This window comes from Salvia hispanica, chromosome 2 (assembly GCF_029641045.1).
Source record: "Salvia hispanica isolate PSC_SH4W2 chromosome 2, Shi_PSC_v1, whole genome shotgun sequence".
Taxonomy (NCBI): Eukaryota; Viridiplantae; Streptophyta; class Magnoliopsida; order Lamiales; family Lamiaceae; genus Salvia; species Salvia hispanica.
The window spans coordinates 8069729-8197822 of record NC_142693.1 but is presented as its reverse complement, the minus strand read 5'-3'; the positions used below and the strand labels follow the sequence as shown (position 1 = coordinate 8197822).

The window sequence follows — 128094 nt, the reverse complement described above, 5'->3', positions numbered from 1 at the left end:
CCGTGCTGCATCCCCCCTGCATCCCGCCCTGCCACATCATCCCCATCATCTGCTGCTGCATCTGGGGCATACCCCCCCACCCGGGCGCTGACTGCCCGCCGCTCCCCTGCCCGCCGCCCGGCATCCCCCACGGCATACCCCCCTGCGCCCCTCCCCGGCGCACCGGCCATCATCCCCATCATCTGATTCCAAGGGATGTTAAAGCCCGGGCCCATCTGCCCCCATCCAGATCCCACAGGTACCGTGGGAGTTTGAGATCCACTCGTCGCTGGACTGGACTCGTTGTTGTGATCCATCGCTCGATGATGCTTTTGTACAGAAAGTTAGAAAGAGAGAAAACTCGTTAAAACAAGTGGTGCAAATGAAAATGAAACGGAAATCGCGTTTATATAGGTTTTTTAAAAAAACAAAAAAAAACAAAAAACAAAAATCGACGCTAGCCGATCGCTGGCCGATCGGGCCGCCACAATGGCGGCTAGCCGATCGGCCAGCCCACGCCGAAGCGCTCGCCGACTCCAATGGTTCGGCTAGCCGATCGGCCAGCGCGACGAATCGGCTAGCCGGTCGCTAGCCGACCATTGGAGATGCTCTTACATTCCACTAATTCATTCAACTCACATTTCATTCGAAACTAATATGCCTTCTGTCCTAGCTAAGTTGAGTCAAAACTATCAGAAACAAGATATTAAGAAATTGGGTTGAAAAATAGGAGAAATGAACAAAGTAGAAAATACAAGTAAAACTTTTGTTTTTTGTCAAAAAAAGAAATGACTCAACTTAGTTGAGACATCCCAAAATGAAGTATATATAAGTGAGACTAATATTCCATTAATTTTTTCTCACACTCTTTCTAACAATTCTTAAAATACATGCCGAAAAGAAGTGGAATTCGTATTCGCGGACGGAGGGAGTACTCTAATAACTCGGTGATATTATAACGATTCCTAATTAAATTTGACTTGTGTATTTGAAGAGAATTATTCGCGATGCACATTTACCGCCTATATACACATTAAAGTGCACTTTTACTGTTTATATACTACATTTTACTTGTTTAATGTGTTTTTGCATATTTAATACTAACATTTTTTCAAATAAAAAGACCTCTAAATGCATGAAGGATATTTTTGCACCCTCATTTTCTATATTTTGGATTAATTTTTAACGCATCAATTTCTTTCAACACTGTAGCGACTTTGAACAATTTTTCGGACCAGCCCACGAAATTGAAGACGAAGTGCGGATAAGTGATTATACAAAAGCATAAATGTTAAAGAGTTTCCTTACCAATCATCATATGTTTTTAATAAAAGAAACTTAACACTGCCAATGGGTAATTATCGAGTACAAATTTCATTGTTCATCTATACCAAGTTAGCATAGTGAGTTGGTATATCTCACCAATAATTCTTTCACAAATGAAAATAAAAAAAGGCCCACATGACACCTCTAATAAACACCAATTCAATAAATCTAATTGCACAAAATAGATATGTAATAATCATGGAAAGTGGCATTATATTACTACTATTAAATTGAAAAATATCATCATAGTATATGCATGCAATATAATTACAATATATATGCATATATATTGACCTATTAATGCATGTGCTTAATATCATTTTACATTATTTTTCATGCCAAGAAAAAAAAATCACATTACAACTATTTGATAGTAGTACTATTTTAATATAACTAAACTTTTCGGTGATTATCAAGCTATTCTATTTAAAATAATAATATTTTCAGTTTGATTTTTGATTTTCTTATTTAATTTTTTTTTGAATTTTTGACATGATAATAAGAAAATATTGAAAATTATAGTCATAATTTTTATTTGTGTAAAGTTTTTGTATATATAAATGCAAAACAAGAAGAAAACGTCTTATTCATAAAATCTCGTACTTTCAAGGAGTTTAAATATAATTTTTTTTCATAGCATGAAAAGTAGTAATACAGTGTGATTAAATTTTTATGTGTGAAATAATAAGTATTACATTAAAAAGTCAATATGCATATATATTGCACGCCTATTCTAATACTTTGCGATGATAATTTCCATATTTAATGCTTCATCTGTTTTCTATTAATTGTCCACTTTTGCCATTTTCGCTCGTCCGTCCCTCATTAATTATCCACTTTTACTTTTTACCATAAATGATAAGTAAGCTCCACATTCCACTAACTCATTTCACTAACATTTTTTATAAAACTAATACTCTCTTCGTCCCAACTAAGTTGTGTCGTATTCATTTTTGACTAAAAACAAAACCTCCAATCACTCCTACTTTATTTCATCATCTCATGTACTCTCTCTTTATTTCTCCTACTTCTTTTTCTTTCCTATTTTATTTTACTTTCATTTAATCTATTTAACACAATTTCTTTATCTCCGTTACCAAAAGTTTTGTACCAATTTAGTTGGGACGGTGGGAGTATATAAAAGTGGGATCCATATTCCACTCACTTTTTCAACCCACTTTTCTTTACATTTTTTAAAGAGTGAACTATATAAATGGTACCTGATCTTTCACATTCGCATATAAATGGTACCTAATCTTTATTTTATATCATTTTTGGTACCTATAAATCACATTTTTTGTACCTAATGTGATTTTCACCCCAAAATACTCTCTAAACAAATACATTTTCTCATTTGTGTCATAGATGATATTTTAGGCATACACAAAACTAGGACCAAAAGTGATATTATAATATCTTTTCTCATTCTCCTCACTCTTCTACTATTATTATTAATCAATATTAATATTATTATTTGATGTTATAAATAATAATTAATTTATATTTTAATACTATCATTCAAATATATTAATTATAATTATAGTTATAATTATATTTAATTTTTATAATAATACTATCCCCAACCTCTGTCGGACTAACACTTTTTCAGCTTTTTGACAGCTGCAGTTGGAGAGTGAGTGTACAAAAATTCCTCTTATGCATTTGAGGGCATTTTTGTCTAAAAAAAGTGTTAAGCATGTATTAAACGACCAAAATGTATAGTATAAGAACCACAAAAGTGCATTTTAAAGTATAGGAACCTCAAATGTATATGGGAACCGTACATGACCTAAAAATGTAATTCAATCTATTTATTATTGAATAAAAAATAGATTAGAGCTTTACCTGCCAAACATGCATCTGGTCATAGTTTAAAAATATTACTAGCATAGTTCAAGAGAAATGTATAAAACAAAATTCAAAAAGATGTTTGGGATACATTGGAAGAAGAATAGAATTTTAAATACTAGTAAAGGTATTTACCAAAAGCATCTGCCCAATATTCTAAAACACTACTCCTATTACACAATTTGACACTATTTTTTCTTTCGAAAGGTGAAGTTTATCACTCACAATCCAATTACTATTATTTAAAAATTGATTAAAATAGTTTCTAAAACCCTAAACCCAACATTGGAAAATAGAAAGACGATCTTGATGGGATTGATGAAGTATATTTCGTAAAGTGCAGGCTCAATCTACCATTTTCCTCTCAATCCATCCCCCCCTTTCCAAAACACACAAGTCTTACCTCCATGTATCGTGTGTTTACATTCCCTTGTTGAAATTTTCTCGACAACCATTCGAAGCATATCTTTTGATATTTTTGCTTTCTTTTAGTTGCAGAGCAATGGCTGGAAATGAAAATGGAAATGGAAATGGAAATGGAAATGGAAATGGACGAGCAATCGGGATCGATTTGGGGACGACGTATTCGTGTGTGGCGGCGTGGCAGCACGACCGCATTGAGATTATTCCGAACGATCAGGGAAATCGCACCACGCCGTCTTATGTAGCTTTCACCGCCGCTGAGCGTCTCATCGGCGACGCCGCCAAGAATCAAGTCACCAATAATCCCATTAACACTGTATTCGGTAACTTTTTTTTTTCTTCTGTTTTCATCTACCAAATTAGGGCACAACTTGAATTAATGTGTTTGAACTATGTTACACAGATGCAAAGAGGTTGATTGGTCGCAAATTCAGCGATTTAACGGTTCAGAGAGACATTATATTTTGGCCGTTCAATGTCGTTCCTAGCGCTGCTGGCAAGCCTATGTTCTCCGTAACCTACAGAGGGGAGGAGAAGCAGTTTTCAGCTGAGGAGATCTCTTCCATGGTGCTCAACAAGATGAAGGAGATTGCTGAGGCGTATCTTGGCTCGACTGTGAAGAATGCTGTGGTGACCGTTCCTGCTTATTTCAACGACTCTCAGCGTCAGGCTACCAAGGATGCCGGAGCGATTGCTGGCCTTAACGTTTTGAGGGTCATCAACGAGCCTACTGCTGCAGCCATCGCATACGGTCTTGATAAAGGGGCTACTAGCTCTGTGGCTAAGAATGTGCTCATTTTCGACCTTGGTGGTGGCACGTTTGATGTGACTGTAGCCACGATCAAAGAGGATGTCATTGAAGTGAAGGCTACTGCCGGCGATACTCATCTTGGAGGCCAAGACATAGACAATAGGATGGTGAATCACTTTGTGAAAGAATTTAATATCAAGAAGGGTAAGGATATTAGTGGGAGTCCAAAAGCTATTAGAAGATTGAGGAGTGCTTGTGAAAGGGCAAAGAGGATCCTTTCCTCCAGTTTGGAAACACCAATTGACATTGAATCGTTGTTTGAGGGGATTGACTTGTTTTCAACTATTACTCGTGCTAAGTTTGATGAACTCAATTTGGATTTATTCAGCAAGTGTATGGAGCTGGTCGAGAAATGCGTGGGTGATGCAAAGATAGATAAGAGTAGTGTGGATGAGGTGGTGCTGGTGGGTGGGTCGAGTAGGATTCACAAGGTGCAGCAGATGTTGCAGGAGTTTTTCGATGGAAAAGAGGCATGCAAGACCATTAATCCAGATGAAGCTGTGGCGTATGGTGCTGCAGCTCTAGCTGCCAAGTTGAATGGTGAAGGCAATGACAAGGTGCAAAATGTGATTTTTTTGGATGTTACTCCTTTGTCACTTGGTATCAAATGCATGGGAGATGAGATGAATGTGATTATTCCAAGGCATACAACTATCCCAACAAGCAAGGAGAAAGTTTATCTGACAACCCGGGACAATCAGACAAGTGTGCGGTTTCGTGTGTATGAGGGCGAAAGAAGCAAGGCAACTGGCAATAATATGCTAGGTGAATTCAGACTCCAAGGCATTCCAGCAGCGCCAAGACGTGCTGCTAAAATCAAATTGTGCTTCAACATTGACGAGAATGGTATCATGAATGTGTCAGCGGAGCACATAGGTACAGGGTTGAAGAAGGAGATCACCATTGTCAACGACAAGGGCAGGCTGTGTAAGGATGAAGTTGAGAAGATGGTGATAGATGGAGAGAAGTACAAGAGGGAGGACGAAGAGTATAGGAAGAAGGCTGATGCAAGGAATGCTTTGGAGAACTACGCCTACGACATGAGGAACACCACCATATGTGCAACCGGGATTGAAGCAGCCGACAAGATGGAGATCGAGAAGGCCTTCGAGTCTACTATGAAATGGTTGGAGACAAACAAACTTGCAAATGTTGATGCTTTCAAAGAGAAGATAGAGGAGCTTGAAATGATTTATAATCCCATTGTTGCTAAGATGCATTCTGCTGGTCCCACTATTATAGAACTGGATTAAGAGCAGATCTGTAAATGGCATGATCTTGTGCAGGGTCTCTTTTTTGGCTGATTTCCTTTTTGTGAATTACTACTAAATAGTAGTTCAAGGTTTGTATTTGGCATATTTAATTTTCTTATCTTTGTTATTAAAATGGAGTAATAATAATAAGGATATAATGGATCTAGGTTTAAGAAAAAATGGGAAACAGGACAAGGGAGATAGACATCAAAATATTTAACACGAGTAACTATATTATTATTAAAAATAATACTAAAAGATATAGTGAAGTTGGGTTTTTATCAATAAACTATAAAAAGAATATATATAGTTAAATTGGAGAAATATTAGAAGTGTTGAAGAAGAAAAAATCCATTAATGGTTGATCATCTAGTCAAGGACAAACATGGTATTAGAGCATCTCTAATTGGCGGACTTCCCCCGACGCTCTTCCCGTCGCCCTTCCCAAAAACACCTCCTGCCACGTCATAAAGACTTCCCACTGCATAATTCGCCCTTCCCATCGCCCTTCCCGTGCGGACTTCCCCCAATAAAAAAAATTCACAAATATTCAATTAAAATTCACAAATATTAAAATTAATATTCAACAAGCAGTATATATAGAGTTTTTTTAAAAAAAAATTAAAATGGGGGACGTCCGCGTGTCGCCATAATGGCAGACGTCCGCCCGCCCTTCCCGCGACGGCCGCGGCCTTCCCGTGTTCTCACGGGGCGTCCACGTCCTGCTCTCTGTGCCTCAATGGCGCCCTTCCCCGACGGACTTCCTGAAAGCCTCTCTGAAGAGCGATGGGAAATCCGCCATTGGAGATGCTCTTATTAGCCAGTCCATAACAAGTATACTATCTCTCGTCATACCTCTAGCCTCTTTATTAGTAATATATCATAATTCCTTCCAATTTCTCTGCGAGACTACAACACTTAACAATTCATTCATAAATCTCACCATACTCTGAAATTATTATATTTTTAATTATTAATTAATTTATGAAACCAAATAACATTATAAACAACAAATTTATAACATTAAAAATCATAAAAATTCTAAAGTAACATGTATTGATATAGAGCTTGAAAATTAAATAAAAAAATTGCATAATCAAAATTTCTAAAATTACTTTAATTTTTTTTTCAAAACAACACATGAGAGATGGTTAATCATACCCCCAGCTATCCATAAATATATACTTCCTCCGTTCGCAGTCTAAGTGGAGCATTTCTAATTTGATGCGAAATTTTATATAATGTTATATGCGAGTAAAGTGGAGAGAAAAAAGTAAAAGAAAGAGAAAAAATAGAAAGTGATGTTTCTATATTGATAAATGTATCATTTAGAGTGAATATCTGATTTTCTAAATACAAAAATAAAGTGTAATGTGAATCCCTTTGATATAATTTGATAGTAGAATATGAGCTTAATGAGTTAGTTGGGTGTATGGTTCTCTTACTAAAAATGAAAAAAAGGTAAATGTAACCTAAGAGCATCTGCAATCCGACTCTTAGTTGTTTCCATCTCCTCTTGCTGAGACGAGATAGATAATAGACCAGGCTGCAAGCCTCCCACCTCCATGATATCTCGCCGGAGGGAGAAATTTTGGAGATAGCTCGCCACGTGCCCCACACCCCTACGTGGCAAGCTTGGATTTGGTTGTGATGCCCACTCGCTGGTCCGCAAGTAGGCGTTGTTTATTATCATTTTTTTTTTAATTAGAAAATTCAAAAAAATATCAAAATTAATAAAACTTTCCCAATTTCCCAAAAGTTAATGTTTTTATAGCCGTGTTTTGGTCAGATTTTTTTTATTTATCAAATTCATCCTAAAACTCTTCTATAAATACCCCGTGCCTCAATTGAAGATGGCTAACTCAAGGGATGTAATTTTTCTTTTTTTTCAATAAAAATTTAAATTTGAATTGAAATAGTGATGAGATAGTTTTGAAATAAAGGGTTGCAAGTGTTATCTCTTGATAAAGAGATGGAATAAAAAGTGATATGAGGCCCATGAATAATACGGAAATGAGATGAATTGGAGATATGAGGTTGTGGATGCTCTTAAATGATAGAAACCCTGAAATGGCGAAATAAGATTATTTTTTTTAACACTTAAAAATAACAAAATAAGACTTTTTTCGAAGAAATATAATATTATTTCTATTTTGATAAATATGTCAGTGAAACGATTCCAAATAAATAAATAAATATATTTTTAATGTCAATTGTTTTTCATTTAAAATTGCTCAAAAGATAAAGTGAGATTTATACCCATTCGTCTTATTGAAATAAGTTGAATTTTCTTTTCATACCACATGCATATTTATCAATTTATGGAAAAATTTTCTCCTTTTTTACTATGGACCTTATCATTCACCATATTATTTGAAAAGAGTACATTTTTCCTTTACTCTTGCTTTCCCAATTATTTTATAATACTAATAAAAAAAGTCTCATTGGCAAATGACATATTTTCATGGAGCATTTTCACACTCCAATTATTAAAAATGTAAATAAATCTCTTAAAACGTTGTGAAGATGCAAAGCGAAGTGGAAGAGGCACCTTTCCAATTCTGTACCTTCTATAAATCCATATTTTCCCTTTCACATTGCAGAGCTGTCGTAAATGGCCGGAAATGGAAATCGAAATGGAAATGGACGGGCAATTGGGATCGATTTGGGGACAACGTATTCGTGTGTGGCGGCATGGCAGCACGACCGCATTGAGATTATACCAAACGACCAGGGAAATCGCACCACGCCGTCTCAAGTCGCTTTCACCGCCGCCGAGCGTCTCATCGGCGACGCCGCTAAGAATCAAGTGGCCAACAATCCCATCAACACTATTTACGGTCACTTTTCTCTTTTATTTATATAATTATCAACACTTTTTTCCGGTGTTTTTCTCAACTCTATATTTTGTTGGCTTCTCTTGTTGAATTGTGTTACACAGATGCAAAGAGGCTGATTGGTTGCAGATTCAGTGACCCAACGGTTCAGAGAGATATCATGTTTTGGCCATTCAAGGTCATTCCTGGTGATGGGCACAAGCCTGTGGTTGTGGTAACCTACAAGGGGGAGGAGAAACGGTTTTCGCCTGAGGAAATCTCCTCAATGGTGCTCACTAAGATGAAGGATATTGCCAAGGCATATCTTGGATCGACTGTCACCGATGCTGTTGTGACTGTGCCTGCTTATTTCAACGACTCTCAGCGTCAGGCCACCAAGGATGCCGGAACCATTGCTGGCCTTAACGTTATGAGGATCATCAATGAGCCTACTGCTGCAGCCATTGCGTATGGTTTTTACAAGGGGGCTGCTAGCTCTGTGGCAAAGAATGTGCTCATTTTCGACTTTGGCGGTGGCACGTTTGATGTGACTGTGGCCACGATTAAGGAAGATGTCATTGAAGTGAAGGCTACTGCCGGCGATACTCATCTTGGAGGCCAGGACATAGACAACAGGATGGTGAATCATTTTGTAAGCGAGTTCAAACTCAAGAAGGGTAAGGATATTAGTGGGGATCCAAAAGCTATTAGAAGATTGAGGACTTCTTGTGAAAGGGCAAAGAGGATCCTTTCCTCCAGTTTGGAAACACCGATTGATATTGAATCGTTGTTTGAGGGGATTGATTTGTTTTCAACTATTACTCGTGCTAAGTTCGAGCAACTTAACATGTATTTATTCAGCAGGTGTATGGAACTGGTGGAGAAATGCGTGAGTGATGCTAAGATGGATAAGAGTAGTGTGGATGAGGTGGTGCTGGTGGGCGGGTCGAGTAGGATTCACAAGGTGCAGCAGATGTTGCAGGAGTTTTTCGAAGGAAAGGAGGTGCGCAAGACCATTAATCTAGACGAAGCTGTGGCATATGGTGCTGCAGCGCTAGCTGCCAAGTTGAACGGTGAAGGCAATGACAAGGTGCAAAATGTAGTTTTTGTGGATGTTACTCCTTTGTCACTTGGTATTGAATCCAATTTGGGTGTGATGGATGTATTCATTCCGAGGAATACACCTATCCCCACAAGGACAGAGAAAATTCGCTGGACGGCCTATGACAATCAGACCAGTGTGCCATTTCGCGTGTATCAGGGTGAACGAAGCAAGGCAAGGGACAACAACCCGCTAGGCCAATTCGAACTCCAAGGCATTCCAGCAGTGCCCAGAGGTGCTGCTAAATTCAAAGTGTGGTTCGACATTGATGAGAATGGTATCACGAATGTGTCAGCCGAGCACATTGGAAGTGGGTTGAAGAACAAGATCACCATTACCGGTGCCAAGCGCAAGCTGCCTAAGTATCAGATAGAGAAGATGGTGAAAGATGCAAAGAAGTACAAGAGGGAGGATGAAGAGTATATGACCAAGGTTGGTGCAAGGAATGATTTGGAGAATTACGCCTACGACATAAGGAACACCACTAGATGTGCAGCCGGGATTGAAGCAGCCGACAAGATGGAGATAGAGAAGGCATTCGAGTCTACAATGAAATGGTTGGAGTCAAACAAACTTGCTAATGTTGATGCTTTCAAAGAGAAGATAGAGGAGCTTGAAATGATTTATAATCCCATTGTTGCTAAGATGCACTCTGCTGGTCCCAGTATTGTTGAACTGGATTAGGAGCATCTCTGTAATGGCATGATCTTGTGCAGGGTCGTTTTTTTTTTGGCTGATTTCCATTTTTGTGAATTACCACTAAATAGTTAGTTCAAGTTTTGTTTTTGGCACATTTAATTTTCTTATTTTTGTTAATAAAATAATAATTGTAGGGATATATTGGATCTAGGTTTAAGGAAAAATGGGAAAACGGGATTATAGAGATGGAAAGCAAATAGGAGTACAAAAAATAGTTCAGAAAATGAATAATTTTCTAAACTAAACCATGGACAAATGTATGTATCCCATATCCGTATAAGTAACAAAATATTATCATTATTTAATTAAGAGTAGTAATTTAATTATGTTGAGATAGTAGAAAAACAACGATTTGATAGACATTTTACATATGCTATGAATAAATTAAACTAATGTCACATACTTGTCTTACACTTATCTCATATCTTACACATTAATAAGATGATATATGATATATTGCTAACTTATTTCTTAATTGCTAATTATAATTAGTTTAAAATTATAGTAATATTTTAGAGATTTAATAGTCTACAAATTTGCCATGTATATTCATTTTTCTAATTTTCAATATTAAAAAGGTAAGAATAACTATCAAATTTAGAGTTTTGGATTGCACTGTCAGTATAGTGTTATAAATATATCAACACAAAGACATGACAATCTCAATTCTCAACACGATTTCATATTGACATTGTGCAAGCATTATATTGACATATTATGTAAGTTGTGTTGATTAAATATAACTGTTTTACGAAATATATGAACATTTACAAAAAATTTCTCAAATTTGGACATTAGAACATATGCATGTAGGATCTTGTTGGAATCCCTATAAAATTATCTTTAATTTAATACTCCCTCCGTCCGACTGAAGATGACTCACTTTTCTTTCTGGTTTGTCCCAATCAAAATGACTCATTACTAAAAATAGAAAGACCTTTCTTACTACTTTATTCACTTTCTCTTACTTTACTCTTTACACTTTTCACACAAAATAAAGTTGCATAAATTTCTGTGCCGTCCAAAGAATGGGTCATCTTCCTTGGAACAGAGAGAGTATATGTGCGAAAAAATAATTTAAACGAGATAGTTATATGCAATTAAGTTTTGAGATATTTTTTAAAAGTAAGTTATATTTCATCCGTCCCACAAGAATATGCACTCTTTCCTTTTTAATCCGTCCTATAAGAATATGCACTTTCTAATTTTAGAAATACTTTTTCTCTATAATGATGATGAATCCATTCTCCACTACAATACTTTAATTACTTTCTCTCTCTTATACATCTCTTTTACTCTATCATTTGCAAAAGTGCATATCCATTTGGGACAGAAGGAGTAACTAATTAATTGTTACTTGACATAAATACGTTAATTGATATTTTCTACACTGTATTAATACTCGAGGCTGAATAATCTTTACTTTTGATTTGATAAAATTAAACATCTATCATTTAATTATAATTAATAATTTAAGTGTGAGTTAACAGTATAACATACCAATAAGACAATCCAAATAAGACAGTCCAATGAAACTATGGTGTGTCATGGCTAATGTCGATATAAAATAATTTTCTACTCGCATGGCCTATACATAGATAGTACAATAAATCCTAGTCGATTGTTATCAAAATCTGTATCTGCCATAGTTAATTAATAAATACTACCTAAACTAGGACAAAGACACGCGGCCTCCCTCTATAGAGTCTAGAGCTTATCGATCACTAGGTTCGTACATAGTTTATATACGTTCCTGAATTCTGAGTTTCTTGTTCAAAATTACACGGTTGCAATCTAATTAAACTCGTTTGCATCAATGGCCGGAAAGGGAGAAGAGCGGGCGATCGGGATCGATTTGGGCACCACATATTCGTGCGTGGCAGCATGGCAGCACAACCGCATCGAGATTATAGCCAACGATCAGGGCAACCGCATCACGCCCTCTTGCGTCGCTTTCACCGAAAACGAGCGTCTCATCGGAGAAGCTGCCAAGAATCAAGTCGCCAGTGTTCCAAATAACACCGTTTTCGGTCAGTTTTCTTTTTTCTTCTATACACTAATTTACCCCGTTTATGGTCAATATTATTTCTTCTATACACTTAAATATTACTATTCCGTCCCTCGTTGCATGTCCTAATTTTTCATTTTACGAAGTCCTTTATTAATCGTCCCCATTGACTCGTATATCCCCCGTCCCCTAAAAATAAAAACTTTTGAAATAATACATCTTTTAATGCAAAAATGGTATAGAAAGAGATGGATACAAAGAAAAGCGAGTTAGTAGAAAATATGTCTCACTTTATTAGAGAGAAATATTTTTTCTAAAATACTCCCTCCGTCCTACAATAATTGTCACGTATCAAATTGGAGTATTATATTATAAATGGTATACTCCCTCATTAGATAGAACTTTTTAGGGGACGGACCGAAAATATAAGAGTTTCTATTTTTAGGGGACGGATGGAGTATTAGTATAAATAGTATACAAAGGTAGGTTCATATTCTACTATTTTTATTTATAATTTTTTTCCTATGCATTTCTTAAAACTCATCACATGTCAAATTGAAACATATAATGGGGGGCGGAGGGAGTATGTCTTTCATTCATGCTAGCTAGTATTTCTTGGTCAAAATAAAACTAATATATACTACAATTGGGTCTTATTCTAATGCTTATAGCACCCTAATCCAAAATCAAGACTAAATTTCCACCCTTGGATTTTAAAATGAGTGGATGAGATTAAAGCTCACAAATCTCAATAAATAGTAGACAAAATATCAACAAAAAGGTAATATCGTCATTATGTTATCATATGATAATTTTCGTGGGTGTTTTTTTATATCAACATTGTGTATTACAAATATCAACAATATGATATAAGAATATCAACATTAGTACAAGAAAATATCAACACATATTTATTGAGATTTTTACATGGTTTTATTGAGATTTTTTGATGTATTTGTTGATAAAAATCTGGGTATCAACATTTACGAAAACTAAAATAAAAAATATCAAATTTCATCATCCGAACGTCGTCGGAACATATGCAATTGAGATCTCGTTGGAATCCTTATTAAATTATCTTTAATTTGATATATTTTTTGCGAAAAAATAATTTAAATTGAGAGAGTTACGTAAATTTAAAGATTTGAGATGATTTTGAGGAGAGAGAAAGTAGTTAGTTATAATTACTACATATAGGATTTGACATTAATACCCTTTTAATTTAAATAATAATTATTTAAATTTAAAATATATTACACTTGACATTATATTAACCACAAGATCTTCTAATCTAATGGTTGAAAATTGGTCTCAATTTGGGATTGGTAATTAGTTAGCAATTGATTACATCCTTACTACAATTTAGTAAAATGAACGAAGGAAACATTTCAATCGAAATAACTAAATATAACTAACGAGTCGAGGAAACCCTATTTATATATGCAATATGACACATTCCACCTATTAGTTCCTATTAGTGCTTTCAAATTAGCGTACCATCTTAAGGCTAAACGACTTCCTCGTAATATGTAGAAACACCTCAAAGTATCAAAGACCTCTTCCAAGTGAAAGCCCAACGTTTTCGAAACTTTTTCCTTATCATGTTGTATTTCTATTATGTGAAAGAGAGATTGGACTTTTATTATTACTATGTTGTGATTGTGTTATATGAGAAAGATATTGAATGAAATTTTTTTTTATTTTCAAGTTGAATAGCAATTCTTTTTATATCGCATGCATAGTTTCTGGTGTTCTATAACTTGTTGCATTCAACTATATGATATCACTTCTATTTCTACTCCAATTCTTTTGTAGTATTATTTCTTACTCCTCTTTACAGATGCAAAGAGGCTGATTGGCCGTAAATTCAGTGATCCAACGGTTCAAAGTGACATAAAACTATGGCCATTCAAGGTCATTCCTCACCCCACTGACAACAAGCCTATGATAGAAGTGACCTACAAGGGAGAGGAGAAACATTTTTCAGCTGAGGAGATCTCTTCAATGGTGCTATCCAAGATGAAGGGTACCGCCGAGACCTATCTTGGATCATCTGTCAAGAATGTTGTCATAACCGTACCTGCTTATTTTAACGACTCTCAGCGTCGCGCCACCAAGGATGCTGGAACTATTGCTGGCCTCAATGTTGTAAGGATCATCAATGAGCCTACTGCAGCAGCCATTGCATACGGTCTAGATAAAGGGGGTAATGTGGCTAAGAATGTGCTGATTTTCGACCTTGGTGGTGGCACGTTCGATGTGTGTGTGGCCATGGTTGAGGCTGATATCATTGAAGTGAAGGCTATTGCTGGCGATACTCATCTTGGAGGGCAAGACTTTGACAGTAGGATGGTAAATCATTTTGTGAAAGAGTTTGAAAGGAAGAATGGTAAGGATATTAGTATGAATCCGAGAGCTATTAGGCGATTGAGGAGTGCTTGTGAAAGAGCCAAGAGGATGCTTTCTTCCACTTCCCAAACTAATGTTGAGATTGAATCTTTGTTTGAGGGGATTGATCTGTTTTCGGCTATCACTCGTGCTAGATTTAATGAGCTCAACATGGATTTGTTCAACAAGTGTATGGAACTGGTTGAGAAATGCCTGAGTGATGCAATGATGGATAAGACTAGTGTGGATGAGGTGGTGCTGGTGGGCGGGTCGAGCAGGATTCCAAAGGTGCAAGAGATGTTGAAGGAGATTTTCAATGGGAAGGAGGCGTGCAAGGCCATTAATCCAGACGAAGCCGTAGCATATGGTGCTGCAGTGTTGGCTGCCAAGTTGAGTGGTGAAGGCAATGAGAAGATGCAGAATGTGGTTCTTTCGGATGTTACTCCTTTGTCTCTTGGGATTGGATGCTCTGGAAATGTGATGAAAGTAATTATTCCGAGGAGTACACCTATCCCAACGAGGAAGGAGAAAATTAGTCATACCACAGAGGACTATGTGAGCAGTGTGTCGTTTCAGGTGTATGAGGGTGAAAGAAGCAAGACAGCATACAACAATCTGCTAGGTCAATTCAGCCTCCATGGAATTCCAGCGGCGCCCAGAGGTGTTGCTAACTTCAAACTGTGCTTCGACATTGATGAGAATGGTATCTTGAATGTGTCAGCGGAGCACATTGGGACTGGACTGAAGAACAACATCAGCATCACCAATTACAAGGACAAGGGCAGACTGTCTGAGGAACAAAAAGAGAAGATGGTGAAAGATGCGGAGAAGCACAAGAGAGAGGACGAGGAGTTTAGGGAGAAGGCGGAGGCGAGGAGAGATTTGGAGAACTACGCCTATGACATGAGGAACAACACCAGATGTGCAGCTGGGATGGGAGCAGCCGACAAGGAGAAGATAGAGAAGGCTTTCGAGTCCACCATGAAATGGTTGGGTTCGAACATACTTGCAAAAGTTGATGCTGTCGAAGAGAAGATGGAGGAGCTTAAGAGGATCTACAAACCCATTGAAGCCAAGATGCACCACAATCCTAGTATCAGGAAGGGAATTAGTATTAAGAAGTGGATTAGGAATGTAATGTCGTCATGATCATGTGCATGCTCTCTTTACTTATATTTTTTCTTGTTGGATTCCTTTTTTACATTAGTGATAAGTTGGAATTTATTAAAGTGATAGTGCTACTATACATGTTAATTTTAGTAAGATTTAAAGGAATAATAATGCTAGAAACCTGTGGCAGATTTCACACAATTTAGGGAAGTTATAACATAATTGGAATTAGCTCAACATTCGGTCATCAGCTTACATATTCAGTTTTAATATCATACTTTGTAGAACATTAATATGATTTATATGACTGAACTTGAATAATAGTACTACTACTATTTAACTTTTATTCTCTTTCTCTCTTAGTCTTATACTCCCTCAGTCCCTTCATAATTGAGACGAAACTTTTTGGCAAAGAAATGTTGAGTGTGTTAAATAAATAATAAAAAAGATAGAGAAAATAAAGTAAAAAGTGAATAAAGTAGAGAAAATAAAGTTACTATATATGAAAATGACTCAACTACGAGGGAACTATCCAAAATGGAAAAATGACCCAACTAGGAGGGAATGGAACTCTGGTACTTACTCCGGCGACCCTGATTGTACCAAGTTACAAGACTGCAGATTTTAATTGAGAAAACAAAGAGAAAATATTATATCTCTTCATCCACAAAAATAAGTTTTGACTATTTTTGTAGGTATAGGATCGTTATTTTAAGAAACTTTCTTCTGTTGATTCTTCGTCAGCTGAGCCTCCACTTCTACAACCTCAAGAATTATCAAATGATAATAAAAATAAGGTTGATTTAGAGAATCTCCCAAGTGATCCAGGAGAACGACCTGATATAATGAGTTATCCACCAAATTTAATAGAATAAGTTCGTAGAGCTAACTTACTTAAAGGTCCATGTCAACCACGTAATCATGATTATCGTCCTACAGTCGATGGAAATCGAAAACGTAAATTTGTCTCACATTGGTTTGATCAATTTAAAGATTGGTTGGAGTATAGTACTACGAAGGAAGCAACTTTTTGCTTATATTGCTATCTTTTTTCAAGATTCCACGGAAATGGACAAGATGCTTTTACAGTCTGGCCAAGAAAGAAAGATTAAGAGATCATGTTGAAAATCATAATAGTGCTCACAACAAGTGTAGATTAGCATGTGAGGATTTGATGAATCAAGCCCAACACATTGATGTCTCTTTAGCAAAACAGTCAACATAGTCTAAGCTTGATTACCCACCTACGATGAAATGCAACGATTGTTTCTCTTCATTATCTTATAATGCAAGGATTGCCATTTTGCGGTTGATAAGACTAATTTTATGCATTGGTTATGGGGTTAAATTCTGTAATTTCCCGGGTCTAACAAGGTTTTGTAAGCCAGGTGTGTAGAGAAAACGCCAGATCCAGGAAGAAAGGAGGCTGGCAGAGAAAGTGAGCCGAAAGAAGCAAATTCACTAGACGGAGGATCATCTTGGAAAAAGGGCAGAATGGGGATTACAAGGAAGCATCTAGAAGTTCTCCTCCTTATAAATAAGAGCACGCGACTTACATGAATCATGATCCATCATCTTTTAGTCTTAGCTCAGTTTTCTCACACTCTACACACACACTTGGAGGATCAGTTTGGGGGTTTTACGGTTCATAGTTTCATCGGAGTTGTGTAACACCGTCTCTACGTGAGGCGAAGATACAATCTAATTTCTGTTTTAAGTTTTCGTTCTGGATTTCCCGAGACTTCGATGTCCGAAGCTCGGCCTTATTTTGTTAAAATTTCTGTTGAATCTGCACTTGGTTAGCTATGGAAGTTGTTGCTATGGTTTCGTTTCATGTAATTACTGTTTTTCTGTTTACTTTGGATGCTTTTAGCGATTGGTCTGAGTTTTGTAGTTGAATCGTGTGGAGATCGTAGTTGATCGTTTGAATCTGTGTGATCGGAGTTGGAAAATTGCTGTGGTATGTTGTGGATGGCTTGGATCTGGAGCGGATGAAGCGTCCCGTGTTTGGATTTTTTCATTTCCGCATGGTTTTGATGTTTAGTTTCTGTTTTCTCATTTACCTCGTCTAGCAATAGTAGATCTGCTTAATCTAGATATTAATCGTAGTTTAATGGTTTAATTCAGTCTGCTCTGCTCCATGTTATAATTTCACTATGTTTTCTCTGCATTTTGTGATCAAGGATCGTTGGAGAAGATGAAGCTAGTTGTTAGTTGAGCCTTTAGTTAGTTATTTTGCAGCTTTTCATCCGTACTTTGCTAATTCGGAAAATGGTCCACACGATGTGTCTTTCCTCTGTCTAGGCATTTTTAGGAAAAGTTGTTCATCAGGTCTAGTAATATGTTATCGCTGAAGTGTTGTCTCGTTTACATCTTGTTTTCGTCATGCATGTCTTCGTTATATTTGCCTAGGTCTAACTGTTAGTATAGTTTGTTTACATTTCCGCAGTCTAGTAGTTAAGTCTCAACCCCAGAAAATGTGTGGCAGCAGCCAAAAACAGTGTCATGATCCTCTTGCATGTTTACTTACGCCTCTATCTCTATGGGATTCGATCCCTACTTCCATATACTAATCCTCTTTAGTACAGTGGGTTGAGGGTTTTGAAAAACAGGAAAAGATTGTGTGCCCAACGACCGAAGGTTTCAACGATCCTCTGAGTTCCTAGACCTTATGATCTAGTGGATTCTCTGGATCTGAGAAGTCTGATATTATTTACAAAACACACGAACACTTCTTCAGGCTCTTCAGCGGTCATGATGAGTTAGAAGAATCATTATGTCAAGGTAATTTTCTTGAGTTCTTGAAAGTTATTTATTATTTCAATGAAGAGATAGCTAGTGTTGTGCTAAAAAATACTCCCGATAATCTCAAACTTATATCATATCACCAGATATTCAGAAAGATATTATAAATGCATTTGCTGTTGAGACAACAAAAGCTATTGTACATGATATGGGAAATGAATTTTTCTCCATATTAGTCGATGAGTGTCGAGATGTATCTGTCAAAGAGCAAATGGGTATTGTGGTACAATATGTGGACAAGAATGGATGTGTTATATCTTTGACAAATGGGTATTGTGGTACAATATGTGGACAAGAATGGATGTGTTATAGAATGTTTCTTGGTCTTGTGCATGTTAGTGATACAGCTGAAACAGAGAGAGAATATTATTAAAGAGATTGCAAGTGATGAAATAATCACGAGAGAGTACGATCAAGAAATGTCATTGAAGCAACCTGGAGATACTCGTTGTTGTTCACATTACGGTGCTCTTGTCAACTTGATACATTATATTCGTCTATTGTTGATGTTCTTGAGTATGTTGGGGAGAATGGCCATGAGGATTCACAAAGGGAAGAAGTTGATGTGTTAGAAATTATAATAGTTTTGAATTTGTCTTTGTGTTACATCTTATGAAGCAAATATTGAGAATCACACATGAACTCTCTCAAGTGCTACAAAAGAAAGATCAAGACATTGTGAATGCAATGAATCTTGTCAAGGTAGCAAAATCACGTCCGCAAATAATGAGGGAAAAAGATTGGGATGTATTGCTTACTGATGTTTGTAGGTTTTGTAGCCAATATGAGCTGGTTATGCTTGATATGGAGGATGAGTTTGTAGCTCGAAAAAAAAGAAGACGTAGAGCTGAGAATATGAAGAATCTCCACTATTATCGAGTTGAATCAACGTTTTGATGAAGTCAACGCATAACTTAGTTTTATGCATGTCATGTTTTGATCCTAGGAATTCATTTTTTACATTTAATTTGGAGAAGCTGCTTCGTCTTGCATGGTATTATCCTTTTGAATTTTCTGAAGTTGCTTTGTCTGAGCTTGAAAGTCAACTTGAGAACTTTATTTTCGATGGTGCGCATAGGTAAATTTTTTTCACATGTATCAGGAATCGGAGGTCTTGCTCAAAAGATGGTTTCTACAAGGAAACATGAATATTTTCCAATTTTGTATTTATTAGTTAAGTTGTCATTGATCTTACCAGTTGCCACTGCATAAAGAGTATTTTCAGCAATGAAGATCATCAAGACTTCTCTATGTAATAGCATGGGAAACCAACTATTGAATGATTGCTTAGTTCCTTATACCGAAAAGGATGTGTTCGTTAAAGTTACCAACGAAACTCTCATGCAGCGATTTTAGAAGATGAAGAATATAAGACAAATGTTATGACGTGATTGTATTTCTTTTACATTTTGAACCTTATAATTTAATTTATGTAATTCTTTTTGTAGTTTAATTTTGGACCCCATGATTAAATTTCTAGCTCTGTGATAAGGCTAATTTCATGCATTGTTTATAAGGTTAAATTCTGCAATTTCCCAGGTCTGCAATTCTGCAATTCTAACAAACCTTTTTGAGCCAGGTGTGTAGAGAAAATGTCAGCCCCAGGAGGATTACAGAGATCGCCTGGTGAAGGAAGCTGGCAAGGAAAATTGAGCAGAAGGATGAAGAGCCACTAGACTGAGGAGCATCGATTGGAGGGCAAAATAGGAATCACAAGAACAGTCTAAAAGCTCTATCCGCTATAAAAAGGAGCACACAATCTACATGAAGGATACACTTGATCATCATTTTTTCTAGCTCCTAGCTTAGTTTTTCTACCTTTTCTACACACTCACTTGGGGGAAAGTTCAGGGGGGGTTCTCGTTTCATCGGAAGTTTGGGTGAAACACCGTCTCTACGGAGGCGAAGAAACGATTGTCTTTAATTTTCTGTCTACTTTTGGTACTCGCCGAGTCCTCGCTGTTCGAGGCTCGGCTTTGGTGTTGTTTCTATCGTTGGATATCTCGTATTTTGCAATGGATATGTCTGTTTATGTTTTGTTTATCTTATTGTGTTGTTTTGAGTTTGATTTGCTGATCTTTGTTGGTTGATCTGAGTTTAAAGCTGTTTTATAAGAAATCTGTTGTTGATCGGTTAAATCTACGTAGATCAGTGAGGATCAGAGATGGTAATGGTGTTTGGTTGTTGTGGATGGCTTGGATCCGGAGTGGATTAAGCGTCCCGTGGTTGGATCTGCTTGTTTGTGTTTCATTTAGTTGTTTAAATTCTGCATTCTCATTTTACCTCGTCTAGTAGCCGTAGATCTGCCTTAGTTTTAACTGTTCTTCGATTTTGTTGCTTTTAATTCCGTCTGCTTTGCTTTGATTTTCGTTCTTGCTCTGTTTTAACTGGTTGTTTCATGATAAATGTTGGAGAAGATGATGTCGCTGTTAGTTAGTCCTTTAGTTAGTTATTTTGCAGCTTTTCAATCGTACTCTACCTTTTTAGAAAATGGTCCCCACATTCAGTTGCTTTCCCAGGTCTAGGTTAATTTAGGAAACTGTTCGTTTAATCTAGCAATTGTCTCGCTCCATTTCCCTTAATATGCATGTTTTTAAGTTTCTTTCTAGATCTAGCTGTTAGAGTAGCATATTTCAATTACCAAGTCTAGGAATTAAAGCTCAACCCTAAAATTGCGTGGTAGCAGCCAACAAAAAAATATAGTCCCCAAGTCTTTGAACATGTTACTTGCGCATTCATCTCTGTGGATTCGATCCCTACTTCCACGTACTAGTTTTCCTAGGTAAAGTGGGTTGAGGGTTTTTGAAGAGGGAGTTAAGGTAGTGATTGTGTGCCCGACGACAGGTAGCTCATGGTTCTCTGAGTTCCTAGACCCAGTGTCTAGCGGATTTCCTGGACCAAGGGTTTTCTTCATTATTTTTAAGAACACGCTTTCGCTAGCCATCATTAGCTTCTAAAAAAAAAAGCAGTTCTTCAAATGGCGCCGTTGCCGGGGTTGGATAGCGTAAATTGTTTACGTGTTTGAGGATTTGGTGTATATTGTTTAATTTCTGTTATTTGTTTTTCTTGGCAGTTTATGAGCAAGGGCTCACGATTTGGGAACTAGAGTAACCCGTCTGGGTCAAAGGACGCTGAAGTCAAGTGGCAGGTTAAGGAATCGACGTCCACCATCACCACCAGATCAGGGTTTACGACAGTAGATCCATTCCCATTTGAATCAAAAAGTGAGAAGGAGTGGAACTCGTCAGGAGGAGAGGACCCAAAGTCGTTTACAGAAACAGAGCACTCCGAAACCGAGGAAGATGGAGACGTAGATATGGCACACTTGGAGGATCCCAATCCAGAGATAGGTTCACTCACCGCGCATCTGGACGGTGAGCCTGCCCATGCCATAGTCTCAAACCAGCGCCAGAGGGCCATTGATATCAAGAAAAATGTGCTGGGTGTTTTACCTATATTCTCTGGACGAAGGAATGAATGTCCTTACGAATTCCTAAACGAGTTTAGTAAGCTGTGCAGTATCCAAAAGCGACCCAACGGGGCTACTGAGGAGGACTACCGTTTGCGTGCAGTCCCGTTTGCCCTTAAGGGGGAGGCTACACTTGGCTGCTGAGGCTCCCACCAGACTCGATCAACACATGGAAAGATTTCAAGCTGGAATTCCTGGATTATTTCTTCCCGTCCAACAAAATAAATGCCCCGAAGAAGGAGATTCAGGAATGCAAGCAGGATTACGATGAGTCCCTGAGTTAATACTGGTCTCGATTTAAGGGGCTGCTCGACGCCTGTCCCAACCATAGGATAATGGAGGCTGAGACCTTTTACTTGTTCAATGAAGGAGCTAATCCTGAGTCGAAGGACTTAATGAATTCCTCGAGCGGGGGGAATTTTACAAAAAACAAGGCAAGTGAAGCACGAGAGATTTTGGGAAGGCTGATCGACGCAAAGAAGGCCTATGATCACCCGCGTATCATGAGGAGAGGTTCAGCAAACGCAATTAAGGAACAAGAAGGAGAAGGAGTTGGGGGCATGATAGATCGGTTGGAGAAGGCACTTCTTAGTGCGATTGATAAAAAGAATTCCCCGACCTCGTAGGAGAAAGAGAAGTCGCCCGGTCCAGAGGAAAATCAACTCCAGCTTTATTATGGTCCACCACCCGATGGAGAGTTCCAAGCCCAAGCAAATGTAGTTGGGAATTGGAATCAAAGTAATCAGAATACAAGCTGGAATCAGTGGAAGATTAAGGAGGCACCATGGAGAGACAACCCTTGTTTTAGATGGGGAGAAGGAAACCAACAGCTCCAGCTCCAGCTACAGTACCCAGGTCCAGCAGAGAACCAGCAGAACTGGTCTAACCGTGGTCAGGATGGACCCCAACATAATTCGAACTGGTCAGGGAAAAACCAGGAAGGATCGAATAATTGGAGTTATCGCAACCAAGGGGACCAGTCCAACTGGAACAACAAGAACCAGAGTAATCAAAGTAGCTCTTATGTGCCGCCACATCAGAGGAACGCCACCGGAAATAATCAAAATTTCCAGCATGCACACCAAGAAAATCAAGGGCCAGGGAACCAGTTCAGCAACAATCAAGGAGGTCAGGGTAATTATAGTCCAAGTCAGTGGAGCGGACCGAGCCACAATCAGGGGTCAAGTTCAAATCAGTCGAACTACAAACCTCCGAGGAACCTGGATGAGTTGGTACATGACCTAGTCAGCTCTCAACAACACATGCAGAACAATATGCAGACAAACAATGATGTAGTGCACAAAATCCAAGATGCTCAACAGGAGCATAAGTCTGCCATGGATATGTTGGCCTAACAGATGTCACAATTGGCCACTTCGTTGAATGAAATCAGGGGACACGAAGGAAGGATACCAGCTTGAGTAAAACCACCTAACCGAGCAAATATTAGTCAGATAACTTTGAGGTCATGACGGGGCTACGAAGGTCCGGTGATGAGAAAAGATGAGAATACACCTCTATTGACGAGCAAGGAAGGAGAAACCCCTGACCTAGAGGATACTGAGGTAAGCAATGTCAGAGTAGAAGAAGGTTTTCAGAAAGGGGATCTGGAGAAACCACTATCTCAGATGGCCGATCCATTTTTCTTAGACCCGGAGCCTGAAGTGGAAATTGAGGAAGGAAGGAAAGAAGTCAATGAGTCATCCGTCTCAGGTCTGGCAGGGACGTTGAAGCGTACAAAGCCATTTCCTCATCGAGGGGAAGCCAAAAAGAAGAAGGACGACACCGAAGACTTCATGGAGATTTTCGGCAAACTGGAGATCAACCTGCCCTTCCTACAAGCTTTGAAGCTGCCTACATTCAGTAAATTCATCAAGGAGTTCATAGCGAAAGACCAAGCCCGACGGGCAAAATAGTAATTGGTGAAAATGTGTCAGCTGTGATACAGAAGAGGAGGATGCTATCAAAATGCACAGACCCAGGTATGTTCACTTTGCCCATTTCTCTGGGTGATATTAAAATTGAGCATGCTATGTGTGATCTAGGAGCTTCAATAAATGTGTTACCACTTTCGATATATAAGAAGTTGATAGGAGTAAGTCTGGTGGATACCGAAGTGGTAATTCAGTTAGCCGATAGAACATGCATTTCACCCGAAGGTGTGTTGGAAAACGTGATAGTGAAAGTGCATGATTTCCTGTACCCAGCTGATTTTCATATGATAAAAATGAGTGATAATGAATCTGCTGAGTCTAGCGGGGTGCTATTAGGGAGACCATTCTTACGCACCGCTAAGACTATGATAGATGTGTTTGATGGAACAATATGCCTGGATTATCATGGGGAAAAATATACATTTAACATCGATGAAGCCATGATGAAACCTTTGGATGTTGAGAATTTGCATTCTGTCGATGTCATTAACCCCCTGGTCCAAAAATATCTTGAGACTGAATTAATGCAGGAACGGTTTAACAACTCGGAGCTGAGCCAGTCTGTTGATAAGGAGGTGGCAGGATGGTGTGAAACTTTTTTTACTCGGAACCTGACAGATGAACAGATCAATGAAGCGATCATGGCATTATGCCACCAACCACTGTCATTCGAGTCTACGTGGTCTGTTCAGGTGAAGGGTCTAGACGAGGGAACCAATTTAGATGAGATAGCAACAAAGAGTCTGGAGAAAAACCCCCTGCCCCAGGAAGCTGACAAACCGACTAGGTGGACAAAAGGAAGGGGAGGATTTGGAGTGTGTAGACCATTTGATTGACCTTAAGCTTGTGGGGACGACTGCTTAAAAATTTGAACTAGTTCATGCCTATGTGTTTTATTTTCCTTAAGTGTTAGTGTCTTTGTTTCTTTTTCTTTCGTGTTAGTATCTAGGTCAAGGAGTTTACTTTGGTCAGGGAATAACCATGCATCGAAATTTGCCTTATTTCTCTTTTTCTTGTCTTTATACTTGAGGACAAGTATGGTTTAAGTGTGAGTAGTTTGATAAGGCTAATTTCATGCATTGGTTATAAGGTTAAATTCTGCTGCAATTTCCCAGGTCTAACAAACCTTTTTGAGCCAGGTGGTAGAGAAAATGCCAGCCTCAGGAGGATTACAAAGATCGCCTGGTGAAGGAAGCTGGCAAGGAAAATTGAGCAGAAGGATGAAGAGCCACTAGACTGAGGAGCATCGATTGGAGGGCAAAATAGGAATCACAAGAACAGTCTAAAAGCTCTATCCGCTATAAAAAGGAGCACACAATCTACATGAAGGATACACTTGATCATCATTTTTTCTAGCTCCTAGCTTAGTTTTTCTACCTTTTCTACACACTCACTTGGGGGAAAGTTCAGGGGGGGTTCTCGTTTCATCGGAAGTTTGGGTGAAACACCGTCTCTACGGAGGCAAAGAAATGATTGTCTTTAATTTTCTGTCTACTTTTGGTACTCGCCGAGTCCTCGCTGTTCGAGGCTCGGCTTTGGTGTTGTTTCTATCGCTGGATATCCCGTATTTTGCAATGGATATGTCTGTTTATGTTTTGTTTATCTTATTGTGTTGTTTTGAGTTTGATTTGCTGATCTTTGTTGGTTGATCTGAGTTTGAAGCTGTTTTATAAGAGATCTGTTGTTGATCGGTTAAATCTACGTAGATCGGTGAGGATCGGAGATGGTAATGGTGTTTGGTTGTTGTGGATGGCTTGGATTCGGAGTGGATTAAGCGTCCCGTGGTTGGATCTGCTTGTTTGTGTTTCATTTAGTTGTTTAAATTCTGCATTCTCGTTTTAATTCCGTCTGCTTTTGTTGCTTTTAATTCCGTCTGCTTTGCTTTGATTTTCGTTCTTGCTCTGTTTTAACTGGTTTTTTCATGATAAATGTTGGAGAAGATGATGTCGCTGTTAGTTAGTCCTTTAGTTAATTATTTTGCAGCTTTTCAATCGTACTCTACCTTTTCAGAAAATGGTCCCCACATTCAGTTGCTTTCCCAGGTCTAGGTTAATTTAGGAAACTGTTCGTTCAATCTAGCAATTGTCTCGCTCCATTTCCCTTAATATGCATGTTTTTAAGTTTCTTTCTAGATCTAGCTGTTAGAGTAGCATATTTCAATTACCAAGTCTAGGAATTAAAGCTCAACCCTAAAATTGCGTGGCAGCAGCCAACAAAAAAATATAGTCCCCAAGTCTTTGAACATGTTACTTGCGCATTCATCTCTGTGGATTTGATCCCTACTTCCACGTACTAGTTTTCCTAGGTAAAGTGGTTTGAGGGTTTTTGAAGAGGGAGTTAAGGAAGTGATTGTGTGCCCGACGACAGGTAGCTCAAGGTTCTCTGAGTTCCTAGACCCAGTGTCTAGCGGATTTCCTGGACCGAGGGTTTTCTTCATTATTTTTAAGAACACGCTTTCGCTAGCCATCATTAGCTTCTAAAAAAAAGCAACTCTTCAAATGGCACCGTTGCCGGGGATGGATGACGTAAATTGTTACCAATCGTCATATGCCTTTAATAAAGAAACTAAAAGGTAATTATGTGCTTCTTTTAGAGAAACAACAAATCCTCTAAAACAATAAAATATAACGTACAAAATTTCAAACAAATTCAGGAAACATGCATTTGATTCACTTCATCATTTTCTCAAAGAGTTGATAATCAAGATCAATCAGCTTATCATAATCACAAACCATAAAACTATGAAAGCATGCAGTAAACTCAACAACTAATATAGAGGCAAAATGACACTTAAAAATCATTTTCAATAATGATTATGTTGAATCGTGGTCCGGTCAATGCAATTTGACGGATCGTTCAACTGACGAAATATTTAATTTTGATAAAATTAAAGAATTTATAATCGATCTACGCTCCGAGTAGATGATTGTGCTATATTCACTTTCTCTAAACCGATTCCCGGTGACTGAGAAATAATATATGAAAGAATGTCACGATATATGGAGATATATAATTAATTAATTAATTAATTAATTAATTAATTTTGGACACGTAAATAAAACAATGTGGCAATTGAGCATACAGAGAAAGATTCGTAGAATGCATGCACATTGATCGGGTTGTCCAGATATATTTCTAGAATGAACAACTACGTGAGAGGTGTCTAGATACATCCGTCTAGGTTCATGCTCCATATTTGACGTTTGTAATGTCTGTAACGTTTCGACCGTTACAAATTAGCTTTAATGGCATGTTTGACTCCACATCCTCCCATGGCCTATAAATAGTGGTGCATATTCTTGCATTCTACACACTAAGACATTTCAAGACATACTTGAAATCTCTACACTCAAAGCGTTCTCTGCATTCATAAGCTCTCTCTCACTTTTGTGCATTGTTCTTCTGTCGAAGCTCTGCCCTCTCCTCCATCCAGTTCGTCGGAGCTCTGCTGATAGCGGTGCTGCTTCATCAGAGACGTAGCCATTTTATCTTTGGGGAAGAAACGTCAATCCGAAGAGCACTATCGGGACGTATCTCGTCTTGCAGAAAGAGGACTCCTCGACTCGGCTAACAACTGTTCACGGTTTATTTATTTCGATTTCAGTATTGTAATTTGGTTTCAGTTTTCCATTTACATTCCTTCTTTGGATTGTATTACGCCCGGTTAGTGTTTATCTCTTGTAATCCAGAAACCAACAGATTAAAGAGAAACTAATTTGACAGACAAACATGCAAAACCCTAGAATCAAAATTAGGCAACCTGAGCTGCCCGACGGTGAGAGAACTAAAGAAATTCCCCAACAAGGTGGCATCGGGCACGGGCAACCCTTGAACCAAACCCACCACCAATCCACCGAGGAAGCTATCCCCACCCTCGTCGGACTTACACATTTTCAGATTTTTTACGGATGCAGTTGGAGAGTGAGTGTACAAAAATTCCCCTTATGCATTTGAGGGCAATTTTGTCCGAAAAAGTGTTTGGCATATATAAGTGGTTAGACGAGCAAAATGTATAGTATAGGAACCACAAAAGTGCATTTTAAAGTATATGAACCTCAAATTGTGTATCCGGTATAGTATATGACCTAAAAATGTAATTCAATCTATTTATTGTTGAATCAAAAATGGCGTAGAGCTTTACCTGCTAAACACTGAATTACATCCGATCATAATTTGAGCATAGTTCCATAGAATACACCCTCTGTCCCACAAGAATATGCACTCTTTCCTACTTAGTCCGTCCCACAAGAATATGCACTCTCTAATTTTGGAAAGTCTCTTCTCTCTAATGAGGTGAAACTCATTCTTCACTAACAATACTTTACGGCCATGTTTGGTTGCATGAATTCTTTTTGGGAAAGTAATCTGATTCCTTAAATTTTAAATTCTTGTGTTTGTTTCGGTATTTAATCAAACTGGGAATGTAATCAAAATCCCGGAACAAGAAAAGTTAGTACAACTTTCCAGGATTCTAAATCCTAGCTTTTCTCAGGTATTCTTTTTCCCAATTTTTGGATTCTTACATATTTAATTATTTAATAAGTTCAATCTTATACTACAACTATTATTATTAATATTATTATTATTATTATTATTAAATAAATAAATATTTTAAAAAAAAAATAATTTAAAATTATGAATCTTACTCTACTTAATTTAATTATAATAGATAACTATAAATTACGCTATAACTATAATAATAATAATTATTATTATATTATTATTATTATTATTATATTTATAATTATTAATAATTACTAATATAATTATTTAATTTATGTATCATAATACTATTATTAATAAAATGTTATTAACATTTTATAAACTAATTAATTAACAAAGCTTAATGAAATTTTGAAATTATAAATTTTATTCAATTATAATATCAATAAATATTTAAAATTATAAGAATATGTTTATATATAGTTATAATAATATAAACTAATAAATGAAGAAAATCCAAATTAAATTATTTAAAGTATCATTATAATAATAAATAAAATAATAATATATTATAATTTTTTAATTAATAATTTATTAAAGGAATCTTAATATAATATCAAAATTATTATTATTATTATTTAATCAAATATGAAATTTAAAATCTTGATTTTTCCAAACCCCAGAAACTTAAGATGTTAGGAATCATATTCCAAGGATTCATTTTCCTAGGAATCATTTTCCTTGCCAACTTTACTTTCACGACAACCAAACATGACCTACTTACTTTTTCTCTCTACATCTCTCTTACTTTACCAAATTTACATTTAAGATCGTGCCGTCTCCAAAGTGCATATTCTTTGGGGACGAAGGGAGTATAAAACAAAATACAAAAAGATGTTAGGGGATATATTGGAAGAAGAATAGAATTTTAAATGGTATAGTATCCATCTGTCCCAAGGAAGATGACCCCTTCTTTGGGCGACATGGGGATTTATGCAACTTTATTTTGTGTATGAAGTGAAGAGAGTAAAATTAGAGAGAATGAATAAAGTAGAAAGAAATGTGTTTTCATTTTTAGTAATGGGCCATCTTGGTTGGGACAAACCAAATGAGTTATCTTCAATGGGACAGATGGAGTATTATTTACCTAAAACATCTATACCCCATTTTTTCTAAAATACTATTTTCTCCCTAATAAATATGAAACATTTGTTTTTCGACACTAAATGTTATGCAATGTTAGTTAAAAAAGAAACAGGAAAGTAAAAGAGTTGAAAAAGTAGAAATTATATTATTTTTATTTCAGAAAATGTTTTATTTTTATGGGACAACCCAAAAAAAATATATTTTACTTTTAATAATACAGGGGAGTATTACACAATTTGACATTATTTTTCGTTCAAAACTCCTCAAACGGTTAAGTGGGACCTACTACTACTCCATTTTATCAGTCACAATTCAATAGGATTATTTAATACTCCATTTCTGAAAATTTATCACTTATTTCTAATTTTGTACGTTCTTAAAAATTTGTCATCTTTAATTTTTATCATTTTTGGTAGTAGACCTCACATTCCACAAACTCATTCTTATTCACATTTTATTATGAAATATAAAAATAGGATTCATATGCCACTAAATTTTTCAACCCACTTTCTATTACGCCCTCCATCTGAATTGAGTCATTTTTTCTATTTTGGCCAAAATAATTGAGTCATTTCTATTTTTGGCAAAAAAATAACCATCTCTCTATTACTTTATTCTCTCTTAATTTATTAACTATCCACTTAACTTAACATAATATTCTTAATCTCTGTGCCAAAAAAAAGCCGTCTCTATTAACAAGAAACGGTACATTTCTTAAAATCCGTGTCGAGTCAAATGATGACAAATTATTATGGAAAGAGGGAGTAATTGATTTAAATAGTTTCTAAAACCCTAAACCCGAGTGATGGAGTGTATTGGGAAACAGAAAGAGGATGTTATGGGATTGATGGAGTATATTTTGTAAAGTTGGGATTTGGTTATTCAAGCTCAATTTACCATTTTTTCTCTCAATCCATTTTCCCTCTTTCCAAACTACACAAGTCTTACCTAGCTCTATCGGTATCGAATGTTTAGAGCATCTCCAATGGAGGCTAGCGGATAGGCTAGCCTATCGCGAGTGCTAGCCGATCCGCTGGCCGATCCGCTAGCTTCCATTGCGGCAATTTAGGCTAGCAGATCGGCGAGCTCTAGCCGATTCGTGGGCGCTAGCCGATCCGCGGGCCGATGCGCTAGCCCGCATAGCAGACTCAATTTCGGCTAGCCGATTGCATTTTTTTTAATGTATTTTTTAATGCATTTTTAATGTATTTTTTTATGAATTTTTTTTAATTATGTAATTTTGTTAGGATGTACCTTTTTTTAATTTATATAAAATTATTGCATTTTCCCGTATCTGTGTCGTAAATTTAATTCCGTATTTTGCGTGGTTGTAACTTATTTATTTTTCATAATTTTGCTGGCCTATGGCTAGGCTATTGCTTGTCCAGTTTCTTGTCCTGATGTTGTGGCAAGAGGGGTTTCTTGTCCTGATGATGTGGCAGGAGAAGTTATTAGCTAGGTTATTGTTGGTTTAAAGCCATCGGAGATGCTCTTACATTCCCTTGTTGAAATTTTCTTGACAACCATTCGAAAGCATATTTTTTGATAGTTTTGCTTTCTTTTAGTTGCAGACCTGCTGTTTCATTAATGGCTGGAAATGGAAATGGACGAGCAATCGGGATCGATTGGGGATGACATATTCCTGTGTGGCGGCGTGGCAGCACGACCGCATTGAGATTATTCCAAACGATCAGGTAAATCGCACCATGTTGACTAATGTAGCTTTCACCGGCGCAAGCGCCTCTTCAGCGACGCTGTTAGGAGTCAAGTAACAAATTTAAGAGTGAGTTAGCAATATAACACTATCTCAATAAAATAATCTAATGTAACTATGGTGTGTCATTGCTGATGCCAATATAAAATAATTTTCTACTCGCACAGCCTATACATAGTCCAATAAATCCTAGTCGATTGTTATCAAAATCTATGTATGCCATATTAATAAATCCTACCTAGACTAGAACAAAGACACATTTCAATATACGTTAAATAACCGGTCTCCCTCTCGAGTCTAGAGCTTATCGATCACTAGGTTTGTACATAGTTTATATACGTTCCTGAATTCTGAGTTTCTTGTTCAAAATCACACGGTTGCAAAGAGCATCTAATTAAACTCGTTTGCATCAATGGCCGGAAAGGGAGAAGAGCGGGCGATCGGGATCGATTTGGGCACCACATATTCATGCGTGGCAGCATGGCAGCACAACCGCATCGAGATTATAGCCAATGATCAGGGCAACCGCACCACGCCCTCTTGCGTCGCTTTCACCGAAAACGGGCGGCTCATCGGAGAAGCTGCCAAGAATCAAGTCGCCAATGTTCCAAATAACACCGTTTTCGGTCAGTTTTCTTTTTTCTTCTATACACTTATGATTTAACCCCGTTTATGGTCAATATTTTGTCTTCTATGAACTTCAATATTACTCCACCGTCTCTCGTTACATGTCCCATTTTTTCATTTTACGAACTCCTTTATTAATCGTCCCCATTGACTCGTGTTCCCTCCGTCCCCTAAAAATAAGAACTTTTGAAATAACACAACTTTTAATACAAAAATGGTATCGTAAGAGAGAGATAGAAAGAAAAGTGTGTTAGTAGAAAATATGTCCGACTTCATTAGAGAGAAATAATTTTTCTAAAATAGTAAGTTTATATTTTTAGGGGATGGACCGAAAAGATAAGAGTTTCTATTTTAAGGGGACGGATGGAGTATTATATTGTAAATAGTATATAAAGGTAGGTTCATATTCTACTATTTTCTTTATAATTTTTTTTCCTCTACATTTCTTAAAACTCGTCACATATCAAATTGGAACATATAATGAGAGACAAAGGGAGTATCTCTCAATTCATGCTAGCTAGTATTTCATGGTGTTTTTATTATACAAATATAGAAAATAAAACTAATATTACAAGCTAGTAAAATGAACGAAGGAAACATTTCAATCGAAATAATTAAATTAAACTAACTAGTCGAGGAAACCCTATTTATGCAAAATGGCACATTCCACCTATTAGTGCTTTGAAATTAAACGTACCATCTTAAGGCTAAACGACTTCCTCGTAATATGTAGAAGCACCTCAAATACCAAAGACCTCTTCCAAGTGAAAGCCCAACGATTTCAAAAATTTTCCTTATCATGTTGTATTTCTGTTATGTGAAAGAGAGAATGGGCTTTTATTATTACTATGCTCTTATTGTGTTATGTGAGAAAGATTATATGAGAAATTTTTTAATTTTCAAGTTGAATAGAAATTCTTTTTATATCGCATGCATAGTTTCTGGTGTTCTAACTTGTTGCATTCTACTATATGATATCACTTCTATTTCTACTCCAATTCGTTTGTAGTATTATTTCTTACTCCTCTTTACAGATGCAAAGAGGCTGATTGGCCGTAAATTCAATGATCCAACGGTTCAGAGTGACATAAAACTATGGCCATTCAAGGTCATTCCTCACCTCACCGACATCAACAAGCCTATGATAGTAGTGACCTACAAGGGAGAGGAGAAACATTTTTCGGCTGAGGAGATCTCTTCAATGGTGCTATCCAAGATGAAGGGTACTGCCGAGGCCTATCTTGGATCATCTGTCAAGAATGTTGTCATAACCGTGCCTGCTTATTTTAACGACTCTCAGCGTCGTGCCACCAAGGATGCCGGAACTATTGCTGGCCTCAATGTTGTAAGGATCATCAATGAGCCTACTGCAGCAGCCATTGCATACGGTCTAGATAAAGGGGGTAATGTGGCTAAGAATGTGCTGATTTTCGACCTTGGTGGTGGCACGTTCGATGTGTGTGTGGCCATGGTTGAGGCTGATATCATTGAAGTGAAGGCTATTGCTGGCGATACTCATCTTGGAGGGCAAGACTTTGACAGTAGGATGGTAAATCATTTTGTGAAAGAGTTTGAAAGGAAGAACGGTAAGGATATTAGTATGAATCCGAGAGCTATTAGGAGATTGAGGAGTGCTTGTGAAAGAGCCAAGAGGATGCTTTCTTCTACTTCCCAAATTAATGTTGAGATTGAATCTTTGTTTGAGGGGATTGATCTGTTTTCGACTATCACTCGTGCTAGATTTAATGAGCTCAACATGGATTTGTTCAACAAGTGTATGGAACTGGTTGAGAAATGCCTGAGTGATGCAAAGATGGATAAGACTAGTGTGGATGAGGTGGTGCTGGTGGGCGGGTCGAGCAGGATCCCGAAGGTGCAGGAGATGTTGAAGGAGATTTTCAATGGGAAGGAGGCGTGCAAGGCCATTAATCCAGACGAAGCCGTAGCATATGGTGCTGCAGTGTTGGCTGCCAAGTTGAGTGGTGAAGGCAATGAGAAGATGCAGAATGTGGTTCTTTCGGATATTACTCCTTTGTCTCTTGGGATTGGATGCTCTGGAAATGTGATGAGTGTAATTATTCCGAGGAGCACACCTATCCCAACAAGGAAGGTGAAAATTTGTCACACCACAAAGGACTATCTGAGAGGTGTGCTGTTTCATGTGTACGAGGGCGAAAGAAGCAATGTAACAGACAACAACATGCTAGGTGAAATCACAGTCCTAGGCTTTCCAGCGGAACCCAGAGGTGTTGCTAAATTCAAAGTGTGCTTCGACATTGATGAGAATGGTATCTTGAATGTGTCAGTGGAGCACATTGGGAGTGGATTGAAGAAAAACATCAGCATCACCAACTACAAGGACAAGAGCAGACTGTCTGAGGAAGAAAAAAAGAAGATGGTGAAAGATGCGGAAAAGCACAAGATAGAGGACGAGAAATTTAGGAAGAAGGCTGAAGCGAGGAGTGCTTTGGAGAACTACGCCTACGACATGAGGAACAACACCAGATGTGCCGTTGGGATTGAAGCAGCCGACAAGAAGGAGATAAAGAAGGCTTTCGAGTCTACTATCAAATGGTTGGAGTCGAACAAACTTGCAAAGGTTGATGCTGTCAAAGAGAAGATGGAGGAGCTTAAGAGGATCTACAAACCCATTGAAGCCAAGATGCACCACAGTCCCAGTATTAAGAAGGGAAGTAGTATTAACAAGTGGATTAAGAGTGTAATGCCATGATCATTGTGTTGAAAAGTAAAATGCGGAAAATAAAAGTGAAGAACTCTTGATGACTACATTTTGATTGATTCGAATTATTTTTTGAGATACATTCTACATTTCTATTTATAGGACTAGAGAAGTAAAGTGCCTAAGGACTTATAAACTTGGGACTCTACCATAATAATGATATATTCCTTTGAGACCCTAAAGTTACTCTTTCCCACAATTTTGAGACTCTCATATTCTATTTCCAACACTCCCCCTCAAGTTGAGTATCGAGTTTTTTCGACACTTAACTTGCACGATCTTCACTTTGATAAATGTGCCTAGGGACTTATGAACTTGGGACTCTACCATAATAACTATATATTCTCTTGAGACCCTAAAGGTACTCTTTCCCACAAGTTGGGACTCCACACATTCTCTTCCCAACATACTTGGGACTCTTCAATTTATCTTTGATAGTTTAAACTCGTATCAAGGAGTTATCCTTTTTTTCTTTGAAATTTTAGGCTCGTTTCAAGGAGCTTCTTCATTGAAAGTTTAGGCTCTTATCAAGGAGCTCTTCATCATTGAAAGTTTAGACTCATTTCAAGGGGTCTCTTTAATTTTCTATTGACAATTTTAACTTTTGTCATAGAGCTCTTCAATTTTTTATTGACAGTTTTAACTCGTGTCAAGGAGCCTTCTTAGATAGTTTTAGCTCGTATCTAGGAGCCATCTTAGACAGTTTAAGCTCGTATCTAGGAGCCATGTTAAATTTTTTATTTTTTTTATCTGACTGACCGTTTTTACCCGTGTCGAGGAGCTCATTCTGACTGTTTTGACTCGTGTCGAGGAGTTCACTCGTCTTTGGACTGATTTTAATTTGCAGCCTAAAGCAACATTTTGGAAGGCCATTCTTGGCCCATTCAGCCTCAAATTCATCTGAGCCCAATAAGGCCAGCCCAAATTTTCTTGCAAACCCAAATTGAGAAGACCAATAATAGCGCCTCCTTTTCTTCTCGGTTTCTCTTCTCGTTCAGCGGTGGCAACTCCGACAAGTAATCATCGGACACTTCTGGTTGGCTCCACCCTTTGCACGAAAGACATCTCGACGAGCTTATGTTCTCGCTCTCTCGATGTTTCTTTCCTCATTCCTCCGCTGTCGGCTTCTTTTGCCGACCAACTCTTCTCCATCAGCCTCTAGAATGAGTTGTTCCCCATCAGCAATAACTCAACATGTCAGATGCTACTCTCCGACTTAGAGATGAGTCGTTTGGCAGTTCCTTCTATCTCCCCCTCGGCCGGATGCTATAATATATGTTCGCAGCCTCTCCCGGCAGTAGCTTCTACTCTCTCATCAGGGCTCCATCAATGACCACCAAAGACTCGTGGTTGGGCTTTTACTCTGCGGCCTTTTCGACAGCCTTCGGTTCTTCCATCGGTGGTTCTTTTCTCAGTTTGAAGAGGAATTGTTCAGTTATTTTGCTTTTGCTCCCCTCGGCTGAACGATTCATCCATTAGCCTCTCACGGCTGCACCCTCTTTGGCAGTTGCCTCTCCTCTCTTGGAGGGTTTCTGCTCGTTCCTCCTTTGCCGGCCTCTTGCGTTTGCTAGCTGCTCCATCTGCTCCTCTGTTGAAGCGGCTCTTGCCGGCCTTCTCCAAACATCACATGATGGCTTCATTGTCGTAGCTTTCTCGTGATTCCTACTCCGGTCATCTTTGCCTTCTTCTCCAACATAAATTCGGAGAGGGATTGTTCGGTCGGATACTTTCTCTCCCCCTCGACCGGACAAACCGAGGACTGCTCATCTGTTTTCTTCTCTTGACGGCGGTTGGGGTCGCAGCCTGTCTCCTCTATTTTCTCGGCCTTCGGGCCTCTCTTCTTCTCTCTATTAGCTCATTTCTTGGCGATGAGATTTCTTCAGAAACACCACACTTCATGGCTTCATGGTTCTGTCCAGCTGTCGTTGCCATCGCCTTGGCCTACAACCGGCGTCGTGCTGGCTTCGCCCAACCTCCTCACTGTCATCGCCAATCCCACACACACTATCATTGTTGTCGTGATGCTGTTTCCGTCGGGTCTTGCTATGCCATCACTTCGCCCAACCTCCTCACAGCCCCTTGTTAACTGCAAAGCCTCATCTTCCTTGATGTTTTTCCGAAAGGGTTTTTGGTGTTTTTTTTTTTTTTTGATATAGAGACAGATCGATCCATGTGATCGAACCTGTTCTGATACCATGTTAAAAAGTAAAATGCAGAAAATAAAAGTGAAGAACTCTTGAAGACTACATTTTGATTGATTTGAATTGTTTTTTGAGATACATTCTACATCTCTATTTATAGGACTAGAGAAGTAAAGTGTCTAGGGACATATAAACTTGGGACTCTATCATAATAACGATATATTCCCTTGATACTCTAAAGTTACTCTTTCCCACAATCTTGAGATTCTCATATTCTATTTCCAACAAACTATCAAATGGTTGGAGTTGAACAAACTTGCAAAGGTTGATGCTGTCAAAGAGAAGATGGAGGAGCTTAAGAGGATCTACAAACCCATTGAAGCCAAGATGCACCACAGTCCCAGTATTAAGAAGGGAAGTAGTATTAACAAGTGGATTAAGTGTGTAATGCCATGATCATGTGCATGCTCTCTTTACTTTTATTTTTTCTTGTTGGATTCCTTTTTTACAATAGTGATAAGTTGGAATTTATTAAAAAGATAATACTATTATACTTGTTAATTTTGAAAATTATTAAGAGTTAAAGGCAATTATAATGCTAGAAACCTGTGGCAGATTTCACACAATTTTCTTCAGCCGTAGCTAGGGCTATGACAGCTAGGCAAGACAGCTGGCAGCGGTTGAGTAGTTAGTTAGGGAAGTTATAACATAATTGGGATTAGCTCAACATTCGATTATCAGCTTACATATTCAGTTTAAATAGCATGCTAAGTAGACTATTATGATTTAACTTGAATAATACTGCCTCTGTCCCCGATTAAAAGTCACAATTTTCCATTTCGGTCCGTCCCCAATTAAGAGTCACACTTCATTTTTACCATAAATAGTAAGTAGGTCTCACATTCCATTAACTCAATTCACTCACATTTTATTATAAACCAATATAAAAAAATGGGTCCCACATTCCACTAACTTTTTCAACCAACTTTTCTTTACATTTCTTAAAACCCGTACCCGGTCAAAGTGTGACTCCTAATCGGGGACGGAGGGAGTAGTTCCCAACAAGAAATAATACAACCGTTTATTGCTTTCATTCTTGAGTTCGACTTATTGATCTTTTACAAGTTAGATTATCCAACAATTTACACTCTATTTTCATATCTACTTCAAGAAAAATAAGCCCATAAGCATGAGCTTCAAATAAATATCTCAATCTCCTTCAACATATATGGGTTCTGTCACACTCGGTTTTGGCTTCAAGTGCTAGTTTCATATCATCCTTAACTCAAAATTTTGGTGTTCCTCCATGAATATGATGCTCGAAAACTTGAAGCAACACTTATCTAAATCCGCTTGAAAATCCTTGGCTCCATTCTCAGCAACACCCAAATGTACAATCCCTGTTCTTGAACCTGCCAACAGAATTTTTACCTCCAATTTGCGTTAAACAATTGTCAGAGAGACAGCAGCAGAGCGAAGGCGTATGCCATCATCTTCCCATTTTCTCTCGGGTGCAGTAGCTCCGGCAATTATAGCCTACAACACATACCATTAACAGGATTGGTCAATGCAATGTCAAAACATCAAAGTTCAGAGCGCGATAATTACAGATTTTGGTTAGAGAATTACGACTCCACTCTTCAAAGAAAATATTCGAAAGAGCTAAAGAAATTTGACAAGAGATAACCAACCTTTCCACTGTTAACAGCAGCTACTAGTGCTACACGCTGTTCATCTCCACCAAACTCATAAAAGTAATAATTCCTGATAACGTCGGGCATAAACAAGCTAATTAGAGATGTATAAAAACACTACCTGACTTTCTCTGAAAGTCAAAATGACCAGCTATCAAGTACTTCAGCTTCTAAAGAATTTGAAGTTGTAGTTGTTCGTTAAATGACATTGTTAAAGATACCTGTAACCGTCTTCTTCCTTAATCTTAAATGTCCTAGCAGAATACAGTGTTGCGCCAACTGTTTACACAATTTTAGGCAAAATCAGAAACAAAGCTTTAAAGCCTTCTTGAGAGACAAACAGCATTCCCATCGAAATACCTGGAACAAATATTTTAGCTGCCTCCTTCAGAGAGCCTAAATCAGCAATGTCTTGGGCCTGTCAGAGTCGGATTAAGCACTTTTACGCGACAATAATTGAAATGAAACATTTCTAATAGTATCTGACAGGTGAAGAGTAAGATCACATCCACGGACCTCTAAGAAGGTAATCTTGAGTGAATTAGATGGCCGAATAACAACACTCAGAACTTCGGATCTTTTTGACATTGGCATGTAAAAAAGAGTCAAGATTCAACAAAATACAGAAACAATCATGATAGATGAAACGAACAGCCAAAAACAAGCATAGTCAAAGAACTTTTTGATTAACTGAAACTGGGGAGGATTGGTACTTTTCAGCAGAATATGTAGAAGTTCCTTGGTGATAGAGGTTCTCTACTCTAGATAAATGAACTGCAAAGCATTCTATTTTCAGCCAAAAGCAATAATGAGATTTTTTTAAAATCCTTTTCCTGCATTCCTCAACAAAGTTATCATCTTCTAATGTACAATTGGAGTAGCAAGGGAAAGAAATAGCAATGCCACTAAGAATCTACCAGATAAAGCAACACAAACTCAAGTTTCAGGAATATATATAACCTTCATGAGTTTGAAACAATGGAGCTTACCCATCGGGAGTGGCGAAACGCGCAGCATAAGTCTTTGGCTTCGCCTTATCTCCATAGAGAGACAGTCCAGCATTATAGTCCTACGAAATTCAGTGAAAGAATAGTTGAAAAAATCGTTTAATCCAATGCAATTATGATACATTTTGCTCATACCTAAATTCAAAATTTCAACTTAAAATTGAAGCTAGAAAGGGGGAATTGAGAATGAAAGGAAAATGCGATGCAGACCTCGGGTTCCATGATGTCTTGGAAGTTGGGAGGGACACGAATTGAGAAACCATCGCCGTAGAATTGGAACCAAGACCTGGTGTTGGCGATGCCGGAGAGGAAAGACTTGGAAGGAGGTTGAGCAAGTGCAGCAGCAGCAGCAGAAGAAGAAGATAAGGCTACAAGTGGAGAACAGAGGATTAAACTCCTTCTAGAGATAAGAGAAGCAGCAGCATCCAGCAAGAAGGGGAAGGAAGGGTGTGGGCTCGTCGTTGGTGGAGGGGAAGAGGAAGGGGAAATGGATAGCATCAATTTGGGCATTGCCATTGCCATCGAAGGATGTGTGATCACGCTCATCCCAATTGTTTTCTTCACTTTCAATAAATTACTGAATTACATGTCTACTTTGAAATTTCTGTAATTGTTTATGAAAAATATATGCGAATAAATATCACAAATTTAGGTATCTTCGGCTTAGGAAAATACTTCAATTTTAAGCATTTGGCTCCTGAGTGATTATAGTACTATTTATATTTTGTTTTTCTTGATATATATAAAAATTAAAATATTTTATTAAGCAACTAAAAATTAAACATTTTAAAAATTTAAAAACTACATAATTTAAAAATAAATATACATGATTAGAAGTGCAAATTCCCAAATAAATACTCCCTCCGTCCACGAAAAATAGGACACATTGCAAATGACATGAGTTTTAATGTAGAATTAGTAAAAAATAAAAGAGAAGGTAAAAAAGTAAGAGAGTTAGAGCATCCGCAGCGGTCAAGAGGACGGTGCTCGTCCGTTCGTGCCGCTGAGCACTGTGTCGTCCGTCCACTGATGGAGCTTGTCCGTCTGTGCCAGCAGCACGGCGCTGTTCTTAGCTAAGAGCACGTCTGTGCCGCTGAGCAGCACACGTGGCGACGCCTAATTCGCCAACGGCATAGCCGTTGGCTTTTTTAATTTTTTTTTTAAAAAATGCGAAATTAATTAAAAAAATAATTTTAAATAAAAAAATATTTTCCCACTTTCCCAAAAAAATATATCCGTTTTCTTCCCACTTTTAATTTATTTTTCAATTTTTTCCCCCAAAATTCACATTTTCATCTATAAATACCCCCACTTCAACAAAAAAAAAAGTCACATTCTCATCTATTCTATCATCATCTACATTCTCTCATCTCTTTTCCTCATACTCTCTCATCAAAATTCCCACCACACTACACAATGTCCGGTTCCGGCGATCACCCCTCCGGCAATCGCGGTTGGAACCACGATTGGTTCGACTCCGAGGCCGGATTTAGTCCGGAAACGCAATTTACGGCCCCTCCTCAAACCCAAGGTTCGCAAGCTCCGGGTGGCTACCGCCTTACCCGGTGCACGACCTAAACGCCTCCGGGTTTGGGTGGGCACCCGAACCCGGATCGGGAGGGAGCAGCAGCTCTACTCCTACTCCTACTTCTGTTCCTACTCCACCTGTTCGTGGCACCCGCACCCCGTACACTCCGGGTGAGATGATGGCGATCTTCAAAGCCTACTTGGCAGTCTCCGAAGATCCAGAAGTTGGCACGAACCAGACCGGGGAAACGTATTGGTGGCGCATCACTCGTCTTTACAATGAAACCCGGCCGGAGGGAACCATCTATCGCAATGAGAGTATGGTGCGCAATTGCATCTTCAGATGCAACGAGGCAATCAGTAAGTTCCATGGGATTTACCTCCAGGAAGAGCGGTCGGCGGAGCGGCACGAGCGAGCTCGACATCATCACTGTCGCATTGGCGACCTACCAACGCACGGTGTTCAAACCGTTCAAGTACCTCGATTGTTGGCAGGAGGGGCGCCAACATCCAAAGTATAGGGGGGGCATAGTAGCATTCTCCTCCAGCTCTTCCAGCAAACGGTCGAGGTCGGTAGCCCTATCCGACGGCGCCTCCGATGATGTGGCTACCCAGCTTGCCGGAACTAACTTGGGTAGCCCCGACGCTGGCCCGAGCAGTTCCCGCCGACCGCAAGGAAGGAAGAAGGCGACGACCACCCGCCGTCGCGCCCCGACTCCAGCCGCCCCCGCCCCCGCTCCGGCTCCCTTTGTGCCTCCTCCACCCCCGAACAACACGTTGTGGACCCTCTTGGGTCAACTCTATTTGAACGATACGTCTAAGATGACTCCGGAGCAACTTGCAACACATGAGCAAATGATCCGGGGTCTCAAGAGGCAATTAGGGTTAGAGCACTAGTCTTCCACGTGTGTAATTTTTATTTTCTAGGATTTTAATTATGTATTTTTATTTTTTAGTGTTTTAATTATGTAATTTTTATTTTTTAAGATTTTAATTATGTAATTTTTATTTTTTAGGATTTTACTTATGTAATTTTTAATTTTTAATGTCTTTTTATAATGTAGAAATGTTTTTAATAATTGGAGTATTTAAATTGAATATTAGAATGGTGAGACCCTTGAGTTTGTCCTTAGTTAAGAGTACGGATGTGGGTGTTGTGCTCTTAGCTAAGGACAAGAAGTAAAAGTGGGTCCGGGCCCACTTCCGTGCTCTTAGCTAAGAGCATGGATGGGGATGCTCTTAGTGGAATGTGTGATCCATATTATTAGTAAGAGAGAGAGAAAAAAAAAATTAAAAGAGAAGTTGTTTGAAAACTTTCTTTTTTTTGAATGCGCCCTATATTTCGTGGACAATCAAAAATGAAAAATGTGCCCTATTTTTCATGGACGGAGGGAGGGAGTATGAAGTTTAAGTCAAATTTAGGCCGATCCCGCAAGCATCCGCAATGGCGGCTAGCCGGCCAGCTAGCGGCGGATCAGCGAGCGCTAGCCGGTCGACTAGCCGACCATTACGTCCGGCGAGCGCTATTTCGGCTAGCCGGTCGGCGAGCTCATGCCGATTCGCGCGCGCTCGCTGATCCGCTAGCCGGCGGCCAGCGCTTTTTTTTTTTTCTGAAACTCTATATATACTGATAATTGAACTTCATTTTCATTTGCACCACTTGTTTTTACGAGTTTCTCTCTCTCTTAATCTCAGTACAAGATCAATATCACGAAATAGAGAACAACAACAACTCTCCAGTGACTGGCGGGTAGCAAACTCCAACGGTCCCCATTGGAGGTGGATGGGGTACAATGGGCGGGTACTACAATATGTACCCTTGGGGGGATGATTTCGAGAATGACGGGGGGTAGTAGTATGTCGGGTGTGCAGGGGATGCCGGGGTGGCAGCCGGGGATGATGGGAATGCAGGGAATGCCGGGGATGCCGAGAATGCATGGGTTTCCGGGGATGCAAGGGGTGCAGGGGATGCCGGGCCGGGCGAGGGGGACAATGTTTATCGGCCCAGTCTTGACTTTTTGACTGCTGCTTCCAACACATCGACCACAATGGAGACTCAATTCACTGGGGATGAAACTTTCTCCCTAGAGGAGTTGTTGAACGAAGTCGATGATGCAGATTCTCCCATTCAAATAGGGGGAGTAGGTCGAGGCGCACCGAAGAAGAGGGCCAAGGGAAAGGGCAAAGGGGTGGTCGGCGAGTCGTCGCAGACGGCTGGTGACAGCGGTGTGGTTAAGGCACGGAGGAGTAAGTGGACGGTTGAGGAGAACGTCGCGCTGTCCAATATTTGGGTGCGTGCTTGCGATGATCCCCTGGTGTCGAAAAATCAGAGGATCATCAACTTGTGGGCTAAAATAGCAGCAGCCTACAAGACATTTAACCTGGACAGGAAGCCACACACCGGGGAGGAGTGCCGGAAGGAATGGGACCGAATCAGGAGTGCGGTCTCCTGATTTGCGGGCTTGTACACCAATAACCTCCGCACGAAGACCAGTGGCCAAACGATGGAGGGTGTGAGGGGGATGTCCGAGGCCGCCTTCCCTTGACGGGGGTTCTTAGGGAGTTCACCTACTGGAACTGCTATGAGGTGCGAATGGAGTCTGAGAAGTTTCCAGCGGGTGTCGAGGCTGGCCGGCCGAAGAAGCAGCGGCTGAACCTCGCTGGCGATTACAGCAGCAGCGCCGGTTCCCACGAACTCCCTTATAGTGCCGAAGAGGTCCCGACCCTTCCATCGTTATCTCGCCGCACTCGATCGGTTGGTCAAAAGAGGGCGCAACGGGCAGCTAGGGGACTCGCCGGCAAGTCCTAGGAGATCCAGTCGGTAGCCCCTTCTGGCCATGCGGGTCCCGAGCTCGCAGCCTCGCGGGTACACAAATGCAGCAGAGCATGTTCGCAGTCATACGTGAATGACATGCGGCGACTGACCCTGTGGAGAAGGGGTTACTTTTTGATCTCATCCAGAGTATGCAGGCTGATTTGGGGTTCCTGGCTAGCAGCACGGCGGAAGGCGCCGGGGATTCCGATGCGGCCAGGTCTGGCCAAGGCGGCGACGAGGAGTGAGGCGGGGCCGCGTGTGTGGAAGTAGGAGGGTTTTTTTTATATAATTTTTTTAATTATGTAAATTTTTTTAGGATGTACTTTTTTTTAATTTAAATAAAATGATTGCATTTTCCCATATCTGTGTTGTAAATTTAATTCCGTATTTGCGTGATTGTTATTTATAATATGAATTTATTATTTTGTTTATTGTGACTAGTTCTAGTGCTAGTCCAGTTTCTAGTCCACTATTATGCAGTTGAGTGTCCAATTTCTAGTCCAGGAGCCATTGTGGATGCTCTTAGTCAAATAAATCTTGTATCAATCAAGACTTCACCCAGTGAGTTATATCATGACTTTGATATTTTTTAAATTGTCCCATTGGTTAAATTTACGAGGAAATCCAATTCTTGTTACTTTCATAGAATGTTTGAAATATGAAATTTAAATCAAAAGTTTTTAATGTTTACATTTATCTTACCGATCTTAGGGAAAATTGAAGTTAAGTGAGATCGACATAAAAACTCACGCTAAAAAAAACTTATCTTTAAATAAACAAAAATCGAGATCGCAATTACTTGTGCTCAAATTTTTTTAAAAATAACAATAATTTAGGATGCAAAAGAAAAATTATGGTTTCTAGATTAGGGGTTCGAGTTATCACAGGGGTAAATGGAGAACCATTATTGATCCTCTTATAAAAAAAAATAAAGGAAACTCGTCAGGGTGAAGGAGCATGGCATTGCGGTCTAGTAAAGGGAGGAGAATTAACTAGGGTTTCAAAAACCCCTATTTGGATAGAAAGATTAGGTTTCTAGAAAACTCGAAAAGAAATACTCCTTCCGTCCCAATAAATATGCAACATTTGCTTTTCGGCACGAGATTTTATGTAGTGTTGTTTTGTGAGTAATGAAGAGAGAGTAAAGTAAGAGAAATGAAAAAGTAGAGAGAATATTATTTCCATTTTTAAAAACGTGTTATTTTTAATGGGACTGACCAAAAAGGAAAACGTTTCATTTCTAATATGACAGAGGGAGTATGTTTTACTTATTTCTTAATGATAGATGAATGCAATAGTACAATTTATAGTTATGGAGAATTTATGCCGTTACCGACAAATAAAACTCGAGAGGAAGCTTATAATTTTTGCTTTGACTCGATAACATCAATGAAATAAAATCATTAACAATATTCTTGGAATCACACACATTATAAACATATTTATTGTATCACACATGAGGCCAATGCCTCCAACATAAATTAGAAAAAGAGGCCTAACGCCTCAAGCTTGAGGCCAACGGCTTGATGAATCCGATCTTCCATTTCCGACGTCAAATAATTCTTCCAGTCTCCAACTTCACCTTTCCTAAAATATCTTGCATCGGCCGCCGTCGTATTCACCTCCAACTTCTTAAGCCTCTCGAAACTGCACCTCCACAGAAGCTCCTCCACCTCTCCTTCCTTCAACGGCCTCCCCAAAAACTCAGCAATCCTCGAAACCTCCCTCTCGGGCTGCGATTTGATCTCCTCGTACTTGACGAACAGGATCTTATCCGGCCTCCTCCGGCTCTCCAGCCAGTACTCGGCCACAGAATCGGAGAAGGGGCCGCTGGGATGCACGCCCGAGCAGAAGCAATCCACAGCTCGGTCAAGCGGCAGCGGCTCTTTATCGCGCCTGAATATGAGATTGTAGAAGTGCCACGTGGAGATGAGGGTGTCCTTGGGGCTCCTCGCGATGTACACGATCTTGCAGGCGGAATTCTTGACGGAGTCCGGGAGGAGGGAGTAAGGGAGGTGGGTGTGGAGGAGGCGAGGCGCCGAGGCGTCGTAGATGTCTACGTTGCAGTAGTTGGCCAAGGGCTCGGACTCGACGGTGGGGACGAGGGAGTGAGGGTTGGCCGTGGCGAGGGGATCGCCGCTTTCGCCTTTTTTGAGGATGGAGTGAGCGAGCGCCATGAGCCACGTCGTGCCGGTCTTGGGAAAAGATGCGAGAAGGACGTCGTTGTCGCGGGTGTGAAAGTTGGACCGGAAGGTCATGGCCGGCTCGACTAATACCGAGAACAGCCAGAAGCCTTCCCACTGGGTAAGGAGGTCGGGTACGTCCCAGAAATTCACTTTTGGGAGATCACGACTAGGGGAGGAGGATGAGTTTGCCATTTTTTTTGGAATGCTTTGAGAGTAAATGAAAGTTAGTCTTCTTCTTTTTATAAGAAAATTTGTAATGGAAGTCGAGCATGTCATTTGTAACAATTTAGTTGACTTTGAAACTGACCAAATCGAAATTATAAGTTTAAAACTATCCACGCGAAATAATAGCTATTTATATATACTCTCTCCGTCTTACAAATTTTATCACACTTTGATCGGTCACAAGTTTTAAGAAATATAACGAAAAATAATTAGTTAGAAAAAATTAGTGACATGTGGATTCTACTTTTATATATGGAATATTAGTTTTGTAATAAAAATGTGAATGTGAATGAGAATGAGTTAGTGATCTAGTATTATAAATGATAAAAAGTAAAATATAATAAATTTTGTGGGACGAATGAAAATGAAAAAAAAATGACAAATCTTTCACGAACTAAGAGCGTATATTCATATTGATTGTGCTTCTTTGATAATGTTGTTTAAAACTAAACTTGATACTCGATATCATTTCACCAACCGAATTATGTTTAAAGGAATGTGTCAAAAGTGGACCATCAATATCATATTCATTTATAATACATATATAAGATCTCTGTGATCAAATTTATAGCTGGTAAAATTCTAACATAGTATACCCACACCATAACCTTTAGATCATGCAATCATGTATTCTCTTCCATCCAATGATTAATGTTCTTTAATGTCAATAAATTGATTAATGTTCTTTAGGACGATGAATGGCGAACTCATTTGGTAAAACGCTTCTCCTTTAATTAATAGATTAGATGATTCGTATCATCACATGATAGATGGGAAACCATAACTTTGTAGAAGAAAGTGAATAAAGAAAATAGTGGAATGTCAAACTTACTTTTATATACTCTCTCTGTAGTCCTAATTAAGTTCGGAACGGGATTTAAGAAATAGTGGAATATGATTCACATTTTTATATACTCCATCTATCCCATATAAATAGCCTGATTATAGATGACACGAGTTTTAATGTGTAATTTATAATAAGAGATAAGGAGAAAAAACAATTGAAATAATGTATGGATGTTGGGGCCATAAATGACAAAGTAAAAAGGTGAAAAAATTTTCATAAATAGATATTGACTACTTCTAAGTGACGGTCCAAAACAAAAGTTCAGCATATTTCTATAGGACGAAGGGAATATTAATTTTATAATAAAATATGAGTGGAATGTGAGGCCTATTACAATTTATTGAATACTCCGTCCGTCCCACAAGAATATGCACTATTTCCGTTTTAGTCAGTCCCACAAGAATATGCACTTTCTAATTCTGGAAAGTCTGTTCTCTCTAATGAGGTGAGACTCATTCTCCACTAACAATACTTTAATTACTTTTTCTCCCTATCTCTCTCTTACTTTACAGATTTTACGTTAAAACCCGTGCCGTACCCAAAGTGTATATTCTTTGGGGACGAAGGAAGTATTTTAAATGGAACTCCTAATATGACTTAATTTCCTTTTTCATCCATCCTACAGAAATAGTATTTTAAATTATATCTTCTTTACTTTACTACATATTTTCTACATAGAATGTTATTTTTCGTAATAGGCAAGTGTAAGTATTAAGAATAACACGGAAAACGATCATTTTCTCAAATTCCTGCCAATGATATATGTAAAGTCAAGCAATACTATCATAATCTAAAAGGAAATGAAATAACCACTGGCGGATCCAGCTAGGAGCAAGGGGTACAAGTGTACCCCAAATAATTCTCTCCTTAGTATATATTTGAGATGAATTATACAAATGGTGTGTATAGCCTAGCGGTAGTTGAGCCTATTCTCACATAATATACCCAAGTTCGATTCCTCCTCATCATGTTTTAGGTAGCTTTTAAATATTACTTCTTTTTTATTTTTATTTTTATTATTATTATTATTATTTTTATTATTATTATTATTATTATATTTTTTAGATAGTAGGAGTACTTAGGTAGCTCCTCATCACGTGTGTTTGCAGATTTTAGTTTCTATTATTCTATTTACGTTTTAGGTATTTTTTTTAATGTTATTTCATTTTTATTATTTCTATTTTATGCAGATTTTAGTTAGTGTTTTAATATCTAGCGTGAATTCAAAATATTCAATTTTTCGACCATTTTTAGATATTAGATAGTTTGAAAATTTTTATGATTATGTGACTTTAAACTTGAACATTATTTTTTTATTTATATTATTTTTAACATTATTTAATACTATGGTACTATGTATTTTTTTTTACTATATAATTCGCATTCCCAATTCAAAAAGTCTGGATCCATCACTGGAAATAACTGAATGGTTAAATAGTTGGTGACTCTGTAATAGGTACACAGCTGAAGGTGCTGCACAAATATCACGAAAGTTGAACATAAGATTTGAGAAATATCAGAGGTTGAAAGGGAGAGTAGAAGTAGCAGGTTTGTTTCTTGGTGAAGCAGGTTTGACTTTTCTATCTCTTCTTCTCTCTTTGGCTGTGTCTTGGGGTATCATTGCTTGGTTGATTTGGTGTTTGTCTGTGGTTTGTAGACTTTCTTTTATTAGTTGTTACTCAGCTGTTTGCTAGCTTTTTGAATCTCCTTTGTACGTTGGACCTCTCTTGTCTTTTACGATTTTGAGCCTTCCTAAATGCATCGAACAATATCACGGAAGTTTTTCGTGCTGGAATTCTTTCTTGCTATACCAGCAAGGCAATTTGGTGACAATTTAATTTATTAATTAGTCTTCGTATCTATGTTTAAATGTAAAAGTTGATATGAATAAATTCACGCCGCTTAACTTTTCTGCATTGAAATATTTTGTTTGTATTTGTTGGAAGAAGATCCCGTGTATCAAGGAATGATATGATGAATCAAGTAATTGATACACAATTGATGTACTACCAAAAATAGAATTAGGTTTACCTTTTGTGTAGATTATTCAACATATAAAAGGGGATGTAATTCACTGTAAATAACACGTCACTGAATACACAAAAACCAATTCTTCGATCCTTTTATCATGGTATCAGAGCCGGAAATAATCTGGCTCAGAAAATTCTCATCATAGCCTGTTTACCCAATTCTCGGCCAAAGGCTAAAACCAACCAGAAACTCAATCCCTATACACAATCCGTCACTAAATAGCGAGTTTTTTGTAGTGTAAAGATCTCAGTCAAGTTACATTTTTACCTTTTTTGAAGCATCAGTTAGCTGGAAATCAAACCTCCCAAGTGTGGTGGGTCTATCCACAACAGAGGCTGAGTATATGATGTTGACAGCAGCTGTACTGGAAAGTTTTTGGTTGAGAAGCTGATTTTGGTGTAAGGCAAGAGGCGGTAGTTAAAAGCTGTGACAACAACGGTGCAATCAGATTGGCTAGACATCAAGTTTTTTACTAGAGAAGCAAGTTCATTGATATGCATTTGCATTTATGAAGGAAAAGCTAATTTGTTATTTCTATACGAAAAGATCCACAAGTAATTATAATATATGACATATACCAAATCATATTTTAGACGGTATGAACAAGATATAGCTAATTCCTAAAATATCTAATCATAATAATACTCGTATCAGGTTGCTTAAATAAAAAAATTTCACTAGTTTTATATTAAACACCAATGATTATATAAAAGATGAAATGTCTTGGCATTTGATAGTATATTCGACAATCTCATCTTATATTATTTTGTGTTACATAGTTTAGGTTATACAACCTATCTATTTCTTATCGTCTCCTGCTACAAACTTGTAGGTGACATAAGCACTAAACGAGACGATTACAAGCACAGCCACCCCCATATTCACCATCAACTTCCTCTCTTCATTCAGCTCAGCCACGCCTTTCACTGCTTTCGCAATCGCTCCACTCGACTCGATTACCTCTTTTTTCTTTCCTCCTTTCACTGCCTTGGTGAAAGCTCCATCTTCACTTCCACTCGACTCGATTCCTTCCTTTCCTTTTCCTTCTTTTCCCTTTTCCTTGGCTGGAAGTTCTTTCATCCTCTCTTCCTTTGCAGCTTCCTCTCTCTCAGCTCCGGCCAGCTTTGTTTTCGATGAGCTAGCTTCCTTGCCCCGGTCCTCAACATGTTTTTGTTTCTCTTCTTCGCGAGCCTCATGATGAGGCTTGTCGATTGTCTTTTTTGGTATTGTGATGGTGAGAGCGCCATCGTGGAACTTGGCTCGAATTGAGTTCATGTCGGAATTCTCAGGAACCTCGAAATCCTCGAGGAAACGGCTCCATTTGTTGCCGGCAATGAGTCGCTCCCCACGAACCCTAACGATGTTACGGCCTTCTGTCGAAACCCTAAGTTGCTCTCTCATGAAACCTAAAATTTACAATAGCAGTAACATTTAATTTTGCATAAAAACTCGTGACAGACTGTCACGATGTATAAAAACACAAGCATACCAGGGATAGAAATAATGAGGCTATGGGAATGAACATCTTGTTGCCATTCCGAGTTGGGCTTGAAATCTTCGTACACCGGCCAAACCCCAGCGACGCCTCGACCCCTCATCGCCATCCTCACTTAGCTTGATTATTTGATGGTAAAATGTATGTATCGTGATTATTGGCCTATGATCTTAAATTACATAAATCTGGTATGTCTATTTATATAAATAAAAAAGTTGGGAAATCTGAGAATGAAGGTATGTATATTGAGTTAGGCAATGATGAAGTAATCGAAATTGAGATTGTCCAAAGAAATGTAAGAGGTATTTCTTGACTGCGGAGATGAGACCTAATAAAGTTCTTTATTTGCCTTAGACACTACTCATCATATTACCCTAATTTTTTAATATACGTAAAAAGTTTTTGTTGAGTTATTCCATTTTAGTATAATAGAGGTTGTACTATAATATGGTTTTCCGAACTATTTCTCATAAAATACTCTCCTAGATTATTTCAAAAAGAAAAATACTCTGATAGATGCAAGGAAGGTTTATAATTTTGTCACTTTAAATATTTCAAAATCTATATTTATATAAGCATTTATATATAATCAATTTTTAACACGGCGTTTGTGTAAATTGCGTCTGAATCAAAAAATCAAGTATTTTTCACGGACAAAATATGAAACGAAAACATCAGAAATAAGTATAATTTTCAATTTTATTATGTACTAAATTTATTAATACAAAGGTAATTTAGTATGCAAAATGTTAGTACTATCTAGTAAAAATATTTAATTATTTCTTATCTATTTTTATATTGAAAATTAGTTATTGGTTCTTGCCTCTGAAAAGTGAAAAGCATTATAACAAAGAATTGACTAATTTATTATATAAATCATTATAGATTATTCAATAATTATCGACAATCAATCATATAAAATTAACCTTAAAAATGTGCCATGTGACATAATATAGGCAGGTGATTAATTATGATAATCTAAAAATTATAATTTGACTTTAGTTTTTATATAAGATCGATGGGATTATTTTTTGATCCAATCTCTGTCTATATTAATTATATAATGTTTCCATCAATTAAAGGATTTACTAAGCATTAGTCGATGTTAATGAGAGATGTTACGTACATTCATCGCTACTTTTATTATACATAATGGATAATACTACGTGTCACCAAAAAGGTCATTAATTCATTAATAACGAAAATGGCATGCATTATTTGATTTAAAACTTTTCCTAATTTCTATATTTCAAATTTATGAGAAAGGTAGTCTAAGGATGTGGCCACCCCACCCTTACATAATTAATAAATATTAAATATAATTTAATAAAGCATATAAATGGTTTTCGTGTTCCTAATTGAATGTGATTTTCAAGTATATATATTCTAGTAGTGTTTTTTTTTTAAATCTTATTTCCTTATTTATACTCTCTTTGTCGGATTATGTTTTACTTTTTGGTAGCTTGGATTTTTAAAATGTGAAGAAAAATAAGTTAAAAAGTTAATTAGTGGATTGTAAGTTTCACTTTTTTTAATATACTTGATCAAATGTAAAGTGAATAAATTAATGAATATGAAATTAATTCACTATAAATAATAAAAATAAAATAAAACAAGTGATTCATGTGGACAAAAAATAAAAGAATTACATTACTGGGTACTTAATAATTAGATTGATCATTTCAATTTTGTGAAATCTATGATTCCAAAAGGTTGCATTTCTTTTTCACTTTTTTACTCTATGCACAAGCCACAAACATTATGAAGTATGAAAACATGCACAGCATACGCATTTTTTGTATAAATTGGTAGTAATATTTACTGTTGATATGAAGAAAAAAGCTTGTATCAAATCTTAAGATAGTAAAAAGACCAATAGTCAAGTTTTACTAATGCGTTTGAATATTCGATTAATAGCCAATTCGATTAGTAGTCAAATTGATAAATTGAATAATCGATTAAAAATCTTCTTTAATTGCATTGATTACAAATTGATTATCCAATTAACAGATCAGAACAAAAAAATAACTGACTTCAAAAAGATGTGTTTTGTTACCATAAATAGTTGATCAAGAATCTTTGCAAAAATAAATTTCAAAGACGAAGGGTTGAACATTTACACACTTTATCAACATGCAATTTTTTTAATAAAATGCTAGATTTTGTATAGTTGTATAAATATGTTTATTCGATTCTTCAGCTATAATAGACTGATTATAGGGAAAAGATAATCGTACATAATTGTACATGTACATAATATTTTAAAAAAATTTAGATTTAAGTGAATTTAATTAAAAATTAGTTTTGATATATGTAGCAATAACAAAGAAGTGATATAGAAATTTTATGTCGAATCGTAGCATGATTTCGACTATGATTTGAATTAATATACAATATTTAGTAGAAAATATATATTTTATTAAATATACAAATATTTAAGTATAAATTTTAAATCTTTCTTGAAGTGTTGCAAAATGATTAGTATGAAATTTATTTTAAATTAATTAATGTTTATAAAATAATTTTCAATGTAAAATGTTTTAAAAAGTTTGATTATGTACGTACGTAGTACGTTTATCACTACTCATGATTATAATCGAATTTCCCGATATTGCCGATAATTGACAGACTGATTATCACGAAAATTTGGGGATTCCTAAAAATTCGAGATTTTTCATATTAGAAGAAAAAATTGTTACATAATTAAATAAAATTAAATGCGGCGAGCTGTGTATTTCAATCCCAACCACGTTTGAAGAAAGAATCACCAATCACATTTCCCTACCACCCACACTTTTCCCACTCCCCTCAACTCAATCACTATTTATCTCTCTACAAAGAGCACATTTTTGCACAGTTGCAGGCACCCATTTAGCCAAGTTTGGATCTTGAGCAGAGTGTTGGTGCAGAGCAGCTGAAATATGAAGTGGGTTGGAGGGGTTTGGATGGTGTGGTTGTGGAGTGTGGTGATCCTGTGTGGGCGGAGGGGTGCATTGGGGAAGGAAGAGGATTATGTCAAGTACAAGGACCCTAAACAGCCTGTTGGGGCGAGAGTCGAAGATCTTCTTGGTAGGATGACTTTGGAGGAAAAGATTGGACAGATGGTTCAGATTGAAAGGCTTTCAGCCACTCCTGATATCATGAAGGACTACAAGATTGGTAATAGTAATGGGTTTCAAGCACATTTTGCTCTGTGTGTGTGTGTTTCTTGTTTGCTTGATGGATTTAAGCCCATTGTGATCTTGGTTTTTTTTATTCTTGTATGATTTTTGTGTTCTTTTTTTTTTTCTGATTGAGAACTTGTGTAGTGGGAGTTTGAATTATATTATATATGCAACATTGCTATCTGAATGTGGGCTTTCAAGGTATATATCTTGAACAAGATCTATAGAAAGTTCTTATTTTGTGATAACGTTGTTTGGTTTTGACTAATAAAATTTATAAGTGAGATTTCATGTTGACTGGAATATTGTAAAAGTAGCTAAATTTAGCATCCAGAAGGAATATATCTTGACATCTTTTTGATTGGATTAGTAAATAAATTTGGCAAGGAGATGAATGCAATTGTTTGTCTCTTTTGATCACATGCTTAAGTCGAGACTATCTTTATTCGTGATGCAGGTAGCCTGTTAAGTGGTGGTGGAAGTGTGCCTCTTCAGCAAGCTACTGCTGCTGATTGGGTTAACATGATAAATAACTTCCAGAAGGGGTCTTTATCAACACGTCTCGGAATTCCTATGATCTATGGAATCGATGCTGTTCATGGGCACAATAATGTCTATAACGCCACCATATTTCCTCACAACGTTGGCCTTGGAGCCACCAGGTAAGTTTTATACAGCATCAAATCATCAATTGTTAAAATGTGAAAACCACCTCTTTCCTTAAAGAGTGTAAGAAGTTATATATTCATGGAATATTAATTCTCTGCAACACCAGATTAAGCTTTTCCTGTCCTGTAACAGGGATCCTGACCTTCTGCGGAGAATTGGTGATGCAACTGCTCTTGAGATCAGAGCTACGGGAATTCCTTATACATTTGCTCCTTGCATTGCAGTAAGTTGTACTAATAGTTTTCTCCCTCAGTTACAGTATGAGATAAAAATTTCTTCTAGATACTATCTGCTTAGAGCCATCTCTTTGTACTTGGATCTTGAATGAAGTCTGACAGTTTGTTCGTATTTTTCTGCAGGTCTGCAGGGACCCCAGGTGGGGAAGATGCTATGAGAGTTACAGTGAGGATCCCAAGGTAGTCCAAGAGATGACGGAGATTATACCCGGGTTACAAGGTGAAATTCCAAATGGTTCGAGGAAGGGTGTCCCATATGTTATTGGAAAGTATGTATTTAACGGAACTAATTTCATGTCTAATTATTTACTCCTATTATTTAAAATAATATGGACAAAAGAATTATCCTACTATTAAATCACTATAATCATCATGATTGGCAGTACGTTCTTTAGCATGATAAGTTCCTTCTTGCAGCTTAATATAAAAGAAGTATCACAAGTTTTGAAATTTTCACATGAGAATTTTTCTCTCTTGATCTTTTCCCTGAAATAAATGTTCCCTCAATTATTTTCCCTTTATTGTCTTGCCAGACATTGGCTTTTATTTTTAGATACCAAGTTTTCAGTAATTTGCCGAATTTATCCAAACATGACTTTTTTTTTTATTTACTGACCCCCACCACTTTCGTCTCAGGAACAAGGTAGCAGCTTGTGCGAAACACTTTGTTGGCGATGGTGGGACGACAAAGGGCATTAACGAAAACAACACAGTGATTGACATGCACGGCTTGCTTAGCATTCACATGCCTGCCTATTATGACTCTATCATTAAGGGTGTCTCAACAGTGATGGTTTCTTACTCCAGCTGGAATGACAAAAAGATGCATGCGAATCATGAGTTGATCACTGGATTTCTGAAGGGTACCCTCAAGTTCAAGGTATCTTTGTAGAGATATCATATACACGGCATGCTTTTTATCTGTAGTAGTATTCAACTTAGGTGACAATTGCTTGCTTGATTCTATATTTCATATGATCTCTGATGTTGCATTAAGCTAACAAATGTTGTGGATACAGGGCTTTGTTATCTCAGATTGGCAGGGCATTGACCGGATCACTTCTCCATCACATTCCAACTATACGTATTCTGTGCTAGCTGGTGTTCAAGCTGGAATAGACATGGTGTTGTATTGTTATTTTGCTGAGAAATTGTTTCTCCTTTCCAGTAAAGTTTGTATTAAGTTCAATCTCTTCTGATGTGAAGTAATTTCTGGTCTGTGACAGATTATGTTGCCATTTAACCACACTGAGTTTATTGATGACCTCAAATATTTGGTCAAGAACAAATTTATCACGATGGATCGTATTGACGATGCCGTCTCGAGAATCTTGCTCATCAAGTTCAACTTGGGTCTCTTCGAAAGTCCTCTTGCTGATCTCAGTCTTGTGAATGAGCTTGGGAGCCAGGTAAATCTACGATTCCCTTGATGGATTTTAAAGCTTAACGTTATATGTGCTCTACGGGCTATTATAGTATATCCTAATGCGTGGTATACTGAGATCCTCATATGTTAATAACAATAACAGGCACACAGAGATTTGGCGAGGGAAGCTGTGAGGAAGTCACTTGTTCTGCTGAAAAATGGGAAAAATGCAAATGAATCACTGCTTCCGTTGCCAAAGAAAGCATCCAAAATTCTAGTCGCTGGCAGTCATGCCGACAACTTGGGTTACCAGTGTGGTGGATGGACAATTGGTTGGCAGGGATTTAGCGGAAACAACGGGACACGAGGTAAATATTACCTCATTCTATGTATAATGATTCAAACAGTTGCACTTGTTATTTTCATCATCTATTCATCTTACTCTACTCAAAATTCTGAAAATGGCTTGCAATGTTTAGAGTCATTTCAATTGAAGTTTGAATGAATCTCTTCCCTTTGGTCAACTTGTGAGGAGAATCATCTCAACAAATCATTTAAAAGCAAATTGTATCATGACAGGTACCACAATTCTCGGTGCTATTAATGCCACTGTCGATAAGGACACAGAAGTTGTATACCTTGAGAACCCCGATAGCGAATATCTTAAATCCAACCACTTTGATTATGCTATAGTGGCTGTTGGCGAGCATCCTTACACCGAGACTGCAGGGGACAGCGACACTCTTACCATGGCAGACCCTGGACCTGATACAATAAAGAATGTCTGTGGAGCTGTCAAGTGCGTGGTCATCATCATATCAGGCCGGCCAATTGTGATGGAACCATACCTTTCAGGGATTGATGCTCTTGTCGCAGCCTGGTTGCCTGGAAGTGAAGGCCAGGGAGTGGCTGATGTGCTATTTGGGGACTATGGTTTCACGGGACAACTTCCGAGGACTTGGTTCAAAACTGTAGATCAACTCCCGATGAACGTAGGGGATTCTCATTATGACCCACTTTTCCCTTTTGGATTTGGGCTCACAACCAAGTCCATGGTAACAAGGTATAAAACATGATCTTGATTCGAACTGCAGCCAAATATTAATTTTTTTTTTTCGTGCCATATATTCTAACAAGTAACAAACACAATCTTGATTTTAACTATGGGCTAATTTCTGATTCTTTTCTCTACCTGCAAAGAAAGCTATTGCATTTATACTAATTTAGTTCTTTTTCCATTTGCATTTCTTTTGATCTGATTACTGATATGAATCGTGTTAAAATTCTTTCAGGTCAGTATCAGCTGGTGTTGACAGAAGGCCTTATGGAGCCGTGGCCGTCATTTTTCTACTTGTTGGTCTGTATTTTCAAGGTAAATTTTTAGCTTGAGAAGCACCGTCTTTGCAGGATAGAACAGTCGAACTAGATAGAAGAACGTTTGATGTAGGAGTAGGAATAACATTTTATGCATACACGAAGAATAGCTGTATGTTCTTGTCTTACCTAGATCAGTATATGTGATAAAGTGCAGACATTCATCAACAGTTGAGAGAGGATAACATATGTAATGTAACATGTGTTCCTATATAGAGTCAGTTAAGTTAGAGTCAGTTAAGTTAGGCATAAGTAGACTTCTAAAATGTTTCAGTAATGTTTTGGCATTTTGGAATAAATCATTAGGCATGTGTTCGTACCATACCAACTCCTGCCTTAATTATGCCGCGATAATGAAATTGACAACACGAGAGGATATTAGACAACGGGATCCAAAGATCTCAGTCGATTTCAAAGTATGATCTTCGATGAATTCCAAACTCGTGCAATAAAACATTTAATTACCGAGTCTAAATTACAATAATATCAAAAGATTTTGATTTAATTAGCAATGATCTGTTTTTTATTTCCTTTTTTTGGGAAAGTGTTGGTTTCTTAGTTTCTCTATTTTCTCTTTGTTTCTTGTGAAAAAACAACGTTAAAGTAAAGAGGAGGAAGTTGGCTTGTAGCTGGTTTAGCCCTTTTGTGTTGCACCATTTTCGGAATAGCGCGAGGCCGAGTGGACGGGATCGAATCGAGTTACAGAAACTTTAGCAGGTTTTATTATGTTAGATATTTTTTAATCAATACATTTTTTTCCTTAATAATGGATTTTCACTTATTCCTATAACTTGAATTTTCAATTTATTGATTAGAGGAAAACGTCTTACCAATTGCGTTGAGTTTTGTTATCTTATTCAATGCAACAACTAATACTTGCCCCAATTTTACAAAAAGTCGTTGGATACTTCAACATGTAAGTTAAAAAGAAAAGGAAATGGAGCTAAGGGGTTAAATAGTCTATATTTAAATAATTTTAATAATTTAGTATTTTAAAAAATGTAAAATGAGAGTTACAAATAGAGTCACTATTCAATTTTGTGATGAAACTGGTAAGGTTAAATATTGAATCCACTTTCTCTATATTCATACATATTGTAATTGTTTGTATGTAAATAGAAGTTCATTTGGCAAAGCTATCATATGAATTTTAATTGCATTCGATTCTAATTTTGTGTGAATCTAGTTCGTCGATGGCTCTTAATTTGCGGTGCTACTATGAAGAAGACGAAGCCATCGAAGCATAAGTACTAGACAAGCCATATATGTCGAAAATGAAGGGGTATATTCAAAGGATCCTATTTTTTGAAAACGGAAGAAGTATATTTAAATGAGGTTCAAATTAGTGTCGCCGAAACTTTTGGGTGCAATTAAAGAAGTTGGATATGCCATCATAGATATCGGTATAGAAATTGATAAAAAAAAAATCTTACTATAAAATGTTGCCATAGTATTAATACTTGTAATGTAAATTATTGACTAATAAAATGATGGCCCTATAATTATATATAGGGATTTTGTATAACTCTTTGTTATTTTTTCATAAATGAATCTTAATTGAACTGGCCTAGTTCGGAAATGAATAATGATAAATGTACACAAAGTGTACACGCAAATAATGCCTCTAATTTTGAAATTTAATTGAATTAAATTACAATTTAATCTTGTTGTTAGTAATATTATTCTATAGCAATAAAAAAGAATGATATGGAAAATTTGTGAGAAATTTTTACATGATTTCGAACTTAATTCGAAATAATTATACAATATTAAAAAAAAGAATGAACTTCAAAAATGGTCCCTGGACTATGGGTTTATTCCGAAAATGGTCTCTGGACTTTAAAAATATCACCAGTAGTCCCTGGAGTAAGGGTTAATATCAAAAACGGTCATTTTGCACTGTTTCGAGACGAAAATGCCCTTTTGAGGGGTTTTGGCAATTTAGTTTTTTTACACTTTTAACATTTTAAATTTGATATTATTTCAGTTATGTACTAAATCTGATATTATTTCAAAATTATCATTCTTCTTCCCTTTTGTCATCCTTCACTTTGTTTCTTTATTTCAATATTAGATTTAATTTATAAAATTAAATTTTAATTTTTAATTTTTAAATATCAATTATTTTTTTTTAATTAAAACTATTAATTCATGGACACTATAAATATTGACTAAAATTATTAATTTTTGTTATTTAATATAGTATTCAGCTGAAAATTGAAGAAGTACAGAAAAATAATCATGATGAAAAAATAAGAGCTATTCTATTTAGCCTTCGTTCGGTTGTTATAATTGCTTGTGATTGAATATTATGAAGTTGACTAAAAATTTTATATAGGAGTATTTTTGTTGAAATTTTCTAGTCATTTTGATTGTTTTCAAATTAATAAACGAAAATTATATTAGTCTTACATTAGACGTATATTTATTTCAGAATAAATCGCGTTATATGATCTATTTATGATTAAATCTATTAAATATTGATTAAAACTAAGGCGTTGTCATATCTTATTGATTAAATATTAGACACTATCAAATATTGATCATGACTATTAATTTTTGTTATTTAATAATTTTTATAATTTTAAAAATTTATTGATATTTAAAAACTTAAATTTAAAATTTAATTTTGTAAAATTAAATCTAATATTGAAATAAAGAAACAAAGTGAAGGATGACAAAAGGGAAGAAGAATGATAATTTTAAAATAATATCAGATTTAGTACATAATTGAAATAATATCAGATTTAAAATGTTAAAAGTGTAAAAAGACCAAATTGCCCAAACCCCCCAAAATCCCTCAAAAGTGCATTTTCATTTCGAAACAGTGCAAAAGGACCGTTTTTTATATTAACCCTTAGTTCATGGACTACTGGTGATATTTTTAAAGTCCATTGACCATTTTCGAGATAAACCCATAGTCCATGGACCAATTTTTAAGTTCACTCTAAATAAAAATAATAATTTTTCTTAAATTTGTCAATATTTAATTTTTAAATTTTAGTACTCCCTCCGTCCCCAATTAAGAGTCACACTTTTCCATTTCGATCCGTCCCCAATTATGAGTCACCCTTCATTTTTATCATAAATAGTAAGTAGGTCCCACATTCCACTAACTCAATTTACTCACATTTTATTACAAAACAAATATAAAAAAATGGGTCTCACATAACTTTTCTTTACATTTTTCTAAATTGTTACAGAATGTAATTTACTTTAAATTAATTAATATTTATAAATTATTTGCAACATAGAATATCTAAGAAGCCCAACTATGTATGCACATTTATCAGTACCCGGTAATTAGTTAACTTTTATCGAATCGTCCCAATATAGGGAGATAATAATGTAGTGGTTCTAGTTGTGTAAGTTACTAGGAGTACTAAAAATCTGTATGAACATTTTTTATGAAATTCCAACATGTGATGATACGACTACGAGTGTGTAACTGTAGAATATCTCCCCAATATAGGGAGATAATAATTGTATTCCTATTTAAGTGGACTGCGACAGGAGTATGAATTATACTAATTGTAGAATCAGTAGTGATAAACGTACATAATTGTATGTACATAACCGAACTTTTTTGAACATTTTACATTGAAAATCATTTTATAAACATTAATTGATTTAAAATAAATTTCATATTAATTATTTGCAACACTTTAAGAAAAATTTAAAATTTTTACTTAAATATTTGTATATTTAATAAAATATATATTTTCTACTAAATATTGTATATTATTTCAAATCATAGTCGAAATCATGCTACGATTCGACATAAAATTTCTATATCACTTCTTTGTTATTACTACATATAATATAATAAATAACAAAACTAATTTTTAATTAAATTCACTTAAATTTAAAAAAATTTAAAATATTATGGACATGTACAATTATGTACATTTATCTTACTACTGTCCGGACTTGCTAAACTTAAGTAAATGGAATATTTCACTACTTTTTGCTGCCTAAGCCAAGTTCTTAATGATGTTGGGAATAATAATAAAAGAATGGTTGATTTTAGGGATGTCAACGTAGCCCGTCGAATAGCCCGCCAAATTTATAGGATTAGGGTTGAAAATTTCTAGCCTAATAAAATTAAAATCCAATTAGCCTGCACCCGATTAGCCCGCAACCGATTAATCTGCAACCCGTTCAGACTCGAAAACCCAATGGGCTAGCCCGGAGTATTTTTTTACTCCTAATTTGATACTTACTGATTAATTTTATAATATAGATAACTAAAAAAATAACTTTCAATTTTATATTAAATATACAATTTATATATTGAATTTTTATTAATATAATAATTGATAAATAAATTAAAAACTTCAAATTCACTAAAAAAAATTAATTAAACTTCTAAACCATGCATTAAAATTCCACGAAATATCTCAAATATTAGTATTTGATTTTGTTTATAATTGCGTTTAAGCATATATCTCAAATATATCATAATTAAATGTTTTACATTGTATAAATATAACTAATTTTAATCATTATTTATTAGATTGACCACATTTTAATATTATCGGCAGCAACCCGATTAACCCGTTGGACTAGCCCGAAACCGAAGCTTTTAGGGTTAGGGTTGAACTTTTATAACTCGAAAGAAATCACAACCCGATTAGCCCGCACCCGATTGACCCGCAACCCAAGTAAGATTGGCTCGAAATCCGACGGGCCGGCCCAATTGACATACTTGCCTGATTCATGTCCTATCCCATTATAACCAATGACTCAGCTAAATAGACAAGCCAAATGTTTTGGGAGCATAAAGTTCTACTCATTGGAATCTGGACATTACAAATTTTATCCAAACAGGTTACAAAAGAGAAATATTCAAGAATCTTGAGTTGAGATTTTAGCACTTGAGGGAAACTGTTGATTTGCAGTTCCTGGTTAGGTAATGGTAATGGTAATGGTATAGCTATAGATGGTCTGCCTCTACTCAGGGTTCTTAAAAAAATGGACTGAAACCACCATCAGGTACAGGAGGAAAGGTCTACACCAAGCTGATGCACTCAACCGAGCACAAGCCGTGCTTGTACGAACCTCTATACCTAGCTGATGCATTGGATCCACCATACTCTAACCACCTTTCATGAATCATTCAACCTTAGCTTAAAACTACACACTCTATAGGCTGGATCACACATTCAACACCACATTTCATACAAAACACAGTCCTCTGCATTTCAAATAAAATGACACACTATCTTACTAAATCCAGATTTAGATAGGTCAAGCTTGCCTTCTCGTTGGCTGCATTGCCAGTCTCAAGAAGCATCTATATTGGCTGAACTACCAATGGACTGGACCTGATTAGAGCAGATAAAGCTATTGCAGATCCCAAACAACCCCAGAGCAAAAGCCGAGTAAAGTAAAAACAGCATCATGATATGTACAGTAACATTCAAGAAGAAAAAACTATATAATGTAGTAGATCATTTCAAACCTATCATGAAAAAGTAGGCTGTATATTATCCTATAAAATTTGTACCCCTACCAGAAAGCAAACCATTTAATAGGATAAATAATAAATTTAGTCATCTAATTATTAGGACAACAATCTTGCACCCCAACTTATAGTAATTCCTTTATCTAAAAGCAAGTCTAAAAAAAATTACTGCACAGGTAAGAAGACCATAGCTTAGCTTAGCCTAACTTTATTGGATGGATTCAGAAAGAGCACACTCATATTGGCGCTGCACACGTCGTCCGGAAGTGGCCTGTCTGATTGCAGCGGCTACAATGTACAACTCTCTTCACACGGCCACGATCTTCTGCTCTAACACGCTTCTTCCTCGGCCGCCCAGGAGGGCGGAGTGATTTAGGTGGATTAATAGTCATTTCTGCACATTGACTGCCAGTTGGATCTCCTTCAGATAATTCCATCCACAGTGTTTTATCTGGGATAGGATGAATGGTTTGTGAGTACGTCTTCCGGTAGGTAGCAACAGTGAAACAGCTCTCAGTGAATCGATGGACATTCTGTCTACAAGAGAGTAGTGCAGCGACAGCATGTGCACAGGGTAGACCATACAGTTGCCATCCCCGACACAGACAACAGCGATTTCGGATATCAACAATGTTTGTCCCCTCGTGCGATATTACCTCAAATTCAGCTTCATTAGCGCGAAGAACCTGATAAGTTCGTGCACGCTCAAGAGCCTCTGCAACTCGCCTCTCTGCACTCGGCACAAGGATGGATGTCCACTGCATACTAGTCTCTCGACGTTCATTGAACCAGGTCATTAGCTGCCTTCGGATGCATTCCATCATCTGGATTATTGGAAGACCTGAGGCTTCCAAGATCCAAGTATTTAGAGATTCCACTATATTAGCTGTCAAATGTCCAAACCTTGTTCCCTCAAAATAAGCTGTGGCCCATAATTTTGGGGGAATCCGCCGAATCCAGTATGCTGCATCTTGAGAAATCTCTTCAATTTCTAGAATTTTGGCTTCAAATTCAATAACTGTAAGAGCATGGGCAGCATCCCATAAAAGGTTAACAAGCATTGAATTGTTAAATTCTTTCCGGAAGCTTTCACTCAAATGACGCATGCAAAACCCATGGAAAGCAGTCGGGAAATTTGCTTCTACTCCATCAACGACTCCTTTTTGCCTATCTGACAATATCGTAAGCCTTGGCATGTTTTCAGTATTCACCTCAAGAAGGTTATGGAGCTCGGAGAGAAACCACATCCAGTTATCATCATTCTCCTCATCAACAACACCAAAAGCCAAAGGGAAAAGACCACCATCCCCATCAAAACCAGTAGCCAGAAGCAATGTACCCAGATATTTACTCTTTAGAAATGTTCGGTCAAGCCCAAGAAGCGGACGGCAAGCATTTAGAAAACCATATATGGATGCCTGAAATGAGATAAAGAGGCGTTGGAAGCAATTGTCAGTAGGATTTCCGTAAACTGATGCAATGCTTCCTGGGTTAGTCCTTTTAACTTGCTCACAGTACTGCGGGAGGAGACGGTATCCTTCTTCAAAAGATCCACGCATAGCAGCCATAATCCTTTCCTTTCCACGCCAGGCTTGCTTGTAAGATAGAGTGATACCATGAACTCTATGGATTTCTTCCAAGATCTCTTTTGGCTTGCAATTTGGGTTCTCCCTTAGGCGTTGCTCCACAGAATTGGCAACCCACTGAACCGAGGCCTGCTGATGCCCCAGATGGGAAATTCCTCCGCACGTATGGCTATCATTGATGGTCCTGATTGTGAAAGTGGGTACGCCAGGAAGCTTTGCAGCATGAATGCGCCATGGACATTCCTCACTGGCACATCTGGCAGTAAAACGAGTTTTATCTGACTTTATGGTCTGCATCTCAAAATGCAGGGCAATAGCTGTGTCCCTCAGAGCCCTTCGACAAGCTTTGACATCAGTGAATTCTTGCCCAACGTGAAGTTCGTAGCTAGGTTCTATAGCAAGGGTTCTCTGCTGCAGAATATGAGCGGGAGTAACTACTAGAGACTGGTGAAGATCCATATCGTGCATAGAGTCCATGCCCATGTCCTCATGCTGGATCACTGCTAATTCCATATTTTCGTCAAGATCTTGGGTCTCAGACATTGCCAAATGAGTATGATCAGACATATCTAACTCACTGTCATCACAATGTAGATGCACGTCTTGGATATCATGATCAGGTTTCTCCTCCATCGACAAACCATTCTCTTGCTCATCATATTGAGGACCATCATCCTGACCGTCATGACCCTGCCCCAGCATGGCATCTTGTTCGTGAGCCTGACCCATCTCCACGCCATTATGGTTTTGAGCAATAACTATGTTGTGATTACGGTTTAGCACCACTGGCTGGTTATGACCAAGAGCTGCATCGTTATTTTGCCCCGGGAGCACTTCTTGGTTCACCATCCTTATGTCTGCAGGAATTACTTCTATCTATTGCATTAGACACAATTCATTAAATTTGAGACTGCAATCTAACAAATCAAACCTGCATAAGCTCAATGGTCAAGAATTGCAATCAAATTTCTTGAAAATCCAGAACCAAGTAATGAAATCAGAAGGGATTTGACATCATCACAAGATATTTTGTCCTAAGCAGCAAATTTCACACACTGCACCATACTGCCTAACTCAACATCATTTTGTACCGCAAACCTCCAAACAATAAAGGTGGGCATATCCTCACAACCAATCAAATCCATTCAACCAATAAACCACTGCCAAAACATACACACACACACACAGAATCACATCAAAAGAGGAATCTTTACAAAACAGAGCTTCAGCCAAAAACAAACAACACAGAAAACGAAAGGATCCAAATTCGCTAGCACAAACAAAAGGAAAGAAAAAAATGAAAGAGAGATTCACCTGCGTATAAGAAAGGAAATTGGAGCAAAAAAGTGAAATCTTGATCACATCAAGTAGGAGTGTTGAACAGAGGAGAAAGGCAGCTGAGACAACAGTCTCTTCAGTGAAGAATCTTAATCAGAATCAGAGAATCAGAATAGGAAAAATGGATCGGGGTGAATTGGGCATCGGGGAATTGAAAGGCAGTTAATTGGTTGGAGAAATTTGAAAGTGGCGGGGAAAATCGGAGAAGGAGAGAAAAGGGAAATCGGAGAAAAGAGAGAAAGGAGAAGCGAGGGCAGAAGAGGGCGATGAGAGGATTGGGAGGTGTGAGGGAATAAGAGGGATGGGTATTTAGGTCAAACCTCTCACCCTTTTCTTCTTCCTATTTTGTACTTTACCCTATTACCCCTTTTCTATTTCCCCAAAGGCCCATACTAGTATTAATATTGTGATTTCATGTTAATTTGGTTTTTACTATAAGTAACATAGGCTAGTGACAAGATAGGATATAAACATTTAATCATACAATTTAATTTTAATAATTAATCTAATGCATTGTCATAAGTGCATTATTGCAAATTTGATATAATATACTTTTATGTACACAATAATGCATCATTTGATTGCAATGATAGGCCATACAAGATCAATGGTTCGTAATGCTATCCTTTTTAATCGATAATCTTCCACCTTTGATTGATCAATAATATTGTTAAGATTTTATATGTCACACAATAACAATATATAAGTGGTATACTTCCTCCTTCCACTTAATATTGTCCATATTTTCATTTTTGATAATCCATAAAAGATTGTTGACATTTTTTTTCTCTATTAAGATAAATGGATCATATATTCAATGTTGGATGGAGTAAGTATATACTAGCAAATTTCAAGTACTCCCTTTGCCCACTATAAGTGAAACATTTCTTATTCGACACAAGATTTTGTATACTGTTGTTTTATGAGTTAGATGTAGAGAAGATAAGGTAAAAATATAATAAAGTAGATAGAGTGATAATTCTATTTTGAAAAATGTGTCATTTAGAGTAGAAGAAGTAAATTTATCACTCAAAGTGAGACTAGAACAATATTTATTATTCAAATTAATTTGACACAACATTATTTTTCTGACATACTAATATAATTATGTTATTGTTATTATAAGAGGCTATATTGGAAAAAATGTAGTTGGGCTTCCTTGGAATGGGCCAAAACCCGGATGAGACAATATAAGATTGGGTTATTTTCAAGTAGTCTCATTATAAAATATGAACAGATCATAACTCTCCATTGATTTGAGCCAATATTATAAGGGTCAACAAAACCAGGCCGCTACATCATTTGTTAGGGTTCGTTCGATTAAGAAGATATGGGTTCGTCAGATTTATTACTTGAACAATATTTATTATTCAAATTAATTTGACACAACATTATTTTTCTGACATACTAATATAATTATGTTATTGTTATTATAAGAGGCTATATTGGAAAAAATGTAGTTGGGCTTCCTTGGAATGGGCCAAAACCCGGATGAGACAATATAAGATTGGGTTATTTTAAAGTAGTCTCATTATAAAATATGAACGGATCATAACTCTCCATTGATTTGAGCCAATATTATAAGGGTCAACAAAACCAAGCCGCTACATCATTTGTTAGGGTTCGTTCGATTAAGAAGATATGGGTTCGTCAGATTTATTACTTGAACAATATTTATTATTCAAATTAATTTGACACAACATTATTTTTCTGACATACTAATATAATTATGTTATTGTTATTATAAGAGGCTATATTGGAAAAAATGTAGTTGGGCTTCCTTGGAATGGGCCAAAACCCGGATGAGACAATATAAGATTGGGTTATTTTCAAGTAGTCTCGTTATAAAATATGAACGGATCATAACTCTCCATTGATTTGAGCCAATATTATAAGGGTCAACAAAACCAGGCCGCTACATCATTTGTTAGGGTTCGTTCGATTAAGAAGATATGGGTTCGTCAGATTTATTACTTGATTTAAATAAATCGGGTATGGCCCACCACAGCCTTATTCAAAATATACGTTTGGGATACCACATTTGGGCCCAGATTAGGGACAAAAATTTCTGCTTTGTCTCATTACATAAAAGGCCTGATATTTCGAAATGACTATTTTGCCCTTAAAAATTTCAAACAAATTTATGTCCCGTTTCGTTGAAATAAAAAAGGCGGAGAGTCGATTCAAACTTACAAATTCAAGAATACATTCCTTCTCACTTATATAGACATCTCTTCCATTTACCAAGTGGAGCTCCAAAATGAGATAGGCCTTCACCAACACAATAGCAAACGACTGTGTTTTCATTTTACGCTGATGTCTGTCGTCGGATTTGACGGTGGTTACAGAGCTATTCTCGCTTTGTAGGAGTTTCATATACATAATTGGAGTTAACTCTTGTTATTTTCCATGATTTGTAGTTGCTGTGAATGTTTGTCACAATCGGTTTATTCGAGTGGGATCCTAATCAAGTTTTGGATGTTTGTCGTTTGGATAATTTGGGAAAATTTCTTATAAATCAAAGCATAAAGTAATTGCTATGGTTACCTTTGTACTGGACGAATCGATGTTATTGATATGATTCCCTTTGTTCTGGACTTATGATGTTATTGATTTGGTTCCCTTTGTTCTGGATTTAAAATGCTATTGATATGTTTCCCTTCGTTCTGGGGGAATAATGTTGTTGATATGTTTCCTCACGTTCTGCCCTCTTGCGGCTATGCTGTTGAACGGACGGAAAGAGGGAATCTGCATCTAGATGCGTGGAAGAGGGAAATCCATCACAAGGTCGTTTTGTTAAGAAAATTAGAGTATTTACGGTCACGTACCTAATATACATATAATTCCATAACTGGTGGTTCATTTGGTTGCAGTTAACCAACTCTCACCGCAGCAGAAATTCCGTAAAGGCGATCGATCCCGGAGGATATGGATGGCTAAAGAGGAAGAATTCCTGGCTGCCTGTATGGCGGACCTCGTCGCAAGGGGGTGGAAGTCTGACAATGGCTTTCGGACCGGGTATTTGGAGAAGATCGAGGATGCAATTCGAAAGGAATTTCCAACCACGGATATCAAAGGCACACCACATGTAACATCAAAGATAACTGCTTGGAAGAAGTCCTACACCAGCCTACGAGGAATCCTTAGTAGGGGCGGCATCGGGTTCCATTCTGATGGCGAATACAAGATCGAATGTGACGACGACCAATGGGAAGTAATCGTTATGGTAAGGATTTGTATTTTTTCTGTACTTTATTCCGAACTAGCACTCTTCATACTAAACAGCTAAAATATTTGGACGGTGGTGTAGGCTGACAAGGACGCCAAGGATATACGCCATAAGTCTTGGACGCTGTGGGAAACGTGGAAGGTAATCTTCGGCAAGGATCGTGCGAGTGGGGGAGGGGGAGAGCGGGTAAACGATGTGGCTGATCGTATGCGTGCCTCTGCTGCCGCGGGTTCTAAAGTGAATGAAAACGACTTCAGTCAGGGCCTTGACCATCCGGAGGCGGATAAGACATTTCCTTTGTCGCAGCCAGGGGGAAATCTGGACATGAGTTCGGGTAACAGTGACAAACAGGCATCCACATCCGAGCCCCACTGTAGAAAGAAGCACAAGGTCGACGGTCCTGACTCCGCACTGATGGAGTTCTTAGCTAACCTTCACCATGACACAAACAACCATCTGGAGGTTATTTCATCACGGATTGGGTACGAGTTCGATCTTGGGCAGGCTAACCAAGACGTGTTTGATAAGTTGGGTACCGTCGATGGTCTCACTCTCACCCAGGAGTACCGTCTTTGTAACATCCTAGGTGATAAACCGCATCGTGCGGAGGTCTTCATGGGAATGCTGGCTGCAACACGTCTAGGATATCTGCTTATGTGTATCAAGGAGAGTGACAAGGGAGCGTGAATGGAAGCTGGTCTTTCTATCTTTTGGGTACAATACTAAGTTTATCTAAGCTTATAATTATGATACATATTGGACTCTAGGATATTAGTAGTGATTGAACGTAGCTTTTGTTTTGGGTTGTCGTTTTGATGCTACGGTCACACATATGTGTTTCCATTAACAAACTTATTTAATGGTACAGAGACACATATGTGTACTCAACGTATGTAATATTTTCCACTAGTAATGGCGAATATACTATCGTATTCCATTTTGTTGATTGGGCAGAGGGAGATAGATCATTACCATAATATATGTTAGACAAATGTTGTAAAAAATAGAGCCCAACTTAAAATTGCCCTCTTCACTATGCAAAAGACCATATTCACAATACATATGGGTACACCACACAATAACATAGTCACTACCAAACCTATTCATACTAAGCTTTAGCTACTACATGATGCAAAAGCTTCTACTAGTAGCAAAAGGTATGTCACAAACAGAAATTCAAAAAATCAACGACATATATCATACCAACATCGCATAGCTAATGAACAATATCCATTTTACCCGATCTACACTCTTGGTTTTTTGTAAATATAAGGCCACTGCTGCTTAGGCGTGTTTGACGCACACGAACTCGTGTTTGGTGAAACCTTGACGGGCCAGCCTTGTCTTTCTTCCCGTCGGGGACAATGGGCAAGTCCCTACGCTTCTCAAACCTAGTGTGCAACTTCCCGTTGGCATTCAAGTCAATGAAACAAATGCCAACTTTATTTGTTAATTCGAGATCCATAGGGGGTTCGCCATCCTCCAGAAATAGCTTTAGACGGACCGTACGTGGTGGGAAAACAGTCGGCAATGTCACCTCTGCGTCGCACCCAGTAATCTCATAACATCTTGGCTCATCAGTGGATACTTTCTCCGTCCCGTCAGATATGAGTACAACTTCTGCATCCTCTTCCTTCTTCACTTCACCTAACCCGAACAAGCAAGCGAGCTTTGAGAAATAGGGGTCATCACGGTGGTAATATGCCCCGACGAAAGGAGTTTTCTGTCATGGTTGAAAGGGGTCAGTTTGTTCATAAATATTTTAGGGACATCTACCATAACATACCTGGAGTATTCTTGCCCATATGTTGTCACTGGCCCGTACAAACTTCACCCCGACATCCCACGAATGTAACATCCCGGGTCTTGTTTAGTTGATCTTGAAAGGAGGTCGAATGGGTATCTGAATTTTTTCGTTTAATCTTCATTCCTTATTAACAATAAAAGGAGTATTAGATGTTTACGATAAATCGATAAGAGTCGTAATTTATGTTTAGAAATTAGCATACCACTAAAGTATTAATTGCTAAATTTTATGATTTAAATTCAAGAAATAAAGTATAGTAGAAATAAAAGGATTTATTTCTTGTGGGCCTAATTTAAAAAGAAAGAGTCCACTCTCTCAAAACCCAAATCACTAAAATAATTTGTTCTTTGGAGCCCAAAGAGCCCATGTCAGATCTCTTTGCATAAATTGTTGATAGCTCCCCTCCACCTCTTTCTCCTTGATTACTCTCCCCCCATTCAAGCCACGTGGCATTCCTCCACCTCCCGCTTGATCCACTCCGCCACTTCCTGCTTGATTACTTTCCTTCCCCTCAAGGCACGTAGCTGTAGCTGCCTGATTACTCTCCTTCCCCTCAAGCACGTAGCTGCTTGATTACACTCCACCTCCTGCACATAATTCACAATCACTTTCTGCAAACTCCAAGAAAAAACAGAGAGCCGAGAGGAAGGAAGAGAAGTAGAAGAGCTCTTGTTTCCAATACCAACCATCCACGGCAGAAATCGAGAGTTCAAAGGGGCTGGTTAATTCACTTCCAATAAGCATCCCAAATCATAGAGATGAGTCTGCCAAGTCCAAGGAAACTACTCCTCTCAGTCTCAAAATTTCACAATTCAATATCGTGTTTTAAGGTATAAAATCCTTTTGATCATGGTTATACATAGCATATCATCCACCGCTCTCACACAAGTAATTCAATCAATAACAATCAACAATGAACCGAACACAACGAATTGAACACCCCTCTGTAACTGTAACTAAATGAACTACGAAAAGAACATAATTTGAGTGCTAGAACTTATCTTGCGGGGGCGTTTCGGGGCTAGTTCGGGTGTGATCGAGTTGAGTTCAGGGTTGTTTTGAATGGTTCGGGGGTTGCCGGATACCGGCGAGGTTGTTTCGAACTCAGTAGGGGCTGCTGGATACCGATTCGGGGCTGTCCAAACAGCAAGCGTACGACGGAGGGGCGTGCAGAGGAGGCATATCAGTATAGCAGCGGCGTTGCTCTCCCAGCGACGCCGACGGAGTTCGGGAGGCAGCAAGAGCGGAATCCGGGATAGAGAGAGACGGAGGGATCAACATCGCGCCACCGTGAGAGCAGCAGCGGCGAGAGTAAGAGGGAGTGGGGGGGAGAAAGAGAGGGAGATGGAGAGGAGAAGAGAAGAGGAGCGCCGTCGGAGGCGGTGACGGACGGCGGCGCTGGGGCGTGATGGCCGCGGCAGTAGCTGGTAGTGAGAAGTGGGAGCTTCTCTCACATCAAATTAGAATTTGGGTGTGAATGGTGAGGGGCATCAGTGGGTACTCATTTGTGTGTTATTTTGATTGTTGGGCTAGGAAATACTAATTCATTTGACTAATTGAATGGAAAAGTTTAAATCCGGGCCCAACTCCTTTTAATAAATTTGGGGGCTGCAGTAAATATACCAAGGAGGCCCAGTTTCAAAAATTTAATTATTTGGATTCAAAATAAAAGGAAGTCTTGGCCCAATTTTGAAATCTGAATTTATTGGGATGGATTTAATATTAAATCTTAGCCTAAGTTTTAAATTAAGCTTCAATTAGTATTTATATATATAGTTCCTTCTAACGTGTAGCTAAGCTAAAATAATTGATCTTTGGTTTTGTTAGAGTTTTGCGGGAGTAAAATTCATAGTAAAGTATGGAGTTCCAAATTAGTCGAAGCCGGGAATAGTGAACGGAGTATTAAATAATATATGAGTTTCAAAAGTTTTAAAGGATAAGCGAAAAATGAGAGGGCTTAATTAGGAGGCATGCATTCCTAATAAATATAAGAATTTCTTGAAGTCTGATTAATATTTTATATTATATTGTATTGTCTTGAAAAAGGTTATCTCCGCAAGTTAAGGTCGGAACGAGAAAATCAAGTTAAGGAAATTAAACGAACGAGGTGAACTTTTCTATCCTACATACTAATGTGGATGAAAATATGAAAATGTGAATCTATGTTTGTTGTTTATGTAAATAATGTTGTCTTGCCATAAATGATTTGTTTTATGCCTATCTGTTTGGTTGGAACGTAAGAATCGAATTCGGGTCCAAGTGAGGGCGGTGTCCCTACTCGGATTAATGTACACAATTGGCCGTGGAAGATGGCCATCTTCCACGGGTCACAAATAAAGTTATGGAGGCCGTGGGAGGTGGCCACCTCCCCGGCTGGAGAAAAAGGTAGGTGACCATGGGAGAGCACCATCTCCACGGCACTTGGTGTTCAGATATGGCAAAAGTACAGAAAGAACTTAGACTGATCAGTCGAACTTTAGCTCACAAAGAATTTAGTAAGTTCGGGCCTTTTAAGAGAAAACCCTCGAGTGTTACTGTGATGGCATGACAATATTTTCATTTTATATATGTATATTTCGGCAATGTGTTCACTAAGTATTTTTATACTCATGCCCTGCATATATTTCTAAATATGCAGGTTGAGCAGTGACGATGGAGAATGCTGAGCAGAGTTATGATTTTCCTTTTATTTTAAGTAGAGGCTCTCGGCGGTGCATGTCCCCATACATGTGACCGTGTTCGTTCCGTTGCGTACTAAGGTTCTAGATGACATCGACTGTTACTCTGATAATTATTTATTAAAATGTAAGATTTTCATTCAAGTTCTAGTGATTAAAAGTTGGTTTGAACCTGTTTTCCCCCTTACTTCTAAGTAAATATTCAGTCATTGTTGTATCCCCTTTTTGTTCCCCTCTTCTTATTTCCTACCCCTAGTCACGGTTTCCCGGCTTTGCTATCCTTAGCAAAGTGCGGTCGTGACAACGAAGCTCCGTCAGCCTGCAACCTCTTGAAAGTGTTGTACCTATGTTTCATGAAATCAAGTCGCTGCTTGAGATCTGACTCAGTTACTTGGATATACATCTTCGACGCCACCTCTTGTTGCGCTGTCATCACAAACCAATGGGGGAAGTCATGGAGCACCCAGTTCGTCGCTCCTTTCAGCCTGATGATCGTGTTTAACACGATCTCGTCAACCTCGGGCGAACAGTTACCATAATATAAATAGGCTGCTTGTTGGGGGATGATCGTGTTGGCTGAAGGAATTTTTGGAGCATGAAAGTGTTTGGTTGTAAATCAAATTGAGGTACTGGATGGTTGAATAGAATTGGTAACAATGAATTGTATGAATGACATTTATCTACCCACTCCCCTTAAAGCTATCTCTATGCAAGTAGAACAATTACTCTACTTGATGAAACTAAGATGATGGCTGATAGACATATATCTACCAAGCTTGATGTTGTGTTGTTGATGGTACAAATATTTATGGAAGCACACATCCAAATGAGGCCAAAATTAGTATGGGCTTCCCTGACAAAACGGGACAATGAGGCATTAATTTTTTGCCTTTTTGTAAAATACTTTCATTAATTTCAACCATATATTTTTCAATATAATTGGAGCAGTCCGCAGTCAAATATTCAACGTCCGTGATGTATGCACTGAAAACAGCAGGCAATTTAATCGGATATTAATTAAGAAGGCCAAAAAATCAAAGTACAATATACAGTTCAAAATATGTTACATAGTTCGATTTTTCGTTCATAAGTCGCTAGTAGATACCCAAATAACATGACATTTTTACATAACTCTCGAGGTAGGTCAGACACACATTACATTTGTACACAACGCAGACATATGAGGTCAGGTAAGCTTGCCAATCAGGATCCCTACAACAACCAACGAAATGTTGATACCCATAATTAAGAGTTGAGCCTTAACATCTATTGCGGCCTTGCCCGCACAGCAGTGGCGACACCCCATTGCGGGGTTTACACGTTTCTTAGCTAGTGGTTGACTGTATCCACGCTCATCCGTTGAATTCTTTGCGCTGAACCCGCTGCCATACTCATCACACCACTAAAAGGAACCCGAATGATTGAGATTATCGGGGCATTTGAAATAATAGCGGCTAGCGTTCATTGCATTCTTTTCTGCACGGCGCATCTCCATCTTGCCCAGACCGCATCCGCAATCGGGAATGCCGTCAACAAAGGCAGTCGAAGACATTCACTGAGAGTAAGCCATAGACGAGATTATTGAAGAAGTAAGCTTAAATGAGTGAAGCACGACACATATAACCCTAACAAGCAAATCAAGTACGTAAACGTTTGAGTCAGTACATAGTTCGAATAGGTGAGTAACAAGCATAATCATATTCTTAAAGGGTTAATAATGATTCCACATGTTCATGGCTATGGAGTCACGTAGTGCAGTCCACTCGTGAGTTGGTTCCACGCACTCAACATAGTCGTTAGCGATATAATTATCCGCCTGCACGACTGTGGTCGCATCACCATCGAGCCCGGCTTCAACGGGATATATGCTCATCTCACGGCGAATGAAATTATGGAGAAGGAAACAAGCCATGTATTGAATTGGATAAAAGGAAGCACTACGCAAAATCCTCCAACGCATCTTGCGCATAGCGAAGGCTCGTTCAATAATGTTTCGAGCCTTGCTATGGCGCATGTTAAACAGTTCCTTTTGGTTTTGGGGAACTGCATCTCCGACACCGCATTCCTTGAGCTGGTAGTGTACCTATGGAGTCAAGAAACCGTTGCAATCGGCTTATGCATTGTCGCATAGATAGTAACATCCTGCAAAATTGCCAACATATGGGTGTGACAACAGTCAATATCGTTACATCCATGTACTGAGCACCTCACAGATATGCAAAGAGAAAAGGAAAAAAAAATTACCCTAGCAAACACCTATGTTAGTATTGATACCTTGTGGAACTCTAAATCCATTGGGTCTAGACAATGCGTCCCTCAGCACACGAAAATCCCCAGCAGATCCTTCCTAACCAGGTAGGATATATACGAATTGCATGTTTCGATCACACACAACTAACGTGTTTGTTTCGATAGAGCCTTTTCGCGTGTGATACCGAGACTTATCATTATAACTAACCAACACATCAATGTGCGTACCATCCAAGGCACCTAGGCAACCCTACATTAGGAAAAATTGCATCACAAACACGTAGGCAAGGATAAAAAAAAATTCAATAATTTAGTACCTTGAACCATTTCCATCTATGGTCAATGCAATCCTCTGGGGCTGGAGTAGGCTTTGAAAACAATACGTCATGAAGACTCAAAACAGCACATAAAACTTTGTTATAATAATAGGATACCGTGGACACGGACCTAACAAAATTATATGGACAATCCGGTTTTTGTTGTGGTGCACCAGCACGCCAATAAACATCGCAACATGTTCTTCGATCCCTACACACTTACCTATGGGCAACCCCCCCCCCCCCCCCCCCCCCCGCTTGTAGTAAGGATACGACACAACCTACCAAACGTGTTGCGATCCATACGAAGATTATCTATACAATCTGTGGCATGAATGAGTCTGTTCAATCGTTCGATCTGCAAGGGAACATTATTCAACACACTGTATTGCCTCGCAATTTCGACAATACGACGTCTCCTGCTTTTAGTGCTGGCCGTCAAGTAACGACATACGAGCAGGGTCGTCTTCAAGCATCATGTGTATAAGAGCAAATTTAACTGATGGTGATCTCATCCTGCTGTTGTATTTTAACAAAAAAAAATGAAAGTGTTGCTTCCAACTTCACAAGTAAGTTCACATCTTGAACAAGTAAGTTCACAAGTAACTTCTACAACAAATAAGCAGTGCAACATCTCAAATTCGAAGACGAATTCTTAATAACAGAGCAAGTGAGAGGGAGTCGCCTTGATACGTTCGGGATACCAAATTGTATACAAATTGTATACAAAATTTATGCATACCACCATTCGAAATGGATTATAATCACATTCGAAACCAAAGTTTTGTGTCAATTTTGGTTCTCTCTCTAAAAAATGAGAAGTGATAAAATTCAAACTTCAATTTATACAATATGAGATATAAATACTACATGGCCCCAGCTTTGTTTTACTTCACATAGAAACTTATATAATGGCAACTACTAAAAAATGAATTAAATGAAAATATGTTTAGTTTGAGATACAATACAAGAATTGCAATAAATATAAAATAGACTACAAAAACAGGGCTCCATCTCCTCACTCTCACTGCTTGCTTTCAACTTTTCCATTTCCATTTGCGTTTGCATTTTGTGACGCACTCATTAGGCTATCAAACTTCTCAGACTTCTCCAGCACAATTTCGATCTGTAAAATGAATTTATTATAATCTCAAATCAATTCTAACATAACTACTATATTATTTGTGATTTTATTACAATTATTAATAAAATTATTAAATATGATTTTCCGAAGTAGGAAAGATGTCATGAAATCACTTCCAAATTATGAGACATTTGAAAAACGAAGTGAAGTAATCAGTACTAATATTTTTTTTGTAGAAGTTTAATTAGTGCTTAACTATCAATACAATAATTAGTAATATTTTAAAATGGTGTAATTTAAAATAATATTTAATATATCCATCAATTAATACATACCCTAGCTTTCTGAACAGTGCGACCCTTGGCTACATCCTTTGTTCCAACCGTTGAGGTCAAGATACCTACAAATATTGAAACAACACCAACACATATTAATGCAACTCTTTATATTTAGTCATTTCACAAAATAAATAAACAATAGTATATAGTACCATTTTATGCTCGAAGATTTCAATTTTTTACATTTTGTCATAACATAATCATATTAACAAATCAAGATCTAACATTTTAAATAAGTTTATAATCATGTACTGACTATTGGAATCAGACTCGTTGACAAGTTTAATGAAATTACACATGAAATAAAAATATTGTAACGTTTCACGTTTTATCTCCTTTATTTCACTTAACAAAAAATATGGAAATTTAATCACACATCTTGTATTTTATTTTATTTTTGGTATTTACTAAGGAGAGATATCCAATCAGGCAAAAACTGCCGAGTTTGGTCAATAGAGTAAAATTGTGATGGTTATATTTTACTACTATATGCTAATATGCTTACATTAGAATAGAAAAATAAAAGGCAATAAGCGTTAAAGTGTTAAATGGTATTTAACCATAACTTACTCTTCTCGTTAACAAATCCATTATTTTTTAGAATCTCAGATATCGTCACAACTGTTGTGATGGCTGTAATAAAAAAAAATATAAACTCATTGTCAGCACAATTCAATTGATTATATAAATATTTGGGAAAAATAATGAAATTATATGTTCCTTAGTAAGAAAGCTTGGTTTAAAGTATTGTAGATTTGTAGTACACTAAGTTTAGGCAATTAGTTTACCCATGCCCAAGGCTGAAAGCTCAATCTCTTTATGCTGTTGTAGGTACCTCTGCATAAGGAGAAAGAAAAAATAAAGAAAATGAAAACACACACAAACACACTCGTTTAAAATTTAACTCTTTCAAATAAAACAAAATTTCAAATAAAGAAATCACTTTACTTAATATTCTCATTAATTTTTTTCATGAATGCACCACACCATCAACTATAAGTGAACTGCATTTATATTAATTAGGACAAACACACAGTTATGTATATATGCAGAGAGAGAGAGGCGTAGGTAACCTTAGCAAGATTGACATAGAAGAATAGTGGTTTTTTGGTATTGGACACCTGAATTCTATTTTTCTTGAGATTTTCATTGGCATTGCCATTGCCATTGCCATTGCCATTGAGATTGACATTGGCACTGGCATTTGCAATGACATTTTCATTGGCATTGGTTGCTTGTTTGATAACAGCAGTTTCTCCTTCAATTGTCATTTTCCTTCAATTCACAAATTCCAATATTTCCTATGTGCTCCAATTTTAGCAGTTTCTAAATTTCTCTTTTTGTCCACTTGAATTTGGTTAACTATGTCTATGTATAGAGGAGAATTTGTTTGAATAACTGGTGGAGCTGTTACTTAGCATTTTGACCCAATCAGACATCTTGACCATGTAACCACCAACCCAATTTAATCATGTGGTTCATTTAAATTATGGGAAGTTCAAATTAAATATTGGATCTCCAGATTGTTAGGACATTGATTTCCTTAGTCCACCAAATTCATATATGTTGTCAATCATTTTGATCAACATATAAAGAAACTGAGCAAAATGCTACTACTATTTCTCACCAATTTTCCAGCCTGTCAACGTCTGTATTCTTGGACAATAAGGTATTTTTTTTATGAAAATAATCACAACGTATTTTCTTTATGTATTTATATTTTAATTAATGCAATTGAAAATGTAATTGATATTCCAATTGCTTTAAAATATCGTACAAAATGCATGTTGAGATTCAATAACTTCACACTAAATGATTTATACCTGTTACCATCATTCAGGACTGACATCATTCGTCGGTTGGTCCTCAGCAATGGCCTCAGCCAGATCTTCATTAGTTTCATCGCTCTGATCATCCAAGTATGCTTGCGAGCTAACTACTTGTCCCATCAAGTCCTTATGCTTCAGATTGCCTAAAAATTTCCAGGACCATGACCAAATGATTAAATTATTGATGCTAGCACACACATGATCCAATCACACACAACAAGCTTAGTATAGTACCCATCCAGAACGAGCATCCACTTGGAGTTTTGCAAAGCAGGGCTTTGACGTGAAATAAAAATCGTTCCATAGCTCTCTTTGTCATAGGAATTTTGCCAGTTATAGCAGTTTGTTTTGATCCCTTCACAGAGAAATAATTTTATGTTAAGGGTTCCTCGATAGTACAGCTATTAGTTAGAAAAAAAGTCACTGCAATCCTACAAAATAAGAGAATTTAAGGAAATAACCTTCGCTTCAGAGCATAGTGTTTGTATGGTTTTTGTTGCTTTCTGAAGCTCTTTAATCTGGAGAATGCCAAAAACTTGTTAGCGTAGACATTTCAAAACAATTCTAATTATTAAGACACTACTAAGAGTTTCTCACCAGGGAAAGTATGAGGTCCTTGTGCATCTGAAACTGAGCCTCTAAGAAGTCAAAAACTGGAGAAAGCTCGATTTAGGAATACAAGAAAACAATGGCAGGACAATTACATAAGTATTAAATATTCATCAGTACAGTGTTGTGTTCAATTGGTCAGTAGTTTCTAATGTAGAGATCACATCTAATGACAATTATGCTTACCTTTCAGAAAGGTGTCGATGAACTTCCCTCCATTCTTGACAGCCACTGCATGAATGCTCACCTAATTTATCAACGTATAATGTAAATATTCAATTGCTGATAGTTCAAAAGTATTACTCTTAAAAAGATTTAGGATACCACCTTGTCATTATTCCTGCACATGTTAACCAGTGTTACAACCACATTAACAGACTGAGATATTTTGTTCAGAAGCCTCTGTATATCTTCCACTTTAGCACAACCTCTTGATTTCTCTAACTGAGAAATTTCCTTAACCTAAGCAGAAAACACATAAATAACAATATGTTTCTCAATCCATATTATAGTGGGTACCAAATTCATTCTTCACTGAGTAACACAGAACCACCAACTACTCACCAAATTGTTGAGTGCAGATATGTTCTCTTCATGCTGCAAGATAATAACATCAGTATCTAAATTATTTGATATTTCTCAGCCACAAAAAAAATAGGGAGCAGCTCACCATTACTCGGTACCAGACACTCATTGTCGCAGGGCAAAGGCTAGGAAATGTACTGCCATCCTCCATTGTGTTTGTGGAAGGCAAATCCTAACACAATTAAGATCAAATTCATCTTAGGCTAATATAGTAATTTGGATTTAATGGCATTCTATTTTCAATTCAAAGCTCATTAACTATATGGCAGAAGATTATAAAAACGTTAACTGAAGCTTTCAGCAGATCCTAATAAATCAATATAAAGGCTTGAACAGCAGGCTAGTACAAAGTGTAGCACATTAGGAAGTAGTAATGATTTGAATATTTATCATTCTCATTAACTTCAATAGAAACTTCATCACATGGTTCCAATTGCTGCTATTGCATATCATTTCTCTAATCAGTGTACTTTGGCCAAAGAATTGGTCTATTATACTCCCTCCGTCCCATAAAAATATGAGCATATGATATGACACAACAATTAAGACAAAATTGGTAAAGTAAGAGAGCTGGGGGTAGGGTAGTTAAAGGAGTGTTAGTGGATAGTGGGACCCACATTAGTATTAGTGTTTTAATGGTATAAGTTGTAAATAACTTGATGTATAGGGGTAATAAATTGGGTTACCTATCCATAAATGGAATGCCCATATTTTTATGGGACGGGTGAAAATAGAAAGTGCACATATTTTTTTAAGACGGAGGGAGTACCTTTTACAACATTCTGATGACATTGTTACTAAACTACACTAGATTGTAGTTTTTGGGAGTAAAGTAAGTGATCATTTAATCTTTTTTGACCCACAGGAAATTTGTGAATACGTATCTTAAAATGAGAAGGGGATCCTCAAGTCAGAATAGAATTTCAACTCAGTACATTTTGCCATGCATAAACCAAACAACAATTATAATAATTTAAGCAAAATTAAAGCTTCCATAATATCAAAAACCCTAAGACATTGAAACTCATCAATTGTCGATATATCTAAGCTGCTATTGCTGATAATGTGACCTTTTACAATCTGAACACCGTGCCCTTATTTAGTGTGTTTGCAATGTGGCATACAGTCACACAGTTACTTGAAAAAAGAATGTATTGGTATTTAGGTTCTTATTTAGATTTATTTGAAAGAGAAAAAATGACATCTTGGACCATTTCAACATTGATAATAAATACTTCTGAATATTATTTAATTGCAGACTATGTAAAGCCTCGCAAGAGGATCAATGCACCTGAGGAAAAATGGAGGAGGCAAGATCGTTTAGTGAATCAGAAGCTGACTGGCAGTTACCCAAATAAAGCCTTAGAATCTTTTGGACCATTTCCCCCTGCAATGACAAGTACAATTAGCATCACTATTTGGAACTTTTGACTTAGTGAGATTGCAGTAGTGACTAGTGAATACTCACTTTGATTTTTAAACTACCGCCAACATCATCCCTATCACACTTGTGCGTCAAGAGCTTATGTGCATAACTCCCAAGTTTGTTGCGAAAAAAAGGAATGATTTCCTTGCTAAATCTTGTGTGAGGGTCCTTTCCATTTTCACTCAGACATCTAGTATGGAATGTGTGGATGGATGTAACCATGGATTCTAAAGTCAACAAGACTTCTGAAGCCAGTGTAAATGAAAAGTTTATTGCTGCGAGAGAAATAGTTCAGCAAACAGATATCAATTTTTTTTCTTTGTTTTGGTTTAAAATTGAAGAGACGAGTGAAACTAAAAACCTTACCCACATCAAAGACACTTTCAAGAAAAAAATAAGCACCAGAATATAAATAGTCCATACTCCCAGGTGAAGGAATCAGTTGCATTCCTTGGAATAAACACTCAGATATTTCTGTTGGCTGGAAGGCTTTAAGAAGATCTAATAGGGTAGAATTCTCCTTCAGAAGGTCCGGCAGATTAAGCATCTGCATGTATTTATTAAAAAAAAACAAGAGTGTCATCAATAATTATTTGGAAATTGGAAAATTGAATGCAGCTCCGCCCTCAAAACTAATAGTACAACAAAATCAAAAGACAAAACAATCTTTATTCAAACTATTTAAAGACTGTATCACCTTCCCAAAGCAGAGAAGCGTCTCTTTAAAAACTGAAACAGAAGTCAGAACAGGTGATGCTGAAACACATGTATTTACTATCTGGGGATTTGCAGCCAAACTAGACTGAGTTATCCAGTGCTCTTGACATATTTCAGCACCTACAGCTTTATTATGTCAGACATGATAACTCTTAAAGTTACCATACTAGCTAACAAATTTGTGTTGCTAACCTTCTCCAAGAATGTGTACCGACCGATCAAAGTTTCTCCTAAGGTACAGAAACAAAGGTCGTATCCTGCTGAAGAATTCAGTCAATTTCATTCCCATAAACCCAGATGGAGCACTGTAGCTTCTTGCTAAAGTTTGTTTTCTTGCGGGACTTAAGAGATCCAGCTTTTTGTGAAGATCACGCAGGAGATAGAGATGTAGTGGCAGCTAATATCATGCAACAGTCAAGTGACAGATTTTAGAAACACATTTTAGAGCCATTAAGGATAGAATCAGAATCTGAAGTTGCAAACTAAAATTACGGTAACCCTTCTTATATGCTGAATTGATTAATTATGATACTATGATTTTGTATCTTTGAATGATTCTTTCAGGATAAGGCATTACAAAACACCAACGTCCAACTTTACCTGAATCTGGTGCTTCTTCATATAAAAAGCAAGATCACAAGAGTAATACGTGGGTCTGAACACATACCAAATTCCAATATGAATAGTCATTTAGTGGGGTTTGTTAAATGAAAAACCCTTGTGTGGTGGTCGATTAGACTAACCCCGCCTTTACATTCATAATTCAAGAAAGGAAAACAGATAGTTTGCCCCATTTGCAAATGCAAATAACAGTATCCTCTGATAAATCATTTACTTTAGAACTACTAGTGTATAGAAGTTTTTAACATCCTTAATATTCTTAAATATCTTTGTCCACTATACGCAAATGAAATTCATATGTGCCAAGATGATCCCATGGAAGGTGTGCACCATGTGTATGTGTACTGTATAGAGAGAGAGATACCTCAGCAGATGGGTCTGCACAGCATGAACTTTGATTATTCTACATAAAAAGCAAGAATAGAAGGAGAAGAATAAGCATTAGAAGAAACACATATTCACTGAAGTCTACCTACCAGTGCCAACTGCCAAGGAACAAAATAACTTGAGGACATGCAGCTAAAATATATCTGTTCTATTCCTTCAATATTATGGCAACCATGTGTAGCAACATTTTAATCTCTCGTGAAAAAAAGACAATCCAGAAAGCAAAAAGTCAAGGATGGTGGAAATATAATAAAAATGTGACCATATGATCTGGTAGATAGACACTAACAACCATGTACCGAATAAAACCAATTTCAGGAGAGGAATTGCAGATTTATATCACATAATGATGATGTAGTGTGAGGATCTAGCAAAGGGATATATACCCCCAGTATGATAAAATCAAAAGCAAAAAACAGAGAGGAAGAAAAAAAGAACATGATGCGATCAGAAAAATAAGAAACTCTTGGCAACTTACCACAACCCAGGGTTACAAACTGGAAATAACCTGATAGCACCTTTAGAGAGGACATTTTTAACATAGTATAAATGATGGCCAAAGCACACAGTTAACTAAAAGCTTCAGAAGGAATTTTTAAAACTTCAACATATGTTGGAAGATATAAGTGCACAGTTTCTTTCATATGGATTAAAGTGTTAGAATATGGATTAAAGAGGCAAGGGATAGAATGGGTTCGTTCAGATCGTATCAATGGCAAGTATATATCAAATATGTTTTGGAATTGCGGCAACTTTTAGGCATTCCGGTCAAGGGCAATGAAATTTCAATTTCCTCAGAGCACCACATATGCAGAAAAGAAAGAAAAAAGGTTCTGCATCATTTTACCTTCATCTGAAATTACGGTGGTCACTTGCTTAGTTCAATAGGCAAAACAAGTGACCTCTCGGATAGCGTACAGATATCATGAGAAGATTGCAATTCATATAATGCTGTTTTTTTCTCGATGTATACCATGTTTAAGTATATCATAACGAAGTGGCATTTCAAAACAGGCATGAGAATTTCCATGGGATGATAACTGTAATCAACGTCATATTAGCTTGCATGCAGAATATAATATGCTGCTACTGAGAAAAAATAATACTATCCACAAAAAATCTATGTGAAATCTTTTCTGTAATCAGCTTCCTGATGAGGGAAGCACCTAAGAAGTTGATAGCAAACAATCAATGATCAACAGGTTAAAATCTTTCCATTACCTCCATAAACACTTCCTAACATACTCGGATGCAATCTAACATTACCTCCATAAACACTTCCTAACATACTCAGATGCAATCTAAACCTAAAAATATCATATATAAGACTTGAAAGTAGGCAAGACATAAACGAACCTCAGGACATGCAAGTATGGAAAGGCAATCAACTGGAAGTGGCCTGAATCTGTGCTTTTGTGCATCTAAACACTTCAATGGTGCAGATATTTCAATATTTAGAGACATATTAGATTTTTCAGCATGACTTTCCTCAGATGCAGATTGCTTGGTCTTCAAGGACGCCACAGATGCATCCTCATCCGGAGTTGCTTGGCTCGGTATGCTCCCTGCTTTCCTCCATACATCAACTAATGTTGGCTGCTTGAGTTTTTCCTCAGCATTTGAACTGGCTGATGGTGTCAAGGACTTTCCTTTGTGTTTCTTTTGATTTCGGGACAAAATTTCACCCCCTTTGAGACGCTGGCTAATCTTTTCCAAGTCACCCACAGAGTCAAACTCAACAACAGGGGACAAATCCGTGTGAGGACAGAAATCAGGAAGAAGTATTGGGTGTTGTTTGAGAAAATTGTCCAATAAATATTCAATAAATCTGCACAATCAAAGCATAGTCAGACAGTCAATAACCATGTTGTAATTAGCAATAACATCATTTGTAAGTAGCAACACAAGGTTCATTCATTGAAGATGAATTTCATCTGCCATATAGATTGTTATACTGTAACAGAGGGGGGGGGGGGACTGCTCACCAGTCAAGGTCATATCCTAAAGCATTTTTAGTTGCAATTACATGCAAGTTTTATTAAGTTGTGTGAAAATTCTAGCTAGATGTTTTGCAGGGCATCCCTTTGAAAAGGTTACGAGAACATACACTAGGTTTCTCAAGCGCTTTAATAGCTTAAGTACTATGTCTTCCTTCGTTGCTTGGCTTATTGTCTCACATTTGTTGCCAACTTGGGTGGAAAACACATTTAACTGCACCAAAATGGAATTGGTAGGAAATTCAGACAGAAACAAATAATCAATTTAGAAACCAAATTTCACTGATGAAAATTGCTTATTTACCAGTTCCCTTATCCAATTAGCAGCATAATAAAGAGAGAGAATACAAATCTGCTTTTGTTTCACTGTCAAAGGCTGCCATAAAATTTCAGATAACAGCTGCAACAGACAAGACCATAATAACATCAGAATATAGTTTGCAGTATAAGTAATGGCCATATTAATCCTTAGCTCACAGCTTATGAAGATTGAAGGCAAGGTGATACAGGCATAGATAATGGAAGGTCCATGAATTTTAGGATATACCAAATTTACGTAAGTTAAGGAACTCATATAATATACACATTTTTGCATTGACATGTTATAAATGATGCAGACGAAATTGAGAAGTGTGGTATTGTAATATGAGGAATCAAAAAGGTATTTCCTTTATGCATGATTGCAAAGCATAACTGCGGGAGATTTTCCAAACAGGTTAAAACCTTACACAACCAAGAAAAATAGCATACTGGATTTGTAGTCAAAAGTTCTACATTGAATACTGCAGAGTGACACTAGGCCTAGACTAAGGCCATGGTCTTAAGAAGCCCCTAATATTGTTGACATAATTCATGGAATTGAAGTGACAAGAAGTTGACATGTATCATGTGATGCAGTAAAGTATACAGACCTACAGGAGAAAATAATAAACTGTATTATTCACAGCAAAAAGAGTCTCTAATGTATATAGGGAGTAGAAAGCTAAGATTACTACTAGGTTATATATATTCCTAAAATAATAACAGATTAATAAGGAAAACCTAGATACAAATATATTCTACAACAAAATTCATTTCTGTTCATCAAAAGAAAGTCCATTAGCACAAGATTACAGCCAACCTTTGAGGAAGGTAGATTAAAAGGGCAACCAAGAAGAGCATCAATGCCTCCTAGAGAACCTTGGTTGGTGATTCTCTCAACCTGACAAATTTTGCCTGGAAACTATGACATTTGTACCTTCAGTTTAAGTGACTGTTTAGATGAGAAATTGCACTTACCACAGAAAGTAAAACAAACTTTGAAGGGAGAATTTGTAAAGGTGAAGAGGATCTGGGACAAAAAAAAAATGTTACAGAGTTCAGTGGCCAGTCGATATGTCATTGACAGGAACAGAGGAAGATTATCTTATTTGAGTCAACTTTAATGGAAAGATACAGGATCAATGTTAGCGAAAAAGCCCACATAAGCTAAAACAAAAAAAAAATCATAGAACAACTGTCATGAACAGACTTTTTCCAAAAGAGCAGAAAACCAAGACCGTGGAGGATCCATTATCAATTATAATCCCCAAAACCTCTAATTGAATATTGATCCATTCCAATCCGAGTCTTTCTTTTTCTAGATACACTTGATGATGCAGACTACTCATAATCATATCAAGCATCATGGCTTCAGCAATTTAGCAATGTCCATAATTGATTTCTTCTAGTAAGTAGCTGATAACTCAGTCTTGTTGTGTAAACTAAAATGTTCGATTTATGTTGCTAAAGAAGTTCAATTTTCACATGTAAGCCAAATCTAGTTTCCTCTCACACCCCTATGGATAACATAATCACCCCCACGGTTGAATGATATCCCTGTTATAAGTACTCTAGTATGCTGCCCAATGCACATCTACTTGGACTTCAGTTCACTTAGAATTGATGTTCAAACACCTTTCCCACCAGTACTTTTAATACATAGAATCACTGCTTGTCTCTTAAGTTCCTAATGAGGAGGTAAGTTCAAAATCTAATGCCATAAGAAAGTTGGAAAGGAAAATCTCAACCAAAAAAATCACAACTTACCACTAGTTACAAGAAAATGACTAATTACCTAAACAATGGAGAAACAAGTGGCACAATGTTTAAGCAAACGGGAGATATGTCACCATCAAGGTTCATCCACAATTCTCCTGCACCAAGAAAACAGGCTTCGGTAAATAACATCCAACGTTAACCTAATTATACACAAAATTAGATCCCAGCTTAGCATTTTGAAGATGTAGCAAATAGAACTCTCTTACCTTCTAAACCATAAGGCATGTCTTGAACAATTAAATTCCCACTATCAATATCAGATAGATAAATTGACTCAAATTCCAAAACTTGTTTGCCAACCCTAAAAGGAAAAATAGTCAAACTTATGGCTAAGGCTAAAAGCAATAATACAGCACAGTAATAGCAAAGTAATTGCTCCATTATGCATTCTAAGAGTAAGAGAAACTAAAATAAATCAAAATGACAATCTAATCAAATCAGAACATTTTTATGGAACTAAAAGCACAAGCAATGTATGGATGAATTTTTTTCATGCCTATGCTTTCTATGCTTTTACTATTTGATTTTCTCATATCTGTTTTTAATCTTACAAGTGTAATTCATAACTTTATCCTGGAGCAAATGTCAGAAAGAAAACTTCCAGGTAAAGGTAGGTTCCTCCAGTTGTTCTTACAACATTGGATGGAATTAGTGGAGAATTATCATTTAAAAGTGTTCATGTCGAGTGGTCAGAATACATATTTAAACTTGGTGAATGATTCTGTTGAAGGCCAAATGCATGAGGTTACTGTGGGCATGAGATGACAGAAACCCTGATCAGGTTGTTCTATGATTAAGAGCTAAGAGAGAAATTCAGAACATGAGGTGCACATAATGGAAGCATGATAAAATATCCTAAAATAGTTGGAATAAAGTATCAAAATAAGTTGATATAAATTGTGATGCAACAAAAGAACAGCCTCTAAAATGCCACACACCATTCCATGACAGCTGGGTGAAGACTTCTGTTTTGCAACGTTGTAACCAGTTCTTCGTAAAACAGAATCAATGGTAAGGGGAGCTGCTTGCAAGAGTCTAGAGACAATTTCAAGAGCTCCACTGCTTCCTCATAGTTTGACCTCTGCAAAGAACGTTTATTGATGAGTCCACCATAAACAGTATCAAAAAGAATCTGTGAAGAGAACTGGCAGAAAGAATCATGACACAAGGCTACAATAAGTAAAGAAAAAGATGGATGTATATGGATCAAAAAGAACTTCTACTTTTAGGTTGTATTCTTACTTACTGGAATAAGATCCTCAAAAGCATCCCCAGGTTAACAATTATAACAAAATCTTAGCATAACAACTTATTTTACCACACTTCTGAAGCACTTCTCATGAAATTCCGATATCAACAGAGCAAGCAATTGATATATTCTACCTTAATAGTTTAAGAAAAGGAAGAAGAAAAAAAGTAGTGATATGACCATACATAGTTAACAGTTGAACATCTTTAATATACATATCACTGTTAGTGTTAGTGTTTCTAGTTAGATTATCAACACGCTTGACAAGAACAGGATGACTGTGGTGACTACATCACACTTGTACGTCATAAGCTTAAAAACAAAATAAGTACGTGTGGGATTAGAGAAGCACATTACATGTGATAACGGCGGAAGAGAGACGTTATTTGTATCTGCAATGTATGAAACTATCTTAAGTACTCCTATCAGGCCCATCTTCTTGTACAACAGATCAGAGTTATTGATCTGAAACATAAAAGGACTTCAAGATAGAACCCCATGAATATAAATAAGTAGAGTACTAGCAAAATAAAGAAGATATAATTGACAATTAATATAAATGTTAGAATCTGGTAGGAGGAGGATGCTAGATTGCCTGTTTCCTCAAAATCATTAGAATTTCATTTGCTATGGAGCATCCATAAGGTTGTGGGCAAGATTGAGCAGAAACTGCGAGACAAACAAAGATTTCATAAACCTGCAACATGAAAGTTATAAATTAAAAGTTTATAAAGATTAAAACAGTAAAGAAGGATTATCGTACGATTCGTACCAGCAGAAGTACAATGAGCATACCTTGTGGAGGCTCTCAACATTGAAGACCTCCAAATAATCCAAGATGCCTGGATGAAAAATGAATTGTTTAGCAACATTCTTATAAGTTTTATTTCCACTAAAGAGGAGACATATGCATACCAGTTAAGTGTGAAGAAAGCGAAGTTAACTCCTGGGACTTCCTGGAGGCCAACTTAACCAAGGTGTCTAAAGCAGCGCTTACCTCATGGCAAACACCAGAGCCCACATGGGTTAGTAATGCTCCCAGAACCTACAAATTTATAAACGAGTATGGCTATGACTCTGAGCATTAAGAAAGGAGCTCTTTGTCTCGAGTTTCATGAGAAAAATAGTCAATCAAACTATTGAAACTCAACTCACTTCTTGTCTTGAAAAAGCATCACTGGATTCTTCAAACAGAAGTATATAAATGTGAACACCAACTTCCTGGGCTCGTTGTTCTTTGCAGGCCAACAAGTATGCAGATAATGACAAAAATGTGGCAAGATAATCCTAGTTTATATCAAGAACAACATCATCAAGTGAGAATTTTGATGAGTAACATAATTAAGGGACCACCAAGATGCCCGATTTAGAATTGTTTTTCTAATGCTCCAATACCTTCGGCAAATCCTTAACACTGAGAATGCACTGATCAAACATATGATCTTGAAGACAACCCTCAATAATTTTTTTCTTGAATAGTTTTTCAACACTCTTTTGCAAGGATTCACCATTCATGAATACAAGAGTAAGCAACCATATATCTACCACCTTGTGCTCTCGAGCTTCCTCCAAACTTTTCAGTTCTTTCAATAACTCCATGCACAGATTCTATAAAAAGCAGTCCATTTGATTAACAAGCATACATCCAGATTGTCCTGATGAAGAAATTACTACTTGACAAATGCAATATAAAAACCCACATTGTTAAAATGCAGACTAGATCTCAGGGCATCAAGAATCAACGCTTTTGAATTATCTACAATTGATTTTTCTTTGGATTTGCTGTGTTGTGATGTTGGTAAGTGAGGTGCTCCAACAAATTTCAACTGTTCACGTATCTGTGAGATTATTCGCCTGGCATTTGATGCCTTTGCAGAAAGCAATACAAATCTCAGTAGGTATGGAATGTGCTCCGTATCAATTGTCCTTATGCAGGATAATGCTATCATGATCACCTTCAGAAGTTCAAAAATAAGAGACCAAAAATCATAAGAAAAGGGGCAATAGGTATAGAATTTGAACATGATATTATGAAAAGAAACCAGCAAGATTTAAAATTGGCAGCAGGCACAACTCACAGATTTACCTGTTCTTGCAACAGATCATCCAAATTGAGGTTGGAAAATGAATCGAGAACAGGAACAATAATGGAAGAATCCTCCTGGAGCATTTGCTGAAGTGAATTCACTAGGGTTTTGTTATTTTGGTCACCTACAATCTCAGGCAACGAACCTATGATCTCTTTCTTCAAATGATGGGGGCAAATAGTTAAAACTTGCAACAGTTTCTCAGCGAAAGCCTCAGAGTTTACAAGGAAGTCAAGCCATCGCAACTGATTCAGTATCAACCTTGCTACATCCTCATCAAGATGCAATGAGTATGAGCCACGACCACTAACAAGAGGGTCCACGTCAAAGAATTCAGGAAGCTTCTCAAGCAACATATCTAAAAGGTCTTGCTGGATCGATTTAACCAATAAAAGCACTCGAACTAGGCTCTGACTTCTCGTTGATCCAAAGCCATCGCGCTGACAAGGTAACAACACCCTACATAACAAAAGGTTACACAAGTTAAGTTACTTTCTCATAAAACTATAAGCAGAATAAATATAACTGAATGTGATATGAAGAGAGAGAAAAAAACTATCCGTTCTTTAAAACTTAATATTGGTTCTGATTGTGGAAAGAAAAAGCAGTTTAAATATAGGAGATGCACAGCATCAGGTGTTAACCTAACACTCGTAATCAAACAAATTGAGTAGATACTGTTGGTATAAGTTGATATCCACGACTTATATATGCAATTTCTCAAATCCAGTATCAAATCACCGAGAAACTAGTTTGTGTAAGTCTCAATTCCAATAGAGTTGAATGAATTTTGAAGGTTAACAAACATTACGTGGTTTCAAGTGGTAGTACGACAACGTATAGTCCTAATTTTGTTTAGTTTTCTTCCAATCTAGTCAACCTAAAGCATGAATGGAAAAGGAAATGTTGACAAACCGTCGGAAATTAGAGGTGGAAGAAATGTAAACAGAGAAGCCCTGGAGAAAGAGGGAGCGAAGGGAGGAATCGGCGGAGAATGTTCGGTGGAGACGTTGGCGGAAGGCGTAGAGATCGGAGGGGAGTAAAGGCGGGCCGGCGGGGTTGATGAGCGTGCAGCCGGAGTCGGCCAGCACGGAAGCCATATCGTGAAATGGAGTAGACGGCGTGGTTTGGGGTTGGGGTGAAGCAGCAAGAGGTTCATCTTGAGTGGGTTTGAGGAGTTTGGTAGGTTTGGGGGTGGTGAAGGGGGGAACGAAGGGTTTGGATGGCCGTTTGCGGGAGAGCATACTGTGTGTTTGTGTGTGTGTTTCGATGGCGCCAAACCTTTTTAGTGTTAGCCTCTTAATTTTTGAAGCATCGCTATTTATTTATTTATTTATTTTGAGCATCTTTACTCGATAATCCTTTGTTCATTTTACACATCTCTAATATTTCACCCGTAGAGCACATTACATGATTTGTAATGTTAATGGACATTCAATCATAATTACTTTGTATCTTCGATAAATCTAATTATAAAGAGAATAATAATAATTACTACTACTTTATACCCTCTTCGTATAGTCAATACTTGATTAAATGTCACATATATTCTACATCAAAAATTACTAAACTTTATTGTAGAATTGAGTTTTAATAATACAAAACGACTGCAATTTATATTAACGAAAAGAGGGAACAGTTTTTATGGTCTGCAAACTTTGTCGAATTATAATTTTAGGTATGTGAACTATGAAAATATCATATGAGGTATGTTAACTAGTACGAGTAAATATCAATTAAAGTACTTTTTTACTATTTCCTAATTTTTTCAGACGAAAATACCTTCCATGACATGAAGAGCAATATAGAAACTTATACATTCAGTCCATTTATACTATAGGCTTTATTTAGAAAATAAAAATCTATATAGTGATACTTCAAATTATACATCTAATGTGATTGTACTAGGCTTATCAGATATTGCATACTCATATATTTTATAAATACCTTTATTATATATTTTTGATGAATTTTATTAATATAATTTGGTGACACGCAAGAAAAGTTTCTTATTCAACTTTTTATAATTAAATAATTTTAAAATATTCTTAAGATATGGATACTCGTAAAAATTATTGTCAAAATCAATAACACTAGTGATACTTGAATATTTATATACTCCGGAGTATTATTTTTATTAGTATAAAATATAATAAAATATTTTATTTAATCTATTAGGAGTAATAAATTGATGATCGCTGTTGCTACGAGATTCATTTGTCAAGAACGTTTAGAGAAACGCAAGGAGGTATATATCTTCTTCTAATTATTTCCTAGTTATATAGTGGCATATGTTAAATCTCCATTGCCATGGCTACCAATTTCCAGTATTACGCAAAACTGGATGAAAAACACAAAACGTTGGAGCAAGAGTAGCTCGAAGTTGAAGCTAGAAAAAGGAGCACAAACATACATGCATATATACTTATAAATATTTGTCATTCCACATATATCATATTCATGTTTGCAGCAATAAAGAAGTTGAGGAAGGCCATGTTGTACAAAGCAAAACCAGTTACCTAAATCGCCAAAGATAACGAGGAGGAGGAGATGGGGTGATGCAGGAAGAGCTTGTTGTGGGGAACTTAGAATTCATGAGCGTGCCAAAGGAAAGGAGCGAATTGGTGGGCGAACATCACACGATGATAGCAGGGCTATTATGGATGATCTACAAGACCAGAAGCATTCAGATCATCAACATCAATTAATATATGACTGATGAATAAACCCTCTTTGTAGTTTACATTTTCACTTTTTAGCATGACATTGATTGCCACATCAGTGTTGGTTTTTCTTGCTAACTAACATCTCAAAATGGATGGCCTAAACTTGTCTGGATTGTATAGTTCGTGTAATTTTGAAAATTTTATCATATGGGTTTGATTTCAGTCTACATCGTTAATTCATGATTTAATAAACTTGTCAATAGTATTAAGGAAAACAACGGTAAATTTCAAAATTCAACGATATAGTAAACTGTAATAAATTAAGTACTTCACCAAGCTTGCATATTTTCTTTTACTCCAAATATGGTGGGTAGTACGATCGATCCTGAATATCACATTTGCATATAGGAAGAGGTTCAAATAAGAAGCATGTGCTAGATTTGAATTTTGGAGCATCTTATTAACTAAGCTATGTTTAATTGTTGTGAGCAAATGAATGCTCACATCTTAACAAATTTTGTAGGTTATTTTTAAAGATGCAATGATCTAAACATCACACTCTCTATTATATCAATATTAATACTAGTATAATTTGATTTGAAATAACATGGCTCCTTTTCCCACAAAAACTAAACACAAATTAGTTACATTAATTTAACACATCCGACCGCCGACCATCTTTGTCTTTTTCGAACAGAGTAAAAATAATTTGCGAAAAAAATAAAAATAGATACGGTGTTAAGTTAAAGTGTTAAACGATTCTACTAGTGTAATTGATAGTAACACAGTAGAGTATATTAAATAAATAAATAATTTATGTTGCAGTTATTAAAGTTTAAACTTGAAAGAGATTTGTGAGACAGTTAGAAATGAAGGGTTTAGCGCAGAAAGAGATATCCCGGAATCAAAGGGCTTCCCCTCTCACCTCTTCTCTTCAAACTACTTCTTCTGCTCCTCCTTTCCCCATCGCCTCCATCAAATTCCATATCACACCTTTACTTAGAAGAATTTACTACTTCTTCTTCGCATAAACCACCACCTCTACGGCGGCCTCGAGGCGGTTCCCCGCCCACCTCCCGGCCGCCGCAACCACCACCACTCTAATATAACTGATCATCTTCTCTCTTTTTTTAATTAATTAATTTTTTCCTGCAACATTTCCTAATCCTCCTCATTTCGCATTTTCGTTTTCGAATGGGAGATCGGCAAATTCCATACGACTGCTACGCAACCGCCGATCCAGCCGCATCATCCGCGTCGTCGTCGTCTCAGTCGTACGTCTCCGAGGTCGAGGACGCGCCGCCGCTGTGGACGGAGGCGCGGACGCTGACGAAGCAGCTGTCCACGCGCGAGGTGCCGCGCAACATCGCGTGGGAGCGGCGGCGCCTCCAGGTCCAGCAGCAGGAGCGGCGGAAGAGCGAGGAGGATCTGACGGACGAGGATCTGAACGAGCTCAAGGCCTGCATAGAGCTAGGCTTCGGATTCGACGCCCAGGAAGGGCAGAGACTGTGCACCACCATCCCCGCGCTAGATCTCTACTTCGCCGTGAATCGCCAGTTTCTCACGAGCCCCCTCGCCAGCCCTAGCAGCACCGGCTCTGCGCGGCTGCGGATCGGATCCCCAAGCCCTAGCCCCGCCCCCGTCCCCCCCTCGCCTACGCCACCCGCGACATTAACCCTCCGATCGTGCTCCTTCACCGGAGAATCCGATTCGTGGAAGATTTTGAACAAAGGTGCGGCGGTTTCAAAATTGAGAGATTCAATTTGTGCATTTTGATATGAAATTGACGAATCGAGTGTTTTCAGGCGATGATCCCCAACAAGTGAAGACGAAATTGCGGCATTGGGCACAAGCGGTAGCATGCTCAGTGATGCAGTCCCCAATTAGATGCGGTGGCATGGATTAGACTATCTATTCTAGCCAGGCATAGACAGAGAAACAATTCAATTCGAGAGAGAGAGATTACACGATCTACCTCTCGGAATGGCAGGCGTAATAGGCCGCCGCCGCCGCTGGTGGAGGTGCTAGTCATGCTCCGCCGCTCGATTGATCGATCGATCGCCATTAGTGATTGAGATTCGAGATAGTAAGTATTTCCAACGTGGATGTATAAATACTCCTACTGCTGCTACTGCTGCAAACGTTACGTCAATGTTGTTCTTGAACGTCAGAGAATTTGAACCTTTTTTTTTCAATTTTACAGATAGATGAGAATGTTCATCGATTTGTTTCCGAATACTTGACATTATCCGAATCTTATGATTTTATTTGCAATCTTATTAGTATTTTTTTTATTATTTGCAATGATTTTATATGCATGGACGGGCGGAGGGAGAGTGGACCCGGGGCACAGCAATTTTTAAAAAATATAGAGGTATGTTTATAGTAATTTTATTATAATTTTAATAAGAGTTCTACAATTATATACTAGTACATCTCTGTCACAACATGTCATGTCATGAGTGAAACCACGTCTTGTAATCCTTCCATGATTAAATCTCTCATATTTGACAAGCACGGATTTTAAGAAATTGTTTAACTTTATAAAGTAAATGGATAGAAATAGTTAACTGAATATGAGATCTATTTTTATATATTACTAGTTGTATAATAAAATGTAATGGAAAGAGTTAAGTGGAATGTATGATCCGGTTACTAAATATTGCAAGTGAAATTAAACATTTATTTATAGATGGACAGAAAAATGAGATATTTAAAGATAGACAATTCTCTCAAACACACCACCTCCTATCATTGTTGCCTCTCTGAACATTACAATGAGATCAATGAGTATGACAAATTATAAATGTTAAATGATTATCAACGATAAATCTATGCCGAAAGCCAGTTCGATTATTGATCAACCATACTGAAAGCCATCTCATTACAAAACCAAAATTGTACCAAACTTAATTTCGATTAATCTAATAATCGATCAATCACGAAATTGACCAATAGTAGTACCAAATTCATGTCCAACTTTCCCCGCTTTTATTATCATTCAATTCTTTCCCATTTATATCACTCAGTTGACGTGGGAGGAATTTTTGAAGATTCATCCAAATTTAGCATGTGAATTATAATTTGATCCAAAAATTAATAATGGACTATTTTAGTGGAAAAGGGAGAGTAATAATTAAATTGGACATCAAAATAGATAAAAATCTTAATCGAGGTTAAAAATTAATAACTACGTGCAATGGCAAAATGCCGTCTTAATAGAGGATAAAATTCTTAATAGAGTTACCCCACTGTTCGAACAATCTTTGTATTCTATTAATCGAGTCTGAATCGAGCACAAATAATTTTGTGAAGAAGCATTTTAAGTAGGATATCGATAGTCAGAGTTGTAACTACTTGGGTGAGAATTCATTTGGGTTTTGATCAAATCTAGGGTTGACCCTACCAAGGCTCACATCAGTTTACTTGTAACATTTTATAAATTAGCTAACACGTTCCATAAATCCTCATAAAAACATAAAACTTCTAAATACTTTATACTCCATTAGTCTCTATATTGTTCTCTCTTACATTATTCTCTCTTTTCTCTATATTGTTCTCTTTTACATTATTCCCTCTCAGGTATTTATTAGTACTCCCTCCATCCCAACATAAGAGTCTTAATTAGTTAGAGCACATGCTTTAAGAAATGTAAAGAAAAGTGGGTTGAATAAATTAGTGGAATATGAGTTCCACTTGTATATATTACTTTTATAATAAAATATGAGTGAAATAAGTTGATGAAATGTGGGGCCTACTTACCATTTATGGTAAAAGTGAAATAGGACTCTTAAGTTGGGACGACGAAAATAGCAAAACAGGACTCTTAAATTGGGACGGGGGAGTATCGTTTTATTAAACCGAGTGGAAAAAAAGTGTCTCAAATAATGTTAATGAACAATCAAACTGTACAAGCAATTGAGTTCCGATCCAGATGATATGAGAAAAGAACTAAGAAAGCAAAGACGCTAATTTGATCCTGATTACATCGTCTGCATGTTAGAGGAGAACCAAAAACCATCAAGATAACGTTCTCTAGTCCATATGTGTCATTGTGAAGAGAGGCCATTCAAGGAGTTTGATTTGATCATGTTAAATCACACATGGATATTGGTTAATATGTCAAAAAGATTGTAATCCATTAAAAGATGGAAATGAGGCCATCTACCTTTACTTATAAATTGCTTATTATGCTTGACAAATTTGATCTCATCACAGCAGCATATTCAAGTATTTCAAGTCATTACATACATAACTACATCATTCATCTAAGTACAAGTGGAGCAACAACAATCGATCAAATGTGGGGGCTATGATAAAATTGTTAACTAGGATTTGGTTAGGGTGCCCCGGGCCATGGTAATAGTGCAATACCAAGGCGACCTTCGAGAGCCCCAACAGCAAGCTGTCGTTACAGACTATCCCCTCAAAAAATATTTTTTAATTAATATAATTAAATTAGTATTTTAAATACAATAAGAGAACACTTATTAACTCTAATATCTACCATAATTCTTACTTAAAATATAAATAGTGCAAGTAGTTTGGGATGAACAAAAAAAAAAGTGCAAACAGATGGGACGGATGCAGTAATAATTTTGTTGTTAATAAAAGTGTCAAATATTTCATTTCATAAAGAAGTAGTAGTATATATTTTAATTTGAATTTTAGCTATATTATTAAAATAAATATTTATTCTTATTCCCAAATTTTCTAAATTCATTAGTAATTTCTTCTCGATTTAAATCTGTCTTGTAAGTTCTTTTTACACAAATTGTTGTTTGTATTACAATTATTTTTATTTGAAAATAATTTACTTCAAAATTTGTAAAGTTTTTGTTTGTAATGACAGTGATATATGCTATTCAACCGACAATATTGTCCAATGTCCATGATTTTTTTATCAAAAATTTATGATACTACACAGTGATCAAACTCTCAATTTCTTGATAAGCTGCAACAGTATAACCCCAAATATATCTGTATATGTCAGACATTTTGCATATTCACCACTCTTCGTGTGCACATAGTCACACACCAAAACTCCATTAAAATCGTTTATAGCTAAGATAGATTAAGACATTAATATACATCGCATAAAATACACAACTTCTCATACATAATTTGTGAAAAACGATTTTCGACACTCTTTACAGAAGCTTGCGAACCCACATCTCAAGAGTTCACAGAAGTTACATTTGACATAGCATCTTATTTGTCGAGCTCAATGTTTCACTCATTCAGGCTGCACTGAGGCAGTTCTCCCATGTTCCGTATTTTGAGCTGAAGGTTCCACCGCCACTTTGCTGGGCATATTCAGAAATAACAGCGCGAGCGCAATTATCCCATGTTCTGGCTATCTCCTCAAGTGACATTGGCTGTGCAAGACTTCGCAGAGAAATGCTAAATCTTGATTTGGCCTTTATGGAGAGATCTTCATATTCCTTACTGTGGATGAAGCGAAAAAAGGATTTTAGTGTGCCCATTTTCACAGTGAGAAGGTAACATCACCTAAACAAATGAGGTGGTCCAAGGCAGATGTGGAAAAGCCAAAATCTTACATAAATTTCTCGATGCAGTCATATCTTATTTTTGGTATTTCTCTTCAGTACAATAACTATTTTACATTTCACTATAATCTAATTCTAACCCCGAGGGTTATTAAAAATAAGTTTTTTGCTTCATGAAGAAACATCTCCAATTTTGTAGTAACTTTTATAGCTAAGAGAATTGGAATGAATCTGACCCACAGTAGGTTGTGCGGTCTCAGGCTATTCAATACTAAATCATCTTACGCTACTATGCACCATGATAGTATATATTTATCCTTATAAATTAGGCTGCAAAGAAAATACACATAAGAAAAGAGTGTATATACCTCACAACGTATTAGTGGTATCCTTTTCCTTCAGGAACTCAAATAATAAGAACGAAGCGATAGAACATACGATTGTTATCTGACGAACAGAAAACACACTTGGTTTACATGCATCACTCGGACTTTCAGGACCCTACCTTTATCAATTTAAGTTTCCTTTATTTGTTTCTCCTTAAGATCTAACTCAAATACAAATATAAAATAATTCGGACTTCCAAATCCAGTTACAGGTGCAATGTGGCTTAAGAAAGTGGAAAAATGAACAAAATTGCAGGCATGGAATGTCAGAAACCAGCAAAGTTAGGAGGATGGGGAGAGTTAAAGGACTACCATGACAAGTTTAAAAATAGAACTTCTTGAGTATCATCCTTATATACCACTAGTGGAATAATTTGAACATAAACTCATAGTATTATGGTAATAAAGAAACAAGAGAATGGTGGGCAGAAATAGGAATGTTGAATCTGTGTAACTCACCTGACTTCAGCTGGAAACTTGTCCAGAAGTATAGGAGAGCAATTTGGATAATTGTTTGGAACCAGCAGTCTTAGAGGTTGAATTGGAGACTGCACTTTGGTAAAAGTAAAACACACACAATAAGTGTGTAAACTTTGGTGAAAAGGTGATGAGGCTAAAAGTAGTCAAAATCTCACCATTTGGGCAGAAGCATATTGTGACTTCAAATTCGGGCTAAGAGCCACAGCGCTGAAAGAGCACTTCACAATAGTTCCTTCTCCACCCTCAGAAGCAGCAGCAACTGCTGTTGGATCAACATCATCTTCACTGATATAGACGACAGTGTCTATAAGTTTTTGATTTATGTCTCGCAACTCTTCTTCAAGTGCATGGTTAGCCTGCAATATTGAAAAATCAACTTGAAAGTTAATAACACAAAGGCAACCTGTTAAGTAATCAGGTATAAGTCACAAACAGAGTAGGTTTGATTAAACAATAATTTAAAGGAATATTATAAGCCTAGTGAACTTCTATTTCTAAATGAACCATGTTATAAGCGTAGTGAACAATCTATTTCTAAAGAAACCAATGAACTTTCCTTTTTTTCTTTATTTCTAATCCTTCTAAATTCCCAAGAAACTCAGAGATATAACTTTTTTATTTTCTGGGGTGGTGATACATATCCCACATCAGTTCCACATGAAAGTGTGGCATATAAGTGGGAGCCAACCCTAAATTTGACCATGGTTTTGGGATATATTAGGTCTCCCTAGCTTATGTGCTTATCACATTAGATCCGGACGTCCTACGGAAAGGGGCTACCAAAAGGTGTGACCAAAGGGGTCCCCACAAAGATGTGGGGCTAAGGACCATCAAATGGATTGATGCTAAAAGGGGTTCCACCCGGTGTGTGCCATCCATGGACGTCCAGTTCGAAAGGGAAATGGATTGATACGAATCATACATCAGTTCCACATGAAAGAGGGGAATGATATATAAGTGGGAGTCAACCCTTTACCTTTGCCCATGATTTTGGGTTAAGTTAAGGCTCTCTAGCTTATATACTTATCAAGGTGGCAGAAGAGGGACGGGTTAGATACCAGTGCTGATTTAATACACTACTTAATCATATTTTTGGCACCATTCAATCATATTGATGCTAAAACATTGACATCATATTTGTTTTCCATGTACTGAGCTGCTGAGCCTACTGGCCAAATAATCCCTGAGCTCATCAACATAGTAGCTCACTAGCTTGTGATAATTTTTTACATGGGTCACAATAAATAAGTAAAACTAATGCGCAATCGTATGCCAGTAACTTCAGTGAAGGAGCTGAGAAGATAGTTAAGCATGTGACATACCTCAAGTTTAGGGCTTTTGGCTTTCGATGCTCCAGTGGATTCTCCATCAGATTCATTACCATTTAAATGCCTGATGCTATCATTAACACTCCCACTAGATGAAACAACATTACATGGCATTGCACTAGTATAACGTCTCATTTTCTTCGTACCACTAGGTCCATCTTGAGTGAAGAAATTTCTGGCCTGCAAGCGGCATTTAGTCATAGCAACCAAATCTTCACCAACAGCAGCACGTGATCCATTACCCGGAGCAGATCCCGCAATTCTGTCGACCATACTGACTACAGAGCTAATGTCACTAACAGAGGCACTTAAAGCTTTCGGAGAGATGGACTTCACCTGTCAATAAAAAGGCAAAGGAAGTATAACTAGATAAGATGCAATAATGAGGTTTTAAAACCCTTAAAGATTGTGAGGTTTTGAATTGGTTTGCCATATACCAGGACACAAGGTCCTACATACCACTTTTATTAAGCGTTCAACTGGCTGTTCAACTACATTAGAGTTTCCAGAAACAATGGTTGGAACAACACCATGAGTAACATCAGGACTGTGGAATTCTGCAAGTAAAGGCGAAGCTGATATCCCAGGAGTTCCGATAGCAAGGGACTGGTTTGGCATTGACACTGTAGTGGTTGGATGATGCATGCCATTCACAGCATTTGAGATTGATGATACACCAGAATTCATTTTCTCTGAGTCCCCTGGCATTGGTGATGGAGCCATGGAAGTTGAAGGAGATGGGGCAACAAATGGTGAGTTTGCAGATTGCAAGGGAGTTGTAGCCTTGTTATGTGAAGTCAGAATATTTTGCTGGTCAATTTGTGGAGAAGAATGATGACCAATCTGTGGGGATGCTGCCTGAAGAGCATTCTGTGACGACATGGAGAATGGCGTTCCAGACTTCATTTGTTGGTGATGAAATGAAGTTCGTTGGCCAGACGAGTTATGCTGTTGAAGAACTCCAGATTTAGCACCCATCTGGTGTCTCATCTTTATGTCATTTGTGTCATTCATTTGATTGAGTTGCATCATTTGCTGTCCAGGCAGCTGTCCCGATTGCTGCTGAGAAGTTTGTTGCTGCTGCTGCTGCTGCTGCTGCTGGATTAATTGTTGTCTCTGCAAATATTGTTGCTGCATCTGCCTTTGCTGGTAATGCTTTAGTTGCTGGGTCGAAAATATTTGCTGCTCCTGTTTTATTTGCTGTGGTTGAAGAATATTTGAATTTGGTTGCAAGGAATTAACATTTGACTGGAGCGATGTCAGCCCATTTTGTGAAGATATAGAGCTAGCCATCTGCTGAGAGCCACCCACCGAATTTTGTTGTATGGGGTTCATAGCTCCTTGCTGCTGCATTTGGTTAAGTGAATTTCCCTGCCCAGGATCAGTATTTGAACTAGGCTGCAGTCCATCCAGCATATTTTGACGAGAATTTGAAACACCGGAGCTGGAGGATAAGGTATTATGCTGCATACTGGTCAAATTATTCTGCTGTGTAGGCATCACAGAACCCTGTATATTCATTGTTTGCATCTGAGAATTCATTTGACCATCATTCGAGTGCATTTGAGACATTTGAGGCTGTTGTTGCTGAGGCTGTTGCAAGGCATGCATGTGAGGCTGCGTGAGCTGCCCTTGGATTGAAGGAACATGCTTTCTAGGCCTATTTGAGTTGAGAATATTCACAATCTGCTTTTCAACTCCCACAATCTTCTCTTTGTGACTGGGCTGGATGTCATTCTTATTTGTCCGCAGAAACATAATTAGCCGCTCCAACATAAGCTTAAGAAATCTTAGTTTTTCAAGTTGCTCGTTCTTGGGCTGCTGAGGATGAGAATCATGCTGCAACAGAATTAAGACATATTCATTGGAGCGAATCAAACATCAAGAAAAGAAGTATTTGGGCAAGGATAATGAGAGTGGTGTAATTTTGAAAACTAGACTGCCTTGCTTTTCACCATTCAGCTAAGTCCTTTCTAAGGTAACTACCTGTTGCAGCTTGGCAGCCATTCGCTGGAACATCTCATTCAGTTCAGGGTAATACATCTCATGCATGGATTTAATCTGCAACAAAGAACAGCTCATAATGTAAACCAATATTTTAATACACAAAAATCATGTAGACCCATAAGGTAAAGCACAACAGTTTATATAAGGAAATTAGTAGAGCTAAAAATTCTTCTCGATTGAAAAAGGAAAGATGCATCGAACAATACCTTTTGATAAATTTCCTCTTGCCAATCCCCTCCAGTTGCATTCCCAGTCTGTGAGGAGGAATCTAAAGATGCTACAGTTATTGTGGGTTAGCTAGGTGAAAAGTACACCAACTCTTACAAATAGATAGAAGTAATAGCACATGCAATGGAATTTATGATGACAAGAGAAAGGACAATCTTATTATCTCAACAACAATATATAGCTCGCATTCAATGTTTGCCTTGCAGCATACACTGAATCCATATCAATTCCTAGGAATGAATGTATGCCTATAATGCAAAATTAATTTATTGCAGCAGCGGTGAGGAAGAGCTGCAAACGGTTTGATCATCTTTTCAAGCGAACAGCTATATTTTAAGCATATATACAATCTAAGGCTATCACCCTTGTTTCTTAAAGATAATATTGTGTTTCTTGCATATATGTTACACAATAGATATCTTTTAAAGATTGATTATCCATCAATCGAGCAACAGGTTGTTGAGAGATGGCCAGACATTCTGTCTAATAGTCAAGATGCTTCTAGAGACTTAACAAATGCTCACAAACAGGGGCGAAGCCAGAAAATTGTACGAGAGGGGGCAAAAATATAAATATATACAAATAAATAAATAAACATAAAACGATAAAGATAATAAAATTATACTTCATCCGTCCCAATTAAGTTGAGTCACTTCTTTTCTGCACTATTTTGAAAATAAATCGCAATGAAAAATCTTATTAAATCGCAACAGCCATTTCCACAATTCATTTTTCTTTTGTTTCCTTCTCATTTTTCTCTACAAGTTCGAAAGCAGAGAAAGACTAACTTTTGGTTTTTCAATACTCAAATAACTTTTGGTTTTCTCTCTAAAAAACAACCAAGTATTATTAAATATTAATTAATGTACATGTTTGACTCTTCATTTTTTTTCAAATGGGGCAACAAAGGTTTTTCTAATAAAATATTACAGGGGCAAAGTTATTAATAATACACATAATATAATAATATATTGTATATATCTATGTATAAATGAAAAGTAGAGGTGGGGCAATTGCCCCTTGTGTATATAGAGTAGATCCGCCCCGCTCACAAAGTTTAGATGAGTAGTATAAGGTAAGAGTAGTCCATAACTCAATTACTTAACAATGCTAAAATGAGAGAAGACTTTGGAAATGTATAATTAAGAGCAACCACCATAGATATATTTATTTAAAAAATATTTTCAGTAAAATACCATGATAGAATCAACGTATATGTAAACATGGCATCATTGCATACTTAGAATATAGGACCGAAGTGGAAAAGGGGAAAAACTGAAATATCTAAAGAGTGAAAACTTACTCAATGGCACCTCTGGCATAACTCTTGAAGATTGCAACAACTGTTTCTGTTGATCGATTGTGGTTTGCTGTTGAAGCATGGGACCAGATGATTGAATTCTTTGTTGCATGTCTCTCGGTAATGTATTTGACTGTTGTTGCAAACCCATTTGCTGTTGCAGCTGCCCTGGCTGTGATTGGATCTGTGACATCAACTGTTGCTGCATTGGCTGTGACTGGGATGGTTGAGATTGGTTAGGCAACATATTTGTCATATTCTGCTGCATTTGCTGCTGAACTGCAACCTTGGATTGCTGTAGCATATGAACAGGTTGCTGATTTGATTGTAAGCTGGAATTACCATGTTGAATTCCACCCATTTGCTGCTGTTGGTAGCCCGAAATATTTGTCTGACCACCTGTTTGTTGCTGATGCATATTTGGGAGGTTATTCTGCTGACCAGTTGACTGCTGTTGATGCATGTTTGGAAGGTTATTTTGTTGATTGATTGACTGATGCTGCTGCATGTTGGAGATGTTGTTCTGCTGAGCCATGATCCTTTGCTGTTGTTGTTGCTGATGTTGATGCTGTGTGTCGAGCATGTTATTCTGTTGGGCAATCATCTGATTTTGTTGTATGTTTGCAGTACTTGGCTGCTGCGCACTAAGCTGCTGCTGACTAGACATCATTGGGTGCTGAGACATAGAACTTTGCTGCTGATGCATGACGGCAGGTTGTTGTTGCTGCTGTTGCCTGGGGATTGGTTGTGGTTGCTGTTGAAGCATAGATTGAGTTGATTGCTGAAGAGTTGTCTGTTGATTTTGAAGTGTTGACGAAGCTGATGCTTGCCTCAAAGAAGATTGCATAACTGCCGGCTGAGAGGACATGAGCTGATTCGGCTGCAATTGGTTTTGGTTCTGCTGTTGCTGCTGCTGCTGTAGCTGCATCATGGATTGTTGCACACCTCCCTGCCCATATTTTTGCTTCAAAAATTGTTGTTGTAGCTGCTGATTGTAAAGATACTGCTGTGAATTCTGAGACTGCTGCTGAGCATCCTGAGAAACAACCTGTTGCTGCCTGCCTGGAATTTGTCTCTGAGAGTTTGCATACATATTAGCAGGCACACCTTGCCCCATTGAATTCCCTACCGCATTCGAAGTTACATTAGACATGTTTTGCATGTTAGGATTCTGGACAGAAACATTAGACATGTTTTGCATGTTAGGATTCTGGACAGAAACATTAGACATGTTTTGCATGTTAGGATTCTGGACAGAAACATTGGGCATGGCACCCTGGGACATGCCACCAACAGGGGGCATTGAGGGAGTCAAACCAGCAGAATTCGACACTCCAGTTGATGGGATGTTATTCTGGATATTTTGGGATAACATCTGTTGTCGAGATTGATTGGAGACCATTGGGATTGGTAATTGCTGAACCTGATTTTGCATTTGGGACTGCATGCTTTGCGAAGCTGCCAAAGATGCACACAAAGAGAACAAGTATATTAACTATTAAGAGCTAGGAATCATGTCAAGTCAAATGAATACAAAGTCTATTTATGGGAAAAAAATCATCAATCTCCACGAAAGAAGCTATAGCAACTAGATCGAGTAAGTACAGAGAGCTATATTACATGTAAATTCAGATTATAGGCATCTACAAGAAGAAAATGTACCAGGACAGCTGAAAACGGCCATCTACTAAAACAGGAATGAACCTAAAGACTACACTGGGATGTAGTTCATGATGGACAGTACTCAACTATCAAACAATATAGCCTGGTTAACTGCTTTAGTTATAATTAAGATATACAGTACTTAGTACTTAAGCAATCTACACAATGCTAAATGCACCAGTAATAAACCAAAATGAATAACTTCGACTTTTCCCACTAAATCTATGTCATAAGTTTGTTCATCATGCCTCTCTGCATGTGGACTTTATTTCAAATATATTCCTACTAGTCTGTTAACTAAATCTACACACTATTCCTACTCGTCTGTTAAGGTATAAGAAATTTTAAGCACTGATGACTGAAAAGAGTTATTTGGGTCAAGCCCAATATAGAAAGAATGTAGGTGAGATGCCAAGCGAGTGTTTAAGGCCTTTTAATACAATTACAACTTAAACGTCGTTCTCTATTCCACTATTGGTACTAATTCGACATTCAAAGACACTAATATTTGAAGAGACTAAGAGAGATAGAAAATTAGGAACTAATGCATTCCTAATTTGAGCAAATTACATGTTTAACTCTAATATAGTCATAAGCTGGGTGAGTTTCAATCCACACAGTTACTGGCTTCCTACACAATATACATTAGAGGGATAGCATAAAGCAGTCATCAAAAGGTAAATCCATTGGTGGTACGATTAGCTCTTCCAGAGAAACGAGATACTTTGAGAAATGTCTGAAATATCTAAACATAACTATATATTTTCTCGATATCATTGAATATGCAACAGATGTTTCATTACCAGGATCTTGGGGATTTTTGCTATTACTTGCAGCATTAGGCTGAAGAGAATTTGCAATAGGATTCTGAGATTTCGTCTCCATTGTCAACATTTTCAGAGATATTTTTCTTAAATAATCTGACTGTAAACAAATGAAATAGGTCAAAGTTACTATAGATTTCAGTACGAGAAGACCAAGCAATCAAGTACATTATTGGCTTTCAAATGGCTAAAGGGAAACCATGTGCCATGTATACCTGGCTAGTTGCCGCAGTATATATTTTTTCCTCAAATCTGACGGCTATTTTCTTGAGTTCCTGCAGTCCCTCTTGTCCAGAGAAAGGAAGATGCCTCTTCAATGTCTCCATTCTAGTAATTGAGCATCACAATGTTAGTCTGAAATTGATGACATGAGCTGGAAATGAAAGCTTTGTGTAGAAAAATATTTTACTGATCTTTGGGTATAAACTTCACAATAATATTGGTTAGCATAAGTCCATGTCAAATGGTATTTACTCAACTTTCAGATGTTCCCAAGGATAGCCTCAATGCATTACAACCAGATATGGGATGTTTTCTCTAGACTGATCTCATCAATCGATTCTCCAAATATATAGCAAAAGCGCCTCAGGCTTGTTAATATTTATTTATTTTATTTAGAAAAAACACACTCTACATAATTGCAATGCCGCACAAGAATTTTAAATACGACATCTACTTCCTCATCTCATCTGCACTTGAACATTGCATACCCCGTTAACATAGATCCCACTTCAACTTGCATTTAATATACGCACAATCACCATTAGATCCTCCCAAGAATGAAAGAAAAACTTTAAAACTACCTAACCTATTTGACAAGTGGTCATCAGACTATGCCAAATCATCTACACGCCCTCTCTCCCGTCCCTCCCAATTTGGACGTTCGGCTGGGAAAATTGCAAGAGAGCACACAACAGGGACCAGATGAATAAATCCACCACACCAGACATTCTAGCTTCAGTGGCCCACTAACTCACATTCAATACTCAATATTATCACCATATTAGATTACATAATCCCATGATATTGACATCAACTATATTTAGCAAAATTTGTTATAGTAGTATATTTTACGGTGTGGAAACCATGGCTTCACAAAGCTGAGAAAAAATTAACTTTTGAACTTATTTACTACTCCAATAAAGATACCTAATCTGATCTGTCCTTCGAAAGAACATAATGAGAAGGAAATCCTAATGATAAACAGATACATACAGTTGGTGGAAGGCGTGATGAGTAACATTTATGTTACTTGACAGTGTTATGGGCACTGAAAGTGCAATACAAATACTAATCATGCTCGTCTTTTTTTTCCATCTTGATAAGTGTCAAAATGAAATACTAAGGCCCTTCTTGGTACGATGGAATGGAATGAATGTCGGAATGGAATGAAGATAGGAACGAAATGACAATTTTTTTGCATTTTCATTCCATCGTACCTAGCAAATGAATAGAATGGAAGTACGAATCACATTCCATTCCATCATACCAAATGATATAGATTTACTGCTGACCTACCGATGATCGGATTCAAACTAAAGCAACAGCTAAGAGAGTAAGTAAAACGACGGAGACTTGGAGCTATCTTTCGTCAAGAAGCCTAATCAAAGGTTCCATCAACTAATAAACTAGGAGTAGCATACAAGCTCCTTATTAAGTTCAGAAACATGTTCACACTCTTCCCTACCGCCCAAGGAGGAATAAAACTCGGAAGCGGGTATAGAATCTAGATAAACCAACAAAATTGGCAAGCTCGAGAAAGCCCGGTCAACACCAACATAATAATTCAAAGGAAATATGGAAAAAATTTACATCTTGTTTACAATCCTCTGTCTGGAGTCCTGCTGCAGCTGAGTCCTCCAATCGCCGCCTTCCATACCGCCGGAGGGCACTGCTTCGCCGCCGATTACCTGACCGGGCATCTGAACTTGCCCTTGCGCTGTCCGCCAATTGTTGCCGTCCATTCACAGCCGCCTAAAACAGCTACTGCAAATTCTGCGAGTGATTCAAACACCGCCAAGAGAAGACGATTGAAAGTAGGTATTGTATGAAATTGCAATTTTGACTGCAATTTTGACTGCAATTGTTTTTAGAGAGAGACCGGCGATGGAATTGGAAGAAATTCAGTTGTGGCGAAATACAATAATTGTAGATCAAGTAATTAATCAATGTACAAACCAATTATATTTTACAGTAGTATTTAAATTGTCATTATGGACGGTGCTAATTATGTTATTTTATATTGCTTTTCCATATTAAAATAAAAAAAGAATTTCGTAATCGAAAACCATGGAATTTCGTGTTCCTTAGTAGGGAGGGTTTAGTTTAGGATAAGGGATTGATTTTGTCATAATATTTTGATTGCTGGAATTTTTCTATATACAATAATACTTAATTTTAAATAATAAAATGATAAGTTAGCTAAAGTAAATATTTATAATTAAATGATCCATGGGACAAAATTGATATTTAGTCTTAAATATACTAATTTCGTTCACATAATTAGAAGTTATTAATGGTTAGGTAGTTAATAGTTAACTGACGATCAAACCGAATAAGTTGGTTATTGGTTTCGATTTGTTTTCAAATAGTAGTTACGCAAAAGTTCGGTTACAACTGAACAGTCGAAATTCGGTTTACGCAAAAGTTCGGTTATTTCCCCATTCAGTCATATTTTGTATTATAAAATTTAAAAAATATTTTAAATTTATATCCATTTACTCATAGAAAAGTAATATCAAGAAGGAACATGTGCCAAATGGGCTATGCAGGCCTAACCCATGACGGTGAGGCCTGGATAGTTTGATCGCAACTTTTAAATTGTTGTCCCTTCATAGCGACAGAATTTATTGATAAAGTAAAATATTTTTTATTATATTTTAAACTCTTTATATTGGTCATTTTCGTTTTATTAGCATCGGTAATTTAGAACGATTGATATTATAATTACTAGGATCATCTTTGTTAAATTGGTGTAATTAATTTGTTAGTTCTTAATTATCGAATGATTATTTTTGGGTCCTATTAATGATTTTGTATATTTATTGCTACATATAATAATGGGACCATTTTTGGACAATACTATTTAAATCAAATCCATTTAAGATATTCACATTTCCTTTTTAATTTGTTTCATTCAAGATATTCAATTTATATATTTAAAAATAAACTCTTTCTCCTCTTTGCTCATTAAAATATTCAACAATTTTTTTCTTTCTACTTATTCCACCTAACTCCTCCTCCAAAAATTCTATGTTACTCAAGAATATGGACATCTCGAGTTGGACAGAAGGAGTACTCCCTTTATCGCAAGAAAAATGACCATTTCCTTAGTGACCCGTGATTTTATGCAGCTTTATTTTATATATTAAATGGAGAAAGTAAAGTAAGAAAGATGATAAAATAGAGATAAAAGTATTTTCATATTTGTTAATGATCTATCTTGGTTGGGAAAAAAAAAGTGAATTATATAGGGTGGAACAGAGAGAATAGAATAGGAAATTTTACTGAACTCATTAAAACAAGGGAAGTGTCGATAATGGCACCACACAAGTTGGTGCCTTATTCCAATTGATTGTAGCATACATTACAATCCTATAAAAAGAGAGATGATGAATTTCTCCACAGGTTTAAACATGCCATAACTCAAGAGTCACAGACACATAACTAAGAAAGCAAAGTGACAACATAACAAAGGAATGCAGTGGTTCTGTTTCTCCTTCATTCATCCATCGACGGGGAACCAAGCGGGGGCATGTTTAAGAGGGCGCTCGACAAATTCGATATCTCCGGATCATCCGTGAGAAGATATTGGCCTGCTGCTGCAAGAACTAAATGAAGGAGAAGCAATCAACTAAATTAGTGGTAAGCTAAGAAGATAAACAATCTAAACGTGTTACTCTTGATTTCGCATTACATTCAATCCACATTATAACATAAAATTCTTAAATATTTTTCTGGATGCTACCTTATTCAGGAGATATTGATATCAACTAGTTCACATTACAAATCAAGCGGAAACATAGAGAAACATCATGGATATTGAAAATGGAACAAATGCTTCTTTACCTGTATCTTGGGGATTTTTGCTATTAAGAGAATTCTGAGATTTCGTCTCCATCGTCAACATTTTGAGAGAGATTTTTCTTAAATAATCTGACTGTAAACAAATATTGAAATAGGTCCAAGTTAGTATAGATTTTTCAAATAGCTGAAGTGAAACCATGTGGTGGTATATACCTGGCTAGTTGCCGCAGTGTATATTTTCTCCTCAAATCTGACTGCTATTTTGTTGAGTTCCTGCAGTCCCTCTTCTCCAGAGAAAGGAAGATGCCTCTTCAATGTCTCCGTTCTAGTAATTGAGCATCACTGTGTTAGTCTGAAACTGATGAAAAAAAAAAAGTATGTTTTGGACTAAAAAGGCAAACTTGACAATAATTATATTAGCTCATAAGTTCATATCAAATGGTATGTACTCAACTTTCAGATGTTCTCAAGAATGGCATCAATGCATTACAACCACATATCGAATGTTCTCTACACTGATTCAATTCTCCAAATATAAAGTAAAAGCTCCATAGGCTTGTGATTATTTATTTAGGAAAACCACACTCTACATAATTGGAATGTCATACCAGACTTTTAAATAACACATCTACTTGGTCATCACCTGCATTTGAACAATAGATCCCTCATCCCAGGACAACTTGCAATATTTTTTATAGGCACAATCACCATTAGATCCTCTCAGTCCCAAGAGTGAACAAAGTTAGAACACACCACAGGGAGCAAATGACTGTATAATTAATTAATAATGAAGGTCAAGAAGCCTAATAATCAAAGGTTCCATCAACTAATTAAACTAGCATACAAGTTCCTCGCACATAGCTCAATCAACCCCAAAACAATTCAAAGAAAACATGGAAATTTACATCTTGTTTATAATCCTGTGTCTGGAATCCTGCTGCAGCTGAGTCCTCCAATCGCCGCCGATCACCTGACCGGGCATCAGAATATGCCCTTCCGCTGTCTGACGGTTGTTGTTGTCCATCTGCAGCGCCTGAAACAACCACAAATTGTGGAACTAATTCAACCACCGCCACCATCCGCCCTCTCCAAACCAAACAAAACACGATTCAAAGTATGGTAGCATGAAATTTAGATTTTGACCTTAATTTTGACCTTATAGGATATGGCGTTGAGCGAGAGCGATCGGCGATGAAATTCGAACAAGGTGATACGCAAATAATTGTAAATGTATGTACGCTTGTATCTTAACTTGCCCATTAAGTCTTTGGTCACGTCAATGGATATGAGTGGATATCTGGCTCTGGATTTGAATGTGTAATAAGATTCCAATTTCCAACAGATGTTTTCTATTCTCTCAATCACTCATTAAGAATTCTATTTTGCATTTTCATTCATACCTTATTAATTAATAGTCCTATTTCACTTATTTCATTCATATTTTATTATAAAATTAATACTCACTCCATTCATGAAAAATATGAACATTTTAGTTCGACACGGATTTTAATGTTTAATTAATAAAATAAGAAAGAGAGATAAAGGGTAATGAAAGTAGTGTTGGACTAGACTAATAAAAGTTCTTATTTAACTATTTTCAAAATTAAAAAATTCTTACTTTACAGGAACGAACTAATAAAGAAATAGTTCATAATTTTCAAGGACGGATGAAGCATAAATAAGTAGGACTTATATTCCACCAACTTTACACAACCCACTTTTCTTTCTAATACCCGTGTCGAAACTAAATAATACTCTTATTAAGGACAAATGGAGTATACATGCATGTATAGAAGGAAGTTCCTATCTGAAGTATCTTAAATTTAGTGTTTCTCTCATAAACCAATAATATTACTCCTTTAGTCTCGTATAATAGATGTCATTTGGGTGATGACACAAGATTTTAGAAGATGTTTTTTTGTTTAGAGGTGACATAAGATATATTTATATATATTAATGTGAGAAAAAACTTTTTCAAAAAAAATGTGATACTTCATTTTTTATGCGATAAACTGAACAAGAAAGTATGACATCTATTAGACTAAGGGTAGGTTTGATAGCATAAGTTGAAAAATGCACGAGAAGAAACAAAATCAGAAAATAATCTAAATTATGGAGTAAGTGTATTTGTCGGTTATTGTTTGATCCCATTAAAGATGATCCACTTTACGGTAACATCCCAAAAATAGGCTTAGATGTAATGTATCATTACGTTAAGGAAATCTTTGAATTTAAGCTAATCTTAAAATAATTTTGTGTAACATCCCTGATCTAATTATGTAAGTTCTTATATATATTTGGAGATTTTATTATAAATTTTAATATTTATAAATTAAATCTCCATGATAAATTAGTATAGTTAAAAATACAATATTGAGTACACATTCATATAGGGGGTGTAAATTCGGGTACCCATGGGTATCCAAACCCGAAAATTCGGGTACCCGAACCCGAAATCTCAAAAATATCATACCCAATACCCGACCCGTATGTGAATTTGGGTACCCTAATATCCGATGCGGGTACCCAAACCCAACTAATCGGGTACCCATAAATCCGGAATTATTATATTTGAAATTTATTCTTTTATATAAATTAAATTGTGATGAGAATAGAAATTATTAAAATAACACAATACTTATACTATTCATTGACTATAATTCTACTCCTGTATTATATAAAATAGACATTAGATAGATAGACACTACTTAATTTTAAAATAAATTTTTTTTTTGGTATAAATTGAAACATAATAGAGATTAATTTTTTAAGACATTAACTGAATATGTAAATAAAATGGAGAAAGCATAACTAATTAACTATATATTTTCAAAAGATAACAAGTAAGAACATAAATAATGCAACATGAACCTAACACGAATGTAAAGAATATTAAAGTCGAGATAATAGAACAATGAAATGTCAAAGCAACCAAACATATAATCTAAATAATGTCAAAGTAAACTAAGAACTCTATAACCCAAAATATTTATCACAAATACATAATTAATCGGGTATTAGTCGGGTACCCCAATACGGGTTTCGGGTACCCTAAACCCGAAGAATCCTAATATTAACTACCCAAACTCGTACCCGAACCTATAATTTTGGGTTTCGGATATCCAAAACCCGTCGGGTATTAGAACTGGGTCGGGAATAGCCGAAACCCGCGGATTAAATTTTCATGCCTACATTCATACATAGAAAAATAAAAATAAAAGGAAGCTTTCATGGTGACTATTGGAAATGGGTGTGCACGTGTAGATAAATTAGAGATTTAATATAGGTCGGTGACTTGGCCGACTTATGAGGGTTTTAAATATGAAATTGGAAAAAAAAAAGTAAAAAATGGGAAACAAAATAAGAAAATGGAGAAGTATGAGTCGCGGAGAATGAAGATTATATATCAAGAGACGAAGTCAGATGTATTTGATTTCTTAATCTATCTTAGTAGAGGAGTTCGGTGTTTCGTTTATTTTTTAGTTTGTCCAAACCAAAATGACTCATTATTAAAATTGGAAACATTTTCTATTTCTACTTTATTCCTTCTCTTTTACTTTACTCTATCCACTTAGCACATAAAAATAAAATAAAGCTATATAAAATCTCATGCCGCCTAAGAAAATGGTCATATTTTTTGAGACAAAGGGAGTACATTATAGTATAAGATATTCCCTCCGTCCCAAGATAAGTGACTTGTATTCCTTTTTGGGGTGTCCCACTATAAATGACCTATTTCCCTTTTCAGCAAAAAGTTATCTCTCTTATTTTATTCTCCACCTACTTTATTTTCTTTCTTTCCTCTACTTTTTCCACTCTCATACTTTACTCTCTCCACTTTAACTTATTTAAATACCATTCCTTAAATCCCGGGTCCAAAAGAAGTAGGTCACTTCTCTTGAGACGGAAGGAGTAAGTTTTTTTAAAATTCACCTCATGTTTGATACACCAGTACCCAGTGGGATATCTATTGTGTAGACATTATTGCCCTCAATATTTTTTATTTTTCTCCAAAATACCACAATCTACCCTAGCGCTTGAAATATATATAATTTCTTTTCATTTCTTCTTCCGCCACATCTCACTGCTGCGCACTCGAAGAAACCGGGCACAACTTGTGCAAACATATATTTCTTCAATTAAATTGCCACAAAATTTAATTTAATCCTAAGTTATTAACATTATCTCGCTGGAAATCAAGAGCAAGCTACCTTTTTGCAGATTGTAAATAATTATTCAAGCTATATTATGCGCTCCATGTATGAGTTCAATTTCTTCATTTATATAGGCGAAAATTATCCTTATTATGGACTTTGACTGAAATTTATGGACAACACTCATTTCAAACCTCTGTATTACCTTACACTTTGAGAGCAGATTTTGGATTTTTTTTACGCATTTGAGAACTTTCATATTAGGAAACGATAGCTTACATTCTGCATACTTCTTGTTAACAAATGGAGTATATCCATCACTTAGTTTCCCAACAAAAAGCTAAATGGAATGGTGTATATATATGTTCATATTTTAGGAGATGTTATTTGAAGTTTAATTGGGATACCCATCTAGAACCAATGTTTTTTTGTTCTACGAATGTGTCTTCCCTTGATACCTAGCAGATTTGCTCACTATGGGAGACAATGGCCGATCAGAGTCCGACTGGAACACGTTTCAAATGGTTGAAGGTGAGTTATTTTGAATTTCCTTATCTTGTGTTAGTTAGCTACAGAATACCCTAACCACATTCATATGATTTTGTTGGCATATATTCCCGAATTGGATAAAGGATTTTGTCGGACTCGATGAGCTGGTCTACTCGTGAGGAAGAGGCCTTAGTTAGCCCTAAAAGATCCTTGTTGTGAACAAGTGGAAATCAGATAACGGCTTCCATGGCGGGTATCTAGCCCGGATTAGGACTGACAAATCGTGCAGATTGGGTCGCTATCGGATCAACCCAATAAGGTCAAATCCAACCCAACCCGAAATCATCGTGTTCTTATCGGGTCTTAACCCAACAGATTCGTGCCGGATTCGTGCGGATTTCGTGTCATCCGAAAAAATATCGGTCCTCTTTAAAGACCGAAACATGATATTATATACTGAGTAATTAAATCTAAATAATAAAGTTAAATAATTATTTTTTAATAAAATTTAAGTATGCAGTAATATTTTTTTATTATGAAAAATAATTAACAATAGTATTAATCATATTTTTACTAATAAAATTAAAGTTTAATATATTATTTTAATTATAAAAATAATAAAAATAATTATTTTTTTCTTAATGGATAACCCAACCTGACCCAACCCAACCCAACCCAAAATTTTCGGGTTCTTATTGGGTCGACCCTATAAGGACCCAAATCCTAAACGTGTGTGTTCATGTCGGGTTAACTTCGTGTGGATTCGTTTCGGATCATCGTGTTGGATCAAAAATTGTCAGCCCTAGGCCGGATTGAGGAAATAGTCGAGCGTGAATGTAACATCCTTGACATTGACCTTGACCTTGAACATGTCTCATTTTATATATATATAGAGAGAGAGGTTTGTGTTAAAATGACAACCCCTCTTAAAATGACACCGTGACACCGCTTATACAGCAATATTATAAACGCTACATAGCAATATTACAAACACTACACAGCAATCTATAGATTGCTGTATAGTGTGTCGGATATTGCCGGACAAGAAATATTGCTGGTTAAAGACCAGCATATTGCTGACCGTCTTTTTTCAGATTTTTTTTTGCCACGTGGCAGCTTATTATTCGTCCATGTGTACAAATGATTGGCTAGGAATGGTGGTATGGTGTTATTTTAAGGAATGGTGGCACCCTAATATATATATATATAGGGGTGCGTTAGGCTCCTTTGCACCCTAAGTGTCCTATTTCCTTCTTAATCTCAGCCCTTGGATCCTTGAATTGGATGGTTGTGATCAATGCATTATTAGTCTATAATGTTGCATTATTAGCCGCTGTGCATTATTAGAATGAAAATGTGCATTATTAAAATGACACGTGTATTAATCTAACCGTCAGATGACAAAATCGTGGGGCTAGGATTAAGAAGGAAAAAGGACAAAAGATATGAAAATGATTTGAATACATCCCTATATATATATATATATATATAGAGAGAGAGAGAGAGAGAGAGAGTTGTGATCAATGTCGAACCAATTTTAAAGACCGAACTAGAGACCAAATCTGGGCCATTAGATCTAGTTTTTTTGATGAGATGAGCTGCTGTGAAAAAAAATTCGGCTTCATTACAAGCCCATTTTACTTCATTATATAGGTTTATTACTTCATTCTGTACTTCAAATGCTTCTACACACACTTCATTCCAATAATTTATTACATTATTCCATGTGTTTATTAAACCATATTAGCGTCATGGCGTTGGTGATAGATATTGTAGAGTGAAAGAATGGCACGCGACGGCGAAACCACATTTACGTACTGGAATGAAGTAAAAACCTACTGGAATGAAGTAAAAACCTACTAGAATGAAGTAATATATTCTGGAACGAAGTTAAATCTTCGTAACATGTTAGTATGACTTATTTACCTTCAGATGAATTAAAATAGGCTCGTGATGAAGGCGAAAATAATTTATCCATAAAAAACTAGATCTAAAAGCCCTAATTTGATAGGGTTCGGTGGTTCGGTCTTTAAGAGTGGATTTGTGAATAATGGGACTCTATATATGTATATATATATATATATATATATATATATATATATAGGATTGTGTTAAAATGACAACACCTCTTAAAGTAACACCATACCACCATTCCTAGCCAATCATTTGTACATGTGGACGAATAATAAGCTGTCATGTGGCAATCATAAAAATTGCTCAAGGGTAAATTTTCACGGACTGCAATATCCAATACACTAGACTGCAACTTTTTCCGACTGCAATATCCAATACGCTAGACTGCAATCTATAGATTGCAGTCTAGCGTTTATACTATTGCAGTCTAGCATATATAATATTGCAGTCTAGCGTGGTGTCACATTGTCATTTTAAGAGTGTTGTCATTTTAACGCACCCCTATATATATATATTGTCTTTTGCATTATAAACCTATTAAAATTGTGAGAGAGTGTTATAAACAATAAGAACAAATAATTAAGAGATTATTATTATTATTATAGATAAATATTGATTTGATTTAGAGACAACTAAATAGAAAATATTCTCTACATAATAAGTTGTATAAATGTGAATTTTAATTATTATTTTCTATAACTGGTTTCCTATTTTTAATTAGTGACCAACACGTGTTTTGTTGCATCCTCTTTGTGTGGACACGTAGTAATTTATATGGCAGGATTATTACCAAAGTTAATACCCATCTCTTCTATTTCATATTCAAAAATAAATTTAAATGTACTCAACATTGAATTTATATAAGGGAAATGATTTTCGTAGAGAATTTCTACGTACGTAATGCCCTTAACTTTTTAATCCGACCAAATCGGTTTTATATTAACCGGTTTTATTATTATTTATAATGTTTATTTACTGAATTATCCTTTATTTTAATTAAATCTTAAAATAACTTTAGTATTAATATTTAAACATATCAAATTAAATCTCCATGACTATGATTCATATCTAATACTCCCATCTTCCCGTCAAAACTCCCAATTAAATATCCATGATCATGATTCATATAATCATATCTAATGCTCTCACCTTCACGTCAAAAAATTTCACTCCGATGTTCATTTTTTCTAATTTTCTTTTTCTTCCTTCTTCTTTATCATATCAAAGTATTTTATTTTCCTTCTTTCACTATCAAAGTATCAAACACTTCTCCCGGTTTTTCATACTCTTCGATCTTTTTTTGCAGCTATCTTTCATGATTCAATACTTTGTTTCATTCTTCTTGCTTGCTAATTTTTGTGAATTAATTTTCCATTGGAACCACTAATTCTTATCACTTATCGAGGAATAGTTATCAATTAGTTGTGCAATATTTAAATTATAATTCCTAATGTCTGAATTCTCTGTTAATTGAGAGAATGAAGAGGAAGAGAGAATATCCAATATCCACATGCTATTAACAGTACTTTTATATACAATTTTTGAGTCACTTTGAGACTATATCAACTTTTATATATTAAAAAAAGCTTCCGACTAAAGAGACAAAAAACATGCATGTATTATGGTTACAAAATATAGAGATAAACAATGAAAAAAAAAAGAAATAAAAACAACGAAAATAATGTGCTAATATAAGAAGAGGCGCATAATTCGCAAACCGAGGCAACTAAAATTAAAGTGGCCGGCTTGGAATATAGGCTCTCACAAAGTTCTCAAATCTTTAATTTTAAAAATATTGTTTTTTTTTTATGAATAGAAAAAGTTTTATTTGATCTATGTATTCAAATCTAAACGACAAAGGCGATTCACTGAACACTTTGTGTGCAAGCAGAAGATTTACATAGTCCCCTCAAATTATTATCAAATCACAAAATTAAATCTTTTCCTTGAAAAAATAAGGGTGCATAACTGCATATTGCATAAAGCACAAAAAAAATGAAAAAAAAATCATGTACCTAGTTGTTTCAAACATGCACCTCTCCTCTTAAATATGTAAAAAATATCACATGACTAATCATACGAATTGGTTTGAGGAAGGTTATTAGGAGTATTGGTTTGAGGAAGGTTATTAGGAGTACAATTGTACTTTTTACCTCACAAACAATTGATTTAAATTGATGAAAAATGTCACACCTCACGTGATAAGCCATAATTCACTAACATTTAATGATACTTTGAATCATATTTAGTTTATTCACTTTGATTTTTTAATTATTAATTTTAATAATATTTAAATACTTAAAAAATGGAGTATATAAATACGATAGAGAATAAGAAATATAAGATTTTCATATATTTTGTTTATACGGCATAAATTTTTGCCATAATAATTGACATAAATATCAATTAATTTATATCTTGTAGTTAACATAATTAATTAAAATTAAATGGAATATTAGTTTGGTATGAACTCCCGCCATCTCTTCTCTACATTTTTTTTATCTCTTACTTTAGTATTTTTCACTTTTACAATTTATTACTATCATTTTATTAAAACAAATGCAGAAGAGTCAACGAGACTCCTTATGGAGAACAGATGAAGTATAATATTTTTTTATATTTATTTCCTAGATATTTATTTTTTGTATTATGTGTGTTTTATTTATCCTAGTTCTTTTATAATCTATATTGCATTTTATTCTCTGTGTACCAAAATAAGCATCTAAAATATTTATAAGATCTTAACATCCATTTACTCATTTACTTATATAGGAGTATAACTCTTTGCACTTTTATTTTTTTAATAAAATTAATTTTATTCATTTTAGCATAATAAACTTGCGCTCTAGAATTAGAGATAGCTAAAAGTTGAGCAACGTCCATAGCTATTAATAATGATATTATCGTGTAATCTAAAAGATACATTCATAAACTCAAATTTCTATTTACAATTAACTAAACTTTTTATTTATAAATAGGATTTCCTTAAACATAATACTATTATATTTTTTATTGAATATGATTTTTTGTTTTAATAATAAATATGATTTTAATTGCATAAAATGAAATAAGATTTTATTTGAAAAAGTAAGACTTTTTTAATTAGCGAAAATTATTATTGCATACTCTATTAAAAGGTTTTACAAAATCCTATTTAATTTTTTTAAAAAATATTTACATCTAATCAAAGTCTCAATTACAAATTAGTCTTATTATCATATTTTATCTTAGGAAAAAGTTTATTTAATTTAAAACAATATTAAGTTTTTTTGTTAAATCCAGAAAGTCATATTTGTTCTAACTCTTCAAATCAAAATGTCTGAGGCAATTCATCGAATACTTTCGTGCAGGGAGAAAATTTACATGATGCCCTTAAATTATTATAAAATTTTGAAATCAATTTTTTTCCCACAAAATATAAGGATAAACTTTGCATAAACACACAATAAAGTTGAAAATTAAAAAAAAAATCAAACACCTAGGCATTGGCAGGTTTCGAACCCGCGCCTTTTTCTTTAATATGTACTAGAATAACACAAGACTGATTATATGAATTGGTTGGAGGTTGATCTACATATATTATGATGTTATTTTCAGGGGTACTCTATACTATTTGGCTCATAACAAATAACTGAATAAAATTGATGAACAATATAACATGACAAACTGGAACTCACTAAAATTTTTGAAATTATATTTGAATCATATTTAATTTATTTAATTTGATTTTAATTAATAATTTTAATGATATTTAAATTAGAAATAGTATATACATATGATTAAGATTAAGAAATAAGAATTTCATATATTTCGTATTGATGATATAGACTTTTGCATAATAATTGACATAAATATCAGTTTGTAGTATCTTGTAGTTAACGTAATTAAATAAAATTAAATGGATATTATTTTGTTATGTATTTTAACTTTTTATATTTATTTCGTAGATATTTTTTTTTATTCTGTAGTATGTTTAAATTATTCTATTTTCTGTATTTAATTTGCATCTTATTCTATGTATCAAAATAAACATTTAAAATCTAATGAGATCTATATTTATTCTTTAAATATATATAGGGTAGTCTAAAAATGCAAACTGCATATTTTGTACAAACTCCAAACTATGATCTGGCCCGTTAAATTCGAAGATATGATGACAACCGATGACAAATAATGTCAATAGAAAATATCAGCACAACATCAATCGGTTGACAATGTTGATGTTGTATTGATATTTTCTTTTGATGTTATATTGTCATCTGGTGACATCAAATTTTGAAATTTAACGGTAAAAATCATACTTTTATTAAAATCAATTTATTGATATTTTATAATCAATTTTAATTTTAATTAACATCAATTTTAATTAAAATCAAAGTTTAAAATCTAACGATATTTTATTTTTTTAAAATGCTTTATTATAGCAAGAAAATAGATTAAATTATTATTATTATTTAAACTTTTATATATTTCTACGTGAATAATATGTATATGCAATTTAATACTACATGTTTTAAGGTACGTGTGACCTAATTATATACGGAGTACTTCATTGTTAAATGTGTAGCTGTGTAAGACCCAATTTATGGTTCACTCTATACTTAAACATATACATTATGATATACTACATGGTTAAATATGTTATTCTAAGCGCATCTTTGAAGGAATTTTTAAATATATTTTTACTTTCAATGTTATATTGTAGTTAAATTCTAGTTGTCGTTATCAATAGAGATTAGTGCTACTTGAATATTAATATTAATATATTATTTTTATAAAATATATATAGTTCTTAAATATTTAATTCAGCCCCCTCTAGAAGGATACATGATAGCAACTAGATATACATACGATCATTGTCATTAGTAGCGCTGACGTTGATACACCATAATGAAATTCAATATAAATGATAAAAAATGAATTAAACATTCAAATTTTTAAAAATAAAGAGTATAATAATAAAATTAAATTTAATAATACTTTATGACATTTTATAAATTTAACTTTATTAAAGTCAACAAATATTTATTCAATTAATTATGCATATATTTATTATCATGATAATAAAAATTTTCAAAATGAACTACAATAAAAGTCCACTAGTTATTTGAATTTAATTAGAACTTTCATTCGTACTGCGTTTAGTGAAACGCCTAATTGGATGTAGTTACTTTTATTCCCTAATAAAATTTAATTAAACTTATAAACTAAACAAAATAAAAAAATTAAATACATCTCATATTGTAATTAGACTTTATAAGTAAAGAAAACATGCAAGCATTATTTATAACAGAATTACAATTTAAAATTTGTCAGAATTGAATTTATAAGTTAAATTAAATATTATGGTGTACTTTCCGTGTAAATTTAATTAATCTATATCACAATTATAATTTGTAAGTATTTTAAATTAGAAGTTCAAATATATTTTATAATATTATAATATCATATAATAAAAAAAAATGCATCATGCGATTTCATACTCTACTCTTGCATTTTATAACACAGGATTTCAATACATAAAAGATACCGGATGAGAGAAAAGAAGTTGATTAATAATGCCAAATGAAAAAAATATGGAAGAGAGGGGAGTGAAAACTGCATTCACTACTCTCAAGGGAAATATTGTAGAGGTAGGAGAGGAATGAGGAGATATTCACTCGATATTAGTAAAACGGAGGAAAGGTGAGAGAGAAATGCCATATTTTTCAGCATTTCTATTTGACTAATTTTAAAGGTTATATATGTAATATACTAATTTATTTAAATGTCAATAATAATTTATGAATCGGTCCATATGTAAAATGTCTAAAAAGTCCATTTATGTATGTAGAAATTATTTACGTTTAATATAAAAATTTATATGGTTACGTGACAGATAAACAAAATAGGAGTCCGCTAATATACCGACTTTTGGAAATAATATATGTATGTATGTGTGTGAAAATGCTTGGGAGGAAAGATGCGGGGATTATACAGAAATGAAGAGCAAGAGACAGTAAGTTTCATATGTTATTTTCTCTCAACAATTAAAGCACTCACCATACACACTCACTTTTAATTACACGCATGGATATAGTATATCATTTGTACTAATACTCTGATAAATAAATAATAGGATCTGGGACTATAAATAAGAAATCGAAACCAGGAGTTCGACTAACAATCATATGAAAAAAGGTGTGAAATCACACTTTTAATTTTACATATTTTATGTGGTTGATTGCTATATGTTAAAATTGAGTAAGTATTTTAAATTATATGATGTAAGCCTAAACTGGTTATGTATTATTTGATATTGATGATGTAATATGATGTGGATATGTGATTTGTGCAATGGATATGTTTATCTATGGGATAACTGCTTTAAAAGTCACGAACTTTCACCATTTTCTATTTTTTCCCACAACCTTTCAATGTGGCATACAAAGTTATAAACTTATTCAGAGTGCGGCGTTTTCCCATTTCGAGTTTTTCGGTTAAGAACCAGGTGACGTGTCGTTTTAATCCTTCATGGGTGCTGACTAACCATAAAACTTTAATTTTTTTTTATTAAATGCAATTTTTACACAATTTCCCCCAAATTTTACCCTAAATAACTCATTCACTCCATTTTATATTACTTCACCAAAATCGGCCGACTCCTCTCAATCCCACTCCCAATCTCACTCCCACTTCACTTCACTCCAAATGCAAATACTCAGGCGACTGCGACTTCAGAAATTGAATCTACAATCTCACATTTCAAAGCCATAAGCTAATATATCATAGAATCATTTTTGCAAATCTCAATTTTCAAAATTGAACCCAAAATCTCACATTTCAAAACCATAAATGAGAATCGTTTTTGCATCTCCAAACAAAGGAGCTCGATTTCGCGACGCGAGAGTGAGAATCGCTAACTGAATCACAAATTACCTCGGTGTTGATTCAAAGCTGAAGCTCGAATTCGTGATGGGAGAGTGAGAATCCCCAATTCGGGTTTACTTTGGAGATTTAATGAATTTCAGGTGTTCATTTATAAAATGACGTTGTTTTGTATGTATAAAACGACGTTGTTTTATAAATTTTCGGCGTATTCCACGAAAGAACTCAGGCATGCCACGTCCGCATTATTTCAGCCGGAAAATTCATGGTTCGGGTCGAAAGGGAATTTTGCACACTTCGAATAAGTTTATGACTTTGTATGCTACACTGAAAGGTTGTGGGAAAAACCGAAAAATGGCGAAAGTTCGTGACATTTAAGGCAATTATCCCTTTATCTATAGTATTGGAGTTAATTGATGGAATATGTGGATATGTAATTGGTACAATATATATGTTTAACGTATGGTATTGGAATTATTTGAATAATGGGATTAAAGAGGATATTTGACGGTCTTGCTCTGGATCTGATATACAATGGCAATAGACTTACGGTCATATACAATTATAATAGACCTATTGGTCAAAGCGAAAGAGCAAAGAGGGACCTTCGTGGAAGGTCAATACAAAGAGCAAAGAGAGGCCTTCGTGGAAATGTCAAATAAATATAAGGGACTTACGGGTTGTATACAATGAAAATCACGGGCAGATACTAGGCTTGATCCGTCACAGAATAATAAAAAGAAACAAAGAGGCATATGCATATGGATATGATATTGTTTATAATATGTGTTGTATATTGTTTCTGATTATGTGTGTTTGTTAAAGAATATGTTTGATATATGTGTGATGCGAAGTTAAATGTGGAATTTATATACTCTGAGTTGTGGCTCATATAAACCACTAATATTTTTCAGGGAAAGATATCAGTGATATTCCAATTAATGTAAGTTATACAAACTCTACGTGTTATCAGGGTCGGCGGCTGACACTTTAAGGAAACTTTCTCATCCTCATTATTTGGCATGTAGATAAATGTGTATATCTGATGTGGATCCATGTATTTTGTGATCCATTTCCCAAGAATTTACCCAATTTGTAGGTGATTGATCTAATATTTTTGTGAAGTAGATTTTCTATTGTGTCAATAATGGCAACCCAACAACAAATAAGGAAACTAAGATAAACAAAGAAGGAAATAACATTGGATAGGGTGGAAATTGGGATACATAGTCATTGATGAAGCAAGCTAAGGCACTTACAACATAACTAACATGCATCCATGGCTAGATCTTCAAGGGAACCACAAACCTCAAAGCATACCTCTACTTGATCCATGCTTGAACTAGCAATTGATGGAAATCCCATGCTTGAACTAGCAATTGATGGATTCAAGCAACCTAAATCTAGGAATTGGATAGAAACCCTCTCCAAGAGGAAACAAAGCTCTCAAGCATCTAATTTCATCAAAGTCTAAAGAAAAGAAATGACATCAAGAGGTATTTATACTATGGGTCCAAAAATAGAAAGTTGGCCCACAAAATCTAAAAAATCGGCATAATCGCCCGGTCGGGCGTTTTTCACATGCCAAAATGCCCGGCCCGGGCGTTTTCCCTGTCCCCGGGCGTTTTGCACAGTAAAAAACGCCCGGCCGGGCGTTTTTCCCGAAGCTCCCGGCCTTCTCTGCGCGACTTCCGTAAAACCGCCATAACTCCCTCATTCGGACTCCGATTGGGATGTGCAAGATACCCACACGAAGCCGTTTCCAAGACGAAGACAATGGTGGCAGTTTCATAGCTTTCGGATATCATCTCGATAGGACGGTTTTCGGTTGAATCCAGCTGTAGCTGAAATCCTTGACGCACGGCCTCCATGATCGTATCAATATCATACAGAGTGAAGAAGGATCTCACTACAATCCAAAATATTTTAAAATATGTGTGCTATTTGTTCTGAAGTTGGGAGTTTATATATTATAAGAGAATACGTCACAGGGGTTGGGTGTGACAATGGATGCTAGAAAAACGACATTAAGGGAGTTTATATATTTGTTCAAAATTTCAAGTTCATGTTTCAGTTTAAGTATTCGTCCATGAGTTTCCTGTTTTGCGTTGTCATTACCACCTTGCATGTTAGCCAGTAGGAGTAATCTGCAGTTTAGCCGTTAATCTTTAATTTTAAGCTTTATAATCGATGGATCTTGTGTTTGAAGTTGAGAATCTGTGTTCATCCATAGAGTTTGAGTTCATGTAATTTCTGTTGATACTTGTCGAGGAAGAAAACATCACAATCCACTTTTACTTTGGACCACTTTTGCTTTTTTAGTTACTTTTACTTTTGTACCTTACTTTAAGTTTGTACCCTCCAAACCTGTCAGAGTTGCCATCCAACCACCAAATATACCATGCTGCTCTAAATTTCCTAATTTAGTAACTGTCTACTTTCCACATGCCTCTGAGATACCTTGTCCCCTACTTTCACGCTCACTAGCCAGTAGAAGTGGGTTGAGTAATTTATTTGATACCAGGTTCCGGTCGTCGTGCCAACGACTCAGCTAGGTTGGGATTTTATCCTGATCAGTTGGACGCACCTCTAATTTAACATAGACGGCCTGAGCCGACTATCAGGCAACCCTCCATGTCAGCTCCAAGCTCCAGCAATGAAATAAAAACTACTACTATTTGGTTAACATGCTCAAAAAAAGCGGTGTTGGCTTCAATTACAAGGACGATCACAAGATTGGTTTACACATGTTTTTGTAAGAGATAATGTGTTTGATTGGTGATGGGTGTGTTAGAATCGTAGTCCGGTCAATGCAATTGGACCAAGTCGTACAAGTGACGGATTATTTAATTTTGAAATATTTAAATAATTTGTAATCGATCTACGCTCCGAGTAGATGATTGTGGTATATTTACTTTCTCTAAACAGATTCCCGGTGACTGATAAATAATACTCCATCCGTCTCTGAAAAATTGTCACTTATTTCCATTTTCTTCTGTCCCTAAAAATTTGTTGCCTTTCACTTTTTCCATTTTTGGTAGTGGACCTCATATTCCACCAACTCATTTCCACTCACATTTTATTATAAAACTAATATATATAAGTAGGACCCACACGTCACTAACTTTTTCAGCCCACTTTCTACTACATTTCTT

The 128094-nt window shown here is 36.4% G+C and overlaps 13 protein-coding genes, 2 long non-coding RNA genes and 3 pseudogenes across 30 annotated transcripts; 9 read left to right on the top strand and 9 right to left on the bottom strand.

The window, feature by feature from the left end:
- Positions 1–3444: 3444 nt before the first annotated feature.
- On the top strand, positions 3445–5758 carry LOC125201673 (heat shock cognate 70 kDa protein-like). Its single transcript, XM_048099883.2, has 2 exons — positions 3445–3899; positions 3980–5758. Exons 1-2 carry the CDS (start codon positions 3656–3658, stop codon positions 5638–5640), a joined length of 1905 nt encoding a protein of 634 aa, XP_047955840.1. The 5' UTR covers positions 3445–3655; the 3' UTR covers positions 5641–5758.
- A 2427-nt stretch (positions 5759–8185) lies between these two features.
- LOC125186139 (heat shock cognate 70 kDa protein-like) lies at positions 8186–10347 on the top strand. The gene is made up of 2 exons (XM_048082475.2): positions 8186–8480; positions 8582–10347. The coding sequence occupies exons 1-2, from the start codon at positions 8255–8257 to the stop codon at positions 10240–10242; spliced, it is 1887 nt and encodes a 628-aa protein (XP_047938432.1). The 5' UTR covers positions 8186–8254; the 3' UTR covers positions 10243–10347.
- Positions 10348–12059: 1712 nt separating this feature from the next.
- On the top strand, positions 12060–15875 carry LOC148931516 (heat shock cognate 70 kDa protein-like). The gene is made up of 2 exons (XM_089066194.1): positions 12060–12287; positions 14106–15875. Exons 1-2 carry the CDS (start codon positions 12074–12076, stop codon positions 15800–15802), a joined length of 1911 nt encoding a protein of 636 aa, XP_088922320.1. The 5' UTR covers positions 12060–12073; the 3' UTR covers positions 15803–15875.
- Positions 15876–17568: 1693 nt separating this feature from the next.
- LOC148931515 (uncharacterized) lies at positions 17569–19954 on the top strand (annotated as a pseudogene).
- Positions 19955–31686: 11732 nt separating this feature from the next.
- On the top strand, positions 31687–34632 carry LOC125186128 (heat shock cognate 70 kDa protein pseudogene; annotated as a pseudogene).
- A 3214-nt stretch (positions 34633–37846) lies between these two features.
- Positions 37847–40077, bottom strand: LOC125217841 (tagatose-6-phosphate ketose/aldose isomerase, putative (Mog1/PsbP/DUF1795-like photosystem II reaction center PsbP family protein)). Its single transcript, XM_048119400.2, has 7 exons — positions 39694–40077; positions 39466–39545; positions 38993–39053; positions 38837–38894; positions 38698–38755; positions 38474–38546; positions 37847–38318 (listed from the first exon to the last, which is right to left on the bottom strand). The coding sequence occupies exons 1-7, from the start codon at positions 40027–40029 to the stop codon at positions 38226–38228; spliced, it is 759 nt and encodes a 252-aa protein (XP_047975357.1). The 5' UTR covers positions 40030–40077; the 3' UTR covers positions 37847–38225.
- A 5124-nt stretch (positions 40078–45201) lies between these two features.
- LOC125186121 (cytosolic sulfotransferase 16 pseudogene) lies at positions 45202–46203 on the bottom strand (annotated as a pseudogene).
- A 3650-nt stretch (positions 46204–49853) lies between these two features.
- On the bottom strand, positions 49854–50810 carry LOC125201097 (uncharacterized). Its single transcript, XM_048099021.2, has 2 exons — positions 50604–50810; positions 49854–50520 (listed from the first exon to the last, which is right to left on the bottom strand). Exons 1-2 carry the CDS (start codon positions 50716–50718, stop codon positions 49913–49915), a joined length of 723 nt encoding a protein of 240 aa, XP_047954978.1. The 5' UTR covers positions 50719–50810; the 3' UTR covers positions 49854–49912.
- A 2556-nt stretch (positions 50811–53366) lies between these two features.
- LOC125201096 (uncharacterized) lies at positions 53367–58943 on the top strand. 4 transcript variants are annotated; one of them, XM_048099018.2, is made up of 11 exons: positions 53367–53768; positions 54231–54435; positions 54575–54665; positions 54802–54947; positions 55315–55558; positions 55698–55802; positions 55905–56087; positions 56208–56412; positions 56624–57107; positions 57337–57416; positions 58023–58185. In XM_048099018.2, the coding sequence occupies exons 1-11, from the start codon at positions 53531–53533 to the stop codon at positions 58130–58132; spliced, it is 2091 nt and encodes a 696-aa protein (XP_047954975.1). In that variant the 5' UTR covers positions 53367–53530; the 3' UTR covers positions 58133–58185. The 4 variants fall into 4 exon arrangements, with proteins under 4 accessions (XP_047954975.1, XP_088921671.1, XP_047954976.1 ...); XM_089065545.1 differs by lacking the exon at positions 58023–58185 and adding an exon at positions 58605–58943 and having other exon boundaries at positions 53368–53768; XM_048099019.2 differs by having other exon boundaries at positions 53368–53768; positions 58028–58185.
- A 3987-nt stretch (positions 58944–62930) lies between these two features.
- LOC125201472 (uncharacterized) lies at positions 62931–66117 on the bottom strand. Of its 6 annotated transcripts, none has more exons than XM_089065946.1 (3): positions 65786–66117; positions 65403–65631; positions 62931–65343 (listed from the first exon to the last, which is right to left on the bottom strand). In XM_089065946.1, exon 3 carries the CDS (start codon positions 65318–65320, stop codon positions 63122–63124), a length of 2199 nt encoding a protein of 732 aa, XP_088922072.1. In that variant the 5' UTR covers positions 65321–65343; positions 65403–65631; positions 65786–66117; the 3' UTR covers positions 62931–63121. The 6 variants fall into 6 exon arrangements, with proteins under 6 accessions (XP_088922072.1, XP_047955557.1, XP_047955556.1 ...); XM_048099600.2 differs by having other exon boundaries at positions 62931–65328; XM_048099599.2 differs by lacking the exon at positions 65403–65631 and having other exon boundaries at positions 62931–65402.
- Positions 66118–68696: 2579 nt separating this feature from the next.
- Positions 68697–69725, top strand: LOC148931514 (uncharacterized). Its single transcript, XM_089063631.1, has 2 exons — positions 68697–69035; positions 69120–69725. The coding sequence occupies exons 1-2, from the start codon at positions 68742–68744 to the stop codon at positions 69723–69725; spliced, it is 900 nt and encodes a 299-aa protein (XP_088919757.1). The 5' UTR covers positions 68697–68741.
- A 488-nt stretch (positions 69726–70213) lies between these two features.
- Positions 70214–72448, bottom strand: LOC125213952 (uncharacterized). Its single transcript, XR_016135365.1, has 3 exons — positions 71532–72448; positions 70825–71432; positions 70214–70761 (listed from the first exon to the last, which is right to left on the bottom strand). It is a non-coding gene; the product is annotated as an uncharacterized LOC125213952 (long non-coding RNA).
- Positions 71570–73673, top strand: LOC125213963 (uncharacterized). The gene is made up of 3 exons (XR_007175044.2): positions 71570–71675; positions 72892–72952; positions 73484–73673. It is a non-coding gene; the product is annotated as an uncharacterized LOC125213963 (long non-coding RNA).
- Positions 73674–76915: 3242 nt separating this feature from the next.
- LOC125186108 (uncharacterized protein At2g34160-like) lies at positions 76916–78933 on the bottom strand. Its single transcript, XM_048082426.2, has 5 exons — positions 78586–78933; positions 78301–78349; positions 78083–78145; positions 77510–77574; positions 76916–77216 (listed from the first exon to the last, which is right to left on the bottom strand). The coding sequence occupies exons 1-5, from the start codon at positions 78781–78783 to the stop codon at positions 77115–77117; spliced, it is 477 nt and encodes a 158-aa protein (XP_047938383.1). The 5' UTR covers positions 78784–78933; the 3' UTR covers positions 76916–77114.
- Positions 78083–96003, bottom strand: LOC125201072 (fanconi anemia group D2 protein). Of its 5 annotated transcripts, none has more exons than XR_016135356.1 (34): positions 95740–96003; positions 93618–93766; positions 91098–91557; positions 90712–90966; positions 90407–90619; positions 90167–90298; positions 89927–90056; positions 89807–89853; positions 89607–89708; positions 89369–89476; positions 88701–88843; positions 87969–88063; positions 87779–87857; positions 86962–87013; positions 86804–86884; positions 85988–86083; positions 85794–85897; positions 85043–85514; positions 83664–83702; positions 82871–83075; positions 82659–82798; positions 82328–82508; positions 82004–82236; positions 81827–81922; positions 80621–80707; positions 80515–80547; positions 80278–80412; positions 80137–80197; positions 79939–79994; positions 79803–79859; positions 79576–79696; positions 79336–79484; positions 78301–78349; positions 78083–78145 (listed from the first exon to the last, which is right to left on the bottom strand). XR_016135356.1 is itself a non-coding variant. In XM_048098969.2 (32 exons), the coding sequence occupies exons 1-31, from the start codon at positions 92340–92342 to the stop codon at positions 79345–79347; spliced, it is 4482 nt and encodes a 1493-aa protein (XP_047954926.2). In that variant the 3' UTR covers positions 78172–78349; positions 79336–79344. The 5 variants fall into 5 exon arrangements, 1 of the variants encoding a protein (XP_047954926.2); XR_016135357.1 differs by lacking the exon at positions 95740–96003 and adding an exon at positions 94690–94816; XR_016135358.1 differs by lacking the exon at positions 93618–93766.
- LOC125201073 (uncharacterized) lies at positions 94959–96038 on the top strand. Its single transcript, XM_048098973.2, has 2 exons — positions 94959–95496; positions 95570–96038. The coding sequence occupies exons 1-2, from the start codon at positions 94959–94961 to the stop codon at positions 95668–95670; spliced, it is 639 nt and encodes a 212-aa protein (XP_047954930.1). The 3' UTR covers positions 95671–96038.
- Positions 96039–98808: 2770 nt separating this feature from the next.
- On the bottom strand, positions 98809–109660 carry LOC125201269 (mediator of RNA polymerase II transcription subunit 15a-like). 3 transcript variants are annotated; one of them, XM_048099309.2, is made up of 11 exons: positions 109302–109658; positions 107705–107816; positions 107469–107589; positions 105007–106461; positions 103682–103752; positions 103455–103529; positions 101928–103307; positions 101463–101804; positions 100296–100496; positions 100120–100208; positions 98809–99212 (listed from the first exon to the last, which is right to left on the bottom strand). In XM_048099309.2, exons 1-11 carry the CDS (start codon positions 109451–109453, stop codon positions 99005–99007), a joined length of 4206 nt encoding a protein of 1401 aa, XP_047955266.2. In that variant the 5' UTR covers positions 109454–109658; the 3' UTR covers positions 98809–99004. The 3 variants fall into 3 exon arrangements, with proteins under 3 accessions (XP_047955266.2, XP_047955267.2, XP_088922221.1); XM_048099310.2 differs by having other exon boundaries at positions 103682–103743; XM_089066095.1 differs by lacking the exon at positions 98809–99212 and having other exon boundaries at positions 100120–100213; positions 109302–109660.
- A 1315-nt stretch (positions 109661–110975) lies between these two features.
- Positions 110976–112822, bottom strand: LOC125201270 (mediator of RNA polymerase II transcription subunit 15a-like). Of its 2 annotated transcripts, none has more exons than XM_048099312.2 (5): positions 112671–112822; positions 112421–112548; positions 111729–111840; positions 111558–111648; positions 110976–111319 (listed from the first exon to the last, which is right to left on the bottom strand). In XM_048099312.2, exons 1-5 carry the CDS (start codon positions 112773–112775, stop codon positions 111210–111212), a joined length of 546 nt encoding a protein of 181 aa, XP_047955269.1. In that variant the 5' UTR covers positions 112776–112822; the 3' UTR covers positions 110976–111209. The 2 variants fall into 2 exon arrangements, with proteins under 2 accessions (XP_047955269.1, XP_047955268.1); XM_048099311.2 differs by having other exon boundaries at positions 112659–112817.
- Between the last annotated feature and the right edge of the window lie 15272 nt (positions 112823–128094).

What these genes read in the sequence shown, in the direction of transcription:
- LOC125201673 (XM_048099883.2), top strand. Translation starts at nt 3,656, where the DNA reads ATGGCTGGAAATGAAAATGGAAATGGAAATGGAAATGGAAATGGAAAT. An exon ending in TCCCATTAACACTGTATTCG is followed by an intron (nt 3,900 to 3,979) that starts GTAACTTTTTTT and finishes TATGTTACACAG; the next exon opens with ATGCAAAGAGGTTGATTGGT.
- LOC125186139 (XM_048082475.2), top strand. Translation starts at nt 8,255, where the DNA reads ATGGCCGGAAATGGAAATCGAAATGGAAATGGACGGGCAATTGGGATC. An exon ending in TCCCATCAACACTATTTACG is followed by an intron (nt 8,481 to 8,581) that starts GTCACTTTTCTC and finishes TGTGTTACACAG; the next exon opens with ATGCAAAGAGGCTGATTGGT.
- LOC148931516 (XM_089066194.1), top strand. Translation starts at nt 12,074, where the DNA reads ATGGCCGGAAAGGGAGAAGAGCGGGCGATCGGGATCGATTTGGGCACC. An exon ending in TCCAAATAACACCGTTTTCG is followed by an intron (nt 12,288 to 14,105) that starts GTCAGTTTTCTT and finishes TCCTCTTTACAG; the next exon opens with ATGCAAAGAGGCTGATTGGC.
- LOC125217841 (XM_048119400.2), bottom strand. Translation starts at nt 40,029, where the DNA reads ATGAGCGTGATCACACATCCTTCGATGGCAATGGCAATGCCCAAATTG. An exon ending in AAGACATCATGGAACCCGAG is followed by an intron (nt 39,546 to 39,693) that starts GTCTGCATCGCA and finishes TGAATTTCGTAG; the next exon opens with GACTATAATGCTGGACTGTC. An exon ending in AAGGAAGAAGACGGTTACAG is followed by an intron (nt 38,547 to 38,697) that starts GTATCTTTAACA and finishes CGACGTTATCAG; the next exon opens with GAATTATTACTTTTATGAGT.
- LOC125201097 (XM_048099021.2), bottom strand. Translation starts at nt 50,718, where the DNA reads ATGGCGATGAGGGGTCGAGGCGTCGCTGGGGTTTGGCCGGTGTACGAA. An exon ending in CCTCATTATTTCTATCCCTG is followed by an intron (nt 50,521 to 50,603) that starts GTATGCTTGTGT and finishes TGTAAATTTTAG; the next exon opens with GTTTCATGAGAGAGCAACTT.
- LOC125201096 (XM_048099018.2), top strand. Translation starts at nt 53,531, where the DNA reads ATGAAGTGGGTTGGAGGGGTTTGGATGGTGTGGTTGTGGAGTGTGGTG. An exon ending in CATTTGCTCCTTGCATTGCA is followed by an intron (nt 54,666 to 54,801) that starts GTAAGTTGTACT and finishes ATTTTTCTGCAG; the next exon opens with GTCTGCAGGGACCCCAGGTG. An exon ending in AGGGTACCCTCAAGTTCAAG is followed by an intron (nt 55,559 to 55,697) that starts GTATCTTTGTAG and finishes TTGTGGATACAG; the next exon opens with GGCTTTGTTATCTCAGATTG.
- LOC125201472 (XM_089065946.1), bottom strand. Translation starts at nt 65,320, where the DNA reads ATGGTGAACCAAGAAGTGCTCCCGGGGCAAAATAACGATGCAGCTCTT.
- LOC148931514 (XM_089063631.1), top strand. Translation starts at nt 68,742, where the DNA reads ATGGCTAAAGAGGAAGAATTCCTGGCTGCCTGTATGGCGGACCTCGTC. An exon ending in AATGGGAAGTAATCGTTATG is followed by an intron (nt 69,036 to 69,119) that starts GTAAGGATTTGT and finishes ACGGTGGTGTAG; the next exon opens with GCTGACAAGGACGCCAAGGA.
- LOC125186108 (XM_048082426.2), bottom strand. Translation starts at nt 78,783, where the DNA reads ATGACAATTGAAGGAGAAACTGCTGTTATCAAACAAGCAACCAATGCC. An exon ending in GCTTTCAGCCTTGGGCATGG is followed by an intron (nt 78,146 to 78,300) that starts GTAAACTAATTG and finishes TTTTTATTACAG; the next exon opens with CCATCACAACAGTTGTGACG. An exon ending in GCACTGTTCAGAAAGCTAGG is followed by an intron (nt 77,217 to 77,509) that starts GTATGTATTAAT and finishes TTCATTTTACAG; the next exon opens with ATCGAAATTGTGCTGGAGAA.
- LOC125201072 (XM_048098969.2), bottom strand. Translation starts at nt 92,342, where the DNA reads ATGCTCTCCCGCAAACGGCCATCCAAACCCTTCGTTCCCCCCTTCACC. An exon ending in ATGATCTGTTGCAAGAACAG is followed by an intron (nt 90,967 to 91,097) that starts GTAAATCTGTGA and finishes GAACTTCTGAAG; the next exon opens with GTGATCATGATAGCATTATC. An exon ending in TGAAAGTGTCTTTGATGTGG is followed by an intron (nt 82,237 to 82,327) that starts GTAAGGTTTTTA and finishes TTTCTCTCGCAG; the next exon opens with CAATAAACTTTTCATTTACA.
- LOC125201073 (XM_048098973.2), top strand. Translation starts at nt 94,959, where the DNA reads ATGGGAGATCGGCAAATTCCATACGACTGCTACGCAACCGCCGATCCA. An exon ending in GTGGAAGATTTTGAACAAAG is followed by an intron (nt 95,497 to 95,569) that starts GTGCGGCGGTTT and finishes GAGTGTTTTCAG; the next exon opens with GCGATGATCCCCAACAAGTG.
- LOC125201269 (XM_048099309.2), bottom strand. Translation starts at nt 109,453, where the DNA reads ATGGACGGCAACAATTGGCGGACAGCGCAAGGGCAAGTTCAGATGCCC. An exon ending in CAAAAATCCCCAAGATCCTG is followed by an intron (nt 106,462 to 107,468) that starts GTAATGAAACAT and finishes CATCTTTGGCAG; the next exon opens with CTTCGCAAAGCATGCAGTCC. An exon ending in TATGCCAGAGGTGCCATTGA is followed by an intron (nt 103,753 to 105,006) that starts GTAAGTTTTCAC and finishes CAATAACTGTAG; the next exon opens with CATCTTTAGATTCCTCCTCA.
- LOC125201270 (XM_048099311.2), bottom strand. Translation starts at nt 112,775, where the DNA reads ATGGGCAAGTTAAGATACAAGCGTACATACATTTACAATTATTTGCGT. An exon ending in CACAGGATTATAAACAAGAT is followed by an intron (nt 111,841 to 112,420) that starts GTAAATTTCCAT and finishes CTCAATTACTAG; the next exon opens with AACGGAGACATTGAAGAGGC. An exon ending in ACACTGCGGCAACTAGCCAG is followed by an intron (nt 111,649 to 111,728) that starts GTATATACCACC and finishes ATTTGTTTACAG; the next exon opens with TCAGATTATTTAAGAAAAAT.